This window comes from Nipponia nippon, unplaced genomic scaffold (assembly GCF_047370975.1).
Source record: "Nipponia nippon isolate SJK-2023a ecotype South Korea unplaced genomic scaffold, ASM4737097v1 scaffold_6, whole genome shotgun sequence".
Classification (NCBI taxonomy): Eukaryota; Metazoa; Chordata; class Aves; order Pelecaniformes; family Threskiornithidae; genus Nipponia; species Nipponia nippon.
Window position 1 is genome coordinate 73,129,891 of NW_028262380.1, and position 144,179 is coordinate 73,274,069.

At 37.8% G+C, this 144,179-nt stretch overlaps 1 long non-coding RNA gene and 1 other non-coding gene across 2 annotated transcripts; both read left to right on the forward strand.

Annotated features, from left to right (window-relative positions):
* The first annotated feature begins 5,151 nt into the window (after positions 1-5,151).
* On the forward strand, positions 5,152-104,153 carry LOC148051561 (uncharacterized). The gene is made up of 4 exons (XR_015699509.1): positions 5,152-5,215; positions 94,242-94,542; positions 100,106-100,210; positions 104,021-104,153. It is a non-coding gene; the product is annotated as an uncharacterized LOC148051561 (long non-coding RNA).
* Positions 104,154-135,604: 31,451 nt separating this feature from the next.
* On the forward strand, positions 135,605-135,708 carry LOC148051562 (U6 spliceosomal RNA). Its single transcript, XR_015700219.1, has one exon. It is a non-coding gene; the product is annotated as a U6 spliceosomal RNA (small nuclear RNA).
* Positions 135,709-144,179: the final 8,471 nt, after the last annotated feature.

Here is a 144,179-nt window from a genome sequence, read left to right on the forward strand (position 1 = left end):
ACAAAAACTGCCTGCTGCTGAGCCAGATCTTGCCCTTCCCAGACCTCATCCTGTGTCTTATGCATAAAATCACCACCCTCTTCTTATGCCAATTCCAGGCATTTTCCTAACACAGTTAAATTTAATCTCTGCTCTACACTGCAGTGTTTTGGAAAACTGCAGTTATGCATGGGCCTAAGGATATGTGAAAGGTGCATACCCTGGATAAATTTGGAAAGAGCAACTTTTATTTATATATCCCAGCAAGTGCTTGTAAACTTCCCCTGCAGCGTTATTTTGGTCTGCTAGCACAAATTTGTCAGCTGCTGCGAGATATTTCTGTGAGCTGAGAGGAGGATGCTTTTCTGGGCTGGAGCGACACAGGCGCAGACCAGTGGGCTTCCCACTTTGAGGGCTCCTAGGGACAGGCAACCTCCCAGCATTATCAGGGCTCCTCTCTCAGGTCTGGCTTTTGGGCTGCTGATCAGCAAACGTCGTCAGCGCAGTCCTGAGAGATCACAGCAGGTCAAAGGTCGGTATTTTATTTTCTGTTTGAGTTTTGTTTTCATAGCGGGATGAAGCAATTAAAAGATCAGTGAAGCTACCCTGAATTTTTGATGTTTTACACTACGCTCACTTCCCCAGATAGAGTGCCTGTGCCTTTTCAGGGGCCTATAGACACTTAACGAATGCTTTTAGGATTGTCTTCCACTTTCCTTCTATACCATGTGCTCTTATTGTGCTTTTTTAACTTTCAAACATTATTTAAAATACTATTGGCTTGGACATCTTGTTAGGTCTCCATTAGTAATATCTTTCTCATATTTCAGGTTTTTCTCTTAAAAGGTGATGATGTTTCACCCTGTGATGAACTTGTGTGTCTCCTGGCAAACAAGAAGAGAACTAAGTAAACCAGCCAGAAAAATCTTGGGTATTCTTTGTTGGATCTAATGGTGCTATTGGTTTGCTGATTTCTTTTTTTTTTTTGAGAAAGAAGGACCTGGCTCTGCTATCATAATTTGCAATATTGATTTGGAAATTAGCACCCCTGTTAATCTTTAAGTTCCTTACTGTCATTTTTCCTGTTAGTCTATATAGAAGGAACTTAATATTAATTTCCACAGCTTTCACTATGTTGTATAGAAATGAGAAAGATTTTAACTTAGAGTGTACAATAATACCCACTTAAACTTACTACCTCTTGTAGATCACCATTTGTGAAAACCTCTCTTCTGAGACTGCATTTTTCAACATTTTCTCTTGTGTGACAATTATTTCTTGGTTAAGTACATAGAAAAACACAACTGCTTTTGAGGAAGGGGTAGGAGAGAAATGTGCGTTGCTCTTCATTAATGAATGGCTGTGCTTTGCTATGGGCAAAAGAAAGACCTTTTCTGCATTCCAGGTTAAAAGTGTGGGGAGGAGTAGGTCACTCCACTCCTCTTTTAAGCTCAGGAGTTATTATAGCTTTCTGCACACAGGGATGAGTGAGCTCCAGGGAACTAATAAGAACCCATTTTGTGCAGACAAGTGGTAAGAGATGGATGAAGATGAAGAATGAACAGAAGCATAATTCACTAGCGTACTGGATGGCATAATGACATTGATGCTTCTTGGCTCATATATCACCACAGGTGCAGATATGTGTCACTTCATTTCTGTCCAGCACAATGGAGAGTCCGTGAGGGACATTATGACTTTTTAAGTCACTATCTCTCAGCCAGGTTGCTTTGGGGGCAATGCAATTACATGCTCTTCCGCCTATGGGGTTGATAGCAAACTGACACTCCCGCCCTCAGCTAGAAGAGCGATCAGTTAAGGATGACAGTGTTGCATAAACAGTTAAGTTAGCCCTGTGTCTTGTCTGTCCTGTGGTGCTGTATCAGCTTCACCTCTGCTGGAGTGGAGCCTGTGAGCCCCTGTGGCTAACGCTACCTTTCTCAAATTGCTGTGATGTCAAATACCTAGTACCTCCTACAAGGCGTAAATCTGGATTTTCCCGTCTGTATCACAAATATGCAGATCTAGTCTGTTCTTTCCAAATGCGGCAGACGAAAATCTTGTCTAGATACTGAACATGAAGCTGTTGACAAGTAGAGAAGGGCAGTCTGAATTTTAGATAGTCTCAGAAGATCTTAAATGTTCCCTAGAGGTCTGACCTTGTGTTCCTCACCCCTGTAAATCCTTTTTTTTTTTTTTTTTCCTCCTAATGGACCCATGTGGAACTATGCCTAGGGACAAGGCACATGACTAAGAGTTGCAGGACCAAGACTGTATTTTTTGTGACACAATTTAATGTTGCCAGTAGGCCACATCAACACATGTAAGAAATGGAAAATCCTGATGTATATTGAGCATTGAATTTTCACAGTAAATCAACAAATCTAAATAAAGTCAGATCTCAATTACCCACACAAGATGCACTCTTGCTGATGTTATTCAGAACGTGCATTTTATTGCCTTGCAAACATATGAAAGGAATTCAGTTTTCGACAACTTTAGGCTTTGGCATGGCATAATGGCTTAGTTTTGTAACAACAAGCTGAAATATTGACTGTCATGGAATTGACTGTCAAACTGAACTTTGTGGGTTTGGTTTTGTTTACAAATTAAACTGTCTTCTCATTTTCAGCTCCGCATACAATACCTGTGTTCTGAGCAATACATAGTTTGAAAACTGTCTGTGTACTGCAACAAGAAAAAGACTGCTCCTATATACTGTGATTAAATGTAGGACTAAAAAGCCACAAGTGCAAGCCACATGGGACAGGGTGGCTTATCTGCAATATAAGGTATTTCTTCTACCTTTGATGTCCGGACACAAAAAGAAAGTGACACTGAAGTATAATTTTAAATTATTTTAAATGTTTTACAACAACGTTGTTTGAATATGTGATTAATTTTGCTGCAAGTCTCTAATAGTAATAAATAGAGCCTTTTAAATGTCTCAAGAATGGAGTTACATGGGTGGCACTCGGAAACAAGGTACAAGTGCTATTCTTCCATTGCAACTCCTGGAACATCAGTTGTGATGTAATACATGAGTCTCAAAAAGTAAATACAAAGCTGCTGTTGCATCATGTAGTTGAGCTTTTATTTATAGAAAGAATTAGAAAGTTAATGATAAAAATACTCATATGTAGATGAAAGGCTACTGATACAAATGGAAGTTTTGCTTGTTTTGAGGAACAATCACTGAATAAAATTTCATTCTTTCTCCCTGAAATGAGACTTAACTTGGCTTGCATTACATATCATTTATATACAATTATGTTTCATTCAAATATATGTCCAGCTTGATTGATAGCCCCTTATCAATAAGGGCTACAGAACACTCTCTAAAATTTCAGTTCATAGCAGCGTATCCAATAAAGTATGACTTTTATGTCCATTGCTTCAGGAGGATATTTAAAAAACAGACGTGATTTTTGACTGGTGTTTTAACTGAATATTTTACATATTTTGTGCGTCTCTTATCTATAACATCATTAGAAATAAATGTATCTTTTTCACAGTCACTGCACTAGTGTATCAAACAGCAGCATCTAGGTAGGTGGCAGTGCCAATGGAGGAGGGTGACTTCTGTTGTTTACTTCAGGTTTAGCCTGGGACCAACATATTTTTTCTTCTACAACACTGTCTGGTTTGATCTGTGTCATTACCAGGGATTACTAGGAAGAATATAAATACTCGTGCTCCAGCAAGCTGACAGGTCCCTGGCTCATGGTATTAATCATGGGTGGTTCTCTAGCACTGTACCATAATTTTCCAAAGCAAGTTTCTTGAGCAGATATAATATACCGCAAAAAGATGCAGAAACATATGGTAATCTTATCAAATGCCTACGCTTACGGTTACAGGAGGAAAGGCATTTTTAGAGGAGAGGATACTGAAAGGCAATGGTTTATTGCACATCATCAGCTTGAGCCATCTCAATTTTTCCACAGTAGGAAATGTGATCTAGAGCATATGGTGAGTTCACATGCAAAAGCATGATAGACTTAAAATGGCAGTTCTTAATTAGCACCTTATTAGTGTTCAGGTGCTAGCCATGTTTAGCAACAGCATGAAATATATGGCCTAGATTTTTGCATTCAGAATGGAATTACACTTGTTTAAACACATTTTGCTACCTAAATTGGGATTGATTTTACTGATGGCAGGAGAGGATAGCATAGAGGTTTTACAATGCTGAGTTATGCTACACTTTTGAAATCCTTGAACTGTCTTTTGGACTACTGGAAACTAAACCAAAAATCTATGCCAATGTACTACAAATGTTCTGCAGGCTGCACTTGCTTTTTCCACACAAAATTTTTAGATAAAATATCTAAACTTGCCAGAAGTTTGACAAAGATAATTGCAGCACTGTTGCTAAGTGTTCTCTATAAGCAATCTGTATGCAGTTTATAGACAGTTACAATTAGAGAGTAAAACGGGAAAATGACTTCTTCTAGTTAGATGCTTGAAATAATTTTTTTCTAACATTGATTTTATCAAAACAAAGATTATGTTACTTATGATTTAGGCCTGTCATATATACATCACAGATGAAGAATTATAGGATGAGTAGGGATAGAGGAAAAGCTGTTACCTTACAAGAGGCCCTGAAACACCAGAGAGGTAGTATTGTTAATGACAAAAAAGCCTTGGTTTGCCTGAATGGTTTACCTGCTAGGCACCTCTATATTGCTCATCTAAACCATTTCACAAGGTACACTCTAGCTTTCTATTTGACATTTAAAAAAAAATAAATCACTGTTAATAAAATTGTTGTAAACAAAAGCAGCAGGAGATCAGTCTGTCCAGTTGCAGATAACAAGTACCTAAGATTTACTATGTAGTAACCACATTGAAAGACTAGTTCCACTAGAAAACAGAAAATTATATTCTTACTGAATGAAAGTGTTACACACAAAGTTCCAACACACTATTTTGGGAAGTTGATTGCTGTACTTGCCTGTCCATTTAAACCTAAAAACCTAAGGCCTTTAGCAGTCTCTTGCTTAGCCAGAATGTCTTCAATTAGGTAGGGTAGGGTGGGGTTATTAGCTGCGGATCTTGTAGATGACTTTAGGAAGTAGAGGATGATTTAAAACACCTGGGCTGCCTGAAAGCCAAGCCCACCTCATTATTATAGGCCCTCTCTGCTGAGTACTGGTTGATCTGCATGAGACACAGGAGCTGATGGGAAGAGAGAGAAAAAAAGGTGCACAACTAAAGGCCATCAGAAATTGTAAGTTCTTTTACTGACTGAATAATATAACATGGTTTCTACTTATTTGTATGTGGTAAAATATATTGATAGATGAAACAAAAAACCAAACAAAAAAAAGGCACTCTTTTTGTTAGTAGCAATTTGAGGTAGGATGTTTTCAGTTTGCCCAGAGCTAGTCCCTGACTGATTTTTCAGAAACACGTAATATGAGGTAAGGTATATGTTCAAATCAATACTAATAGTCTTCCTAACTTGTTTAATGCCTGAAATAAAGTAAAAGCAAAGCTGAAAAAAACCCTCCTGTGATAAATGATGTATCTGGCTATTGTTTTTTCTTTCTGTGGCTGAATTCACGTGAACAAGTGCTACCTGTTTTTTCTGAGGTGGAATATTCACTGATGCTGGCAATTTTTGTTTAATTTTGTGGGTGGCTATAAATAGTCATACTCAGGTTTGAAACTTCTGGGGGTTTTGGGGTTTTTTTTGTGACAATACCAGTCATGTAATATCACTTAAGTTCCTTAAATGAATAAATATAGGGAATATGAGCACTTCTAGCGCAAGCTGTTGCCCAAAATGGCAGCTTGAGCAAGCAAAGAGTGTTATGGAGATGAATTGATTAAAAAAAAAAAAAAAAGTGTTATTACATTTAGAGGTTTGACTATTCACCAAAAGTGAACACAGAGGTTGCATGTTTTTTCATTAGTTTCACTAGAAAGTAGTGTGCCTAAGCAAATTAGTTAAAGCTGTTTAAAGAACTAAATATGACTGTGGGAGGATAATTTTAGTGTCTAATCTTACACAGTCATGCCAAGCTAATTTTATTCGCTCTTTTCCCTTTTTAGCTCAATGCATTTATACAAAACCAAGATAACTTGGTTTCTCTCTTTATAAATATATATATGTATTTATATATAGGGACAGTGGTATATATCTTGTATGTTCATATATATAGAAATATTTATATAGATATAAAACATCAGCTGTAATACTAAAATACAGTAAAATATCTAAAATATATATATAGATTGGGGGAAGGGAACAAAAACAAATGTAAACTTGAACTGTGGATTTCTTTCTTTTGGATGTTGTGTATTTGGTAACACCTCTAACTTTCTACCAATCTGTTTTAGCATATTTAAGGAGTAAACCAAAAGAAATCAGTTATATGTTTTGACTCGGATTGTTATATGATATGCATAGATATGTTCTCCGTTTCAGTAACTTACATAACTTGTGTTATGGCAGAAGCTAAAGGGTGTTTTGTTTTGTTTTAAATTTCAAGGCCCTGTTATGGTAAACATTGCCTCTATGTGATATGGGGGAAGTGAGGATAATCTGTTCCCTATGAGTAGGAAAGAAAGGAATTGCAATGGTTTTTAATGGACATTGTCAATTTCCAGAACCTAGCAATTATCAGAGGTGTGATCTGAAAAGGAGAAGATATAAAGGATAGGATTTAAAAAAAAAAAAAATTCTTATCATTTTTCAGCTAACAATAACCAACTTTCTATTGGGCTCTTTTCTCTGAAAGACTTATCTGAGTTTTTGTCATATTTAGTGTTTTTTCCACCACTCCAAAATAAGACTCATCACTTCTGGTATCGTTGCTAGAACATAATAGTACAGGAAACATAAAGACAAAATCTGTCTAAGGAGGGGTATCATTAAATGATCTTTACTTTCTTGTTAGAACTGGGGATAGTGACTTTGAACATAAGCTGCAGGATATGAGTATGCCATACCAAAACAGCCTATACAAAGGAAGAAACTACCAGCAGAAAACTTCATTGCACAGCATAGATTGTGCATTTTGATATTTTTTCCAATGAACTTATAGACAAAGGCTTTATTATTTAGTCATCTCTGTCAGAAACCATTGCTTCTGTAAGAAGGCAAATGTTTCATTAGACTGATGGGTGCGCTCGTAAGAAAAAGATTGTATTGCAGTTTTACTTCTAATAGCGATATCTTGTTATTTACTTAATACCGTTTTATATAGAAAAAAACCTTTTCTTTCTCTGTGTGTTATCAAGAATTGTATTTCTCAGAAGGTGAGTATAGAGTATTATGGACGTTTAGCCACGAAGACTGGTTGCTATATAGCATTTAATCAGAGTAGCAGCAAAACTGTATGTGAGGCTGTAAGTGAACTTGCAATATCTACAGACACAGCAAAACAAGTTAAGGACAAAACAAGGTCTGATCAAGTACAACTTCACCCTCTGCTCTTGATTTCTCTTTCTATTGTTGAATGAAGTCAAATGCAAAGGTTTTTTTTTTTAATGTTTTGTACACATTGCGTACGTTTAAGTTGTAGCAGTTAACATAATTGTATCTTTGCACAATCAAGAGCTTTGTTGTTTACATATACACCTGCAGTAGGTGAATGTGCATATAAACAGGTGAGTGTGGGCTCACAAGCCTGTATTACCGCATAAAACAAGGACCGAGACCACAGCCATCACCCCTCTGCAATACAGTGCATAAACAGGGTACTGTCCGCAGGGCTCTCCCTGCAGTTTGCGACCACCTCTGCTGCTTTCCGCGTGCCGTATGTCACGGCCTGGCTCCCTGTGGGGCTGCGTGAGTGGCGAGGGGGTGGCTGCGGGGGTGGGAGGGTGCTCTTACAGGTGGAAGGACAAGCCTTGCTCTTCTAGTGGTGGTGCAATGTCTTTGCTTAAAATCATCTTGGGACTGCAGCTCTAAAATCGCAGGAGAGACCTTTCATTCTGTCTTTGGCGAGAGGTTTGCATTGCATAAACCCAGCCATAATGGCTTTTTGTAATATTGAGGGACAGTATTAAGAATTTGGTTTCTAATGTTTCAGTAGGTGTTTTTTGTGATGGAGAAAATTCAGTCGCAGCATACAGATGCTGTCCTTAAAACTGTTCTTGGTTTATGTCCTTGAAGAATTTGTAGAGGGGGTTAAACAATTAAATGTAAAGAATTAGATGACAAATATGTGAGGAATCTGCTGAATTACTTTTCTACCTGCAAAGCTATATTTTCATCTAAAACACCTCTTTGCGCTAGGTGTAGGTACATGCTAGCAGTAGACTCAGTAAGGTAAAAGGACGCTGGTTGCTCCTAGAACAAGCAGACAGTAGAGGGAAGAGAGTAACAGCCCTCAGCACAACATGAGGAAAACAGGAAAACAGTGAGGCTGTAGTGATGGGTGATTTCAATTGCTGGGAAAACTGAAAAGCATGGCACAATGAAAAATAAAATTATAGAAGAAATAAAGAGTTATTGACCTGCAGTGTCAGAATCCTAATAGGACTTGTCCTCTCCAATCTCAGCAAAAATGTGCAGTTAGTAGATTAGAAACAGCAGAGCTACTTGGTTCAAGTGACCCCATGATTAAATTCAATATAACTTAGAACACTAAGCCAAATATATCAAAACCACAATATGAATTCTCAAAGGTCTACTTTAAAGGTATATGGAAAAAACCTGTGAAAAATGGGTAAAAAAACCCAATAACGGACGATATTTCTGGTGAAGAATAAAGGTTTTTCTAACATTGCCAAGATGCAGTTTTTGGGGGAAAGGAGGATAATGATGTGATTGTAGGGAATTAATCTCTACAGTTTGACTGTTGTCCTTTCTTTAAACTCTTAATTTAATATATCTGTTCCATTACTGAATTTCTGCTAAAATTATTGTGAGAGCCATAGCTGCGGCCATACCTGGGAGAGTGGGGACAGCAATCATTGTCTATTCATATCCATTTGATAACCATTGGAGGGTTGCTTGGGAGGTGGGTATTCCTCAGTTCTTGACTACAGCAAGGGACAGCCTTTGTAAAGGTTTCTGTTTTATTGTTCTGGCATCGAAGAAAAAAGACAAGCGTCTAGGAATCAAGCTGGAGAGGAGCTGGCACTTCTAGAGATGCACTGAATGCGGAATGGTTATGTAGCTGTGGTATTAACACATTTGCACTGTGACTCTGTTAAATAGTTATCAGTGGAGACAGTTGAACCATCTCTGGTTAGGTTTTAAACTTAGCACTTTGTATGTTAGGTGAATCTGTCTTAAAAATAGACATGTGGTTGTACTTGTCCATATAATTTGAATTTTCTTGGTTTTCTTTGCCCCTGTAATTCAAACACATAATTGGACCAAATATTCCAACAATGATTTAAAATAAAATGAGGCTTTAGTGTGAATTTTATGACAAGAACAGACGCAGTGGCAAACTGTATATTTGTAGAAGATGATACAGGGTACTGTGATCTGAGAAGCTATGTACAGGATCATAGCATGGCAGTTTTACGGTGCCTGAACTGCAGTTGTGTGCCCTTTGCTGGACTGGCTGTATTTGCCTGTTGTTGTTCAAGCTTCAGTCTGCTCCTCCAGACACACTGATGATAATTCATTTGATCTTGAGACAGAGGGGTTTTTCTGAGTGATATAAAATGTAATACTCTTGCACCATCTCTCTTAATTTTTACATTTATATGCTCATTTGTGTAAATAGAAAATACCATGGAGATTAATGAATAATTAAAAAAAACACTAACCAAGTAGTTAGTGTATTTTTAGCACTTACAGTCTTTTTAAATTTACCTTTTATGCATGATTAAGAACTTTTTCTTCTCAAAAAGATGTCTCCGGGGGATCAGTGCTCTGAGTGTTAATGTAAGGAAAAATAGTTTAATTTAAAATGTTTATTCTGCTGTTTCAATACCACTTTGAATTGAAGAGTAACCAACTTGGCGGGGGGGGGGGGGGAAGACAAAATTCTGTAGTTTAGATGACCAATCAAGCAATTAAAAAAAAAAAAAAAAAGCAACTTACAACAGCACCTTTACCAAGGATTATCCACAAAGCCAGTTCATCAACTAGTATAAACAGTTGTAGTTCCCATTGATTTCTCTAGAATAGTTATTTGTACTAGGTAAACATCTGAACTATGTTGAATACCTAGAAGTAGAGTACCGGCTGAAATATTTATCATCTAATTTAGAGTAATGAAGAAAATGCATTTTAACCCCCCCGAAATAGCATGTACTTTATTAGTTTTCTGTATTTTGTGAATTTATCACTCGTTTCTTCATATGACTAAAGGAAAGGAAACAAACTGAGGGTAATGAATTTACAGGAAAATGTAAGAAACAGAGAATTTTAAATAGTAAAAATCAGCATCATTTTGATCTAACAAATGAAATAATATATTTAGAATGAAAATGTTAAATAACTGTAAAATAACTTTAATTACACAATATAAAAAGTATTCCGAAAGGAATCTAAATGCTGCAGTGGTCTTGTCATTATTAGCGTTCAAAAAACCCTTAAGATTAACTATACATCAAACTTCATGCAATATAAATTCCGTTGAAAAAATGTGTATCTTTGTTTCCCCCTTGCCCCCACCACCCTGATTCAAAGAGGAAAAACTAATCTGAGCTCTAGTGGAAAACTAGTTGGGGCAGGGGGAAGTGCTCAGAATGCTTAAAATTCAGATAAAACCTTCTCAACCTCTTCCCACTTTAACATACTGTTATGTCATGTAGAAAAGACAAAACTAGTCATAACTTATTGTAAGTGGGAAGAACTGCAGAATGACTATGTGCAAAAAAAAAAAGTTACTGATCCTAATGTTTGCAAAGCCAATATTTTTGTAATTGGCATCTAATGTTTGTAATTTAAACAACATCAGCATTTTTTAACTTTTTAACTGTAAAATAGCACACCAGCTATCACAAGACTGATAAATGCTTTGAAGCATTCAGATTCTGCTGTGAGACTCCAATTTATGACCAAGGTAAAGAAAGTTTCACAGATTATAAAACTCCCTGTTGTTGAGATACCCCCTTATAGCTTGTCCCACATTTCAATGAGTGTGGGCTGTGGGTTTCTTTGGGGTTTTTTAACATTTTTTTTTTTTCCAGATGACAGTCTCTCATCTTATTTCATATTCATTTTTTTTCTTTAATCCATATTACATAGTACCTAACAGCTTCTATTTTCCTGGGACAAGTTGTGCTAGCTGCCAAAAAAAAACAGAGCATGAGTTTTACAGTATTAAAGTCAAAGCCAATAAAATGGAAAGAGAAGGGAGGAGTTAAACAGCTGTGTAGGAATTAAGTGGGAGGAGGAGGTGTCTTTGTACACGAGAACATAATGAAAAATGCTGACAACGTACAATATTATGACATGATGTCAAAATAAAATGTTCATCTCATTTCTAAACTAGATGTTGTGTTCTACATAGTAGTAATGAGGCTATTCTTGTGCATCAGTCTGTTTGAAGATCTGAACTACCAGTTAGTAGCCAGGGATCTGGGTCATGCATCTTCTTTTCAGCTCTCTTTTTCTATGTGTGGTGAAGAAATTGTCTTGTGGCCAGTAGTAGCATGGTGGGGAGTGAAACTTAAGTACCGTTTCATCACTTGCCGCATGTTGATCTGAAACCCCCATTCCTATCTTTCAAATTTACAGGGCGAACCCTGACATGGCAAAGGACAAGGACAAATATGCCTAGTGTAAAACACTATATAACTAACTTTCATGGGTTTTCCCCCATCTATATTTGTTACCTGAATTATCAGTTCTTTTTCCTGGATCGTGTGTAAGCCTTTCGGAGAAGGAAGGGTTGCCTTCTGATAAGGGCTCTGTTCAGACCAGACCTTCTCTCTTCTTTTTAAGGTTTTGATATGTTCTTGTTTCTCATGAGACATTTCAAAATCATTCAAAAAATGATTTGAAAAATAACAGGAATAGAAAGAGCAGTTTACTAGCAAAACTTAGAGTATTTGCTGTAGACTAGTTGAGTATAAGGGTATGAACTGGGATGTCCTGATTCTTGATAAATGCCTTGCTGGGAAGGCTATTGCCCAGTCTGGATAGGTTCTTACTGTCACTGACCAGAAATGCTATCCTGCACCTGAGAAGAGTTGTGGATCAAAAGCGTTGGAGGACTGCTTTGTGTGTTAAATTTATTTTCATACCACAGTTTTCAAAGCAGTCTTTGGGAGCTAGTTCTGCTCGTTTCATTGAAATTATACGTTATGGCAGAATAGTTCTAATGCATATCTGAAACTTGCAGCTTTTTTTAATGTCAAAAATAAATATCTGGATTTAAAAAGAAGAATCTGCCTCAGATCCTGTTTTTGGGTTCCTGGCGAGTGTTCATAAGGACGTACATGACAGAGCATTTGTTCTATAGCTCACAGGCATAACGGGTTGAGAGGTTCTCCACTTGTTCAATTTGCGGATTAACATCTAGATCAGCTAAAGGACGACGTTTTCTGAGTGTTACATCTGCAGTTTGCACTAAACATATGTAATGCCATATGGTCACCGAAGGGTTATGGACTTTTTTTTATTAGGAAAACTACCAGAGCTAATATTAGGTATGAAGTAGTATATACTGTGCACTTATGCCACAAAAATAGAAAAGAAACAAAGCAAAATGTTAAAAATAAGTTGAAAAAAATCAACACCTCCCCCCACACCCACCCTTATTACTGTTTGTGTATAGAGGTGTGCAATGGCTATAATGAATCCTGTGGAGACAGTCAGATTAGACCTGTAAAACATATAGATGTATTCTGTACATACTGTCAACTACAAAATTAAATACTCGTGGTTTTATCTTGCATAGCAAATTAAAGCGCTGATTTCCAGGTATTTGTTCTTAATATTTCTTTGGGCAGAGTGGGGAAGAAGATGGGCAGTAATGGGCTGTCAGAGGACAAGCGTGCTCTCTGCAGAGTGTAATCTTAAGCATTGTCTGGCGCTCTCTTAATCGCATAGTATCTCACATTATCTCTTTCTGGGTTTGTACTGTGCATATTTAGTACCCATTCATTTCATATATAACTAATGTGAATAAGCTTTTAAGTGTACAATGACGAAATACCAGGGAATACTAATTTTGATAAAAAATTCCATCTTGGGGAGAAATGTCCACAGCATTATATGATATAGGCTTTGTACTGCTGGACAATGTTAGCCTTATAAGACCATATCATCACACGTATTAAGAACAGAACAATTTGAGTCATAAAATGCAGTCCTTGGGTACACCTACACAACGAATATTTAAGGCCTAAATTCATCCCAAAGGAATTAAGCAGCCAGGTATGTTTGGGTAGCCCTCAGATTTGCACATACACCCTTTATGAGCAATTCTGCGTGCCCAGGCAATGTACTAGTATCTTCTGCTAGCAAATGGGTAAAGCTGGCAGCAGTTGTCCCATCTTTAATGAGCTTCTTGTTTTACATCTCTTGTGTCCAGCTGCAGTCCTGTTTTTCAAGAAATTGATTTCTCTTCTCCACTTCCTCCTCCACAATCCTGCCCCCCTCCCCTTTATACTACAGGCTCTCTTGAGCAATGCTCATGCCCTCAGCTGTAACCATGGACATCCTAGGTATTCCTCAAGTCAGGGAAAGGGCTTAGTGATGCTGTTATTCCACCAGCCCCATCACTCTTAGCCAGAGCAGTCCCAAATACTATGTATGTGTGTGTATGTATATGTGTGTGTATATATATATATAAAAACCCTTTCTGCCAGCATGGTAGAAAGCACCATTAGGCAGTACCAGTAACTACGTGTTTTATGAACAATGAATATAAACAATGAGTGTATATTTTAGTTCCTTTTAAAGCCAGCATGTGTTCTAACATTGTTGGGCACCTTTTTTGGTAGACATTGTTCACAGTATCATCCCCAGGTGCTACAATATGGGATGGGATCCTGGTGGGTGCTGTGGTCTCAGGCACCGCTGCAGGGCTTGATCCAATATGTATCTCCAATACAAGTGTCTGCTCTGACCCTGAAGTTGATACCAGACCAAACCAGCCTCCCAAAGTTTCCCAGTAAAGGAGTTCGAATTCCCCTGTTTTCCTGCTTCAAATCTGTGTCTCTTTCAGAAAGTGCACAGAATATAAGTCACCCCTGCCCCCAGACCTGCAGAGCTCGACTCACCCCTTCTAATGCCAGACCCTCTGCACTGAAATATCTTCTTTTTCTGCTGTGTTTTTTTTGTGTGTGTGTGTTTGTTTTAAATCTAAACAGAAACCTGTGTGAGTTGCCTCTTAATAACACACTTGGTTACCCATGGGCAGGTAGGAGGACAATTAAGTTGCTAAGTTATAGGTGCCTACAGGTACTAAATGTAGGTAAAGGTACGATGTGTCTCTCATTCATAAACACCTGAAGTCAGCTCTGCTAACATTAGAATGGTAAATCTAACCATAAATTTAATATAATTCACTGTGCACATCTGCTCCAAAACACTGACCAGGATACTATAACAAGCTTGAGACTTTTAATTTGGAAGAAAAAAGCTATGAACTATGTGGCAAGAAACCAAAAACATTTTCAGAATCTTAGACTCATGAAAATATTTTCTGAGATGGGGCTGAAAACTGCTGGTTTATTGAGGCTTTTTGAATCTGAGTTATTTAGCAAAGGTTTTCCTGTGTCTATAATACTCTAGGGGAATTAACAGCATTCAAAGATCTTTACATCTACAGTGCTAGACACAGGTTGTAATTAAAAAATAATTGTAGTTGTTAGTTTATGCCTAACTACAGGTAGCTTCTCATTAAATCAGTGCTTCACCATTTATCTGGTTTACTGGTTTTCAATTTCTGTGATTTTGCACAGTAACTAAAAAGTAATGCATTCTTTGTTTCTGAAAATCTTGAGATATCACAGCAAGAGACATATGTTCAGCCAATGGAACTTACATGTATTCAAATTAGGATCAACTGAAGTCCTAAAACTGACTTATTAAAACCCAAAACAGATAAACATCAAAACATAGAAACTTTATTCAATATGATTGAATGTCTGTGTTGTATTGATTAATCATTCCCAAATGTTTTCTTCAAGCAAGAATTGGTTGTTTTGAAAAACTTGAGTTTGCTGGGTTTTGGGGTTTGTTGGTTTGGTTTTTGGTTTGGGTTGTGGTTTTTTTTCTTTTTTGGTGTGTGTGGTGTTTTTGTTGGTGGTTTTTTTTTTTTTGAACAAAGTGATCTTGATTAGAGCCGAAATAAAAAAAAAATGACAATTTACATATAGGGGGAAACTCCAGTATTCCGACACTTGTCTTTTCCCAAATTTGGTTGAACTTGAAATACTGAAATTTCACACAATTTTCTTAACAAGAGCTCAGGAAAAAGTAATCAATGAGGAAACAGTGAAACATACTTTCTGAGTGATTTCAGTATGAAATTGCACTTTCTGTGGTACTGATTTGCCCTGCTGAGTAGTAGTTCAAAAATCTCATGGACTCATTCTCCTTCCTTGGCTCCCTGAACTGACTGCATCTCCCTAGGTGCAACCTGTGTGGACTAGTGTAGAGAATTTTTCTAAAGGGAAACTCTGATCGACAAGGTCATGGGGGACAGAATGCAATAAAAGAGGAAAGGAGTTTTCTTCAGGACATGGGTGGGAGAACAACTTGGAGTGATTTGCTGTTTAATGAAATAACAGCGAAGGAAGCAAACATCATTCCAACATCAAGCTGTAGAATTTGCTGGAAAAAAAACCCCAAGTCGTTTCTGCAAGTGAATACAACTTAAAAATAAAGGCAGAGTATTGGAAGGCGCTAGATCAATCATCTAGTGGAAACTCTGCTGACTATATTAAGATTTTTAGCTGTGCGTGCAGAAAGGAGTTGAATCCCAGAGGCCATGCCTGCATTGCACCTAGGACTTCTGGCTTGCACCATCAAAAGAGGCGGCAGTGGAGACTGCGTGCCCTGACACAGGGCTGTGGGGTGGCCACAGCATCTGGACTAGGAGCAGGTGTAACAGCAGAGTAGAAGTAATGATGACATTGCAGTGGTTTGTCTCTTGTTCTTATTTGTAATTTTTCTGGTCACTATGACATGTTGACATACCAGTTTGGAATATGCTTATCCTAGATGACATGGATGTTTTGACTGAGCAGCTATGAGGGTGGATTTTTCTGACCTCAGCAAGTTTAATAAGATATTTATAAGATCACTGCAACCCTAATGATATTATTAATGTAGGTATGATACAGACAGAAGTGAATTATAGTCTAATAAATAGAATAAAATGCACTGTAAAACAAATGTTTTATAGCTTTAAATGAATATATGAAATACATGGATTGGTTTATGAAATGACAGGCTTTAAAATGTGTTCTTCAGTTCTTTCCCTGATACACTGGTTTCAACATCAGTTAATATCATGTCCTGCCAGGCCAAAGAGATTGTGAAGATGAAAAGTCTGGCTTTTGCTTTGGGTCAGGAAGAGAGGCAGTAGCTCTTACAGCGACTGTGGTGGGTTTTTTTACTGAAAAATAGATTTCAGTGGAAAATTCCTGCACGGCTCTCACTTTTGTTGATCACTATGCACAGTAGTTTCCTGGTAGGCACAGCCATCAAGTATGAAGTCTCGGCTGAGCCCGGCCGCGGAGGCAGGCAGCTTCCAGCACCCTCAGCTTTTCCTGGCCGGCAGGCAGCTGTGGCGGCTTCAGGACACGCTAATTAGCTCCAGCCAGTGCTTCCCAGCAAAGCAGTCCACTGAGATCTCTGGTCTCAGCTCAGGTTTCACTTTCACTTTAATTTGGAAAATGGTATTAAGTATCTAAGGAAAACTTGTCCTTTAAGCTATGCTCAGCGGGCAAAAGGGATATTCAGAAGCTTTGTTTTTTTCTCAAGACTGTAATAAGATTTCAACAGAAGAGTATTCATATGTCTCTTTATTAGCTTATTTGTCAAGCCTCATTTTTTTAAGCAATGGAAAACTTTTTTTAGCAAAATTAATTGTAAGTCCTGTAGGGCTTTGTGTGTGCTGACAAATATTTATTTAAACATGCAAAACATCAGGAGATTACTTACATGCCTAAAATTACACCCATCCTTAAATACCACACTTGTTGGACACGTGTGAGAAATTCCAGGAATCAAGTGCCCATGCTCTGACTACACTAAAATATTTGATTTCAGAACTGAGCCCTTACCCATCTCTCCTTTGTTATTAACGTACGTTACATAATAAATGCATCGCAATATAAAGGAAGCGCAGTGAACAGTTAATCCCCAGCTAGCTACGGGTGCTTTCTGGATGGTGGCAGGCCTGCGCCACAGCTGCAAAGCCCCTCGCCGTGGCCAGGGAGCTGGGCACAGCAGCACCAGATGGCCCTGCAGACAGTCGGCGCAGGGCCAGCAGAAGCTCAGCGACAGCCCCGTGAGCCAGAGCTGGTTTCGTCCTGTGGTTTCCACTCCGCACAGCTCAACACTCAGTTCCTGGGAAGGCTTATTAGCTCTGGCACCGTGCCATGGGGGTTCAGAGCATCGGCGTGGGGCTACCGCTGCGCTCGGGCTAATAAGATCCTACTGGAGCAAAGTGACGAGGAGCGCAGCGCAGAGACGATTTAGTGGCTGTATGAGGAACCAGCCCGGGTCTGTGGGGGACAGGTCTGAACTGCAGCTTACGAGCACTGCTTGATTCCAGCTGAGCCTACAGAGCCATTTAGATCCCTGCAATATGTCTATAATCTTGGCTTTTTCATTACCCAGAGTATTCCAGTCCCCTGTTATGTCAGGTAACAAGAAGCTGACTGTAGCTAGCAGGGCTGGACTACTTGTAAATACTTGAACTGTCTGACTCTCTTTTTTTTATGTCTTGCATCTTTGCACTTGACTAATTTCACATTCCTGCTAGTTGTTGCATTTAATATTGTATTTTTGTTTTCCATTCTGCTGCTACCAATATATGCACCTTCACCAACATTACTGCTAATGACTTTCTCTTCTCTTCATCAATAAAACACACATTCTCTGGAGTGACAGTAAGATCATCTGCTAGAAACCACATTACTGTTAATAAGATAATACAAAGAAGAAAGAAAATGTATTTCAGCCCAGCAGCTGTAGCATCACTTTAGTACTGGCACTTGCGTGCATGTTGGAGGGGGGGTAGGCTTTCTTTTTCCTTCTATTTTTGGAAGTGGGTTTGTGGTTCATTTGCTAGAACTGCATTACCATAAGCCTTAAGAGGTTAATTTTTCTGTAATATCTATGCACCAAATGTGCCAAAACCAGAGATAACAGATAGTACAAGTATTTTGACGGGCAGCATGAAATACAGCCTCTGGTAGCTGATTTCATGGGCATCTTTGTCTACTCAGAATATCCATCTCTACCTCTGCTGTGGAACAAAGGCGTTATTTATAATAGAAGTTTCTTCATGTGCAGAGAGCATTGTCAGAAGTTTGTGTGAGTGGAAAAATGGGTAAGCAGTAATGACAGAGTCTGGTTGTACATGCATATCTGACTGTTCATGCAGGTATCTCAATGGCCAGCCCTCATCAACGTAGCATGGAATTACATCCCAAGTACAGAAATGTAACAAGTTTTTGTGGGGCACAAATGAGAAGCTGGCCTTTGACAACTAATCTGGCTCTATCAGGGAAAAATGAAAATTTTTATAGTGCCTTTAGTTTTCTGTGTGCTTTGTGGTAAATGATACATTAGCCTGTAATCTTTTCTATGGTCAAAAGCGGTACTGTGCCTGTCTGTTTTGCTCAGGTTATGATGCCCATAACCTGCTGCCTGTGTTCTCTCTGGACAAAAGAATACGGAAGTGGTCATTAGTCATATAAACCCCCAATTTCTACAAAGCCAGTTTAATCATATTAATTCACTAATTTACATGCACGAGAAAGCAAGTGGTCTAGTGATTAGGCAATGGACACTGAGCCATGTAGGAGACGCTGTCCCTCCTGCAGTGCAGCACAGAACGGAGCCTCCAGAAAATGCTCGTGCTTGGGATAGCGTGTTTGTTTAGGTTGATTGTAAGCCTCCCGCTTCTGCGCCAGCTCTGCTTTTTCCTGCTCTCGGCAGCAGCAAATGGCTGTACACATGGCTGGGTGTGTGAACACAGAAATAAGAGGTTTTGTCAAGCTGATGAGTTGTAAGCAGCTTGAATTTTCAATCGTTTTCCTAGGAAAACTGGATATTTTTTTGGGTGTACAGATATTCTCGCAGCTACAGTCTGCACAAGCAGGAACCCTCAGGTGTGTATGTGGGTTATTGCAAGGTAGTAAAGTGTTGGACAGCCACTGATTGCTTTTTAAAACAAACAAAAATTGGCCAGCCGGGGTCCTGGTTGGAGTGTTTTGGTAGGATGTGGATCCTCAATGGGTGCCTGTTGGCAAGGCTTTTTGGTGTCCATGATTCCCAGCCCTGGCCATTTTTGTTCCTGTTGTTTCCTCCCTACAAGAGGACCACTGATATGTTAAGACACTTTAAAAAGTAATAATGATTAGTGTGCCTAAACTCGTTCCTACATAGTGGAGAATAAACATCTCTGGACATTTCTTTATGCCAATAGAAGTAAAGAAAATAGATCACCTCAACTCTGACAATGACCGGAGGCCATATTATAATGTTCATGACGACTTTTGCCTTTTGCCACAGTTATTCTCAGTAGCCACAAGCATATGCATAACACCTTGAAAAAAGAAAGAATTGCAACAGACCACGGAATCTGTAAACAGAGCAAGGCAGACCCCTAAAAATGCAAAGAAATATGATAAAAATGCATAAAATAGTAAAAAAAGACAAGGTTAAAAAGCTTATTTGCATACATTCATAAGATGAAGAAATAGAGTAAATCAACATTTTTATTTTTTAGTTTTATCTGAAGATTTTAATAATTGATTTAGGACTAGCTTGTCTAAAAAGAGCATACTTTTGTTTAAGTATGTACTTTCAAACATTAATATAAGCACTTGCCATATGTTTCTAAAATGGTAATTATAAAAAGGACCCTTTCAATGGCTGAGATTTTGCCTAGAAATTATGTCAACAAAGACTCCCATAATAGTTCAAGCATGTGCCTTCTGCTTCTGGGGCATTAAGTTTCAATCCTGCTGGGTTTTGTTGTATAAAATTCCTATGAATAGAGTAATTCTAATTAATTCCTGACCCTCCCAAAAGGAATTCCCCCTTGTCTAAAACCTTTCCAAGGTAAAGGAAGTGTCTTTTAAAAGTACGGTAATAACCTTCTGAAGCTGCCGTAGCTCTAAAGATATTTTTCAGATGTGTACTAAAATATATACAATCAATTGCCTTTCAGCATGTGGCTGACCTAGAGAACGATCCCCCAAGCTAAGTGCTTGTATGAACATTAAAGCTGGTTGTGTGTTCACTTATCCTACTCAAGGGATATTACTCATAAAATTTAGAATCAACATAAAATATTGGAAATGCTTATGCTACAAATTTTACAATCTCTCGAAGAGTCAACCTGTGTCTTCCCTTGAGTAAGATTTGCATGGGCACAGTCTTCCCTGAGCTATGGATCACAAGTATAAACAAACAAGTGTTCTTTCAGCAGCACAGTTTTCTTGCATCAGTGGTCAACTCATGCAAGGGAAACGGAAGCCATTTGAGGAAGAAGTACTCTCCATGCGATGTGCCTAGGAAGAATTGCAATAATCACTCATACTACTTATTCCTTTTAATTAGTGGCTATTGTCTCAATTTTGCTTTGTCCTTTAATCTTTAAGAGGTTTGCTTAAATATATATAGAGACTTATTTCTGTGACAAGTGTGAGAAACCATTCCTATCTAAGTAGAGAAGGGCTCTGTGGGGTGTAAGAACGTACACAAACAATGCTTGTAGAAATCCTACTATTAAAATGCATGACAGAGCTCTTTATCTCTGAGCAAGGCTTCTAGGTTTGCAACGTTGATTTTGTTTCACCTTGTTGATTTGGACACACAGACTCCTCAGCTACAGTCAGGATTTGCTCTTTCAGAGTACATCCAAGTAGTGTGTGGTTAATTCCTAGTGTTTTTTAGGCTATGCAGAGGCTTTCTGACTTCCCCTGAATGTGGAAGACACTGGATGAGTGTGCTCCAATCCAAAAAGGTGTACGCAATCTGGTGGGTTGACGCCATCGCCCACGTGGGTGCATGCAGTCTAATGGGTTGACCCCATCAGCTTGAACGTCAAGATTTCTTATGTCCTTTACTTGCCACATCGTGTGCTTTCATGTATGAGCTGATGCCTGTTTCACACAGCTGATTAATTACCCTTGCTTATGATTTCAAAATATTTCTTAAAGTGGAGTTTTTAGCAAATGGCAGGGAGAGGGAGAGAAGGTCTTTTGGTGAGTTCCTGTGCAGACACAAATAATTTGGCCTTAGATACATGGTGAATAAGTATATATAAATGGCTTATTTATAATTCAAGGTAACATTTGCTGTTAATAGAATGAGTAATTAACTTTAGGTTTTGAGTGTGTTAAATGTGCTTCCAAGTTATTTTAAACTTGCCCATGAAACTGGTTTAAAAATGTAAGTTGGGTGTTTATTATACTTTTAAGAATTATTTAAGTAGAAAGAGGCATGCTACCAATGATACAGGTTATGCAAAAAATTATGCTATTTGCAAATGCACATGCTAATTAGATAGTACAGAGCCATTAGTAATATGTCTGAGGTTTCAGTTAAAGATGATCATTGCCTATAGAAGAAATGTCTACCAGCTTACTGTTAGTTATCTTACTGCTGCTAACTCTACAGGACTGTGAGTATGGCCACAAGCTATAACAAGTGCCGCAAAATTTTATACGTGTACGTTGTTTTCCTGTTTTGCAAGCATAGAGTGTTTCCTGTAACAATTTATGTATAACTGCTTATGAGGATAAACCTAATTAAACAGGTATTTAACTGGCCCTTCTTTATCTTTACTTCGCAGTCTACGGTTTGCTTCTAAACTGTTAGGGTTTTCTTTATCACCAGAAAAGTCTGGTATGCGTTACTGTGTCTTCTGGCTTATAGTTTAGCTAGATATTAATAAGAACCTCCACTTGTTTTTAAACTTCTCTTCTTTTGCATAGCTCCAGTGAATCCATCAAATATTTCATTATACCAGGTTCTTACTATTTTGTTTCCTCTTGGCAGAGCTGTCATATTCATAGTTAAAGCTGGAAGAGGTCTTTAATATCTGGACATCATTTTCCTTACCAGTGCAGAAGTATGAATGTCCTCGTAACCTACTCTAAATGTTTCCCATGAGTGCTCAAGAGCAACAGCCAAACAGAATTTGATAGGTATAGTATGTACTTCCACATATGTTATATTTATAGGTCTTGTAAAGTCCTCTTTTTCTCACAACTCCTTTGATATCATTATTCCTGGGAGTGCAATTGATCAATAAAAAGCTACTACATGCTACTTCACTGCAAAGGGCGAGGGGTGGCCACCAGTCATTTCTTGGATCTTGTACTTGCTCCATGTTTGGTCCTTATTTCTGGGTATGTGCTTCATTATTATTTATTACCTTATTAATTATTTGGGATAGTGACCACACTTTAAACTGACAAGTGTGAATGCTAAAGCTTACAGAATGAATACGTATTTTTTTTATATATGAATATATACACATAGGTATGAACATCGACAGGCATCATTAGTGAAATGACATATTAGTGAAATTGTCTTTCTCAGTGACATTCTCTTTGGTCCGACTTTCAGCATAATCTATAAATGAAGAACTGAAGGAAGAATAACGCATTTTGGAGTATGAATGGACCTTTAGGGTTGGCAAGTTTCACTTTCACATTACTAATCATGGCTTGTTTTGCTTGGTCCTTGAGTGGGAGGAAGCTCTTTCATCCTACATGCCAAATAGAAATAGAGGACACCACAGAAATAATTATGCCTGCCCTTGCTAAAACAAATACTGGGCAAAAATAATTGGCAGGCAAATCTTAATGAAGAGTAGTGACAGCCAAAGGAAGTGGTTGAATAATCTGTAGTCTTCAGTGTTACTTTGTCCCATGTCCGCTTCTGAGAACGGTTATGACTTTGTCCCCCCAAACTGATCAACTCTGAGTGGTGGTGTCAGCAGCAGAACCGCTGATACCATCCAGTGCCCAGCTGCTGAAATAGCTCAATACTTTCCTTGATTGCAGGTTTATTCCTCTGGGGAGGGGTAAGGAATGACTGAAGAGGAGACCAAGAAAATTAAACAAAAAGAATCATAGAATGGTTTGGGTTGGAAGGGACCTTAAAGACCACCTAGTTCCACACCCCCAGCCATGGGCAGGGATACCTTCCACTAGATGAGGTTGCTCAAAGCCTCATCCAACCTGGGCCTTTGGTGATTGGTGTGTATTAATTGAAACCGGTTGTACACTCCTCATCGAAATCTTGGTGTTACCCAGAATAACTTTACTTTCGCTCACAAATGAGTAGTCAGAAGGTGTTATGAGCAGGTGATGTGCTGCTGTAAGAGTTGTGCAAGACCTGGATGAAGCAGGACTCATTTGAGATTGCTTGGCTCTGAGTGGCTCCCGAACAGCAAAATGCTTATAAATCATTGGAACAATCGGCAAAGAGATGTTGTGTCCTCCAAAAAGCCTATTTTAATGAATTAATTTTCATATTTTTAATACTCCCGTTACATTAAGATTTATATGCGACTGAGTTATGTCTGCTGTGGGAAACAGCTTTAGAATTTCTTGGCATTTATGTATGTAAATTCTTAACCATAATATTACATTAATGTAGTTGCACTGAATATTAAATTGATTTAAAGATATTAATACTATATACAATATACACTCCTTAGCGTGTAAATATCATAATGCAGTAACAAAATGCAAATTGAAAAATATTTTTCACATTCTTGGTACAAGTATTAGCTTTTTGCATTAATTCCTGATGGCTTACAATTATTATAGCAAGATGACTTGAATGAAATTCTTTGAATTATAAAAGTGCAAATGAGCTCTGAATCGATTCCTGGATCTTGTAGGGTTACAATACATCTCTGTCCTATGCCTTTTTTGAGTGGAGTGAGGGAACCTTTATAAAGCCATCCACAAAATAGCTACCTCTGGCAATGTATTTGATTTGAAATCATGAATGTTTCAGGTAAGACTGTTGTGGTCTTGTGAGCTAGAATAAGAAATCCCCAAACCCTAACCTTTGTTTATATGGTGGAAAAATAAGTGCAGTTCTAACACAATTAGATATTTACAAAAAATATTGCATTTGAGTGATCTGTGTGAGCATAAATGAATTTAAAGTCCATTTGAAGGCATTCCCTGTTGACTGTGTGTAAACCTGTAATCTTTGTGCTCAGATCCCTAAAAGGGCAGAAGATTATGATATGGCTATTGCCACTACCAGTGAAAAACAAACAAGCAGAGAGTAAGGCAGATGCCATCTCAAATGTCTCATGCAGCAAAAAGGAACTAGTCCCTCAGTCAAAAACTTTATATGCCAAATATCCTATGGGGCTCTACTAGACCTTAATTGGAACTGTGGAGATCTGGCTTCTCTTCCCTGTTGTGGTAAGGGTGTGGATATGATCTTAAATAAAGCATACCACCTCTGAGACTCCATTTCTGCACCCACACCATACCCCTGCCCCTTTTCCCTTTTTTACTTAAAAAGGGTTAAACCCTTCAGGGAAGAAACTTTCTTCTTTGTGTTGGTGTACTGCCTTGTACTGATCCGAGTTGACCCTCTGGGTGCTACTGTGATGCACACCATGCTCTAATCCAGCATCTGTACCATTAGAAATTCTTTTGAGAGAAAATAGTGCATTTACAGCAATTAGGAATAATATTTCACTTTAAACTAACAATTCACCCACCACCAGTGTAGTAGGTGCTTCTGCCATGAATGCAGTAAGTAAATGTTGTCAAAAATAGATTATAATTTTTGCTGAAATTTTCAATGCTAATGCACCTTTTATGCAAAACAATCACTAGGGTTTTTTTTTCTAAATATTCTTCCCTTATGCAGAGACTGTTAATGGAAACACATTCTATACTGAAAACTGTTTACTGTTTGATTTTAAAAACAGCTTCTATAACACAGATCTCTTTAATGGAAATGTATTGTAAACACATACTGTTTACGATATAGTATAAAATATTTTTATGCTGCAGCACTCTTTAATGGAAAAGTACTGTATATACTGCACTGATTATTTTCTATTAAAACACATTAAACAAATCCTGTTTTAAACCAATATCTAGTTCATAATTTACATGAACAATTTTAGCTAAGCATTCTAAACACCATCAACTTCATACAGAAAAACCTTTTAAGGTATTTCTTGTTGACTAACTGTACAGTGATTTCTCATTTTCAACAGAAAAAGCGGGGAGATAATAAGAGTAATACCATTTAGTTTTGAAGGTAGTCACATTAAAACATGCTCGCTTTCAAGTAGGTAAAAGCATTCTCGAACTACGTTATATTGAACTGTATCTGCAATCTTCCTTCTCTACTCTTGGATTAGGAGACTTCATTACTATTGCCCTTTCAAACAGACAGGGCTTATATTTATAGAAACTCACGTACTAAAGGTCAACAACAGTGAAAATAACTCCATTAGGTAATAGCCTGAGTTCTTCAGTGACCCCCCTCAAGAAAGATTTTGGCAGGAAAGAGGTGTGTTCTCTCAGCAGAAGGTGGGTTAATCCACAGACTTGCTTTCTCAGAGAAGCACTCCCTACAGCAGCTTTGTGGCTGGCACCTGCAGCTGCTCCACTGTGGACAACAGGAACCCTGTAGGCATGGCCCCATGCTGCTTCCTTATAATCCCCACTCCCTAAGGGTGTTCCCATCCTCCTCTTCATCGCAGTGCCCAAGTCTGCTGCCAGGTGGTCATGCTTGGGTATTCCTCACCAAGCCCCTGCTGGCAGAGGGACTGTCTGTTAGTTGAGTAGGGGTTTTTGTACTGAAGAGGGGGAAATATAAAAAGGAGCATCTCAAATGAGTCCTGGGAGGTCAGAAGTTTGAGATTCTTGGGTCCTTAGATGCAAAGAAAGGTCCTTTCCGCAAAGAAAGGAACTCGGTTACTGAGACAAGTAACCTTTATTTTCATGGTCAAGCCTTGTCCTGTCACAGAACTGGGAACTGCTAACACTGCAGTTACCAAGTCCTCCTATCCCCACTGTTTTTGCAAGAGGTACTGGCCTGTAAGAGCAAGCTGCCTGTCCTGCCCCCCCCCCCCCGCCCCCCCCTTAAAATTCAGTTGCCCAGGGTTTAAATCTAAATGAAATTAAGTGGATCCTTTATTTCTCCAGTTTCCGCTGTGCAACCAAATAAACCTGTGAGTCTTTCCCAGGGCTGTACAAGGTGACAGCTTGAAATACTTATTTATCTTTGAGTTCCATGAGATGGTACACTGAAAGTCACCATGCAGTTCAACTGGGAAAAGACATGTTCTATATTCTCTGCTTGGGAATGGACTGGTTACAGTCTGGAAAAGATCAGTTCTCTTAAAGATTAAATATTACCATTGACCTAATTTAAGAATCACTGTTCTTTAACACATCTAGGATTTTATAGTTCCAGCACAGCAAATACTTTGGTAACACTCATTGGTGATGAAAGTTTTGGATCTGTAAAGTGGTGCACTGGAAACACAGGGATAATGGGGGCCGAAGAACTGATGTCATGACTTGCTCTTTGATTTTTCAGTGCCCAAAGTTCCTGCTACCTTATAGAGAAGACAGTATCGAAAGTGCTGCATTCTATCTAAGCCTATTGCAGAAGTTTCCAGGCTTTTGCATCACATCAGATAGAGATACAATTTAAAATTCTTTATGTGACTTTAAATGGACTCTTACAATATGTGAAATCATCACTTCCTATTGTAGAACAGTGTGAAATTGAAGTGCTTAGAGACAGTTGTATTTAAAATGCTAGCATTTTCTTATAGCTAGCTTGTTTCAAGGGTTATAACTGGCTTGAAATTACCCCTTGTCCTGGTTCAGGCTGTACATGGTATGCTGTCCATCTCGTTCTGATCCGTGTTATGTTTTTTTTTTCTTTCTCTTAAAACTCCAGCAAAAAAAGAAAACAACCTCAACACTTGAGTAGCTTGCATAATGTTGCTAGCATGCATCTTTCACCCTTAGCAATAACAGTAGCATAAAGTCGGTATTTAGCAAGGACAAGTGTTGAGAAAAGGCTCCAGCTTCTGTGCTGAGTAGTTGCTCAAGATTCTTCTCCACAAAGAAAAGGAGGCATTTTTAAATATGGCTTTTGTTTCAGTGTAACTTTAGAATAGATAAACATTTAATAACAGTCAGCTATGACATTTACAAAGAGGAAAACATTTGAACACAGAGACTTAGCAAATTCTCGGGATTCTCAAGAGCAAATCTAAAATATTGCATCTTATTGTCCCCAGCTGAGCTCTATGGACAGTCACTAAGAAAAACTACTTTCTGTTTGCTGTAAAGCAGATTTTTCAATGTGTCCACTTTTCCTGGCGATTTTACCCACACTGCATTTGGTTCATGCTCTGAATTTTGGTCTTCTCTTTTGAGTTATTACACACATCCTTAGGGAAACAAGAAGGTGGCTAAGTTGTGGTGCTGAAAAAGCTATGATATTTTTAAGTTCTGTTTGAAACCTTTGAACTTTAGTGTAAAAATATCACCTAGATATGGGACTGAGGGATTGGGGTTTGCACAAAGGAGCAGTAACTATTGTTCTCTGTGGACTTCAAGGAAGGTAAAATGGTTTAGAGTGTCCCTTTATTCCCACTGCCTGGAACAGCTGGGCAAAGAGAGAGGAAATGGCTTTCTCCCAGTACTTGTCAAATAACAGGTCTGCAAATTATCCCTCCAAGGGACAAGGTAGACAATGACAGTATGTTCATAAATCAAGAGTAAAGTTTTGGCTAAAATTCAGAGAAAAGGATTAAAATAAAGATTTATTGGATTGAAATTTGACTAATAAAATTTAATTAATGATTTTATTAAAAAATAAGATCAGGATTAATTAAATGCAGTCTGTATTATGAAATATCAAAGCAGAACAAGTCTGAAATATATAGACATACAACGTACATATATAACAAGTAATGCTCTGTAAATGAGCATGTGCCTATATTTCCAAGTATCTTCTGTTCAACGCAGTCTGATTCCATAGCCTGTGTAAGATACAAAGAAAACAGAAGGAAGTTCTTGCAACAAATACAGCTTGCAAAAGCGAAATCTCTATTTTCTTCAGGATCATGCAGAAGCTACTCAACATATTACACTGACGTACTCTTTGACAGGAAATAACTAATTTCTTGAACTTGCAATTTCTTGGTTGAATGAATTTAAGAAAACGTTACAGTACAGAAAATCTAGTTATTCAATTACATTTTCTGTTGTGCAGTAAAGAAACAGCACAGCCTAACGAAATACTTAAGTGTTTATAAGCTGAAACATATTTCAGTAACATCTGATTAGAAGTTAATATCTTAGGCAATCTATCATTATCAGTATTAAATGTATTATCCCAATTGAAATAATAAATTTCATTTTACTTGTGTTTAATAGCAAACATGAATCAGAAAATGTTTCCTGAATTTTATTAAAATTCTGTTATAGCTCATTTATAACTGAGGACAATGAAGTACTTACAGAATACAGAACGGTATAATCACTGAAAAGATAAAGAGCTCCAAGCTACCTGTTCTATATTGTTAGCATAAATGGAAAATAAGATTGGATCAAGATAAGAGTTTTGCAAGACTGCCTTGGTTTTATTCTCAACAAAATTTTGCTCCTATCTGATTTGACATGCGGTTTATTCTCAATAAGGGCCTAATCTTGAAGTCTTCACTCAGACAATGAATGTGTGGGCTGCATGTGGCCTCAGGTCTACATGTTTGTGGCTGGTAGGACTCACAATTAAGGCACCTCAATAAAATGAAGTCTCAAGGACTTCAGCGTGAGCCTGCAGCCCTTTGGAAGCAGCTGAGAGAATCCCCCATTGTGTCTTCTCTGATCAGTATATAGTAGAAACTGTGTGGTCTACAGAAACTGAGTGATCAAACAGCATCACTGGGTTTCTGCAGTAAAAATTACAGAATGTGCTTTTCAATTCAGCTGTACTCAGGAAAATTGCAATGCTATTTTTTGGGGGGCAGCTGAGAGTAAGTTTAGTAAAATGTATATTTCACAGTAAAACCAAATACCTTGAGCAGGTTTGCCATGGTATTGCAATTTCTTTTTCTTGTAATAGACCAGTCTTTAGGGGTGACTTATACTTTGGAATTTACTTTGCCTGACTTTCTTGAAAAGTCTGTGTGCTTGCTTCTATATATGCATGTGTATATATAAATTCACATGTATGTGCACATATTCTAATTCTGAAGTGCCCAGGATAGAGAACAGTGGTAGTATGCAACGATTTATCAAATGCCTCTGTGTGGTTTTTTTTGTCCAATAAGATACCACAACATTTTGGTCTACCTATAAAGTAGTACAGAGCTTTGTTTTTCACAGCCACTGCACTGTTGACTTTGGCAGAGGTGAGGAGACCAGATGTTTGTCACCTGCAGCAGTATTTTTAGTTAGTTTTGAATGAAATTCTTTCCTCTCAGGTTTTAGGGAATATCTAGTTATTTTGTCTGCAGAAATCATTACTGGCCAAGATGGTGCTATTAGATCTGTAGGTGAAGAACTTAAAACTACATCTGGAATTTCTTATTACTGGAACTGTTTGTCTATAAGAAGCTCTTGTCCTTTTCTTGCAACTTTCTACTTTTGAGTATCACTTTTTCATTGAAAGTGAGTGCCATTACAAACATTAAATGTGGAAAAGTGAAGCAGTAAGAGCTGTGATATGTACTATTGAAACTTAAGGTAGGTTAAGCCATTTTGTAAGGCCTTAAAAGTTGGAAATGTAAGGAATTAAAAAGACACTTGTGAGGTCTAGAAAATACTGTTGGAGAGAGTATTGCTTGATGGTTCATGAATTCACTTTTTCCTCAATATAATGTTACCTCTCTTCCTTTTATTTCTGTATTTGTGTATTTAAGCATAAACATATGTGTGCATTTATGGTGTATCAGATCCCCAGTTAGACATCTGTGTAATGTAAACTGCGTACATACATTGTAACCAGAACCCTGCTGCTTACTGCTGCTGGATGACAAGTAGGTGATAAGTTGGACACCCTTCACCTCTGGATAGCTGATGCTCAAAGTAAGATCAATGCAAAATGAACCAATCCTATAAATGCAAAAAAAGTGGGGTGTGGTGTGCTTCCCCCCCCCCCCCCCCCCCAACCAAACTTATTTCTTTGTCCTGACAGTGAGTGAGAAATCTCTATTTTCCTCTGATGTCTTGTAGTTTACATAATTTCTCAGTATTCAATAAATAAATTGCTTGGTCTTGGAGCTAAATGATTCTTTCCTCTCAGGTTTCAGGGAATATCTAGAAAGTTATTTTGTCTGCAGAAATCATTACTCAGAATTTTCAGTAAGCATTGCAGATGTATAACTTTGCAAGAACTCAATAGTGGAAAAATAGAAAAAGAAAGAGGATATGTCACCATAATACTCCAAGAAAGAATTTTTACCAGTTGCCTTCCCTGAATGATTTTTCAAATGCCATACCAACAACTGGAGAGCAGCATTGCTGCTATCCCCATCTGAGGGAATGTTTTCTTTTTTCTTTCATACAATCCTAGAGACTTTCCACACAGAAGATCCTTCTCTTATTCCTTTTGTTTTGTTTCACAATTAGTTCAGGTGCTGGTCAATTGGGAGATCTGAGCAGTGCCTTGGGCCAGATGACCTGCAGGGCTTCCTCCCAGCCTCAATTATTCTCTGTGTGTGTGTATGTACATATATGCAACTTCTTTAGGTGCACAGAGAGCTATTTAGTCCAGATATTTTTCGTAGTGTCTTACATCTCTGGTAGTTCAGTAGATACCTCTTGTACTTATCTGATAGTGACTCTGCCAGTTTACTGAAAATGTCTAGTGTACGTTCACTCTACGTTAACTAAAATAAGCCTGCATGTGACTTTCTTCTCCAACAAAGTATACTTATTCTTTCTCAGCCCTCATCCCAGAGTGAATTGGAAAATATTTTGTTGTCGCAACCATATTGCAAGCCATGTAAATGCAAACTAATGGGTGATCTGAATAAAATGTCCTCTTTCTAGCAGTAGAGCAAGGGGACAAAAACATTCTCTCCATGAGGTCCTGTGTAAAAATGGAACAGCAGTTGCACATAGACTTTGATTGTAATTATGGTCCAAACGTATTTTTATTATTCTAGGGGAAAAAAAAAAAAAAAACAAACCCAAAACCAAACACACACATCCAGGACCAGAACAATCTCAAATCTGTTCTCATCTGAAGGAAGAAATGTGCACACGTATATATACACACACGTAAGTGTGTCTGTCTATCTATCTATCTATCTATATATATATGTATAAACTTTTCTTTTTGTCCTTATTGTAAACCTTAGATTATTTGTAGAGCTGACATAAGATTGGTTCCAAGTTTAGCATCCAAGTTAATGGCTTGGATTTTTCTAGGTGTCTGTTGTTACAGCCCAGTGCCATAACACAGCAAAAATATTGACTGTCAGTGGGAACTTGACATTTAAAATCCTTCTGCACCATTGATTCTCGCTGTAAATATCTTTACAATAATCTTTTTATTAAAAACTTCTAAGAAAGATGGACTAAGGATTGGTAAAGAGCTGTTAATGAGTAAATAAATGTAACTAACCCCAAATAAACTTCAGATATGTTCACCATTAATTTCTGTTCTTGGTAATTTACTTATGATTATTGGATGATTACTGTGGATGATTACTGACTTTCTGCACAGCAATGGTCTATTGTTAATGTCTCGGATCCTAATATAGTTCTTGAATTCACACCATTATAACTTTTATTCTTTAAACAGAATTGAGTGCAAGTTCACTCCTTTATTATGAATAAAGGATTATTCTTTTTCTAGGATTTAAAGAAAAATAATATCAGATCAATTTAATTGGCATAAATGCAGAATTTTTTTATCATCATGGAAGCAATCTTACCTGTTAGAAATATACTAAAAAGAATCAGAAAATTAATTAAACAGTTTGTCCAATAAGGATACACAGGAATCTTCTTCCAGGAATCCATAGACATCTCTGCATGGTTGCAGCATATAAAAAACATAACTGCAGCTGACACTCCTACTTTAATGTTATTTTGCAACTCTGGTCATCTCAGCAGAGAAGTCAATAATGGACTCCTCCAAGATGCTGATCCCTGGGCTCCTGGGCTCATGGACATTGAGGAAGAACTGGGAGAAGGACAGAACACTTTCCATGGCCAAGAGAATAATTTTTAAAGCACACGTTATATCTGTGTATAGACACGTGACTGTTATGAACAATAATTAATAGCTGTAAATTACCATTAGTAGGTTCAAAGCATCTAATTCAGTGACAAACCTGACAAACACAGAAACCTGATTCGCACGTACTGACCTTCACCATGCTTTTTAAAACGCAGCTTTTATCACAACATGCGTCTGTTCGAGACGGTTAATAGTAATTGCTGTCATAACCACCACACAGGGCAGTTTGTTTCCAAGCCTGTTTCATAAATATTGTTCCCAAGTACTTTCAGAGAACATTTTGTTTGGTCTATTTTGGCTTCAAATGAGAATAGAGTAGTTGTGTCTCAAATCCATTCTGCCTATGCATATTGTGTATCCCTTCTCTTTGACTTCCAAAAATTCAGTTGTGTTTTATGAAATAAAACCCCACATAACATAGGGACTACTTGACCAAGACAACTGTAAAAAGATTGTGATCTTCACTTGGCATGAGGATTTTGATCCAGAACCTTTCCATGTCAAAGATGAGGACAGGCATAATTCTGATGAGCGTTAGCTCTGTTATAAATCAGGAATAGCTGCTCTGAAGTTAGCAGAGTTATGTTAGTCTAAAAAGGATCTGGGAAGATCAGGCTACAGATACATGACTAATATAAATTATGTGTGTGTATATGTGTGTGTGTGTATGCATAGATATCAAGACATTTTAAATTTCAGAATTATCTTTGCTACTAGTAGAATTTCTCTCTCAAAAAAGAAAATAGATGTAGAACATAAAATGTTTGTTCCTGAATTTTTTGAAGGTGCTGTACAGGGTAAAAATGCCCCAAGTAGTCTTTTTCTCCACTGTCATTTGGACTTCAGTACTTTTTTTTTTTTAATTTATTTATACTTGCCTATCCTGAGACCACATGAGCGAAAAATTTGCCAGAGCTGTTACCAGAGTTCAGTCTAGAATTACATTTTCAAACACTGTTAATTGGTGTATATCTAAGATGAATTGCACTATGCAAATTTACTGAAATTGAAGATCTGGATCCTAGAGACTGTTTTCAAATAAGCATTAATCAAAAAAGGTGTGAATATTGTTACTAGATAATAATTCAGAAGATTATCTAGGAATACTTATAATGTAGCAAGTTAATAGTGTTGGGTTGGGTTAGCTCTGGAAGAAAAAGCCACTATCTATGTACTTCACCAAGATTTTGAATGGTTCTGCTAAGGCTGAAAAAAAATAGTTGCATATAGGACTTGATAATTTTACACAAAATCAAAGTGAACTTTATTGACTTAACACAATTATGTTTTGTGTAGGCATCTCTCCACACCCCTCTTTCTTTCTTTTGTCTCTTTCTTTTTTTTTTTTTTTGTAAAACACTCATATAGACATAATCTAGACATGAACTGATATAAATCCTAACAGTGGGATTTGGGTGTGTGGAGTTGGGATAAAAGTGGACATTATTTGGAGGCAACTGCGCCACTACCTGTTGTGATGGAAATGGAATTATGATTGCTACATGTTCATTTGGGTGCTGAGATGCTTAGTAAATGAATGTTGGTTTGGATTAATATAAGCCTGCATGGAAAAATCAGCAGGATGGAAACAGAGTAGATCAAGGTAAGCCAGTGCTTCACAGATATTCAGAGATTCTTAAAAGGCATTGGCAATGTAGAATACCTCTGCAATCTACATTCAAAAACACTTTAGTAATCAAAAGAAGGAAGAAGAAAAAAAAAAAAAGGCAAGGAGTTGTTTTGCAAGAACATAAAAGTTACAGGATCCCACTGATCTCTGCAGTATGTCTGTCTGCTCTCTCAGGAGGGCAGTTCAGAGAGGAGAGTTTTGTTAATTGCATAGTATCTAAAGTGGAGTTTTGCTATTACTGAGTTTTATTCCCATTGACAAAATCAATAATAATTTGTAAGAAAGCCATCAGGAGTACCTCAGTAATGCAGAGACATGGTAAAGTGAACTTGGGTGGGGTTTGCCCAGAGGAGAGGAGGAGGAAGGTGCTGCCGGCGGGTGGCCGAGGCCCTAGGGGCACCTGTGCCCCCCTGCGGCACCCCCCCAGCCTCTCCCACGCTGGAGGGGAGGCACTGGCACATCCCTCCGTTTTCTTCCCCCCTTTGGGGAAAGAAGCAGGAGGAAGAGTGTTGTTTACTATGTGTGAGCCTTGAAAGCTTGAGAAGCGCATTTCACACAGTGTTATGCCTGAAGAAAACTTCACTCCCTTCTGATGCATGAGGCCAAGCTATTTAAGTACCACTGTTATGTAAATATTTACATTTGTAAAAAAACAAAAACAAAAACAACCCAAACTTTCTCGTAATAATTATATCTATTCAATGCATACCATCTTCGCTTAATAGCAAACATTAAAACAAGATACTTACAAAGAGAAACCCTTGTCATTTGGCAAAGAAAATAATCCTCTGCTGCTTGCTCCCCCCTCCATTTTAATTGTTAATATCTTTTCAGCATGCGGGAGAAGTAATCTCCTACCACGCTAAAGCAGTCAGCCTAATTGAAAAGAAATACAAGTCATCTTGTGCACAGCTGAAAAATTCAGCTAAAATGCAATCTGTCATTATCTTTCCAATGCCAATTTTAAATAGGTATTAAAGTAAACGGGGGAAACATCTTCTCATTTCTCTTGCAGTATCGTTTCATTTTTACAGAAATCCCTAATCCTCAAATGAAGATTCTGCCCGATACCCAACAAAACACTCAAGACTCAGCCTCAAGTGTCTTGGAAACCAGATCCAAAAATAGAGGAATAATTTCCCTATCATGAATTAATCTCATTTGAAAATGATTTTAAAAATACAGTTTATGCAATGCAAATCCTCGCTCCCAGAATAACCTGTATTTGTGGTTGTTATGCCACAGTCAAGAGATAAATTACTGCTCAGTGAGCTGTTTCAGCATGGCAACGTGAACTGCAGCTAGGATTAAGGAAACTGATGAAGCATAACATACCATAAAAGAAATGAAAACATTTTATAGGACACATGGGTATTATTGACAGGTTTCTACTTTTTAGATACGATTTCAGCAGGAGATCGTATTTGAAAAGTATCCTGCATTAGAAAATTATATGCCACATTTAAAAGTATTCACACTTTTAGTCCCCAAATTATTATGCGCTATATAACACATTTCAATTTAATTGGAGAAATGTTGTATTGTGATGCTGAACACTTGTTTAATGGAGATAATATTTTAGCTTGGTAGGGAAAGCTGGATTCATCTGCAGCTGAGACATCCTCAGATTTGTAATTACCAATGCATGCTTCTGAGTAGGTAAAAGTATATTGAAAATATGTCAGATGGGGCCTTATAGAAAAATCCATCAAGTCCTTAGCAGGTCAAGCCCAAACAAAATCTTACTAAAGCTATTACCATCAAAGTTTATTTGGCTCTGGTCTCAGAAAGACAACTTTCTTCAGACTTCTCCACTGACTGAAATCCCCACAACCATGGGAACCTCAGGATCTGCACCATATTGCGTGTGCTTGGCAGGTGTAAGGAAATGGCTGGTTGAAAAGATACCTCTACATGAAGCCTGTCAAATTGAAAAAGAGAGTTTTTAGCATTCTACTATAAAACACGATGGCTAATTATTTTTCCTTCAGCAGCCTTGCTTTCTCATTCCTTCCCTGAAGTAGTAAAAGATTGTTAGATTGAACAAAGACTGTGCTCTCAGGAGTAATCATCTGTTGGTAGAAAATGATGTGATATTTCTGCTGTTACTCTTCCTGGTGTTCACAAATTGGAAAGTTTTGTAGTTAAAGTGTGGCCAAGATACTCTGTTGTGACTATGGGCATAGTGGTAGAGAAGAAGAAAACAAGAAACAGGCTTAGGAAGATCCCTTCCTAATGTGTACTTTCTACTCAGTCCTTTCATTTGAATCAATAGCAATTAGTGCGTTAGAGGGATCCAGTTCAGTAGTTTTACAGGCTCTGTCAGTGAGGTAGTATAAGTATCTCCTAAGTCTCTTCTCTCAGTGTCCATATAGTCCTAAATTCATGGAACACAGAGGCCTGAGCAAGATGTCTTTACACAGTGCTCCTATAAACTGTGTTTTTTGGTCAATTTGCATTCTGTAACGGCTTGCATATAAGCATGGTTAGTAACAAAGCTTATTGTCTCACTGGTGAGACCCAGTACTAGCTTAAATGGCCTGGCTAGGCTGGAGTCTAATGGGTGGAGAGTTTTCTGCAGTTATATTTCATCTAGCTGCCCTGCAATTTTACTGCTGGAAAAGTCTGAGCAGTGACGACGTAGGACCAAATCAGTCTGGCTGTAGTCAGTGATGCAGTAGCTGTTGTAATGCCACTTATGCAGGTTTTCAGAGAGCTACTGCAGGACAATGGCCTTCAATGCTTGCTGTTGCACAGGCAGCAGCACAGGGCAAGTACCACGTTGTTCATAGGCTTGTACCTCTCCTCTCTGCTATGCTTGATGGCAGCAGGGAGCGCTTCCGAAATCCCACGATTCATGCTGAAGATCACTGGGAGGCAGAGCCTATCAACAGGTGCTGTCATCCTTGTTCACCTTGCCGAGCAACTGGTACTCAGACGTGACAGGGAGCTCTTCTCTTTTCCCACTGCTAGTAACTGCATCGATATTGCTATCTGAAATCCTACCACCTAACTGCAAATTGAAAACCAGATTGTTCTTGGTCCACATTTGAAGAACACAAAGCTTTCTATATAGGCAACTGAATTTTGTAAATGTAAGAGGTAAAGCTTAATAGATATTTCAAGGGAAAAAGAAGCACTTCTTGTTTGATTATTATACATGTTTTGGCGTTATTGTTTAAGTCAAATCTGGAAAGCTGATAAATTTATGGCAGGTCACACAGGGAAATATGAAGATGGAGGAAGACAAAACAATACTGAGGAGAATCTGGCTGAAAACTGGTTTGAACATGAACTACATGTTAGATAAGCTGCATTATTCTTTACTGCAGACGAAAATCTAGAAAATATGATTTTTCTACTCTCTGTGTTTCATTTGGAATCTGGGGAGAAGGGACAAAACAATGACGACAATAATAAAAGTAATATTAATAATAATCTCTTGCGGGGCCAGACAAAAAATAGGGAATTTAGGTGATATATGTAGTGAGACTGCATGCGGAATGCAGATTAGTATGAATTAGGTGAAAGAAAATGTTTGTGCAAAACACTGCCGGTCTGGATACAGATTTCATAATCAGCACAAGAAGTCATTGAAAGCAGAGACTGATATTTTTATGTTCTACAAAATGTCATTGTTTTCAGAAGTTATACGGTACTGTATGCATCATATTATGCAGCACAGGATCTAGGTGAGAAAAACAAGCCAGTAAACTCAAAACACCTAGCATATCTGTTTTTCAAAAGCTGGTACACTGCGAAATCTAAAGAAAAAACAAAGGCAGAGGAATGATATTTTATCAGCATTTGGTAGTGATGAGGTCACCATGGTTATAACTGTGGCATATGGCAAATTTTCATTAACCTCCCCCCCCCCATCTGTCTGGGCTACTGGTTGAAACTACCTATTCCTATTCTGTTTGTTCTACACATGTAAAAAAAATTATTAGAAGACCTTCAGTTATACTTCTGTGTGTAATACAGGAGAAGGGCTAACATGCAATTTTGAAAACAGAATGTGGGGTCTAAATATTAATTCTGTTGTACTCTGCTAACTGGTTAAAGGTGGTCAGGCTCCAGTGAGGAGGAAGAACAGAAGCAGAACAGGATATGCTAGAACTCTGATTAAATATTTACAGGTTATACTTATCATAGAATTTTCTTATTAATATCAAAAAGTCAGTTACCATCCTGCAGGTGGTTAAGTGTTAAAAGACTACTTAAAATTCCAGTAGCATGCTTTTTTTTTCCCTAGTGATTACAGAAGTACCCTCAATATTATGTGTATACTGAAAGAGTGACCAATATTTTCTGTCTTCTCCATCTGTCTCTCCCAAACATGTTCTACAAATTCTTTCAGTTGAACTTTGTATCATAGTGTATTTTGCATTTAATGATTGAAACTCTCAATCAGATCCATGCTGAGGTTGAGCAGGGTAATAAATACAAGCTGCTCCTACTTAACAGACATTGTGGGGGGTGGGATACAATAAAAATTATGCAAAAGAGAAAGAAAATCTGCATCTAAAAAAATAATTGATAAAAAGTATTTTCTGTTTCTTGTAAATGCCAAATATCCTTAGCTAAAGTTATCTGCCACAGAACCTGCCCCCAATGTCCTCATCACCAACCACAGGACAAGTCCCAGCTGGAACCATTTATTGGCTTAGTCAAGTGCTCCACTACTTTGTTCTAAATATGTCAACTTTGATTCATCCTTGGGCTTAGTTGCTGTCAAACACTGTTAAATGGAACTGGAATCAGCATTGCACCTAGGTTTCCACTAAGCCAAAACCGTAATCACTTCTGTAGAAATGTTAGTATTCTGTGGCACTAAAGAGTCAGTTTGATAAGGAGTGCGGCATTTCTGTGAGGGCATCTTGCATGAAAAGGGAAGTCTGGTCTCATCTTTGGCACCAGCTAGAGGTAAGAAGTTCATAAGATCAGTACTGAAAGCTTTGGCAACAAGCTCTGTCCTTCAGAACTGCCAAACTTCTTATTTATTTGCATGATTTATATGGTCAGGGCACATGCAGGAGTACATTATGAGAGCAGAGTTAGGACTATCACCACTGACTAAAGCACCGGCAATGTTTATCTTAGCATTTGATTGGATTTTGGTGTTGTAAGCGAGACTAAATGGAAAAACTGAATCATTCTGAGAGATGAACTGTAAAGTACAAAATATTTTAAAGTGGATAAGGGAAGAATAGGTTTCATCTACAGGCTGCAAAGGCAGTTAAAGGAATATACTCAGAATAGCATGTCATCTACTTCTGCTCATATTGTGCAATAGTTTTAGGTAGCATTTACATAGATTTCAGAGGGTGTTGCAAAGGAAAAGAAAGAAAGTATACGCTTGGATGTGAGATACGAGGAAGGAATCGCGAAGGTTACCAATAATTGTTGATGTAGTAATTTATATTATGGTGAAAACTAAAGACTGAAGGCAAGTTGGATAAATGATTATTCACGTGATTGCTGAGCACACTGTGAGTGATTTTGAGCAGTATTGTCTCTGCTATTTAGCAGGGGTCGTCAAAATGTGAAAATGGACCACATGGCCTCCAGAGGATGCATATCTTTAGGAATTTATGCAGCTGAGTCTTTGACCCTACAGTTTTCTTTACTGTGAAACGGAGGCTGAAGATGATGATACCAGCAGATATTTTTAGTGGTACATAAAGGTGCATTCTTAGTAATTTGTCTTAAATAGCATCATATTTATTACAAAACATTCAGTAAACCTTCTACATAAACCTATTCTTTCCTCCTTGTAATCTGCTATGCTTTGGATGGTAAGGTCACCTTCACTTCACCAATGACCATAGTTTCTCTTGCAATTGGCTTCTAACTGTTGCCCATTTCTCCTATGAAACTCCAGTACTCTCTGCCTTTTTGAAAAAATCAGCGTTCTTGGAGGAGGGAAGAGAGATTACAGAGGAATATTACAAATACAGTAACTGAAGATGGGCACCCTCCCCATCCATGATTTCTTTGAATAAACTACTCCGGACATGGGAAGTCTTTTAAAGGTGTGTATGAGCTGGTGGCTAGGTGGGGTCTGAAGAAGAGGAATTAGCAGATTCCAGCATGTCAGCAATTCACGCTGTCTTCACAGCATTGTTGGTTTGCTTTTTTAGTGCCTAGAATTTTGTGTGTGTGTGTATATATATATATCCGTGCACAGGGATAAAACCACCAGTGAATAAGAATTCTTCACTCAGTTACTCTAGCAACAATGTTTTGAATCTTTTGTGCTCTGGTGTAAATTGTTTCCTCAGGGCAAGCACAGGAAGAGTTAAGCCTTGTTTATTTTTCAACCTGCCACAATATTTACTTTTGTGTTTACGCTACTCAGTGCATCTGGTTCAAGCAAAGCTAAGAAAGATTTCACCTTAAATCATTGACATAACAGAAGCGAAAAACTTGTAATACATTTTTTTCCACAATATTTTAAGGAGAAATAACATGAAGGCCATACCACATCAATGGCTAAATCTGCTAAAAATCATTGTGAATGCAATTCCTTTATGAATTTAACTTCACAATTTCTAGATAGTAATAATTTAACTCCTTTTATGTTACGTACATTCAATTTTATAGTAAACTGAATAGAATCCTGACAATTGCTCAGCCACGCATTAGACCAAAAACATCAATGCTATTATATTTCATTAACGAAGAAAGCACTGTGCATAACTAATGGATTTTATTAAGGCTAATATATATAACAGCAGGAGCAGTTGGCAGACCAAGGAAAGATTTTTAGCAAGCACTCTGTGGAACTAAAAGTCACTGAAAGATAAAATAATAAACTTGTTCGACACACTAAAGAGCTGGTGTAACTTTGGTAGTCACAGGGTGAAGACACCATGCTTGATAACTCTGGTGCTAGGAGAGCCCTGAAGTAACAGTATTTGACATGGCTGGGACATCTCATCAAAGGGAAAGAAAGAACCCTGACAAGAGAAATACTAAAGAGGACTCCTGGTGGGAAAGCTGCTGCCATGCAGAAAACTGTATTAGATAAAGATATCGGAGAAACTCGTCCCCCCTGGGATGCAGCAGCAGTTCTAATAATTGATGGAATATTATTAAGACATGTTGCTAAAGATGCTTTTGGAGCAGTGTGAATAGCACAAAGTGTATATTAACAAAGTAATATTTCATTAGCTTACCTTTGTTGTTTCTTAATAAATTAGTCTTGAGCCTTTCGTGGTCTACAGGCGAAGTCATTGGTGTACTGGTAATTAGTGTACATCACAGACAGGGTTGTACTGTGGAAGTTCCAGCCCCCTTTAACAGTACTTCAATAAATTTCTCTCACTGGATTTTTGCTTCAGCAGTGAACTGATGAGGCTCGGAGCCCCGGAAAGCAAAATGTTGTCCACATTAATTGAAAATTCTAGCTACTTTGTAGTAGCCATTTCAGCGGTTGATTCCTAAGGTGTTTGCTATTTACCTTTTGACAATCTTTAAGATATTTATCAGAAAAATACCCCTTTTTAAGAAGCTCAAACACAAAACCGGATGATTACATGTAAATTCAGCTCTTGTAAATATAAGAGCATTGTAATGCACTTATTTGCACAGACCCAATGTTTGAAACCAACTAAATATTGCACTGCCACTTCCCTGAAGTTCAGTGCTAAAGGGGAACAGCTTTGCTTATCTGATGCAAAAAGCTAACTTTAAACACAGCCTTGTTTTTCCTGTTAGTAAGGAAACCCAAACTTTCCTGGCTGGTGAAAAGGCCTAGTGTAGTGCACAGCATGCCTATGTTTAGAAGAGGTTGGCAGGTCATCCAGCAGCAAATACGAGATGAGCACACCAGAAAGGGGACTGTGTCCCTGGTGAGGAATTACTTCTGCAAGGCCACCTGGTCTAGAACTGCTTTATAAAATCCCAGAAGGTATCACCTATCAGCTAAAGGGCAGGCTGTAAAGTAGTAGCCAATATGTAGGGGAACAGGTGTAGAATAAGTAGAGAAATAAAATGTAGTAAAAAGAACCCATACACGCAAGAAAAATTGTCCTTCTGCTGAAAGTAAGTGACCCAAAAACTGCTTTTTCCATCTGGCTGGTCTTAGTTTGAACTTAAGGTGTGATCAGATGATCTGAATATCACATCACCTTTTGTTCCAGGTCTTTAAAGATCGCTGACCACAAGAACAAACAAAAAGTTACTTTTCTGATTACAAAGACAGCTATGTTATGATCTTTAAAACCTTTGGGTTTTTTCTTTATACAAAGCTAGAACTTTGCTTGCAAAGCTCATCTGAGAGCAAATTATACTGCTGTCAACTTGTGGTATCTCAAACAGTGTCTATAATCCAAAGGCAAAATATTGAAAAAGAAGCAATTAAGTCTATTTTGTTCTACCAGCTCTGTGTTTTACATGCATACATGAATCTTGAGGAAGAATTAGTCTTAGTCAGCTCTTCAAGACACAGGACATTCTGAACTTTCAGTTGGAGAATGTAAGTCCAGAAAGGGACCGTAACAGTCATCTACACTTACCACCTTTATAGCAATGGCTTTTACCTTCTGGAATTAATTCTCATTTAAACAAGTTTATATATAATTTGAGATCTAAAATTAAGTTTTGAAGAATTCACTTTATTGTTGGTCAGTTGATTTGCAGCTCTGCAGTGCAGTAAATTTGGTATTGCTGTTCTTAGCAAGAAGCTACAGATGTTGCATTAGCCCTGCAAAGCCCCAGAGCTGAGCCCTGCCAGGCTTGCTTTGGCTGCCCTTCCTTGGGCTTGCCTGGAGATGTGTTTTAGCTTGTTTGTCTAATGAGCAGTTGAATGTTACCTAACTTTTTTGGCTTTAGGTTACCTCTGTGCAATTGCATGGTGCAGTGTTATAATAATTTTGTTGCACCTCTGTAAGTAATAGATAGTAATAATAATCTGTTGTTCTGTGTAGAGTGAACTATCTCTAACCCCAAAATAATAATATGGAGTGGAGGAGAACAGGCAAAGGATGCTAGCAAAGGCCTTGAATGCACGGCCTGGGGATGACAGCAGAGGCTACAAACAGTGCTATAAACAAATTGCCAATGTTGCCAATGAACATAGCCTTGGAAAACAGATAAAACCAGTTTTAGGGCAAAACAAAAGGAAGAGCAAATACATCCTGTGTATACCACAGTATACACCACTACAACGTGGGGTTGTAGACTAATGAAGATCAAGGTATAGAATGTGTTAAAAACGATCGGAACCAATGTCATGCAGACCTTAGAGTAGGGAGGAGGAGGAGGAAACCCACCACCAGCATCATACTCCTCATGGTGAAGAAGGCAGGATGCTGACCTCTGATCCCAGCTCCCCCACCTTTTCCTCTCACGAGCAGTTGTCGCTGCTGACTTTAGGATCAGAGGAGCACAACACCAGTGAAACAGGGTAGATACTCAGGGTGTGCAGATAACAATTTTAAATGTGTTATTAATGAGGCTTTCTCTGTAATAATATAATTTGGACAGTAAGCATTAGTATTGTTGTAACTGGGGTAGTAAGTCTTTGATTAGACATGTAAGAGTTCAGAATAGCAATGAATTCTTGGCTACAAATACAAGAAATATTTCTTTAGCCCACATAAAATGCACAAGGTGCAGATTCTATTATTAATTAGTCTCACTTAGAAGTCTGACTAATATATATATATACACCTATATATATATATATATACACCTATACTATATACCAACTGACTATATTTGTCTAGATTAACTGCTGCCTAACAAATTGCCCCCACCTCTGAATTTGTTGTGACCGATTTCTGGTGTGTGAATCTTTATCTGAGAGACTGTGCATCCCTCTTATCAAATTAATATTCCACAGGCAACTTATTTAGAGATTGAGTCAGTTTTTAACTTCCTCTTTGAACAGATGGAATAAATAGACTTTGATTTGCCAGAGGTTTTTGATAACAAAATGTGACTTCTAATCTTATTCTCATGTTTCTTTACTTTTTCAATTTTACAGAATCTTTTGAAATCAAATGTAGCAGACCTAGACAGATTATGTCAGTACTGGTTATTCCATTGGCAAGCGAAACATTTTTGTTATTCCTACCTGGTGTCTCCTGTATATGCAGCACTTTATTTGCTTTGTGCCACAATCTGACACTAGAAATTCATGTCTGGCTCATGATTTCATTAGCTGTCCTAAAGGCAGCCCTATCTACAAGGGACTGAGTAAAACACGAAAACCTTTTCTAAACATAACGTACACTATAAAATCTGTTTTGAGTTTTCTTCTGCTCTGCTGACAATAAGATCTCTTCTTTTGTTTTCCTTAGTATTTTTCTAAATTCCTTGTTTCTAATATATTGTTGTTGTTGTCTGCTTTCCCCTTTCCTTGTCAATGTCTTTTTTTAAGAATGCTGGGATTTCGTTTTACTTGTATTAGCTTGGACTTTGTTCAGCAGAATTTTAAGACAGGGACCAAAAGTTCACATAAATATCACGGCTATGTCTTCTTGCTTACCTTATTTCTCTCCTGATTTATCTGATAATGATTACCTCCTTGTGAGAATGTCTTCAGCCATGAGATTTTCACTTTAACAGCTTAAACCTATAGTTTTTGCATATAAATGCAACTGAGCTACACTGATGGCATTTGAGCAAGCAGGCTTAAGGTTGTGATACCCATTTCTCTCTGTTGCCAGGATGAGATCTGACATAGAGTCCAGCATGCTGGATCACTCACTTTAGGAAGTTGTCACCTACGGTTGTTAACAATTGTTTTAGAAACTCTTGGATTATTTTTTATTATTGGAAGAATGATGCCTCTGTCATGAGTAGGTCATACTGAAATCAGTCCTGATAATAAAGCTCTTTTGTGTGAGATATAAAGCATAACAAATAACTTGCTATGACATTCTCTCATGCAGACTGTGGTTCGATATCGAGTATATTCTACTTACTTTAATATCCAGATTTCTAATATTTTTTCCTCTCTCCGTTTCCTTTGTTGCCTTAGTAATCTTATTCTCAGCATAAATGATGTATAGTACACAAGTCAGCACTCGTTCTTCCCTTCATTCTTCCTGTTCACATCAATTAATATCATTCAGTTGACTCATCCCTGCCAGATCCAAGGTTCATTGAAGATAACAGAAAGACTCCTGATGACTTCACTGTGATTTGAATGAAACAGTTATTTTGGTACCAGGAATGTTATCTGATGTCAACCAAGTTGCACGAAGAAATGGTGCAAATACATAGCATGACTGAGAGCACAAAGTGCCTTGTGTTCCATACAGAGTTCACGAAAACATATTTTAGATGCTACCGTGAATATGAAAAAAAATAATTGACAACCTGTCTGTTTTGGCAGGCATACCGTGGGATTCATACAGCAAAAACGCCTTAGTAGACTTTGGAAAAAACCCACTTTTATAATTAGAAAGCACTGAACTCTCAAAAAAAAATATATATATTTGTAGGCATACTATTTTTTTAAAAACTCAAAAATAGGTTGGTGTGCTGGTTTTAGCTGGGGTAGAGTTAATTTTCTTCATAGTAGCAACTATGGGGCTATGTTTTGGATTTGTGCTGGAAACAGTGTTGATAACAGAGGGATATTTTCGTTACTGCTGAGCAGTGCTTACAGAGAGTCAAGGCCTTTTCTGCCTCTCGCCCCACCCCACCAGCGAGCAGGCTGGGGGTGCACAAGAAGCTGGGAGGGGACATGGCTGGGACAGCTGACCCCAACTGACCAAAGGGCTATGCTGTACCATATGACATCACGCTCAGTATATAAACTGGGGGAAGAAGAAGGAAGGGGTTGGGGGTGTGTTCAGAGCGATGGTGTTTGTCTTCCTAAGTAACTGTTACACGTGATGGAGCCCTGCTTTCCTGGAGATGGCTGCACACCTGCCTGCCCATGGGAAGCAGCGAATGAATTCCTTGTTTTGCTTTGCTTGCATGCACAGCTTTTGCTTTACTTATTAAACTGTCTTTATCTCAACCTGTGAGTTTTCTCACTTTTACTCTTCTGATTCTCTCCCCCATGCCACTGGGGGCAGTGAGCAAGTGGCTGTGTGGTGCTTAGTTGCTGGCTGGGGTTAAACCACGATGGTTGGTTTCTAAATATGCTGATTTTAAGTATATTACAGGACTCTTCCTACTGGAAACTCTCATGATTCATAGATCAGATTGTTTTGTTTAAATATCTTTGAGCAAATATTGAGCAGTTATTCTGCCTGTGAAATGACAACAAAGCATCTCAAAGAGATACTCTGTCGTCATATATCCCAGCAAGCTGTCTGGATTTTCCACTTTATCCATATTATCACCTTTCTCTTGTGCGTGGTAATGGATTGACCTAATGGGTCGAACAGTTAACGTAACTGACCGTCACAGTTTTTTTACTCGCTGGCCTTGGCACGTTTTGTCAGTGTGGATCAAATAGTTACCCAGTGGCAAATATTGCTACTAGAAGCATGGTAATAGTTTTACAGCATTGAAATGCTGCTCGCTAAAAGGTATTGCTTCCTATTTGGCAGAGACCTCTCAACTTTCCCCTCTTTCAGTAGTTGAGACCACCTTAGCATGTTATTCAGTGGATGACTCTTGGCTTTGCCCAGGCAGAGGCATCAGTCACTGGGAGCGAGGAGCAGGAAAGGAGAGGGGCTGTCCTCCAGGCACTTGAGAGACAAAAGGCGACTCAGAGAGATTCATGCAGTAAAGGAGACTTAAGAGGACTCTGCATAATGCATGATGCACAAAGGGCATATGCTTGTCAGATGCCTTTATTACGAGTCTGAATGCTACGTGGGAGGAAGCAGGGAAGTTGAGCCTGCTAAATAACCTGTGCTTTTGTTAATCCAACATCAGAAGCAGATCACAACAGAGGGTTCATGAACACCTGCTCACTCGCAAGTTGTTATATTGTACTGAAAAATAATTTACCTCTCTGTATTCTGGTTTCCTAAAGCTACGTTTTAAAAATTTTCACTAATGGGAGATCTATTATGTTAAATAAAAGTCAACTCACTAAATAGTGCTTATATGCATTATAAACAGGAATTGTGCATTGTCAGCTCATACTGTGCCATTGCTGTCACTCACCTTTGTAGGAGCTATTCCTTAAGCTGATCTATTTGTCTGTTCTTATATGAGGTTTTTCTTTAGCACTTACCAGAGGCGCGGGGGGGGGGGGGGGGCGGGGGGAGATGAAAAGCTACTTTGATGTTTCAGCAGTAATACAAGCATGAGGCACTTCGCTGTTTTTCAATATCTGAAAAAAGTTCATATGAATGTTGGAGGCACATTTACTTAAGAGAAACTCGGGTAACAACCACATTTGTCTTTGTCACAAAAAGGTTTTACACAGAAAACAAAATGTAGACACTTTATTTATAGACAAAATAAAAGAATGCAGCTATAACTCCATGCATTAAGCTATAAAATTCAGAATTCCTTCAGGAAAATGAATCTCATAAAATGTAAGAATTTTATAAACAGCTAAATCTCTCATGCTCAGGCAGAAGAAAGTGTAAGAACCTTAAAATATTAGTGTTCCCATTTGCATATTATAAAAAAAAAAAGCATGGGAAAATCACATCTGTACACCTCTATGGTGATTGCGATGGGATCTCCCCCTCAGCCACCTGAGATACTTATTGTAAATCTGCAACACACAATATCCTTTAATACCTTGTATCTTTCACTTTACCATAGCTATGAAATTATATGTACATAGTATTTATAAATAAAATAACTAATTCCACTTCATCTTCAAGCATGTAACCCAGTGACCCACACCACAGAAGCAAACAGAAAAAGATTACACACTTCTTTTTTTCAGAGGTTGGGCTTATCAACATCATTACTCACAGGACATTGCTTAGGGAAGGAGCATGGGTAATATTCTTGTCCGCACACTCAAAGTCTGTTAATAAGGATTAATGTGAGACTTAGTCATAGAATTTTAAATATTTACAATACACCTATTTAGACAGTATCACTCTGAGGTTAAATACCCAGCTAAATACTTATGCTGACTCTTAGTGTCTTTTTACCAGACTATTTTAACAATTAGCAAATAAATGAGAAGAATAATGAAAGTAATTTTGCATAAATACATACTCATAATACAGAGCTTTTTCATATCCTTTAGTATCTGTGTTATAAGGAAGGTTTATAATAAGAATCAGTCCTGTTTGCAAAATATTGGCTGGTGTCATCCAATCCTTTGAAAAGTAATTTTTCAATAATGAATTATATATGTTGATACAGACAAACCTTAGTCAGTATGTGCCTATATATTGTTATAAAAACATCTAGCTGAGAGGGACTTCCAGAAGTCAATCAGTCTTTCTTCTTCAAAGTGGGATCAACTATATTAGTGCCATTTTTTGACAGAAGTTTGACCAATCTGATTGCTCACTATCCTAACCATTTAAAAAGCGACTGCAGATAAGCAAACGAGGTGACACATTAATTTTTTCTGTATCTGGCACAGGCACAGAGAAGAGATTATTCCCTTTCCTTTCAGTAAAGCACCTCACACACCTGACGTGTAAGATCGCATCATCTCCCCTGGTACACCTTTCTTCCCACCTTTCTCTAGCAAAAGAAACCCTGCTTTCAGAAGTGCCTTGCAGGTCTCCCTCTTGACACCCCTGATGCTCCTGTCTGCTCTCCCTTGGCGTTTGCCCTGGCAGTCTGTCCCGTTATCGAAGCAAAGTGCTGGAGGTCAGGCACAGCGTATTGCTGAGGTCTTGCCAGCACTTAGCGGAGCAGGAGGATTGCTTCATCTATTTTTCAGGATGGACTTCTATTTATACATCCCACGGTGACATCTGCCTGTCTTACTAAAGCATGACATTGCTGATTCCGCCTGAGCATGTAATACCCCATCACCTCCAGGCCCTTTCCTGAAGGAGTGCTCTCTGCTTGGTTGTTCCCTGCTCGGTACATCTGCAGCTGATTGTTCCTAAGTATAGCAACTTGTACCTCTCTCTCCTGAATCCCTCCCAGACCATTTCTCTACTTCGTTGAGATCTCTTTGATTGCTAGTCCCAACTTTCAACATAGTCCTTCCTGTCTTCATGTGTTCTCTAATTTTACACAGAAGCCTACCCTCTCTTCTTTCATTAATTAAAGATTGAACGAAGCTGCATGAAAGACAAGACCCTGTGGGGAGTCATTTGATATTTGCTTCCATTTTGACAGAGAACAGTTGGCAAGTCTTCTGGGAGGTACTATCCAACCACTATTGCACCCAGTTTATAGCAGTTTAATCTAGACCATGTTTCCCTAGCTTAAAATGTGTAATGTGAAATAATGTCATGTTTTAAAGACAAGATACCTGATGCCTATTACTTCTCCCTAACCACATAGCTGGATGCCCTGTTGCTGAAGGAAATGAGCCAATTTTAACATGATTTGTTCTTTACAAATCTCTGTTGGCTCATCTTGCTTTTGCCTCCCAACTTTCAAATAATTTATAACCTCTTCATTGCACTAAACAGGCATCCTTGTCCATTTTAAGACTCCAATTAATTATATATTTGTAAGGGACTTGGTAGTCCAGTTTATTTTTATTATATCTGGCAATGATTTTCCTTAATACAAATATAGCACATAGTTTAAGCCTCGTGGCTCCTACAGGATGTAGACACATCTTTTACATTTAAGTTCAGATGGTTGTTTAAGTTCAGTTTATTGTTTAAGTATCTTTCATGAATATCCAGGCCTAAAATTAATTTTTTATAGTGTACCTAGTCTGAAACATGTCAAGTCTGAACGCCTGGAGTTAGTCATTTGCCATAGGAGAAGAAAACAGTGCAGGAAAAATGTCACTGTTGTGTCTGTGCAATGCTATATTGTGAATAGGCATTGTATGAATAGGCATGCTAGGAATAATTCTGGATCAAGAATAATTACAAGTTGAGATAAGCTTTTGTTGCATTAGCTAACGGGCTCATAATTTTCTTGTCTCTTGAGGACTGAGGCTTCAGATGTGAGTCCGGTTTCTCATTTGCATATGATATTACATTTCTCTCTTTTGGCCTAATAGTGGAATACATTTAATTTATATATCATCTCCAAAACCACTAAATGTTTTAGGTAAACAGGGCAGAAAATGAAATCCTATGTCAGTAGAGAGCTGCTGAAGTAGGAGAGAAGACAGGTTTCATTTCTCCTATGCAATGATGTTTTCCATTGCTGCAGCAGAAACCTAAAAATACTGATTTAAGAACTCACATTTTTATAGAATAAATTCCTGGGTTCTTATACTTCCCCTTGGCATTTCTCTGCCATGTGAAACTGAAAACTGAGGTCAGTCTGTGCTATAAAGGTTAGAACTGGCTTAACGTGACACATCAGCTGTGCAGATTGGGAGAGCACAGGAAGCTGAATGATCTCATCTGTGATTTCATTGTGAAATGCCCAGCAGCAAGAAGCATGGCCCACGCAGCATATGGAAAGGAGCTCCATTCACAAATACTGTTTGCTGCAGTAGATGGAAAACAGGCGCTTGGTGGGAAGACTGAATAGGTGGCTAAGCACAGGTTACATGTCGGACCAGCAGCATCTTGCGAACATCACTTCTGGAAACACTATTATACTTAGTGATACGATGGGTTAGTAATTGAAATATTTGAGCCTTGAAATTCAAAGACAAAATTCTGAAAATTGTGGAGGAGATCTGCAATATCAACGTTCAGATATAGGTATGGAGGAAGGGCAGGTAGTTGTAGGAAGGGTTTCCATGGCAAAAATGCTGAAAGAGAAGCAACACTTCTCTGGGTTGTGACACAACATCACTCTGTAAAGTGAAGAAAGAAAAAAAAGAAAGCTCGAAGAAGATACTTTAAGCCCTACAAATCATCTTGTGGGTATAAACCCCTAAAGTGACAAGCTTAGTAGTTGTATAGACAGAAGTATCCATCAAGGACAAAAGAAAACACTGTAATATTCACTATATATCAGGAACTAAAAGTTGACTGCTCCAGTTTTGTTTTATGAGCTTTTTCATTCCAGCTTGAATCTATACATTTATATAATACTTAAATGATGTCATTTCAATCTGCAGTGATGATTCACATCTGTGATGATTTTAAGATATTCAAAAGAAATGAATCAAACTTCAATTGAACTAAGCTAATTCCAGCTAAATCCTTCCTCTAAGTATTTCTTATTGACTTTAAGCATTCAGATAACTAACCATTAAGAAACACTAGGCTCAGAGACTGGTATTAGTGGATATCTTAATTTCCTGAAGTGGTAAATGGAATTGAACTGGATGAATTGAGTAAGAGGAGAACTAGAACAAGCATGCTTCTTAGGTTAACGAAAAATGCCATCAGTTTACGTCCCATTTGCTGAATACCACATTTTGAGTGAGCAGTCTGTTTGCTGAGGAGGATAGGTAGTTTCTCAGACATAATTAGTTGACACTTCGGAGGAAGCAATGAAACACTGATATTTAAAGGTGGGCATCCTATCTAAAGATTGCCTTGCCCTTAAACTCTGCCCTTAAGATAAGCTAGCGTGTAAAATACGCGGCTGTGTCGTTTATCTGAATGACACAGATAGTCTTACAGATGAAGTCTTTTGTTGTGATCTTTATAACTGGTATTATATAAGCAGCTTAAGGTTTCTTTTGCTTATGTAAGTCACCATATTGTAGAGAGGATTATAACTCTTACTTCATGTCACTATTGCTGTATAGCAAGGCTTTTGTACAGAAGCAGTGGAAAATAAAACCTATTATAAACCTATACTAAGTAGTTAACTCGGTAAACAGATATGTGTTGGAAACTACATAACAAGCCGTTTGTTGTGACAAAAGTAGTTACAGCAACTACAGCAGAACCCAGCTCATTTAATTAGCAGTAAGTTTCAGGCTACGCAATTTGTCCTGAGATCTTATATTTAAAACACAAACAACTTAGGCTACAAGCCCTATTTTCAAACACTCTGGAGCAACTGCTTGCACTTTAAAATGTAGTTGCATCATGTCCTCCTACCACAATAATTGCAAAGCAGCAAGGGTAGGTTTTCCTGTGCAGGCACAGGTGAGTGCCCATCCCTGAGCTTTGATCTGTTCTCCCATTAGGTGTCCTGTGCAAGAAACAGATGTCTGGGGGGGTTGGGGTTTTTAGGGTTGCTTTGTATGGAAAGAGCTAAAAATCCCTAGATGGGAGATCTTCCTCATGATAGGCAGACTAGCACTAGAAGATTTCCTCAGAAGTGGGAGGTACTTAAAAGGGAGCCTGTTTTTGAGTGAGGGAGAGCACTTTGGCAGAATAGGTGCCAGGATCACGCCTTTCTTAGGGGAAGTTTGTCTTGCTTGAAAGCCGTCACTTGCACCGTGGGTTGCTGTCGCTCACAACTCTCTAATTTCTGTTGTGGAGAACTGAACCTGGTGCGCCTTCCCTCCTGCGAGAAGTGTCCCTATTTCCCTCAGAAACCTCACCCTCCAAGGAGAGGGGAGATGGGACATTCCCCGTGGAGGTCTCCCTGCGTGGATTTACCTTGTTGTGACAGCATCCCTCGTCTGCTCTGAGCCTTTCATTCAGTTCATTTGCCAGGCGTTTCACAACTTCAATCCACCTTTCTTTTCAAGTCTTCGTGTTCCCTTGAACTCTTTCAATAAAGCCCCAGTTAGCCATCCATCTGGAATCCCTGTGTCCAGGCCTACCTCTGTGCTCTCCTTCATACCTGCTACTCCTTCCCGAGCTCCATTCGTTCTTGTTATTTATAGCCTGACTTCCAAGAGATTATAAATCTCACTTCCAGAAACTTATAAATCATACAGTCCTATTGTAAGGAAAAATGAAATAGCACTTTTTGCAGCTTTCTAGACTTATGATTTCCTCATTCAGCCACAGGATCTCTACTGGCTAGTTATTCTTCATAGTTGTAATCTGCTTTGAAAAATAGGCTTTGCCCCAAATTGTTTATCAGTCAACTGAACTGCCCACATAAAAAGACTTGTTGTTCCACTGTAAGCTATTTTTAGAGCTCCAAACAGGGAAAAAAAGCTGTACTTCTCGTCATTTCCACTTCAAAAATGATTTTTTTTTCTTTCTTTGAAAGTGGCATGCTATTAATACACTTGATGTCAGCAATAATGCAAAGAAAAAAAGCCATTAATATGCTCTGCAACTCAAAGCCTTCATCTTTTGTTTCATAAATTAGTGTACAGGAAGTAAGGTGACAGTGTAGGGTAAAACAGTACCCTAGAAATGCTGCTTGTATGGCTTATGGAAAACATGGAAAAAAACCTCTCTTCTTTCTAACATGGAATCTGAAGAGATTAGATTGGTTCTCAAACATACAATAAGATGCACAGCATTGTTTTGGTGGTTTTTTGGCATTTTTAAAATGAAATAATGATCATAAATTTGGGGGGTTTGGCTGTTTTCTAATATACACACACTGAAACACTTCTAGTAGGTCTTTGGTTGCTTCTAGAAATAAACATGTTTTGTTTATATGTAAGTATATGTTCATATGTAAGTATCAAGTTTACAGTGAATTTAGCGTGAAGTTTTAGTAAACACTGAAAATATCTTTCTTGCTACAAAAGAATACATTGAGCTAATTAGTTTTGCATACAAAAGGAACTCGGAATAATTCCTTGTGAACCAGCAGGTGCAAATACTGCAGCTGAAGTAGAAACTAAGAGGGGGAGAAAACATCTGTCTGGATTTGGGTGAGTGATGTTGCTTATAACAACACTAAACCAAATTGTCTTGAAATCAGACTTAGGCATGTATGTAGGTGATGATAAAAGAAAGTGTGTGAGACAGAGAGAGGAACTGAGACTGAGAAATCCTACTTTCCTTGGTTTTACTTGTTAACAAGGTTTGTACTATGTTTCTCGTGTATCAGAGGGTCTGCTTTTTTGGGAAACATTTTATGTTTTCCTGTTCTTCCAGGAAGAAACTAATAATCAGTTTTCCTGGCATTTCCAGTATTTAGCAACTCCAGGAGTCATGAAAAAGTAGCTTTTCTGCCACAGCAGAACACGTTATCAGCAAGTAATACTTCAAGTCATGTTCGATGGCAAGCAACATTGGAGTGCTGTTTGAGTTACCTCCTCAATGCAAAAGGTGGAAAAAACCTCTATTCTCTGTGGCTGGCACCCCAAACTCAAGTTCAAATCTGTCTTAAGTTGAAGTCCAGCATGCCTGTGTTCTTAAAAATTAATATCTCTGAGAACCGCTGCATAATACAGGGAAGAACCTGAGCACATGTGAAAATTTGCAGTTAACCTAAATAATGCTGATTCACCTGGGCTCAAGCCCCAGAATGTTCACTGCGGTCAGAGAAGGGTTATTTGGCAGCAGGCTGGTGCTCGGTGGATATGGTGTTATGCCTTTCCTCTTGCCTGGTGGGGTCTTATGATATATATGACACCAAGAAATACTGACAGCTTTTTTTTTTTTTCTTGTTGTTAAGAGTACCGACAGCTAAATTTTCCTCTATGTTTTTGTTACTTTATTATTATTATTTTTCTGCCTTTAAAAAGTGAAGGGGAACCCTAATTCATGTGAAACATATTTCTAAAAGGGAGACAGTAATCTTATTCCCTACCAAACTGATAGTGAAACATAACAACAAATCATGCTGTTCTGGGAGGCAATACTGTCAAGAGAGTCATTTTACTTTCTCATGCTTTAAAAGCACTTTTAAAATTTGTTCCTACTGATGTACTTATAAAAGCAAAACAAATATGAGAAAAACACTTTCAAATAGCTGGCAGAGACAGACCTGCAAATAAACTAGGTCCAAAACCAGTCTTCAGTACTTAAGTTTACAGTTAAGTCGGTGGTCTTCTGATATACAGCTTTGTGGGTGTGTATGTTTTTATATAAGCATATACATATGCTTATATGTATATACATATACATATGTATATGCTTATGACTTTTAAATAATGTAGTGAGACAGCTGTAATACAGGACCTGTGGTCAAAATATTTAGAATATTTCCATTAATAATTAATTTCATTAATATCCAGAATGTCCAGACATTCTGCCTGATGTTGCCTTTCACTGTGTGTTATTGTTTGCACATCTGCAAAAGTGGGAGTAAAAAAGGTACTTGTATAGTAACAAAACTATTTGTCAGACAGAGTTATGCTTGTGTAAAATATGTAAAATGTGTGTTTCAATTCAAGAGTATTTACACTTCTTTGCTGGCTGACTAGTATTTTCTCTTTTTTTTGCTTGGTCATTATGTGGAGAGCTGAACTTCACAAAGAAAGGTACCTGGACACCTCTTCAGGGAGTGTTTTGTTTCACGTGTCTTAAATGATAGGAAACTGTCTTTGGTGAGATGAGTTGTCCTGTGGTGGTGCAGATAGAAGATGGCTAGCAGTACTAACTAATTATTAGGTGCCTTAAAGCAAAGAGGTGGGTTCCAGTTCATGGTCATTTTAGTAGAATGGAGAAAAGTGTGTGTCTGTGTCCTCCCTTTTTTTCTTCTCCTTTTCTCTCTCTCTCTCTCTCTCTCTTCCCCTCTGCCCCCTTCCCCCAAATTGACATTCTGTAGTGTTGTTTTCCTAGGATGGGTTGTTCGTTTACTTTCAAATTTGTGTGATTTATCAAGGACTAATTCAGAACTTTGTATTGAGCATCACTTGAAGTGCAGCATGTCAAACCAAAAAGAAATGTTCAACAGCACTGAAACTTAGAAGAAATCCTGTTTCCTAATAAGTACTAGTCATATTTTTTAAACTCACTTGGAAGATGAAAGTCTTATTTAGAGTGGAAATGGAAACAAAGGTGAAATAACACTTGTTCACATTATTCAGCTCAGTAGCAGGTAGCTATTTGCAGTGGAGTGCAATAGAACTTCTGCTTTTGAAATGTAGAAAACGTAAAGTAAAATTATGATGACTTAAAGGATGTATTAAAATTATGTATGTTGCATATTGCATAGCATTCTCGGATAAAATATCTGAAATATAACATTATTATGAATGAAATATAGCAGTCAGCTTTAGAAAATTTGTATTAGAAAGCATGGAAGAAGTACATTCTAGCAGAAATATGGTTATTAGGATTAATTCTTTTTAAAAATAAAACAAAATGACTTCTGATGATTCTGACAATGGTCTAGATACTGTGCTAACAGATTAGGATTTTGCTAAATCTGCTGGAACTATAAAGGCTTAATATCTACCTAAGAGTTCACTGAGATTTTGAGGTATGAAGCATGGTATAGTCATCACGTATCCACCACTTATCATTGCCAGAGTCTGATTATTTTAAAAATATATATTAAAGAATTAATAATTTTAATCTTGACTAACGTAATTACCATTTTCATGGTCTATCCAAATGTCTTCTCTCTGAGCTTTAGTGGTTTGTAATGCTTCCGCCAGACGTATCTGGTAGCCAGTCATCTACCTCATGTCTGGTCATTTTAATAATCTAAAACTTGTTACCCATTTTTTAAATCCAATTTAATGCTGCCCTCCTTGTTTTCAAAGATGTCTGTGGCATTACTTCATAACTATGTTTCTGATGATGGTTTGATCTTGTGCTTATTTCTCCTTGACTTTTTATGAATCCTTTCCCACTGGACTTTTTATACATCTGTGGAAAGTTGCATTAAAGCATTCTCTCACTTTCATGATCATGCATCTTCAAAACTTCTTTCCTTCTTTTGCTTGTTACGGTTTCTCTTTTTGAAGGGTATCCTGTGACTCCGTATTGAATGAATGGTATATAAAATATGCGCAGATTTGCATAATTGCTGCTAGATGTTCTTCAGAAAGTCTTCACTCTCTTTAAAGTAGTCTGAGAAATATTTTAGGCTGTTGTCACCTTTCCAGTATTAGAAAGAAATAAAATGCACAGAAAGACTAATATGATATAACTTTCCTGCTGGCATATGTAACTACTTGCAAATTCTTTAGGTTTAGAAGAAAAAGGAAATAGGTGAAAGAGAGAAATACGAGGAAACTCTATTTAACTGTTGTCCAAAGGTCATGTTTTGCAGTGGCTATAATATGAATGGGAAAATGAGAATACAATGCAAATATCTTTTTGAGATTTGTCCATAGGTAGCTCTGATGTGTAAGGACTGATAGTGTTACCAGCCATAAGAGACCTGCTATATTATGACTCAGTCTTCTAATTCTTACTGAGCTCTTAATTGGGCATTAAGGTCCTTTAGCCATATCAGAATTTGTCTAGCTCATTGGCTTGATAAGACATAAGAGGCCAAGTCTGTCCCTTATGTAGCTCCATTGACTTCCATGAGATTGCAGTGGGGAACAATTACTTTTATTAAAATTATATTAGTGCCACATACTGAGGGATGTATGTGTGTTGACATAGCATTAAAGTTTAAAAAGATCAGTTTTATATATAGAAAATGAGGATGTATTTTTATATTATTCCCTCATGGAAATGAATTTTTTTTTTTATTCAAAGTTTAAGTTTTGTTCAGATCAGAAGCTTTTTTAGCAGGGTGGGTTTGTACTGCAAACAGAAGCAGTTAAGCTGAACAGACTCTCTGTAAACAGCCCTGCCAATGGAAGAGCGCTTCTTAATCTAATCCAGCCAAAATCATTGGCAGCATAAACAGTTTAAATAGTTAATGACATTTATTTTATAAAATGCAAGCTAGTGGATTTTCATGTGGATTTCATATGGACAGAGGACTGTCTGCCACTACCTGGCTTTTAAACCAGCCAGTTAAGGTGCTGAACTTCGCCATGCATCATGAAGAAACCTGTCTAGTCTCCTGGTATCTAAATATTGGGATAGACTGCAACACCCTGACTTTCCTGGTATTGGTATCCATGTTAAAGCAAGACTTTACCTACACTCCCACAAGTGCGCTCTGGCTTCCAGTGTAGGCTTACCTTAAACCTATCCATCTAAACAGCAACAAGGACCAGTCAAATAGACTTGGCTGAAATAAGGAGATGCAGAACAAAGGAAAAGGAGGTAATTACATTACTTTGCAGCAGAGACATTAATAGCGTCTGAATAGCTTGATCAGGCATGTAGGTAATCATTCTTAGGGTACTTTAGTTATTTTTATTCCTTGACAACAAGAATAATTTAAGTAAGATTTTCTTTGCATCTTCTATTACAGAGGCAAATAGAAAAAAAAAAAAACCAAACAAAACAATTCAAATAATGGAGAAAATAAATTAAAAGGTCAAAATGTGTTTAAATTTGTCTTCCACAAAGCTCTTTGTACTCTATATGAAGTTTTCTTTTTTTGACTGAATAGTTGATCTTTCATATGGCCACTTCCTGTGGCCTGAAAGTCTCATCAATCTTGGTTCAAGATGAAGGTCCCATGGATTTTGGAATAGTTCCAATAATAGTATCAAATGTTCTTAGTGATACCTAACAGCCTTTAAGCTCCCCTTCCATCAGTGAAGTCCTGTTGTATTTGTACTTTAGAAAATAAACCCACAATCCCCCTGCAACCAAAAAGATTAAAATCAACTGAATTTGGGTTGGTTGGATTCAGCTACTCTTCAACTGCTGAAAGTCCACATTACGTAATACAGGATCAAGAGCTTAATAACTTCATTTGCAAGAATGATGAGACTTAGTGCAAAGCAAAGGTTAGAATGTAAATGCTTATGTCCAAAACAGTGACGATGAAGATCTCGATTCAGCCCCTAGTAACTAGTATGTAGGTGTCGTAACTCTAAACATCTTGAAGGATTCCCCCACAAGTTCCCTTCATTTCTGTTTGTGTGTATGACAAAGTGCCTCCTTCTTAAGGATAAGTATCTTGGCACTCAGCTGATGGTTAAGCCTGATAAGATTTGTTAAAGTAGACCAGCCTTGCCAAAAGGCTTGATTCAGTCATTAGCCATTTCCAGAGTTGGTTAGCACAAAAAATTTGAAAATACAGCTTCTGTATTGGGAAAGGGATGAGAAGGCCCCCTTTTATCTGCTTGTTCAGTGGTTAAAATAAAGCCTCAGGATTATCTGGCTCACAGAAAGACAGAATCTCTGTATACGATCATGATACTTAACTATGAAAGGGCCATCTAGATTCTAGACCACTTCCGGTGAAGAATGACAAAGGAAAAATTTTGGAAACATGGGCACAAGGCTTGCTCTCCATTACTCATGCTCTTTGGGAAGGCTGAAGAAGCCACCCCTTGCCCAGGGGTTGCCTGTGAGGTATTTAAAAGACAGGTAGACGTGGTGCTTGAGGACATGGTTTAGTGGTGGACTTGGCAGTGATAGGTTAATGGTTGGACTCGATGATCTTAAGGGTCTTTTCCAACCTTAACAATTCTGTGATTCTATGTTTTTTTGGGAAGCACTGGGCTGCTGGCTTAGAGTGCATCCTGCTAAGGATGACATGTCTCTGCCTATGTCCAATGGCTACAGAGGAAAGCAGGTGTCAGCAGAGGGTTTCTGCCTGCAACTTGGAAAACTTAGACAGCCACCTCCCTGGGGCTAGCCCTGGTTTTGGGGAGAAGTTTCAGCAAAATACCATGTTCTGTTTCAGGTCCAAAGGTCACTCTAAAAGCTGCTCTACTCTTAGATCTGACAGAAAAATGCATTATTAAAAGTGATAGGAATAAGTCTCTCTAAAACCAGAAAATAGGGAAAAGTAGATTTAAATTCCTGTTTTAACATCGTTGACATTTTCCCTACTTCAGCAAACCCTCTTCTTGTCCCAATGTATGTTCCTTTTAACAAGAAGGAAGGAGAGAGAACTTTTTCAGAAAGAGAGGTGAAAGTGAAAACAACTTTCACAGCAGAAGTTTTGATAAGCATTTACTTACATAGAAAAACACACAAAATATAATCTTTGCCAAATTTGCCAAAATGACTGGAACAAAGTTGACTGGAATTTTTAGGATGATTCACATTTTTAAAATTTGTTTTTTAACCGAAAAAGTAGATTAGTAGTTTGTATAAAGCTAAATAAAATTATTTCTAGTTAAAGAATTTAATCAATAAAGGGCTTAGATACACTTGTTTGTATACAAAGTCTTGATAAATTGGTTATGTGCATAATTTGTTTTCCCCACAGCTGCCTGCTAGTGCAGTTTTAGTGACAACCTATTTACATTCTTTCTAATTGTATGAGTAAGATCTCAGGTAAACATCACTTATATAGCAACTGAATAATTATTTGACCATATTTTGCACCTTTGATGAAACATGAAGAAAAAATCAGCTAATGATGCCACTGCTGCCAGGACCAGTTATCGCTCTGCAAAACCAAAACTTCAGTGCTCTGAAGCTTTGTCTATAAGAACTATCACTTTTCATATAGGTACCTATTCTTCGTATTACACTTGATAATTCAGTTCATGGATTATACAGAAAGCAGTACATAATTTTAACAAGCAGTCTTAAATGGGCAGATTAATAGGTAGAAAAAAAGGTATTAGGCTTTTATCTAACATCAACATTGCACGGGAGAGTATCCACTCTTCTGGGAATAATTAAGTTTGTTTAAACCTGTTTAGATTTAAAAGTGTCATTTGTATTGAGTGAGTGTTTAGAATTCTGTTCTTACCTTTTTGGTCCTTCTTTTCATTGCTTTACAAAGCAATAGATATTAAAGATTGATTAAAGGCATGTTCCTCTCTCTTTTTTTTTTTTTTTATTAAAAATTTCCTTACTTCTGATGTAGTAAGGAAAGCATTTGTCTTAAGAAGTTAAGTCAGTCAGTTCTATAATAAATATATTTATACATTCCAGAACTACATACTCACAGTTCAAATGGCTATCTGTGTTTCATCCAGTAGGCATTTTCAATCTAAAATGGTATTTGTCCCTTTTAACCACCTTTAGGCCCTAACTGATGAGAATATGTGCACATGATCCCATGACTACCATGGGGAATTTCCATTCCACTGTTAGTTAAATAGCTACATTTGTCTAGTGCATAGTCATCACCAGCATAAAGTCAATGAGGAAGCTACACTGGCCAAATCAGTCTTTGATGTACTGGCAACTAGTAGGAAATCAAAGTGAATCCAAAATGCTTAGCAATATCAACAGCTAACTCAAATTTCTTTATAAACTGTGTTCTACATAATCCAATCAATAGTAACGTGTGCAGTAGTTATGACAATAATCATACTGTCACATGACTGTCTATTCTTTTTTCTGTTAGTTTTCAGTAGCCTATACATATATGTGTATACACACACACATGTATTTATATATATAAATATATGCATATTACAAATTGCTTCCTCCCATATGTGTTTCAATTATTCCTTCCCTACTGAGTTTTGCTAATGCCTATTTGATGGTTTTTGGCTTCAAAAAGTGGTTTTTTTGCTAAATTGCCCTCTCCACAGATTTGATTGCTAGCCACATGTTCTTTGACTTATCAAAGCAGGTTAAAATCTACCCCTTCAGAGGGGTATTAAAATCACTGCTAACTACTCAGTGCTGGATTTAACATCACGTAATCATAGCAATTTCTTCTCTTTTCTACCTTTTTTTTTAAATTTTTTTCTGTATCCTCTAGGTTAAGACTAGCCTGTAAGTGAGTAGCTTCAAAGAGTAGCCACATAATAAAAAAAAAAAGCGAACCTTACATTATTCAGTTCCTTCCCATGTTTTCAGTTTGACTATTGAAACCAGAGTAGCTGTTCATCTGTGTTCCCCTTCAGTTTGAGCACTGCTTTTGGAATGAATGCACAGAAGAAAAAAAAAAAAAAACACCTCTTTCCACCTGCATTTTCAGAGAAGAGTTAAATCATCAAATATATGCACATTACTTTGAGAAAGCTTATTGGTTTAGGAATATCCTTAGAAGGGTGTTTAGTGAATGAAGCCTTCGGTGTTCCATTAGTCATCTGCCTAAGGATCTGAAGTTTATTTGTGAATTATTAAAGGTTTGATCTATCTTAAAAAAGAAAAACAAAAACTTTCAAGCCTGAAATCGAAATCAGATTTGCATTGTTTAAAAATGTGGAGCTAATGGTTTCCTATAGAGGAAACACCTGTTACTAGTAGAGAATGAAAGCAATGTTCCAGGTCCCATGAAAGTGAATAAAGAGCTCAAGGCACCACTCAGACAAAAAGCCTTCAACAAAATTCAGCTAAAAAAGACTATCAATCACACCAGAAAGCCTTGATGAAATGTTTTCATTACTTCTAAACAACAAAAGGTGTCTTTCTGGAAAAAAAAAATCCTTGGGGATATTTCAGCTGATTAATTATACAAATATATTGTCTCTTTAGTAACAAAGTGGTTACAAACAGCATTGCAAATATAAACTTTAATGTGCCTCTCAAACTTCAGGATGCAGGCATTTTGAAACTGGTAGAAAAATTTAAATTTCAAAGCATGTTCTTTTTCATTTTTAGTAAATGCCTGCATGTTTAGGAGGAATAAAGTCACTGAAGGGAAATCTCAGAATAGCTATTGCAGAAGGTTTAATTCTTCCACTCCAGCTCCTGTTGATTGGTATCTTACCTTGAAATTCATCCCATTGATCAAGTGTGATGATTTACTTAGTTAGACAGCACTCAGGATGAACAGTGCAGCAGATTTCAGCCCATAATTCCCTGAAATCAACAGAAAACTGTATGTGCACTCAATGACTATTGTAAAGGATGATTCCTCCTAAAGCAAACATGAGGAAACTTTTACAGTGAAAGCTGGCATAATACAAATGGCCAGGGACTAATGAAAATTAATTCCTTATTTTTTTTAAAAGTTTCAGCAGTATTGTATCCATGATTTTTCCTTAAACTTTTAAACGAAAAGAAACCTATACGATAATTTTCATGGCTTGTGGCATAACTGATAACATATAATTGTATTAGCTGATTTCAAATCAAGTCCACAGCTTCTGGTTGAGCTAGAAGATGTTGTTTAATAAGATATCTAATCTTTTTTAAAAGACTTCATGTAACAGAGAATTGACTGCTTCAATAGATAAGTTGCTCCAATATCATTATTATTAAATATTTGCACCTAATTTCTTGTTTGAAGATATCTACTGTCAGTAGCTAGACACTGCAGTGTCATGTTGCACCAGTGTCTGCATCAAAGTTCCTTTATTAAAAACCTATTTATTTGTATATATTTAGAACAATTTTTTTTTAATAAATGAAGTAGATTAGTTTTTCTTAAGTTCCTCACTGTAAAACAAATTTCCTAGACAAACCATGACTGTCAGTTTTTCAGTCCTTTAAAATGTACACCTCACTTAAAAATGTGAATACTGGATATTATAATGATGACATCATTAACATGTAAAAGAGCTTTGTCAATCTATGTTCTCATCCAATATTCTCCAACTGTTAATCAAAGCATTGTGTTTTTAAGGTGTATAGTTAATATATTTTGATGCTCTAGAGGAATTATTTGAGATAAAAGATTACTTCATATGACTGATCTTTAATATGATGTCTTGCAAATAATATAGGAAAACGGAGAAGGAAATTTATATAGCCCAGTAAAATAAATTTCCATTATGTATTTACTCTGATGTTTTTTGATATTATTTATCAAAAGCTGAAGTTCAGAAGCATTAGTTGTGTATTTCTCACTGTAATTTTTAATGTACCACAATCTCTGAATTTTGTGGGCTTGGGGACACTTGATTTGGGGATGTTGACAAGATTTCTGTACACTTATTACCGTTAAGCTCCAGATGGATGCTTTCAGCCCTGATTCCTCTTAAAATAGCTTCTGTGTGTGCTCATGTCTAGTAACAGAGTAATTTCTCTATAGCCATGAAGAACAGTCTTACCTATTTTGCCAGCAGCTATTTCACTGTTAAAGCAGAGGAGTCCTTGTTCAATCAACTCCTCCAACTGCACAGTTTTTATTTCACCCCCACTGTGGAGTGAGATGTGATCTCCCCAATGGACCTGCCCCAGCTCACACACATTTTAGGAATCAGCAACATCCGTGTACCACACATATTGTTATAGTGGTCACAGGAATGCAGTAGTCGCAAGGAATTCTTACATATTCTGGCTTGTGCTTATGAAATGAAGAAACAAAAATATGAGATGCTCTGAACTATATTTTACTACAAATCGCATATATACGATATATTAGTAAGTGTGAGGATAGGATAGCCTTTTCTGTTAATCTTTCAGTGATCATAAATACCCCAAAAAAGGTATTAAATATCAAAATCTGTGAGGTTCCAAGGATGTGGCAGACTGGTGCTTAGCTGGCCTTTAAAAATTGTGATATTACAAACTGGAGAACAGCATACATGTTTGGGTTTTTTTCCAAATAATAACCTCTTGTACCTGCCCATGTCATTTGATTCCAGTTTTGTTCTTTTTTGAATGATAGAGTCATTCAGATGGAATGGATAGGTAGCCATTCAGCTAGACAGATCATGATAAAGATAACCAAAAAGGATTAAGTCTACATTTCACAGGAGATATCCTCTTGGAAAATTATGGAAAGTTATGCTGACATCGATAATACTAGACTGAATGGTACAGTTTAAGGATATTGAAAATTAATGTAGGTAGTTAATAGATCTCTACTCAATATCTGTGAGTGGTCCAAATAATATACATTAATAATAGCAAGGATAAATGTATATCTAAATCTCCCCTGGGAAACAGGCTTTTTACATGTCACTGAGTTACACAGATGCTGTCAGGGCCAGAGTATACTGTGTAAGTAATTTTGCAAGTGAGCATTGCATGGCTTAACCTTGAACGGCAAATTGACTAAAATGATTTCAGAAATGTGTAGGAAGGCCTACATATGATGCAAAAGTCTCCAGGGTTCTAAATAAATTAATTACTATTTTAAAAATACACCCTTCTGCTGCATTCATGAAGGTTATTTCTCTATTATTTGCTTGATCAAAACTGCTTTTCTCCAAACAAGGGGATAACTGTTTTCCTAGGCAGCAAATATAGTACAGACTCATGAAAATATATTGTTCAAAATATTTGAGCCTTTAGCAGTATGGGAATGTTTATAAATCAAATTATAAAAAAAGTGTGTTTAAAGTTCAATCAGGTAAACATATATATATATATATTTACATATATAAAATAAGAAAGAAAATCCTGCCTATTTTATTCTGCCAGGCCACTTCTGTATACTGCTTTTATTATTTTCTTGAAAAATCTAAGCAGAAATTTTGATAGATATGATACTAATAGCTATGAGAGATGGTGTGAACCACTTCTGGTGGTACAAGTTCCACCATGTCTGGTAAAGTGGACGTTGGATGTCCTATACTGTGAAATGCATTGCAGTGCAGGGAGCTGATAAACTCTTGGCCCACCTGCAACTTGCAAGAGATTACGCTTGGTGTCTAAACAGATGTGGTTCCAGGAGGGGTGCAGGTCTCTGCCCTGGACCCTGTGCGCTGCCATGACGTGATGGGTTTGGTCAGCACGTGGCACTCAGCTCTGGTGTCGCTCTGACTGGTGTGTAACACGCGTCTACGATACACAACTGTATGTCATAAATTTGGGTGGTCTTTAGTAACAAAGGTTTGATTTTAGGTTGGGCATTAGCTAAAATAGCCTCCTGAAATAACAGCATAGCACTATATAAACTCTCCCATTGCTGAGGAGGGGGAGCTTGATCACAGGCTCAAAAATCACACAGAAGTGTTTTGCTGGGTGAGACCTAATAGCTATACGAATTCATAATGTTCATAATCTGTGAAAACTTCTCACATTTCGGTATAAAAATTATTTTCCTCATCCCAGATTTTCTAGTCACAGACCCCAAATTCTAGAAAAAGATGAAAGTAGGATAAATTTGCTTTCCTTAAACAAAGATACAATGATGAAACAACTGAAAATGTTAAAATATCATTTAACTTTTGATTGCTGGTGCTCTGTAGTTTGGAAACCAAAAGAAAATCCTCGCTGGATCATTATTCCCTTGACAAAGGAATTTAAAGCAGCTGTTTTTCAGAGGGCAGCCCAAGAGACATAGGTACGTTATACAGCACCATTCTACCTTCTGTTCCCTATTCTTCTGATTTTATGGGGTTTTTTTTAAACTGAAAAAAAAGCCCCATCCCGATGGTTAAATCAAATAAACCCTTTGTTCACTTCCTCACCCCTTTTTGCTTAAAAAAATGTTTAAAGGCATAAAGAAACTCAGGACCACAAATATTTCATAGGACAGATAGAAATGGTATGAGTTCTAAATATTGAGTACTTAAAAATCACCTGCTGATCACATTGGCTTTCAATAAGAAGAGCTAGGCTTTCACATCTCTTTATACCTATACCAATACATACATGCATACTTTATTTTTTTGTTTCATTGTTTCAAAAGTTTACAAATGGTCTTTTTTATTTTATAATCATTTTATACCATGGTATTATAATTACATCCTGTGAATTATAGATGTAATTATGTTGCAATTACTGTAATGAAGACAGCAATGGCAGTGCAGAACCAGTTTAGGACAACTCAGTAAATGCAACTGAAAACAAACAAAACAGGAAAGGGGGATCATTTTATGCCACCAGTGAAACCGTAGCAATATACTGTCTTTTCAAGCTAACAAAGGAATTTTTCAGTATCGAACAGTCTACAGAAATCTCCAAAAAAGTGACAAGGGATGGTCCTGAAAGCTAATAGATACTAAACCAGATGCTCTTTAAAATAACAGACTACTGTGTGAGGGGCAAGACTGGGATTCAGGCAATCAATGAACATTCATTTCTTCCACCAATTCTTACGTAGGTTTCTACTATCTTTTTTTTTTTGTTACGTGTTATCTCTAAGAGTGTTATCAACATATCAGAACATGTAATAAAATGTTTGCTGTTGCCATGTCCAAATTAACTGTGAACCCTTCCGTCTTATTATACAACCGATGACGAAAGACCAATTCTTAATCTTGGAGAGCTGTATTCTTGATGGCTATGTCCTGGTTGCCAAGGCAGGGTTTATTGAGACCTATTCATCAAAATCCCATGCACGAAGGCTGTGGAGTCATGCATCGGGAAAAAACAATGTATAGGAAACTGCAAAGCTTACCCGTGAACATCCTACTTAGACCTGAGGGAGTGCTGTGGATAGAGTAACTTGCTCAGCTTTCAGACAGACTGTGTCCTCCAAGTAATTTGTTTAATTTGTGCATTTGTACCCTTCTGCATGAATTCTCATTTTGTGTGTGCCAACTATCGGTCACATTGGTGGCTAGCATGCTAGAGATACCTTCGCTTTTGAAGTGGCTTACGTACAGCTGTTTAGAAGTCACTGTGCTCATTTGCAGTACAGTAACTCTTTCACAGTAAACAAACACATAACTGCCGGTCCTGAATTCTTGAGTATACTTGTTTCAGCTGAGGAAACTGATTTAATCCCTCCAGCTTTAAGGAGGATTTCTCATACCATATGCCTTTATTTGTCCATGAGGGATTTAAATCCTTCAGCTAATCTGAGGCTGTCGTATGGTTAAAACAAGGCTGGGAGGTGCTCTCTCCTGGAATAAAATATGATTATACTAGGTATTTCAACTTTCATGGTTCCTTGATCCACTTTGTAGCTGTGTCGTGTCTAGCTGTGAAGTTCAGTTCAGCTAGGGGATGATGTGCCTGGGAATCATGTTTCCCGTACCTTGTCGTATTGCAACATCTGGACTTTTCTGGGAGCAGAGATCCTGTCCCCAGGTTTCTTCCCCCAAAATTCAGTTCAAGATCACTAATTGCACTTAATAAGAAATACTAGAGAAACTACAATTAGCAAGGGCTTCTCTGTTTACTTATTTAAGAGTCTCAAGCTTTGTCATGACATTGTCCACATGATGAGATGTTTTCTACTTTCATTTGTCAGAAAAAACCCACAGATTTTGACGTATTAATCTTCATGTGTTTGGCAGTAACCAGTCTGTTGATTTATAATATCAAGGCAGACTATTGGCCTGCTTTATATTTTTTTCTTTCCCCTCCTATGTTAGACAGCCTGGAATGCCATCTGCTACTGGGATTCTTATCCCTTAAACTAAATGTGTAATTCAAGTATACAATACAGTATTGTACTTCTGTCTTTTTAAACTGAACAGCTGTTGGGTACAAAAGATATACTCCAACAGTGTTGTTTTAAGTATGTTATCTATTAAATATCAATGAAGCCACGCATTGTTTAGCACCATTATCAAAGATGAGATTTTTTTCTCCAAGTAATCACACTCCGGGAAATAAACAATCTGCAGCACATTTGATAGCATCCAAACCAAGGTGTGGAATTTCATTAGGCTCTTGGGTGTATCTAATGTTCTCATTTATCAAAGCTTACAGAACAAAGAGATTCATTCACTTGAAATGGGACGTTTCGCTACTTAAAATAGAAATACTAAGGAAAAATGTGAAATGATTCAGGCTAAAGAGGGAAGTGGGAACTACTGCAATATAAACTCTTGAATGAATTAAATAAGTAATGAGTAAAGAACATCTTCCATCTTTATTTGTTGTAATTAATTCTTGAGAGAAATTCTTAGTTGGCTGGAGGATTTAAGCAAATTGCATACCCATTTTTTATACTTAAAGGAAATGTTTTAAATAAGAATAACTTTTGATACCACAGCTGTTTCATATAGGTTGAAAAAAATCAAAAGTTCAAATCAAACAAAAAAAAAAAAGGTCTTTAGTTTTGCTTAACATGTGCTAGTCATTTTTAACCTGGGCAGGGTTTTAGGAGTATCAGTAAAACACGAACCTAATGGAAACATATCACTATACACTGTGTCATATGTAACCTGTGGGCATATGTCATGTTAGCATATCAGGAGTCAGGGGTTAGGTTCCAGAAAGAATATCTGGAGAGTTTTGTAAGAAAGTGTTAATCATAGAGAGCTGCATATTAATCTTGTGGACAAACAAATCTGACTCATTAGAAGCCATACCCCCAGTAGGGAGAAGAATGGGAGGTATCTGGGAGAGGAAGCTCCATTCATCAGCATCTACAGTTAGTTTACAAATTTGTTTGTCAGAATACGAAGCTGGGAGCTGCTCCTTTGCAAGAAACAAAAACTTGAAGGACTACTTAAACATTTAATTAAATAAATATTGGATGTAAAATATATAAATCGTCTTTGGAGCCATGATTAGAAGCAAAAGCATCTCTTCTGCCACATGCTCTAATCAATGCAATCCAGAATCTTACTCTGTCTCTGTGGCAAAATATGTGATTTTTTTAAAAATTAGAATTTAGAAACTAGAAGGAATACCCTTCACCCTGTCTTTCACATACAGCAGGGGAGCTGTAGTATTCTCCTGAGATGTAGATTTGAACTCTTTCAGGCTGAAGAAGCCATTGAATGTAGCTTCATCATGCTGGCTTAGGGATTCAGCACCTGAGCTACCATTTAAAAACTAGGGCATTTCTACAGCCTCCACCTTCAGATATATTTCTGAAGGTAACTAGCCCATGACTGCTGTTTCTGATGTAATTCACTCCTGTCTGTCAAGCAACTTTGAGGTGGCAGGAGTATTTCTCATTTTAGAAAATACAAACAAGTGTTTTCCTTCATTAACTACATGGAGACAATTCGCAACACAGATGGAAGAAAACATTTGCTGCTCAAGAAAAAATTCTTAAGTGAAAGAGTACAGGCATCCATAGATGCCACCTTAAATGGTTTTTGCAGGTTTGAATATTGGGCTCCTGGAGTTAGTTTCCCCAATTCTATCTAAGCTCCTTGTTAGGGACCTTAATTCATATGGGAATCTGAGAGATTATAGTCCAATTCTTCAAAGGTATTTAAGCATCTGAATCCTACTGTTTCAATGAGAGTTAGGTACTGAAGTACCTTTAAAGATCTGAGCCTAAAGGACTCTCTTCAACACAATACAGAATGTCATCTGTACAGCAGGAAATTAAACTGAGTTCTCCCGGGGCTCCTGCTGTAACCCCAGGATCTTCCCTCTCATTGTCCCTGCACAGCTCTGAGATGAACTCCCTCTGATACCTGTGAGATTAGTCAGCTCTAGATGTGTAAGAAGTTATTACTGTTTGCATTACAAAGACACCCAAAAACATGGCACTTTTGGATGCCAAACGTTGTTGCTCAAATTGAAAAAGCACAGGGTAAAAACTAGTCTGTGCCTGTGAGAGTTTAGGTCATGATTTTCAAGTGCTCTAATGGAGTTAGGCACTTATCTTTGAATTTCAGTGAGATCTGAACAGCTCGCAGAAACCCCTAAGTTTCTTCAAAATCCCCATTTAAAATTAAAAAAAAAAAAAAATACAGCAGCTGGGAGTAAAATCTGACAGAGGTTTGGGAGGTGGTACTGGGCAAGACCAACGTGAAGATATTTTTCATAGTGTAGCTGAGAAATTTATTAGAAATAATTAGAAATTCACAATTTTGGATTTCACTTTGCAGTGCAATTTAATTTTGAACACTTGAATGCGCAGCTGTGATTAATCTCTCATTTGCAGTGCTATAGCGTCTCAGTCCCATGCCACAAGAGGCAGTGGGAACCTTGTTGCTGATTTAAACAACAGAAGACTCTGAACCTTAGTCCAGGAATAACTCCCTTGGGAACAGGGAAACATCTGTCTTAGGAGAGAATCAAGAACAGCGACATTAACTGTTTGATGCTGCCTTGATTTCAGTTTTAATGTATCCAAATAAAAACAGTATTGCTCCGGAGGTAGGAGCAGAGAAGAGAAATGGTTTTGCATATATTCGGGGTTTCAGAGTAAAGGTTACTCTGGAAAAGCTTCTTGGTTTTTTTGTTTGTTAAAACAGCCTCTCCCTGCTCCTTATAGGCAGCTGTGCAGTAGAGCCAGCCACCAGAGCCATTTATAAAGTACACTCAGCAGCGGCAGGGCTTCATTCCTGACCCTGAGCCCCGCTTGCTGTTAGCTTTCAGGAGTGAATTTTGTGTTGACGGCGAGTGAGCACTGTTAATGGAAGTTACATTTGTCCTCAATTTTCACCTCAGGCTCTTTGGCTGCATTCGCAGTTTCTTAGATGCTACACTGTGCTTCAAGGTCCTTGTTTCTCCGGTTCTGGTGCTGGGACCTTTAGCAGGCTGCAGCTCCTGCCCCTGGCTCTACCTGGCTTGCACTGATGTGGAAGCCGGGGATGAGAAGCTGGCACTGCTGACCTGCACCCAGGTCTCGCGTTGGTACAGCAACTGGGCATGCAACCGGGTCTGGGAACCTAGATGAACTGTTTGGTTTCGTGTTTTCGTGTGTGCTCCTGTGATGCAGCGATGCTGACGAAAGGCCGTATGCGAGCATGTTTTGGGGCCTGGAGCGTGGTTTTGGGGGTGAAATGAACCAGGCTGCACTGCTGAACGGAGGCTGCTCCAGGCAGGGAGGTGGATGGAGATAATCCAGGGGTTTCTGACTTTAACAGCAGGTCAGGAATTAGGTGACTTGCTGGAGCATATCATTAGAGAAAACCCAGGCAGTCGGGGTATAATAAATAACAAAGCCTTAAATCCAGAGGACCCCATTAACACTCAATGTGTCTTTAAAAGTCTTAAGGCCTAACAACACCACAGACTACTTTGTATTTTAGCTGTAAGATGCTCAGGAGTATTAGGCGTAAAGCCAGCATGAGAATCTGCCATGTGTTAAAGATTATCCGACTGTTTGTAACATTTAACCACTCCTTCCTAGCCTGTTTTCCCTTAGATTTCTCCCATATTACGGTGGCTAATTTTAAAGCAAATACAATAATCGTGAGTGTGAAGGCATGACAGACTCTTGGAGTTTGGTTTCTTTCTGAAAGGAAGCAGAAAACTAACAATATATAGTCTGCGTAAGACAAAATAATAGGTTATTATTGACTGAAATATCTTAATCCTTAAAGTTTAACATCTTTTACTCGAAAACACACATAATACTTTAAAACTTGAAAATATAAATTTGAAAATAAAAGTAAAATGGAAAACATTTGGTTCCCAGAATGATGAAATGAGATATTTTGACATTTATAGAAATTGCTTACACTTATAAAATGATATTCCTGTAAAACTTACTTGATTTGTGCACTGCTTAATTTTCCAGAGACTTGAGTAGTCTGTCAGCATGTTCCACTGAAATGTCAGGGATTCATATTAAAAATAGTAAATAACATATTTACAAACATAAGTATCTGAAACAAAGCACAAATAATAGAATAATAAATGACACCTAATGGTAGCTTTTTTGACATTATGTAAAGCAACAGTCAAGTATTGTTTACTGCTCAGTGATTCTACCATAAGGTGAAAAACCAGTTTTACAATCGTCACAATAAACTTTTGGAAGGAAGCTAAACTTTGTAATAACTGGTTGCAAATGACACAAGGAGCTCATTCGCCATGAGCTAAAATATAGTATTCATCTTCACAATCATTAAAGTTTGGCAAGTTGCAGGGTAGTCATTTAAATAAAATGAGTCCTATCTAGGAAAGAAGCCGAAAAGAAAATTATTTTGTATTATGGGCTGGAAGAATATAATAAGAACAGTAATAATCACCTTTTCTTGATAAATGAGGTTTCCAGATTTGTAATATGACTACTCTGAATTTTACAACTTGACAAAACAGAACCTAGGGCTAGTCTTGCATGTCAGGCACAAACAGGACTGCTGAACTTCCCTTCTCCCAGGTCACTCCATAACTGCTCACCTCAGAGTTTCCCAGCTCCGCTTCTGACGCACGCGGTGCTGGCAGGTGTTGTCAACGTGTGCCCGGGGTGGGCACAGTGGTGGTGCGAGCCAGGGGAGCTGTGAGCAGCCATTGCGCTGCTCAGCTCCAGGCAAAAGAGGTCGGCGAGCACTGAGCGCTCCTCTGAACCCCCAGGGCCAGGCTGCGGGTATCCTCCAGCCTCTCCAGCTGGTGCTTTCTCACATGTACCCGACAAAACAGAACGCTCTCTTCCATGCTGTGGAAAATATAAATCAAAATTAAGAACTTGACTGCATTTGCAAAACTTGCGATTTCTCACTGGAGGTAACTCGTGCCTTCTGTGCAGTGCTGGTTACAGCAACGTCTGTGCAGTTCCTTCACTTGATAATAATTTGAAGTAATAGTCAAAATAATTCGACATGATGGTGCAAGGCAGCTTTCCAGAGCAGGGAGAGTTAGAATCTATCTAAAATGCATTTAGCGAGAAGATACTACGTCACTGAGCCTGACATATTTCATTCAAAACACCTCGATGTACTTTCCCTCATCCAGGCACAGTTCCTGTGGAGCATTCCCCGAGGTCCTGAAGGAGTGCTCTGGGTACTGCTGCGCCCATGACTTAGAGGGTTTCTGAACAAAACTAAAAGAATAAATTCTTTGTGAGATAGAAAAGCAACTATTTTGTTCACGTTGCTTTTGGATGGCTATGGTCAATAAACAACGTTGGTAGACCAGCAATAGGGAAGAGAAGGTAGGAGTACTCGTACATGGCTCTCATCTTAAATTCCAAATATATACCCGTAAGAGATGAAGGGCTGTAGTGTGTTGGCCTTTTTGCATCCACCAGTATGCAGTCATATCACAGCTGGGGTGAGAACGTGTGAGGGAGAGAGGGAGGTGGTTTGGTGGAGTGTATTTTATCTCAGCTGTTGTGTGCTGTGCGCCTTCCACGCTCAGAATAGCACCAGAGCCAATCTGTGGATGACTGCATTTCTGGGGAGTACTGGAAACACCAAGGTAACTAACGTCACCTTTGTCCGCCCCCTCCTTCCTCTTCTTTGTGCCAGGAAGAGGCACGAGGCACTTAGAAATAGGACTGCGTAGTACGCATCGTTTCATAGCTGCTTTTCTGACGAAAGCCCTGCCAGTGACAAAAATTGTAAGAATTTCTATTTTTATTTTTTTTCTGATAGTAGCTGCTAATGTATTGGCAACCATCTGGAAGGGATTAAGGAAGCTGCATTGTAGGTACTAACCCCTAAAATGTACCAGTTCAGATTTAAAAAAAAAAAAAAAAAAAAAAAAAAAAGCTTTTCCAATCTATTACTGGTTACAACAACACCAATGCAAAGACTGCTGGGATTATGCATCTTTCAATTTAACTAACTGTGTCAGCATTCAAGGACTACATTTGGTATAACCATGATGTTATATTTAATTAAAGGCATTGCTATCGTGATCCTTAGCACTATGGATTAGTACCAGTCTCTTGGATAAAATGAAGCACACTAATTGTAAGCTGATTTACTGGTTGCCTTCATGCAACTAGATGGCACCGCTATTTACACCAAATGCAGTCAAGTATCCTTTTAATACAGACATGGATTACACACATTAAACACAAGACAACATAATCTGAAAGCACACTAAAATGTAACAGAAATCCTGACAAAATCTAAGCCAGCTGTTATGCAGCTACAAATTACTTCTGCAACCTCTCCTAAGAGTTTTAGTGCAATAAATGGAACGATAAAGAACAAGGCAAAAAAAACTCCTCAAACCCCACAAAACCTCAGAATGACAGAGAGTGAGTGACAAATTAACATATTTAAAGCAATGACAGACAGGTATTTCTGCATGAGTATTTCTTGCTAAAAAAAAAAATAGTTTTAAGAAACTTGATATTAGTGTAAATGCACACATGGTTTACTGTAACCCAAAACCTAAAAAGTTTTGTCTGCTTGGCTCCAAAAGTGATGAAGCCAAATCATGGAAATACGTATGCAGGCTGCAAGTGCTGACATTCAAAGAGAAAAATCTTTTTTTTTTTTTTTTTGTTCTCTTTTTTCTCCTCTCTATCGCCTTTGGAACACTGATGGGTATTTCTGTAATCACTCATACCCGTTCTGATCTTCCATTTCTGCTGCTGCTGCTTGTAAGAAAACCTGACATCAATGGCTAGCCAAGTTTAAGACTGCCAGGTAAAGGAATTGAGGATTCAGGAAAGCTGGCATCAATTATAGCATGTTTCCACTTGGGTTTTATTCATATTCTGGGGAAAAAAAAAAAAAAAAAAGGCAGATATCTTATACTGGAGAGTTTGGGGATTTAAAAAGTATTGAAAATTAAAAAAGAAAAATTTACAAAAGATGGTACAATAGCTGTGCTCAAAATGATCAATGTTTATGATCTGATTTTGGTCTCATTCTAGTTGAAACATTGCTAATGGAAGAAAGGTTAATTTCTTTGCGTAAAACATGCTGGGTTTGTTGTATTTACAGAAGTAACTCAAAAGTTAATGTGAATCCTGTCTTACAGTTCTTTATTATTGTTGGTTTTTTTCCATCCACTATTTGGATATATCTCAAGTCATTCAAACCTCTTAAGAGCAGTAGCTAGCCATCTCTGTTCACTATGCAGGTTAGTGGGATTTTGTGTGACATTTGAGGATCTTTTTCCTAAACTGTACGTTCAGGTTTTCTAGTAGCTTTTGTTTATTCTTTTTGCAGTTTTTTTGCTTTTTGTTTCTTTTTCCTTTTCTTCTTCTCTCTGCTGTATATCTGATGGTATCAACTGCTAAAAAATGTCTCTAAGTGATAATCTGTGGGAGGGTTATTCAATTAAAAAAAAATATCTTTGGTGACCAGTTCCTCAGCCAAGAAGCGTAGGGATATGAAAGGTTGTGTTCTACACTTGGCAGTGTTTTAATAAACTTAGTAATAACTCTATCTACATAAAAAGATTTACACTTTCAAAGGTCAAGCTATTGGGTTCAATATGCATAATGAAATTGTTATCAGCAAAGAGGAGTCAGGAAGCTGGATCACCAGGGTCAGCGTTTCTCAACCCGTGTAAGACATCAGGCTTAAAATTTAAAAAACTTAAAATTAAACATCCTATAAGGTAAAAACATACACTTACATTTCCACTAACAAAGAGGCAAAAAAGGAAAGGAAAAATTAACAGATAGTTTAGCTTCTTTTCTTTGAATTGAAAGCTTTGTAATCACATTACAGATGATGAACATTAGTTTTTGGTTGAATTTTGGTGAGGTGACCACTGGATTTGCAGGCATGTAAAGCATGACTCTGAATTACTATTTATTTTTCTTGAGCAATGATGGCACTGAGACACCACCGAGGTACACTATGTGTACCTCAAATGTCTCGGTTTTTTGAACAAATATATTAGTATATCTCATAGAAAGTCATGAGTTTCGATTAACAAACTCATTAATATCGCCAAAACGTTTTGACATCTTCAGATTGAATTATCATAAGTAATATCATTATTTATTGTGAATATAACACATTTGCCTTGTCAGAAGGGTGTACAACCTTATCTTCAAAACTCATTTTTACAATACTGTTTTTATTGGAATAAAACAAAAAAGATGGGAAGTGGAAGTAACCTTCTAGTACTAATTTCCAATATTGCTACCAGTGTTACTGATTAATTTTATGAATATCTTCCTTGTTCTCTTTGTTTTTATTTTTTTTTTCTTATGAAAATAGTATATAAGTATTTTCCCCTTGCAGAAAGTGGAAAATGGGTGTTCAGATAACAGGACCTTATTACTGAGAATAAATCTATTTGGAGTGATAGATGTACTTTTTCAGATAAAGGAGAAAACATGAAAATAGGTTTTCTTGTTACATATGAGACTGAAAATTAGAATGTCTCAAAGAGATTGTGGCTAGGTTACTGCCCCGTATCCCTCAGTCAGCATTTCAAGTCAGTCTTGAGTTGACAGAGATCAAGAGCAACTCCGACTTTTTTACTGATTTGACCTGAAAAGACCACCTTAAATCATATGGATGTTTGACAACTTGCTTTGTCTCCCATAGAAGTTATTGTAGTTAGAAGACCTTATTGTATCCCCATTTTTAATTCTTTTTTTTTTTTTTAATTCTGTACTGAAAAGTGCTGAGTAGAGGAAATATGCATTATGCTTGTTTTAGTGAGAGCTATCATATTCCTGCAACCCATTTAGTTCTAGTAAAAGAATGGATTCTGGCCAGCAGAAAAAAAGAAATGTGGTATGTTTTTTCTGGAAATGCTGTTTGTTCTTTCACTCTACCAAGATGTGAAATCCTCCATAATTTCTCCAGAAGAGTTGTCCAGGTGTTAACTACTACATTTGTTGAAAAGTAACTTATTAGGGCCTTGGGATACAGTTTTTATGCAACATACTTTAAAAAAAAAAAATCCATCACTTATACAAAGAGGATTTGTAAATGGGCTGAGTTTTAAAATGTCACCTGGATTTCAGAGTTCTTTGGCATTGTACCCTCAGCAGCATCTATGTTTTTGTCCTTTGTTCTTTTTTCTTAAAACAAAGCTTTCTCCTCTTCTCCCTCTGGCTTCAGATGAGCAGCTGCAAACCTGTTTCATTTTTATGCCATTGATCTATTTGTCCCTGCTTTAGATGCTTTAAGCAGTTCAAAAAATTAACAAATCAATCCAAAGAAACCAAAGGTCATAGCACGCATTGTAGGAATTAAAGAATACCACAGTTCTAACCTTCTCATGGAAAATATTTTTTTTCCTGCTTTTGTCTAGGAATTCTGGTAAATGTTTTACTTAGCTACTATTAAAAATAAAGAAAGTCTCTTCATTCAGTATAGAGTGACTATGGATAGTGATTCTCCACAGCTCACAATGGTCTGTGAAGCATGTGCAATTTTCTTTTCAATGAGTCAGCTACTAGGTCTCCTACTGATTAAACACTTTAACCTCTCTACACAAAACTGAACTTTATTAAGGAAGGCTGTGCATTACGTTATGATTCCAGCACAGTATTTATGCAAAATTTATATGACATCTGATGTTCTAGATAAAAAAAAAGTCCATTTCCTTTCTATTATATTGTTTTCAAAGGTATTTGCAGATAAAATGTCAGGATATTGTGAAATCTGTCAAATAAAATGAAGTTGATAGAACGCTTACCATTTTTGATGTGTTAATATGCCCTTACCTATACATAGCTATGATATAGCTTCAAGACGGGTAGATAATCACATGTCAGCAGCATAAAGAGGAATTAGTGGTGCCACTAAACATGGTAATGGGTTCTCAATAATGGGTGTACAATGCAGTAGCTAGTCAAGGATAAATTAGTATGGTTTTAATTTTTAGTGAAAGAGAAAAAAATCCTGCCTCAAGTGTTCTACACAATAAATGATAACTGTATAGAAAGGTACAACATAGTTGAGCTTCAGTAGAGGTTTGTGAGTATATAATTGTCTTTTTTGTATGGGCCTCCTGTAGTATTAGATACCTGAAAAGGACATGCAGCATACAGAATTATTGGTGTTCCTCATCAAATGCTTTGGAGGTGTAGGTATTTTTCCATCCCCTAGTTTCTGCGATGCAGAAGCTGAAGTCATATTATCCTGCACTAAAAGCCTCAGGGAGAGATTCCATTTTGAAAGAACCACCTCCTTCTAGTAACTCAATCTCCAACAAGATCCGTACAGAAGATAAATTGTCAGATAATCAGAGATGCTTCTTTTGTGAAATTCCACAAGAACAGTGGGCCAATAATCCACTGGAAGATAAAACACCTATTACCAGCACAAAGTGTAAGTCCCTCTAAGCAAGGTTTTGCCTGTGTGAATGACCGATACCATCTGGAAGCAGAAGATTGACAAGCTAGAAGGCAGTTAAAGATAACAACAGGGCACCTGAGAATCACTGAGGGAATTTATCACTGTCACAGTGTGTGATAAGTAGCACACTGCAAGTGTTTGGGGTTTTTTATTCTCATACATTTTGAGTCTCCGAACTGGTTTCATGTGCAGCGGAAGCAATGGAGAGGAATGGATGTTTTTTCTCACAGTGCAGTCCTACTGATTTCAAATATATCTAATTAGCACGGTTTCATTTTACATAGCTAAACAAATACCGTTCACACAAATTGCTATCATTACTATAGTCTAAGCCATAGAAAAGAGATGTTATCATGCAGGCTCTTTGCAGTCAAACTTAATTTTGACACATTCTTGCTAACTTCCAATACAGGCAGCATATTTTATTTCTAGTTGATCTTCATTTTCACTAAAATAGCTATATTATTTGTATTTCTTTTATGTTAAGATTTACGTTAAGCTTTTAACGTAGAGAAAAGAGGCAAAAGAATTAAGAAGCATGGTCACCATCTACTTATGTGAAAATATACAACAAAATATGAGGCACTGCAGGTGAAATCCACCCATATGCAAAAAACTGATTCATGATCTGTATGTTCATTTAATCCCACCTCAGTGCTCAAAATAGAGCATGGTGGGAGTTGTGATACATGAAGTGGCAGATTGAAGATATGGCTGTGAACAAATTGTGAACTCCGTGCTGCCTGGTGAATCCTGTTTTGTTTTGGGTTGTCTGTTCTGTATCCCCATCTCGAGTCTAAGTGTTGCCTGGATATCATATTATAATATCTTTTGTAGATTAAATTGTATTCTATTTAGTAACAGGGACTTGATGCTTAGTGGAAAATACATCTAAGAATGCAAAATAAAGTACTGAAGAGTCATAAATGTTAAGACACTCTCCCCTGCAGGGCTACTTCTTTTGTATTAGCAAGTTCATTGATGTGAATGGTTTCTTGGGTTGGTGCTGAAGGAACACAGCTAGAAAAAAAAAAAAAATGCCTAAATGTGCACTTCAGCTAAAACATGAGAGCAACTAGCTGTCTTAAAGGAAACCTAATTTTTAAGGAAGAGAATGCTTCAAATCTTCCCCTCCCCCCCAAAAAAAAACAGTGACTCTGGAATCTGATCACTATAAGCCTTAGAGCTGGGGCAAGAAAAGACTGTTGAGAAAGGATTGTTCTATACAAAACCTTCCCTCTCCTGAAGACGTGTAGCCTCTAGTGCATTTTAACTGGGAAGCTTTTTTTGGGTTAGTGACTCATTGCTTGGAAAGTTTGGGTCACTAGTTTCAGGGCTGTAATGAACAATCCTGGTATCCATGAGGCTTGCACGGGTGCCTGAGCCCTGCAAGGGAGCATGCACCTCCTGCCCTTCTCTACCATCTTCAATATATTTCCTTTCTTCCCTCTGCCCTAATCTACCATCCCACATCTCTTCCCGCTCCTCGTTCATAGCTCTTTTTCCTAGAGTCCTTTTCCTTCCCCTCCTCAGTCCTGGGGAGAATTCAGAGAACTGAAAGTCTCTTTGCCAGTGGGTAACGGGTGCGTGGTGTCCCTCAGAGGAGAACCTGGGAGGAAAATCTGCCCCTTGTGAATTGGGACTGAAGTGCTCTCAACAGTGGCAGAAGCCCTTCCCTGTTTGCATGGGGGGGCTTGTGTACGTGCTCGTTGCAGACAGACACTTCAGAGAATTTAGCTGTCATTTCAGCTCGTAGCGGAACAGAGATTTTAAAAAGCAAATTTTATGATTTGCCCATATTTGAAACAGCAAAAGGTATTCTTCACTCTCCTCGCTCTGAATGTATCATACAAATTTTCTTTAAAACCTTGAATTGGTGACATATCTAAATTAAATCAAACTGCTTAGTATTATCCATACCATGCTGATTTCAGTATGATCACCCGTCTCATTTTCAGAATCAGCTACCTGCAATGCCTTAATTTAACCTGTTTCTCCCCACCCTTCACCTTGAAGTACCCTCAATTACTAGAAAGTTTCAGCCTGAAAGTTTGTCCAACTAGTTAAAATAAATGCAACAAGATGTATAAGACAGGCAAGAGAAGTAGTGCCTATGTGCTAGATTTTCACAGTATGGAAGCTTATAGAAGAAAGCATTGGATATATTTTGTGATTCTTTTCCTTGCCCTAAATAAATTAATGCCAACCATAGTCTCTTGAAGTCATATACCATACAAGATCCCATACTGTTAAAGTCTTTTGGTCAGTTTTATATTATATATACAGAGCCTGATAGTACTTGGTATTTGAAGAATTATGGGATAATTATATCAGTTTTCTTCTTGACCTTGCCTGCCTTGTGGAGCTGCTTTTCAAGTTCGGAAGCAAAGGCCTTAACTAGACAAGAGAAAACTGGATATTATTACTTTCCTGTGAGCTCTGTATGATTGTCATTACGGGGAATATATGTGTAATGGCTGCCAGTTGTATCAATTTGTGCAAAATTCCTGAGAAATGAGAGTAGAACACAGGGCATCCCCTACAATGAAAGGTAAGAGACAGAACGGGGGAGATGAAAATGAAGGGAGAGAGAAAGTCCGGAAAAAACCTAAAGAACCACTCTGGCCACAAAGGAATAGAGCTCAAAAATCCAATCCGCTCTCAGCAGAGAGCACAGGCACTGGGACAGAATTGTATTAGAAACAATGGTATTCCTAAAATCTTCCTTTGACTAAAAGTCAAGTTATTTTCATACAAGGCTTTGATTATTTTAATTTTAATTGAATACAGTTTGCTCCAAGGAAGAAAAAGAACCCTTCCTAACCTGTATTTTATATCATTTTTCACCTCTGCATCCTGGTCTCTCAGCCATCCAATCTATTTTCTTCCAGGAATTTATTTTTAAAATCTTTATTTTTCATGTTTAATAATCTGAAATGAAGAAAGATCTAACTTGATATTCTATGGCCTAGTGAGCAGAATCATTACAGCCGATCAGAGGAATTTAACAGTCTTCTATTAAAACGTTGGGATGATATTCATTTTCTTCATCGCGCGCATCAATACGATGCAGAGAAAAGTGGCACAATATTTATAATAAGTAAGTGTTTGCAATTCATAAGCAGTTTCCAAAGCATCCCTGACACATTGGGCAGCAGATTCGTCTCCATAGGAGGTCTGGATCTCCAGCTGTCTCATTTTAGAGTTAACCCGGGTCCCTGCAATTCTGTGAAGATTGTTTGTCATTTGTGGAAAAGGCTGGTGTCACCATCGGGGTGAGCTGTCAGTGTTCGTGATGGCAGAACAAAGCCGACGGCCTGTCTCTCTTAGACGTTCAGCTATTGATGTTGTCTGGGGAATTAGAGATCTTTGGAGAACACAGGGCTTAAATTGCAGGATCCCTTGCTGCTGGGTGTTGTGGAAAGGTAAGTGGTTTCCTTGAGATAAGTTTATGGAGGAGAAGCTCATGAATGGCTGTTTGAAACAGTAGCTTGGACATAATCATCATCTCAGGAACTCCTACGGAGGGACCTGGACACGGAAAGGTCACACAAGCTAACCGTGCCTTAGGCTAGCAGCCGAGGCAGGGTCAGGGTGCAGAGGAGCAGCGGTGCGCTCTGCTCGTCTGCCGTACAGGGTATGGCCCGTACCACCTGCGTCAGCGCCGTCGGCATTACGTGGCGCTGTAGCCAGGTGTCCCTCCCTGCATGGAGGCTTCTAGCCATGTGGATCTGCACAGAAAGTGGGAATGAGTTGTCTGTTTCTTATTCTCTGTCTGTATGAATCATCAGATTGCTGTGTCTCAGGTGGAAAGTTCTTCAGTCTAACGTGGTTTAAAAAATTCTTATTACTTAATTGCTTAAATTACAATTTTGCCCGTTTCTGTGCTTTGGTTCCATGCCCGGCTGGCTTGAAGAATGCAAATGAGCAAAACGTGGCTCCCCTGCCTATCAAGGTTATTGGTGTCTTCCTCAGACAGAGCAAGCTTCCTAGTGTTTTAAAATGCTGTCTTCGCTCCAAACATTATTTGTTCTAAGGAGAAATGTGCTAGATTTATCTGTTACAAGTTACCTTCTGTTTTATTTCTCGCTCAGTCACGGTGTTGGTTTTCACATGGGATTTTTTTTTTTTAAATATATATAAAACATATATTAGTCATCCTTTTGTTCTTTGTGTGCACAGTGAATGCTTTGTTAAGAGTAGTTTGTGTTTACTTGGAAACAGTTTTGGAAGTAGGTACTTCTACTGTTTACTGGGAGAACAGGTATGTGAATAATACTATGCAGAATGAAGAGAATTACATAGCCTTGAAGCTGATAAAATAATGAAAAAATGTGAGTAAAAGTTACTGCAACCATTATTGGAAAAAAATTATCCAGACAGTTCTTTAAGCTGCCAAGTGAAGCAACGACATGATAAAGGTAGGATGATTGCAGTAATTTATCTTTCTAGCTATCATTTAAATATGAAACCTGTGTAGCTCCTAAAATTTGCAGGTCAAAGGCTTCCTCCTCCGTATTTCAGGAAGGGCCACCTCCAGTGTTTTTGGTGAAAGATTTCCATTGCTTTCAATAATCAATAATCACTCAATAATATGAGGGTAGAGGATGTAATCTATTGGTACCTAGATGCTTTCACATTTTGGAGTATTTCATCCACTACAACATGTGCCTCTAATAAGTCGTATGCTACTTGGGTTCAAGAAATATAAATAATCCACTATATCAGTGCATGGTTTGAAGTGCATACCAAGGGTATACCCTACAAAGAGTTTCCCTATTTCCCCTAAAAATGCAATGTGATGACTTTTTACGTTAGGTTTACTTATTTTGAACGACTTGGTAATGATTTAAAAAAATGTGAGGCTACCTGAAACTCACACAAGAATAATCTGTATGAGACATCATGTCATGATAAATTTTCTCTCTACTGATAAATCATTTGTCCCCTGCTATAATTCTTTTGGATTTATAATCTGCTTTTGTTTATTAGTCGGAAGTCAAATAAACTTGTAGTACCAAAAATATATAGCTCTCTAGAAGTGATATAAATCTTAGTTCTTCTTAGTTACAAAGGAGAAGTTAAGAGTAATTCCAGTAATGACAGTTGTGACACATTTAAAACTGACGTAATTGCAAGAGGAATTAAGCCTGTAATGTATTTCAGAGACACCAAGTGCTCAGGAGCTATGGATGCAGGCATAATAATTACACATACATGAAATATTGTGGTTAGTGATTAAAACAAATGATGAGGAGTCAAGACTGCTTGACTCTGTTCTTGGCTCTTGCACCAAGTCATTTCTATGAACTCGAGGAAGACGTTTATCTCTTTTCTATTCTGTTTATCCAGCCATAAAATCTTCTACCCCCTGCAGGGTAGCTCCTGGGAGGTTTGGATGTGCTGGTGAGAGGAGTCCAGGAGGTGAGGCCATCCTCCTCTGTCCCACAATATGGTGGCAGCCACCTAACTGCAGCCCTCTGCCACAGGACATCGGGGTTATGTCTGCCCCTCAGAAATCTCGAAATCCTTAACAGATTTCCAACATATTGTTTTCATGTTGCATGGAGATAGCTATGGCAAAATACCATCAAACACATATATAACATGACAGAACAACACAATACTTTGACTCAATCCAGGATGATATATAGCATGTGACATGTCTTCAGGGGCCCCTAGAAAAGGATGCAGCGTTGTCAGTCTGTTTGGCTGGTTTTCATTTTATCTAACAAAAGTAGCACGTTTGTAGCTCTGACTAGGAAAGAGGTGTCAGCTTCACCAAGATTCATTAGCTGTAGTAGGGCTGTTTTGCTAGGCAAGTATTTACAAGCCTGCAGCTGCAGTTGTGGCTGGCTCTGTTTGCATTATTGAAACAGTGTAATGAAGCCAAGGAAGTCTACGTAAATTACTTTGGCCAACGCATTCTTGTAGATTAAAAAATAAATTGAATTGTTCCTTCCACTGAATAAGCACAATCTTTCGTATACAAAATACTATGAAGAAATGTGTGCTGCTAAAAAAACTTAAACCTTAGACATAAGAAGGTGGTAAATGCGACCTTAATGACTGTGCTTAGTCCAGTTCAGATTAGACTAGAGAGACTTCACAGAGGAGACCAACAAGATATTGCTGCTACTGGCATTATTTCTAGTGACGTCATCACAGGCAAAGACCAGAGATATGCGTGTTGATGGCAGACACAACCACTTTGCATTGAAATGAGGCCACAAAAGCGTGAGTGATGGGTAGTCGAGGGTTTGGCATGATTTTATGTAACCAACACATCTTGTTGGTGATGGGTTGCAGATACAAGGACTGTTAGCACATTTCAAAAGCACCAGGTTCCTTTGAAACAAAATGAAAATGAATACACTCCTGAGCACAGGGAAACTTTGCTCTTCGGGAAAAAAAACAGCAGTTGTAAAAAAAAAATTGAGCACTGTAGGAGAAAACAGTGAAACGACCAGGAACGCAGATCTGAAGGACAATATTCAGACTCAGCATGCAGAGAGAGTTTTTTGCTGGGGGAATCTGACCCACCATGACTAACATCATTTTCTTTCTCAGAAGAAGTGATGGAGCAATGAACAGGAGCAGCAGGGAAAGAGAAAGAGAAGGCTTAAGAAAATAGCAGTGTCAATGGTAATGCAGGGATGAAACCAATTTTCATGATAAATACTATTGATGTTTACAAAGCAAAATAATATCACTTTGCAAAAAGAAATATAATAGAGATTCCATAAGAGTCAATCCTACAGCAATAATAAAAAAGAAATATTCAGAAATAAGTTGTCCTATAAAGTTAAAATTAAGTTAAGATTGTTCTGAGCAACCCAACCCATGTAACCAAAACAAAACAGGGACAAGGTGGAAGAATTTATGGATTAACTTTATCAGTTTGTTTAAATGCCATCTGGATAAAAATTGAAGTTGCGCACCCAACTCCTAGACTCTCATGTTCAGCTAAACTAAAGCGTTTTTATTTCCCATTCCATCTCTTGCCTGCAGCAATTAAGGAGAATCATGGTAACCACAAGCCAAGGGCAGTTCATAGGTCACATTTTATATACATAGCTGTTGATATGCACAAACATTTGAAAATCTTGTCTTTTCACCCCAATGCTAGAATACTTCCCCTCCACACTAATTTTTGCCCCCATTTATAGTCAAATTAAATCAAAGGGACTTGTCAAGATTCTGTCAGGGGAATTTGAGACCTAAAATTCCTGGATCAGGGCATTAGTCAATATGCAAAATCCACAGTTTGGAAAAGTTTCAGACCTTTCGGATATATTCAAACCAAATCTGACCCTGGCATTAAGAATTTCTAGGTTACTTTTGGGTTGCTTTCCCAGCTTAAAACCAGGTCTTTTTCCATTCTACTTTAGATGTACCCTAAAAGAAATAAAAAGGCCATATTAACAAATATGTTCATTCGGAATAACTAAAACTGAAAATAATAGCTTGCAACCTTAACATCCAGTAGCAGCATGAATGCTAGTATGAAATTTGATGGATCAGTTTATACATTTTGCCAATAGGTGGTGCTATTATTTTTACATTCAATACTAATTTACTGCAACACATACCGTCTGCTCTGATAATCAAGAACATGGAACAGTTTGCTTTTTTCAATCATGTTTCCCAGAGTAAAATGACACGTGGGTATGTAATAACTTTAATGGTAGCAAATAAAAGCCGCTATAACAGATTGAGAAAACACGATCTTTTTCATAGTTAGATATAAAGTTTCAAGAAGTAGTTATGGAGAAAGATAAAGAAAAGAAGAAAAATATACCTGTGCATAATTTTGTTTGTATATATCCCACCTGTGCTTTTGCTGATGATTTTTCAGTCATATAAACAACATCTTTGTTTCAGGGAAAACCTGATGCAACACCGATAAAAGAAAATTAGAGAAAAGACAGTAAAATAAATATGCATCCAAAGTGAGAATCCATTGGTTTCATTTTAACTTTGTTATCCAGCTGTGTACAATACAAAACTGCTAATTTTACATTATGGAATTTGACATTTCTCTCTGCAATATTTAAAAAGGAGATACGTGGCTGAGTGCTTTGTAACACAAGAACAGACAGAGGTTCATTTCAGTGGTTTCATAAACACAGCTTTCCTACTGAGCTTCCTGTTACTCAGCAGATTCACAGGGTATTTCTGCAATATGCAAAATACAACGTGTACCAGAGGTGGCAGATGCTATTTGGGGCTGTATTACAATGGACCTACCAGACTGGAAGGCCACTTAAGGTCAAAATGAGGTTTCAGATTGCAATGTTTACCCTTGAACCTGTTTCTCCTCTGTGGTGGTTTTCTGTCACACGTTCTTCTAAACTTTTGGAGAAGCCTTGCAAGAGCTGAGCACAGCACTGAGCATCTCTCCTGGTGAGGGCTGCCCTTGCGGGTCTGGGCTCTGTAATCATATGTTAAGTGTCTTCAGCAAACTCAGCTGTGCTCTGTGCGGATTGACACTATCATATGCAGCAAAAGTGTATAATTAAGTAGGCAGCGTGCGATTCATGTCTGGTGAAACATGACCTCTAATGAAGTTTGGTGAAAACGGATGTGTCTTAGACATACACGTCCTGGTTTCAGCTGGGATAGAGTTAATTTTCTTCCTAGTAGCTGGTATAGTGCTGTGTTTTGGATTTAGTATGAGAATAATGTTGATAACACACTGATGGTTTAGTTGTTGCTAAGCAGTGCTTACACTAAGTCAAGGACTTTTCAGCTTCTCATGCTCTATCGACTGAGCAGGCTGGAGATGCACAAGAAGCTGGGAGGGGGCACAGCCAGGACAGCTGACCCAAAGTGGCCAAAGGGATATCCCACACCACAGGACATCCTGCTCAGTATATAAACTAGGGGAAAGCTGGCCGGGGGGGCCACTGCCCTAGGGACTGGCTGGGCATCGGTCAGCAGATGGTGAGCAATTGCATTGTGCATCATCTGCTTTTTATATTCTTTTATTCTTGTTATTATTATTACTAATATTATTATAATTATAATTATTATTTTATTTCCACTGCTAAACTGTTCTTATCTCAACCCATGAGTTTTCTCACTTTTACTCTTTTGATTCTCTCCCCCATCCCACCGTGGGGTGGGGAGTGAGCAAGCGGCTGTGTGGTGCTTAGGTGCTGCCTGGGGTTAAACCACACAACATGTATTCTGTGAAGCCTGCTTTTCAAGCATCCGGATCAGCGTAGCGTGGCTCTGAGATTGCAGTTGTAACGTTACAGGAGATGGATTGACAGCTCTTGACACCAAAGACCTTTATTTATCTTCAGAATAGGTACAGTGCAAGGAACAGGCAGAATTGTTTATTATCACTTTTCAGAGATCTATAGTGTATTTCTTTACTGCCCATTAGCAGACCATACCTCAACATTCATCTGGAAAACTGTAGCTGAGGTAGGGAGGGAATTGATTTTGACTGTTCAATGAAGCCATCAGGAAAACTTTAGCTGCGGTGCAGACACCTCTCGGTCTGAACTGTGCTTTTGGATTGAGATCTCAAACTCATTTACTGTGACTGTGAAGGGAATCAAACAGCTCTCAAATGATAACAGTTGTCTATCCGGACTATGTTTTAAACAATCACATACCAGTGAAAGGTGCCCTATTAATGCTCAGATTTAAAAAAAAAAAAAAAAAAAAAGGAAATGAAACATTGGTTGGTTTTTATTCATTCTCTTGCGTGTTTTGTTTATGATAGGAAAGCTATTAAATCACTAGCTTATCTGTTTAACATCTAACATGTCAGAGGTATCAGACATGTATCAGACTGAGGAAAAATGCAGAAACACCAAAAAGAAAGCAAATAGAGGGTAAAGGTGGTACCAAAGGGCACATGCTCGCTTTCTCTCTCTGTCGCTGTATGTGCATACATACGTGTGTGTAAATACACATAGTAAAAATGAACAATGTCAAATAAACAGTTCCAGCAAATATTACAATTGTCTTCACAAAATGTAATGGATTTTTTTTGCCTAAGTAGTTCCTTACATTTGTTTCATTATCATATTGATTTAAGAGAAAAGTATGCAGTGGATCAAGTCAGGTAACTAATAAAAAGACTTCTTTTGCTCCTCTGCATTTAGGACAATGATTGTATCCAGCCACTGAGGAGGAGAGGCAGAAAGGGAAAGGAAGACTGTTTCCATTCCCTCTTTCTTAGAACAGGATATGAATGAGATTCAATAAAGGCAGGTATTTGGTGAGGTAAAGAAGCGATAGCAAAGTGTGTCCAGCTGACAACAGGAAGCCGGGAATGTAAAATTAATATTCAGTCTTAGCCTATTTTTCCTCTCTGGCACTACATTTAAATTATTTTAAATGGCTTTTATCTTTAAATAATAGCTACATGTAGAATTGCAAAAGCCTTGTCCTACCCACTGATACTCATGATATAAGCATTATTAAACAAATTAATTTGAAATTTTATGTCTGTCATTGTCAGTCTTGAACGAAAAGTGGATCAATGAGAAAATATTTCTCTAAGTCCAAATGATATTTCCTGAAGACTAAATACTATGCACTGAGCTGATTTCAAATGCTGTAAGCATGAAGCATGAACATCCTTACTACAAAAACTTGAACACTGTTCAAAAATCATGCAAGATTTTCCATCCAACTGATTAATTAAAGAATGCAGGGAATACAGGCTTCCAAGAAAGTCAATTTGTAAATATCATTTCAGGAAAGACAAAGCCGATAGTCTTACAAACTCTGTGTCTGTAGCTGGTCAAGTGAAGTCCATGGAAGTACACGAGCAATGGGGGCCTGGCTACAAAGACTGGTAAAAGTTGTACGCGGAAAATAGAGGGCAGAGTTGCTAGCTAGAATTAAACAAATGAAGCTTTTTTATTATTTCATGTGTTACTTTTACATAGGAATTTTATTATGGTATATGCTTTTAGAAAATACTCTTGATTTGGAACATAATGGTATGATTTGCTGCTTTGTATGGGTTGCAAAATTTTGTTTTCCATGGTACAAGAAGCTGAGTGCAGAAATGACACTTGTTTTGTGGGATAATTGGTAATTTAATGTGCCAGTTAGTTATAGGTGAAACTGGTATGAAAATATCACAGCAATTTGGAGATAATGTTTTGTTAATCCATTTGACGTGATCTGGCTTCAATGGACATATTTTTGCCTTCAGTTAACACCTGGATCAGACATCAGCTGGCAAAGCTTGGAGTCCAGTTGATTCCCAAATTCCTAAGTGCACAGAACTGGTAAATAAACTTTATTTCCCCCTGGAAAAACATTTCCCATCTGACACGCTGGTAGGGAATGAGTCTGGAGTGGCGTGTTTGCTGGTGTGTGCTCCTAGAGAAAGTGTGAGTGGGACCAAGGGACCTCGTCCCCCAGCCCAGGCACTGCTCCAAAGTTGTAGGAGAGGCTCCTACTTTCTCTTCCTTGGGCTCCTGTACTAACACGGTTCCCAAATTTGACATTATGAAATGCAGGGAACATAACTGAGCTGAAGAGGGGGAAGTTCAGAGAGCAGGCTTGATGTAACTTTGCTTACGCCTATGATAATGGCTGGACGAAAAGAAGAATTTGTGGTGTCTTTCCTGTCATCTGGAGCACTGAGCAAAAGGCTGGAAGTTATTACTGACTGTCATTCCCCACCGCACCCCTTGAAGGACATAATGTAAATGTCACTGACTCCTTTTAAATCAACACAGCTTCTTGACTTCAGTGAAGTCAAGTTGATTTATGCAGGCTGATAATTTGGCTGTGTCTTAAAAGCAGGAGTTGTGCAATCTAATGCTTGGTGGACTCAGCCGAGCACTATCGGAAATCAGCACGACTCTTGCCATTGACTTTATTGGGCAATGGCCCTGGTGAGTTATTACCGAGTGTTTTGTCTTGCAATGTACTGGACAGCAATCAATAATGCTCCATGACATAGACAGAAAGCCTGCTGTTACGAGAAAGATTTACCATTTTCTACCATCTCACAAAACTTGCAAATCCAGCTGTGTGGTGACTTTTTACATCTTTTAAATCACCTGCCCACTTAAAAGCAAGACAAGATCACTCATCTTTATGTTGGTGATCGCTTTGGAAATGCTGTAGTCCCACACTTCAAATATTAAATTTATTTTAATATAAAGGATATTACTATATATGCAGAAATATAAATATGCTAGGTAAACATTCCTTTTATCTACTTGAGAGAATTTCATAATTACCGGATGAGAATGGTATTGTACATTTTTTCATTATTATAATTCAAATAGTATAGCACTGCCTAAATGTCCTAAGATGTCTTTATTTTTGTTCTTTGCATTTTACTAGGCTGACCGTATAAAGTAAAATCACTTCTTAAAATCTTAGAGCCTTCTTAATCTTAACTTTAGCTGTCTTCTATAGTTATGAGAGGGAATGGGGATTTTAGTTTACAGAGGGGTTGTTGCTTCTTAAAACAGAAGATAGAGCCTTGCTACAGCTTTACCCAGAGATACTTAGCTTTGGCTTGTGACTTAAAAACCAGGAAGATGTATAGTAAAATATAAATAAGATAAAGCTCATATTTTGTTTTGTTTTATTTATCTTACCTTTTATTTCATGTTTTTATTATTTTGTTCATTATATGTTTTGAGACATGAATTCCTGATCTCTAGGCATGCAAGGATAATGCTGGGAGAGATTCCTTAGAAATATCTGATAGGTAGGATAGTCTTTTGGTTTGTTTTGTTTCTGAATTTTTTGAGAGAACACAAAAGACATCGACTGTATGAAGTTATTAGTTCCTCTAAAGACTACTGTTCTGAAAAAGCTAGAGCGCCAGAATCATTATTTTATTCATGAGGAATAATCAATGTGTCATAGAGATAAGTTGGATTTTTATAAAAATCTCCGTGACCATAATGAAACATCTTAAACTGAAGGAAAAAAAAGTATAATTCTAGTAGTTTCTTCAGCTGTGGTTGCAGTTCACATGCTTAATAACTCAAATAAATAGTTATTAAGGAAGGTAAAATATATGCATAAGCAATTTCCAAAGACTCTACAGCATTTGGTTTTCTCCTTGGTCCCTCCCCTCAACTTGCCTGTCTGCTCTCTGCAAGAGTCTTCCTTTTCTCTCACCTGCCTTGGTGATACACTTCACTACAGGCTCAAGGTTTGGATACCCTTTATGTCTGGTACCTGGAAAACAGATACTTCCCTCCCACCCCCCCAAAAAGAGTTTCTTCAAATGTCATTTACTTTCCTTTAGCAGTGTAACACTTGTCCTCTCGAAAGGGTTAGTTTTTTGCAGCTAAACTATAAGCAAAATATTTCTGGAGAGGAAACTCTGTACACAAACATGAATACTAATTAACTAGTTCATTTTTACCTGTTTAGCTTAAAAACATAGCCATAGGGAAAAGACAATAGAGAACCACACCATTTAATTCCTTATTCTTTCTTTGGTAATGCTAGAGAGAGGTAAACATATCATTTATCTAGTAATTTTCACTGTATCACTTACAGTACTCATACAAGCACCCTTATTCTTAGATGTACAGGTATCGTCAACAAAGTGCCACACCAGGGGGGAAAAATGCTAATTTAACTAACTTTAAACCCACCTAATTAATTAAATCATGATTCTATAACGGATCTAATGTGGACCTCCCTGTGGCCTCAGCTCAGTGGAGACCCAGTCACACACATTTCCAAAAGGTGGTCTCTGGGCTTTCAGCATGGTTCCACTTGGGTGGTTTGCCTTCGCGGAGCCTGGTGCAGGACCAACAGCTCCGCTGTTGTTAGAAATTGGGAGCTGGAGGAAAAATATAGGGCTGTGGAAAAGTACACATAGTATTACTTGTCACATTAATTCACTGCTTCTGACTCCCCTTGAAGGTATGTAAAATGAGCAATGCTAATTACATGCCAACATGTTGGGTTTTCATAGGACCCAGGTCTGCTCAGTGCATGGAATATGGCATGCAGAATTACTGCTCGTGGTACCTGCCTATTGAACTTCATGTAAATTGCAGAATAGGTTTTTTTTTTTCTAAGTGTGCATGCATATGAACCCATGTATATGTATACACATATAATTTATAAATAAAAATATTGATAGGATCTAAGAAAGCTCAGAGCAGATGTACTTGGTCTTACTACTGCTGACTGTTAAAGTTCCCTGAGGCCACTAGTTATAGAAGAAAAGCCTGATATTTTAATTATTCGATACATTCTTCTGATCCCCGGTGTGCTGATGTTTCAGGTGTTTCTTCTGAATTTCACGTCTATAGGAAGTGCTAAAATGAGAATGCTTAATGGAAGTCTTCACGCAGGACAGGCACTGAAAGCATGAGAAAATATCAGCTCTCTCTCTTCTCTGGGTACTGCAGGAAGGTTTCAGTAGCCCCCAGGGGAACTCTGAGGCCTGATTGACAGTGTTTTGGGTTTTGATCCTTAATAATTTAGTTATCGCTGTCTTTGTTGATATGGCCAAATTATTCCAGTGTTGCTCACATCTGTCAAATTACTGCACTGAGACCACAAACTTCTGCGAGGATTTCTGGTCAGCCAGCACAGACTGATAGCGTGTGATCGGATTGACCCAGGTCAGACCCAAACTGCTGATCCCAAAGTGAGATTATCTGAATCCTGTTGCTGAAACACTGAATCCTCTAGCTCCTCTCTCTTGTATTTAACGCATTTAGAAATAAATAAATACAATCCCTGGTAAGAGTTTTCGAGCTTGAGAAACGTCTGAGCTATTTACTGACTGCCTTTCTTGACTGGCTTTGAAATCCTGATCTTCAGTCTGGACAGAGATTAGTTTTGTGTGTGCTGGGAGGGGGGCGTTGGGCTTTTTGGTGGTGTGTTTGGTTTGGTTTGGTTTGGTTTTTTTTATTCCACTTAGGGACTGTTGCCTCAATCTGTAGTACCCCCTGGTGGCAGATGCAGTGGGTGTTGTACCCTAGGGGTGCAGGGCATCCCCGGGCGCTTGCCAGAGCTCCCTGCGCCTGCGGTGGGCAAGAGGAGAGTGTCTGGGGCCTGGGGGGAATGGCCGGGCAGGCGGGCAGCGAGGACCCGCTCGGCTCACTCCAGCCAAAGAGGGGTTGAATAAAACCACCTGGAAATAGAATGGGATTTCTCTCTGAGTCCCAAGTATGAAAAAGGGTGATTAAGGTGATGGCATCTGTACCAAAAATCCCCAGAAGAAACAGTAGGGATTTTTGTTGGGATAGTCGTCTTATTCTATCCCAGGATACTTTTAATTATTGATGTGATTATTTAACGACCTCCATAAATGACATTCCAAAGTGACGACTTTTCAGTCACAGCAGATGCATAGCAATGCATCTTAGTTACTCGGCCTCTGGAACTTTTCAGAGAAAAAAGTAAAGCGTTATATTCCCCAATGCATGGTATACAAGTACTGAGTTGCTAAGAATAATCTTAGAGATTATTCCTCTTAAAGAGGAATTCTGTGTTCTTGGTAATTAGGTGATAGTGTCTGCAAGCCACAACTGCTTGTCAGTCAACCCACCCTCCCACTCTCAACTCCACCTGACTTCTTGTTTCTACTCTGTTTTGTATTTTCAAAGATTAGGAATTGGTTTTATTTTCCCAGGTCTGTATCACATTAATCCGTACTGTAGGAGGAAATTCCCTCAAGGACATTTTTTCAGAAAGTTGTCTAATGCACAGCACAATGATATTTCAAATACTCTAATGTATATGTGTCTCTTTCCGCCCCCCCCCCCCCCGCCCCGGGTTCTTGTGCAGGAATATTTATTGTTGCTTGAAACAGTGAACATTTCTTCCCTCTCCCCAAATATTTAATCAAAAAGTTGAATTTTTACGGAGAAACACAAATACTACAACAATGAATGCTGATCATTTTCCTCATTTCTTTTCAGCTACAGGATAGCTTCAGAACAGTTCAGAATTTTTCTGACTTATAAAACAGCTGGAAATACTGATCTGACAATACGAAACATTTTATAGTAACAGTAAGTAATATCAAGAAGGATTTCACTGGGAAAGACCTCTTTCCTGCCAAACAAGACGTTGAGAAAGGCCTCTGGATGGTTATATACAGCCTGTTCGGAGAGTCTGTTGTTTAGACACCACGCTTCAGTTGTGCACACCGAACGAAAGGGAGCGGGAGCTGGAAGCCAGAGACGACAGCCCATCACCAATGACTTTGGAGGGAGAAAGGTATGTCTTCCCCTAGGTCTTTTTTCATGAAAAAATTCAAAGGAAAAAGCTTTGTCAACACACAGGAGAGGATTTTTATTATTATTGTTATATTGTTTGGGAACCTCAGTGTGTTTTTTCCAGCTCTAATTGGCACTACATTTATGCTGTGGAGTGGAGGATTTTATATCTTTGGGCAGTCAGTAGCCTATCAAAAGCATGAAATTGCTGTTTTAAAATGGCGTTAAAAAAAACCCTTTTCATCTTGATAGTTCCTTTAAAACTTTAGGCTTTTAAAGTTGCTTTTTTAGGCATGGATAATCTGTCTGCGTTTTAGCACAAAGACTTCCCCGTTCTGGTCTTTTGGAGGCAAAATGAAACATGTTGGAATAAAAGAAGCAGCAGTCCTCTGGCACTTGAAGTTTTAACCCTGGCAGCTGCTGGCAGGTATTAGGGTGTTAGGTGTCCTAGAATAAATCTGAGGAAGATGTTAGCAGGCAGAGGAAGAAGCCACAGGTAGATGATAAAGCCGTGGTGGCACACTGAGCAACTGAAAGCATGCCTCACCAGCTGCTTGGCCACGGCCGCCTCCTACGTGCCATATCCGAGTACACGTGGTGTGTGTATGTGTCTAGAAAATTAACTACTTTATAAAAAGAATGATTGATCTAATGATACAGTAGTAAATGCAAAGCTACTCTAATTATTATTGGATAAAATTTGTGTGTTTCAGTGATATTAGCAGATGAATCTATCATCTAGTATATCTTTAGAAATAATGAAACATATTTCTTCCATTTCCTTCCTTGTCATTTATACTAAAGGTTATTTTCACAAAATTTGTCAGGTCACTTAACTCTGTGAGCAATTCTCCTGTGTTTAATCCCTGTACAGATCTCTGTTTCTGCAGTTATCATCCCTACAGCAATTGCATTTACTCTTAATAGGAATTTCTTTGTTATTCATTTAAATTTGGAAGACTTCAGGTCAGCTCACACAAATGTGCCTGGATCAGTAAAAATCTCATTGTCCATAATCACATTGACTCTCTTTTTCTTTCTTCTGTGAAGAGATACTATCAGACACTAATGTTATAGCGTAGGTACCATGCGTCCACTTCTCTTCCCATAGTTCTAGCAGCTGTCGCTTCATTATATCACATTTCAGGATTTGACTTGTTAACCTATGTGGCTGGGAAAAAAAGAAAAAAAAGCATCCTTGTGGAATAACTTCTAATACAAGACCTTTGTATGGATTTTTAAAGTAGTTAAGAATTTTTAATGTAATGTCTGGTTTTCCTGTCTATTCAGTATCTACCTGTAACGTTTTTAGTAGATACAATACAGAAGGTTAACAATTCATAATATTTCATTTTATAAACAGATTTTGAATGTTTCTTTTTTTGAAAATCATTATTTTTCCAACGTATCTGGATCTCATTAAAATCAATTATCCCGTGGGCAAGCTGCAGACTTAAACAAATATTATTTTCATGTGACTCACAGGAAGAGTTAGCCCACCTTTAATTTGTGTTTTTAAAATCATAGAATCATAGAATGTCCTGAGTTGGAAGGGACCCACAAGGATCATGGAGTCCAACTCCTGTCCCTGCATAGGACAACCCCATAAATCCCACCATACGTCTGGCGGTGTTCAAGTGCTTCTTGAATGTTGTCAGGCTTGGTGCCATGCCTGCCTCCCTGAGGAGCCTGTTCCAGTTCTCCACCACTCTCTGGGTGAAGAACCTTTTCCTAATGTCCAACCTACACCTCCCCTGGCATATCTTCCCAGTGTTCCCTTGGGTGCTATCACTGGTCGTCAGGGCGAAGGAATCAGTGCCTGCCCCTCCTTTTCCCCTTGTGAGGAAGCTGTAGGCCGCCATGAGGTCTCCCCTCAGCCTCCTCTTCTCCAGGCTGAACAGACCAAGTGACTTCAGCCACCTCGTATGGCTTCCCCTCTAAACCCTTCACCATCTTTGTGGCTCTCCTCTGGACACTCTCTGGTAGCTTTGTACCCTTTTTGTACTGTGGGGCCCAGAACTGCACACAGCCCCCAAGATGAGGCCGCACCAGCGCAGAGCAGAGCGGGACAACCACCTCCCTCGCCCGGCTGGCAATGCAGCGCTTGATGCACCGCAGGAGGGGAGAGCGGGCTGCGGGAGGGCCCTGCCGCCCCCTGCTCCCGGAGGTGGGGTGGGGATGGCGGCGGCCTCTTCCGCCACGGGCCCGCAGCCTCGCCGCGAAGGCCCCTGAGCGGCCTCCCTCCCTCCGCCGCCTCGCCTCAGGGCGGGAGGGGCTTCCCGCCGCGGCAGGCCGGCGGGGGAAGGAGGAGGGGCCGGGCGAGCAGGGCCCGCCCTGCCGGGCGGGAGCGCCTCAGGCCGCGGCGGCCCCGGGTGCGCCGCCTGCGAGTGAGCCAGCAATGATGGAAATACATAAGTCATCCAGTCAAAGAAGCAATACAACGTGACCTACATAAATAATGCAATATGAACTGCAGGTTTAATGGTAAAAATCCTTTCAAAGTAGTATTGTGAATAACAAGTACTGGGGACTTTTGCTAACAAAATGTGCTCCTCAGCGTTTGTAGTAACTGATCAACACGGCTTCTTTATTTTCTAACTGTGAATACATACTTTCTTTACTCAGTGAAATCAATAGTCTTTCATTTTGAAATAGATAGTCTCAGTTAATCACATAAAAGTAGTAAATTTGGGCATTTTTTAATAGGTCTGTCTCCAACACGTTTGGCAAAGTACCTTTTACCACAAAGACTACCAGCTTTCAAGCAAAAAATGATTTAGCTCTTTCCCGTCATGGCATTTATTTCTTTTTCAAATCAAGTTCCGCCTTTTTCAAAAATCTACACCCACTTTCTATTACTGATGAGCCGGCATCGCTGCAGACAAAAGCACAGAGGTGTATTTTGTGGCCACAGAGTCCCGGCCCCACAGGTGTGACCGTCGCAGAGTCCCGGCCCCACAGGTGTGACCGCCGCCATCGGCGGTTCCTGTGCTGCTGCTGTACAGCGCAAGAAGCCTGAGCACTCGCTCTGTAAAGTTTGTGAGCGCTCTCTGCGCCACAAAAAAAGGAGAAATCAGCTCATCTCCATTTCCAAGAGCTGCTAATTACATACAGCATATTAAATCAAGTCCACTTGGGGAAAGACTTCCTTAATTAATTAATTTAATTAGCAATAAGGCAGAAGAGGGAGATATGGTTATCAGGAGATAATCATACCTTTGGGACACCGGGTTGTGAAGACAAGCTCTGCTTCATCTTTTTTATGACTGTGGTTTACCACTTTCATGTGGTTTTAATAAATAACCTATAGATTCTATTGAACAGTATTACATTCAGTAGTGGGCTTACTCCTAAAATCTCCTTTAGAACAAAGCAGTTATAATCAGAAATGAAACGAGTGACTTGTAGTCTGTTTGAACATAATAATTGGGGGAAATCATGTAGTCTAATGTGACCTCCTATAAGCTGTACTGCTGGAGAATAGTCCCAGATGGATACCAGAAAAAAAAAAAATAATTGAGAAAATACCCCTCTGTTTTGGCATTTTTCCTGTAACACGTTACTTTTACTGGCAATGTGTGAAGCAAATTACTTCAAATTAATTATTTAAGTAAATAGTTTTCAACAACTATTCAATTAGATGACCACATTTCTTCTGAGTTTGAAAAACAAAGGAAATCTGGGTAATGCTGGGTTCATGTGGTGTTTGGGTTTTTTTGGCTAGATGCAGGCTGTAACCAGATTCGCACACCTTGGTAGGTTGTAACTTTTCCAGAGTCTGAGGCAAAGCCAGGATGGCGATACGCCTCTGCATTACCTGCACAAATCCCAGGCCTGCATCAGTTTACTTTGCAGCGTGGTACATCCGTCTACTGAACTAGACACGTCCATACAGTGCCTCTAAAACTGTCTGGTATAATTTCGCCACAAGAAGGTTAATCGTTTAGATTAGGTGCTCCAGAATTACCAAAGCTAAGGAAATCTTGATGTAGAAAAGCATGGCGCTCTCTTAAGAAAACCTTAAGGTTACTGAGCATTTAACATGCCCAAAGGAAGTAATATATCTGGTTGTGCTCAAAATCAGTCAGTGTTGACTTTGTTTTTTGCTTAACTGGAAGTTATTTCCTTATAGGTTGAATAATCTATATGAGCTAAAGTCAAGTCTTCTGTTCAGCATTTAAATATTTTTTATTCACTCAAATTAAGTCCAGTTTCACAACAAAAAGTATTATACAGGAATTTTCTTGCCCACCTCATTAAACACTAACCCTAAAATGAAATTGTTTCTATACTCTCTATACTTTATAATGTGACTGAATATCCAAAGGTTTTGCCCTACAGGGAAGCGACAGAGCTGTATCTCACATCCACTGCAGCACAGCCAACAAAACTCTCCTCTCGCTACTGCTACAACCAAACACCTATAATGTTATTTGCTTCCTCCCTGTCTGGTTCACTTACTTTCCTCTCGCTCTGCTTTTTGCACTGACAAAGTGCCTTCTCTCTTCCATTACAGTAGCCTTATTGTTGTAACAATAACGGAGATTATGTCTACTAGCAAAGAGGTACATGACCTCCTCTGCCTATGCTCCTGGCGATTTGTATGTGAGTTGGCTCCCATGTGGCAGCAGCACTGTTGTGCGAGCAGGGTGGTATGCCTCAGCTAATATATTCTGCCTCTTATCCTTTCTGTTCCTCTCTCCTAGTCCAGCTTTCTTTGTGTTTGTAAGTCTTTCAGGCTCTGTGATTTTTAAGATTCAGTGCTACCACCTGATCTCTTTGTTATGCTTCTGGAGAAATTCAACTTCTTCAATCCCCAGCTGCTTTCTGAAAGGTTTGAGAAAACAGATTTCATCTCAGACTCACCTCCATCCTTTTGTTCTCAGTGAGTGAAGGTGTAGAGAAGTGCTGAGAGCCTTTAACAACCCATTTATTCAGGGATAGTCATGTTGATGTCAGTTCTTTGCCTCTTTAGCACAAAGACTATGAGGCAAATGAAGTGAAAGACAGTCATAAAACAGTATAGGGAAAAAAGCAAACAAACGAACTCATAAAATGTATGAACAGAGATCACCTAAATCAACAAGATGCCAGCAGAGTAATCCTCCTTGTATGCTGTAATTAAATCAAATGATCCTCAAAAGTGACATCGCCTTAACCAAAAGTGAGACTTACTGCTGGTCATTTAATACTTCAGCTCTCATACTGTCAGTTAAAGGATTTAGGAGTCCTTCACATCATGACTTTGGATTTGATGAGTTAGATTGACTCTGCTCTGTCCTATTTGCTCTGTTGGGCTAACCAGAAAGGAAGCAATGTGAGGCAAATGAACTCATAACATTGAGATCTACTTTTTTCCTAAAGCATAATGTTCTCTCATTATTGAGTCTCAAATGAGACTCAATACTGCACATCCCACAGGAAGAGATCAGGCATCTCCTGAAGATTTCTGACTTCAGCAGAAACAATACTAAAAGATTATTGTAATTTTGAAAACTGGCATGGCTTCTTGCTCCAAGTAAAACATTTATGTATCTCTCCTTTTCTCTTACTTTTATTTCAAGTGCCCTAGATGACAGCTGAATGCGTGCCTACAAGACTGCAAAGAGGCAGAAGGTTCTGAAAATGACATCCAGGCACCATGAAATTACAGTCTTCAGAGCGTATCAGTAAGGAGCTAATTCCATATAATTTCTCACTCTAGTTACAATTTTGGTCATGACAAAGAGGTGTCAGAATTTTAATGCCCATTATATTTTGCGATTTATGCTATTTTGCTTATAGTACTTCGACCTTTTTAATATGCTGTATTTTGGTTGGATGGTCATTCCACCCTTCTTGCTAAGAGCAAATTTTCAAGGAATGCAAGTGGCAAGGAAGAAGTTGCACTGAAATGTTTCCAAATGGGTAACTTTATGTGGGAATATGGGGTAGGCAGGGGGAGGAAGGCGAAGATTCAACAGAACAGGAATGAAAGTTGAAAGAAAAACAGTTGCTTTAAAGCTGAAGGTTTCAGCTGAAAGAGACATTCAGATTCATTTATCCTATTGGACATTACTTTTCAACTTTTAAATAACTTGAGCAGTAGGTTCAAGCTGAAAAAAATTCAGAAGTGGATGTTCAGTTATGTCATGTTAAGACCTGATTTTGTAATCACCCTATTAGTCTTACTATACTTCCTTCAGTTATATTGGTCTCATCACACTCTTAAGTATTTCCTCTTAAGTGATATGCTTAGCTACAGACTTCTGAGGTCCTGCTGCTATGTCCTTTTATGGGAACTGTTTTCTGCTCTTGGCAAGATACCCCGTTGAGCTCTTGGGTGGGATAACGCAATGTTTGGCACAAAAGTGGTGCAGGCAAGGAAGGGAGCATGATAAAACTCTTGATTTATCTATCTTGGACTCTGAATAGAGACAGTTCTTGACACAGGCCTGTTCTCTAATGACCCTGGCAGAACATTTCTTTGGAAAAAAAGTGTTTCTTTACATACTGTTTACACAAAACTGTGGCAGCTACCTTGTCTGTGTTCAATAGCCGTCAAGCCTGTAGCCTAACTTTAGCTGAGGCTAGATACAGAAACACTATGATATTTTACCAGATGCATAAGAAGGGTAGCAGTAGCTCCAAAAGTAGCATGTTTCAAGACAGTACTTGTTAGGGACAAATGCATTTCATCCAGCCTACTTACCAGGTTTTCGCTGCCTATCAAACACATTGGTTCAGATCCTCAGCTGGTGTTTTAAAGCCTAGCTCAACTGACTTTAGTTGGACATGTGCCCACTGAGAATATGGTTCTTCAATTGCATATCACAGGCCCACTAGGAATCCAACTCAAGTGTTGCAAATACACATCTTGCTGCATAGATGTCTACAGGGCTCCGCAGAAATGGTGTTTTGCAGTGCTGGGACTCTTTGCAGCGGCTGTCTGGAGGCATGCCGTGTAGCTGTCATATCTGCTGATAAGACAAGAAGGAAGGATGTGGATAATAGTGCACACTAATTGTACCACAGTTATTAGTTGGCAAATGTTGGCAAGCACCTTCAAACTGCTGTTTCAACATGCTGTAGCTCTGTGCCTCCCTGCAAGAGCATTTTCCTACACCCAAATCAGGTACGGTCCATGCTGGTCCGGTAGGCTGTGGGAGCTCTTGAAAGGACACAGACTGGGGTTGGGAGTGATGGGAGGGCTGTGTCAGCACAATTTTAATCCATGTTATACTTGTGAAAGTTTAAGTACCTGTTTAATTGCCCTTGTCTCAGATGCAAGATATCTCTGCCTAACTGCTGTTTAGTTAGGACTTGCTTTGCTGTGCACGTGCCTCATGCCTGTAAACTGGAAATACCAATATTAGACTGAGACCTGTATAATACAGTACAACGTGTTCAACAGAGTAGGTAAAGCATGTTTACTGGGTTTTATAATATTGTGAATACACAGGGTAAGTCAATATTAATTTCTTTAAAGGGAAAAGAAATTTGTCATAGATGCTTCACAATTTTTAAACTAGTTATTGAATTTTTCTCAGACTGCTTTTTCCAGTTCTGATTCTAGTTCTCGTTCCAGTTGCCTTACTAATAATTTCCATGGACTTTTTCTTGATGAGAGGGGGGGAAAAAAAGGGGTAGTTCAGATCTTCACTGTTGCATATTTGGTGCTGTTCATCTTTCTTAACAAGACTATCTATTTGAATATGAATTCATGTTATAAAATTAACGCATTAAAGGTCTGCATCAATCATATTGAAAAGCTAGCAAAAATGAAATATAACATTCATTTTATCCTAGTTTATAAAGAAAAATGTCTTCCAAGAAGAAGCAGATTACATTTTTATATAAACAAAAGTCCAGACTTAAGTGAATTACCAAGGTATTTGAGAGATTGACTATCAGAAAATTTCAGATATTAATGAATTCCTTGTAGCATAATCCTCCAAATGCCTTCCATTACAGTTATCTGAAAATATTTCATAACTTTTCAACTTACTTGTAGGAAATTTATTATCCACCTGTGATTTAATTCTAGTTTGAAAAAGAGGCAATGCAGCAAGAAAAAAATTTTAGACAGTAATTTCCGTTATCAAAATTAATTTTCTCTGAAAATTATTTTAAGTACTTTTATCTGAAGTGAAATCTTAAGCCAAGCTTTTTGAACCTGCTCCAAAATGTAATTTAGGTCAGTTCCCTGATTTGGTTTATTAAATGATATTCCAATCATTTTGTCAACCAGCCTGTTCAATTTTATGTTTTCTGGGCAAAGAATAAGTTACTGGAGGAAGACCACAAAGCTGTGTAGAATGAGGATTTTGAATTATTATAGCAGTATGTAATGTTTGCATATGGACATAGAACGTAGGACATGAGAAGCTGCGGATTTTTTGGTTTTGTGTGTTTTGAATAGATATTTGAGTTTATTTTTGCCTATGTGCTTAGTGCATGTTCTGGTATCTGACATGCCTGGCAGGCTGATACCAATTGGGAGTTATGCAGGTGCTTGGAGTTCCTGGGAGTCACATAGATGCACTTGACTCTATTATACAGTGCATCTTAAGGATGGTGTGATTATTTGAAGTTTACCTAAAGGTGGAATTGGAAATACCAAGATTAATGTTTCAGGTCTCTATGAATGCTATAGATTTACTGTTTATAAAACCTTGTATAAAGAAGAACGTTGCTTTTTTCTAGGTTAGTTTCATCCTTGGTATGCTCCACAGGTACAAACCTGGAGCCCCAGAGGATGATGTTGCCAGTTCCTTTCAGCCTCTGAACCAGCCACCTGATGGTTTGGGTTTTTGCTTAAGAAGAAAAGGGGAGGAAATTAAAATCCAGAGTTTCCATCTTGAATCCAGGGCTGGTTTGTAGGGAATATAGTGTTGTAGGACTCACTTTTGACATAATTTTTACTTTCTAGTGATTACTCCACTCAACACGTTGCTTTTTCTGAACACTACTCTGAGGTTTCTAAATCTTGCCCAGGGCTGTGGATAGAGACCAAGTATTTCATTCAAGACTCTGGATTCTGCTTTGGGAGGACAGATTCCTCTTTTATTGGTTTCACAAAACTCAGCCTCCCATTGTCCAGGAATCTTTGTCAAACTAACTCTTTGGTTACTTATGCCCAAAAGTAAGGTGGCGTTCAGAGGATATTTATTTATTCATTTGAATTATGACACAAAAACTTGCACAATTTAAAAGGCACTGAACCCCTTTATTTTTTCAAGAACTTAATGAGATAAATGCATTGCAAAGCTCAAATATTTAACTCTCCGTTTTTCCATGCCTTTCAATTATCTCTAGCTGTGACAGTAGATGGACAGTAGAAACTGGGTTTAGTATTTTAGTCTTTGTTGACTATTTATTTGACTATTGTTTATGCTTTTGCGGGAAGCATGATCTTGAACAGAAAAATCCAAGCATTACTGAAGAGCATGAAGAGAAACTCTATGTTTTGGACTGAATGTAAATTCTTTGCTCTGCAGAAAAATTCTTCTGAAGGATGCAAATCACACGGTTGGTCTTTGATTTCTCCAAAGAAAATTCTGCAACAGCAGTTGCCAGCCAGTCTGACTTGTGCTGGTTTCTTTGCCAATACTTTTCTGTGGCTTTCTAAAAGTCATGTGTGCGACAGCCCTTGTGCTGGAAGAGACTGGAAAAGAATCTCAAGTTACACACAAGATATTTAATATTTTTTAGCTTTAGGAATTGCATTCCACAATTCAGCAGCTTTCATTCACCCGACAACTGTGGAGAAACTGCAGTAATTGAACAAGGCTGCCGTGTTTACTCCACACTAAAAAGGAAACTTCCTTTATTGTAAGAAAATCTGTGATGAAGTTTGAATGGATATTTTGATTGCAACTATCTTTTCTTGAGTCTCTCAGCTTTCTGAAACTTTTATTGCCATCCTGGAAGCCATTACATTTAAAACCTTAGGAAAATTTGTTCCGACAGTTTTTTGAGAGTACGCTGACAAATACAGTTTTTGAACATCTGAATTAAAACGCATAAGAGTTTTCTCATGGTTTCTTCAGGAGTGTTTAATAACAGTTACTTTGGCTTACCAAGCTCTTGCATAAGTCTCCGTCCTTTTAGGAAAGGCTTTGTTGGTCACATTACTGAATATTTTAAGTAAAGACAGGACACCTGCCATAGTTGTCTAGGTGTGTGATTTGCATGTGTCTGTTTTCAGAAAGCTGTAAGCAACGCAAAACTCTGAGTTGAAATGAAAACATGTCATTTTTATTGTAAATTAAGTTCCTCATTCAGTGCACAATAGGGCATTGATTCTGCCTCCAGATGCCTGTGTCAGCAGAATTTGGACAAAAACCTCACAAATATGTCTGTGAAGAAGGCAAAACGACGTGCTTTCTACTTGAAATTAATTTAGATTTTAAGCTTCAATGCTGTCTTAACATTTTTCTTTTTCCCCTCTGGAAATAGCTATATGCCTTTATGTAAAGGATAAGCAAAGATTTGCTGCTGTTCTAGGTATTTTGCACCACCTGTCGTTAACAAACAGACTAGCAGTCTGTAAGCGTTTTCTTCCTTCAAACTGTAGAAGGCAAGAGATACTGCCTAATTTATTTTTTTTTAAATATAGGTTTATCTGTAATTGTAATTTGCTTTATTTTATGCTAATAAAAGTGGCTGTCATTAATTACCATTTTAATCACTATAGGTATTTCTGGTAATTGCATGTTTTCAATGCTGTCATATTCTCTTAGAGGAAAGATAGTAATTCATAAATATTCAGTCTTCTGAATTCATTTCCATCATAAAAGCATCAGTGCTTAAGTTATTTACAGTGAGAGTAATATAATTAAAGATGCTACTCATAAAACAAATGCCAGCAATATTATTATTAGCAGTGTGCTTATGCCTTCATAGTCAAACTTTGGGTCTGGGCAGAAACACTGAATATGGGAAAGCTGCAAACTAAAAAAAAAAAAAAATGGAGAAGGTTAAAATAGTAGGCTTCAGGTTCCACTAGAAATATACACAAATTGGTTAAAACATCCTGAATCTCTAGAAATGCCATCCCTTTGAGGATTTCATCTGACAAACTGTGGCCTCGTGATCTGAAGATGATTGTAAAAGTTGTACTCACTCTACATACTAAAGTCTGCCTCAGGGGGCTCTCAGCAGAATCTAACCTCTCCTCTTTCATTTTAGAAGAAAGATCAAGTGTGTCATAGATATACTAGATATTTCCTACCAATTCAACAAACTACCCAAGGCTGCTTGAGAACCTTAAAAAGGTCTTTCTGTCCAACAATTTACACCAGTGTCGTTTGATATACAACAGTTGTGATTTAATATTCAAGCAGTTACACAATTTTTATCCTAAGAAAAATCACATGCCTTCAAGCCTTGGATCAGGTTAAATCTTAGCAGCGTGAGAGGAAGGTACTGGAAGTCAGGAATGGCTGAACTGAAACAGGGATCCAAATGAGGTCCCTATGGCAAATTTCTGGTCTAGTACCACGAATGGGACTCTATTGCCTGGTTCAGCTCTGCAGTAATAATCAGAGACAGGAGTAACAGATAAAATACGTGAACTCTTACCCATAAGAATGGTCTTCAGTGTAGAAAAGTGTCTTCCCAAGAAGCACGGGGACATTGCCTCAGGCACTCTTGCCTGGAGAAGAGATCTTCGTCCTTCCCTGCAACCCCTGTTACTTGCAGAGGTTCTCTCATGCTGTGGAGCCGTCCAAGCTGGCGCAAAGAAAAATGTGCAGTCTTGCAACGACCATACCCAGCAGAGGGGTGAGGCTTGTCGTCTTCCTGTTTTTCTGAGCATGAATCCAAACACATATGAAGGCTCTGATTTTCAGTGTCATCCCTTTGTACTTCTCATTAGTGCGTACAATTGTGTGTGCATGCACACACACACCTGCATCTGCAGAGTCAAGCCAAGGTAAAGGGACCTTAGTGCTAAAGGAAATCAGTGCATGCTCAGAAGTTGTGGGAACATTTTCTCTGAGGTTTTAATTATAATACCAAGCGCATTTGTAACAGTGATAAAAAAGGGACTTCATCTTAAAGAACAGAGTTCACAGCTCAGGCTTTTAAAGTCACAAGGGAATGACTCTGCTCTGAGCCAAAGGAGCTAATTATTAAACATTCATACTGCCTTCTTCTCACAAACAGAATATCTGATGGCTCAGATTGCTGGTTAACACACAGTGGCAAGGGGAACGGTTTCCACACTTCTGTTTGTTTTTTCAAAACCCAAGTCTTGAAGCAAAGCTCCTGTGAATTCTCCAGCAAGTCAGGAGGCAGTGTGAGATTTGGGAGATGAAACAGACAGTTTTGGTATGAGGTCCAGCTTGGATGGGATCTAGCAGGAAAGGGTGGAGACTCAGGCAGAAGAGACGTGGAAGGGAAGGAGTTAGATACAGCCAGTGTTTTTCAAGCCAGTTCATTCCTTTCCAATGCTTGTGTTGCCACCAATCTAAATCTGATGTTTCACTTGCTTCTGACCAAGTGAATTGAGTGCTGTCTTACAAATAGGAAGTTATTAATAGTGCTAAGACTTTAATGATGCTAGAATAATTGAGATGAACATGAATACTTAGAATCTTCACAGTTTTGCTTTTTTTTTTTTTTTTTTTTACTATAAAACTACTTTTTATGTGTATCTGAAACAAATATTGTTTTCATAATTAACCTTCTACAGCCATGAGGGTTATTTTCCTCTTTAAATGATTGGTTTGGATTAACACAGACTGTCATTGAATACATATATTTATATCTGTTTTAAACCTTATTTTTTTTTGTGATGTTACTGTCCACTAAGCAAGCGTGGAAGTTTGGATGTGGCTGCTCAGAGTTTGCAAAATGATGTGTAGGATTGATGTAGTACCTGTGCTTGACTGTTTACATTGATACTATCAGTGAAGGAAATCGAAAGACATCTCTGGATGAACAGATAGGTGGTGGGTTTAAATTCAGAGAGGGAGTTATGCAGAGAAGAAATGGAGATAGGGGCTGAAAATGAAAAAAGAAGTAAGATTTGCAAAGCCAGTCATAAGACTTCTCTTTCCTGTCTGCGTTATAAATTTCTGAAATGTATTACAAATTTATTAGACAAGTGCACGTTTTGACCTAGTTGGTCATCCTCCCACGGAGCCAGAATATGTTGCTTATCATGCCTTATGTCAGACTCCTGGCTACAGCTGTATGAATATTACTTATTCCTTTAGAAGAAATGCAAATATCTATTTTGTCAGAATTAATAAATATATAAATAAATAGTTTGCTGCAGTTCAATATAAAGTATAGTTTAATCTTTAAAAAGTAAAATGCTCTCTATTATTGTAGGTAACAGCTTGTCTGAACTGTCCAGAATGACTAATGAATGAGATAAGAGAAATGTCTATCGCTCCTTCATTGTGCTCAGCATAAAAGGTTTTATTTTCCCCCTGAAGCCCCACAATAGCACCATATTTGATTTGAATATTAATGTTTCACTCTGAAATTATTAATTTAAATATAAATTTTCTCCATTTGATGTTATAAGAGACTTCGCAGAGAAAAATGATGGAGTATGAAACATAATGAGCAGCAGCAGCCTAATAAATTACGTAGTAAAACATCAGAAAAAGTAAATACGTTTACCGTTCATTTCATTTTTATGCCTCATTTACCCATGTGAGACTGAAAATATCTATATTACATGTTTGTCTTATTTATCTGTAGGTTATGAAATTATAGATAAGCTACCTCATGCTTAAGCCTCTTGTCTGGACGCAACAGAACAATTCTGCCTGCATATCTGTTATAATTTACTTACATTTGTACACCAAACATCCACAACAAGTAATATGGAGATCTAGTAGTTTAATGAAGGTTGTAGGACACCATGAAACACTAATGGAAGATAGACTGGTAAAAAGGATGCTGAGAAGCTGATATCCATGAGTTTTAAGAGTGTTTTTGACAATGTGGAGGCGAGTTCCTTAAGAGGTAGTGTATAGTAGTTACTTCCACATAGTTGTTTGTACTTTGTTTTGGTGGTCTCATAGGGGATGTATTAAACATGTTTCAAATGTGTTCATTTTTTACGGTATTTTCCGCTTCTAAATCTGTATCACAAAATCACAAAACCTTTTTTTTTTTTTCCTTTTTTTATATGTAGCACTTCGGATTTTCTTAAGAAAGCCACAAAAAAATCCAGTTAGATAAGTTCTGTGATTTGGTTTACAAAGAAATAATCTGTTGTAGTTTCAGAATATTGTTATAAAGGAATGCTTTAGATCAACTCAAAAGCTAATGTTCTTAAGAGTGCCTCGAGTAATTATCCAGAAGTCATCAGGAGTTTGGAAATGTAATTTCCAAACCTCTGTTTGGCTTTTTTCCTGCTGCCTCCCTCAGATAATTGATATGTGATGATTTATTCAAAATTTAAAACTTTCGTAAGGATGCATGTTGGCAAGATACGTTGAGATCTGTCAGATGTTACATTTGTGATTGCAAAACATACTGTTTATAGGATGGCTGATGACTAGGAGATTAGCGTAAGAAAACCTAAGAGTAAAGTGTTTCTTTTGAAGTGGTGATTCGCATGGTAATTCTTTTTCATTTAAAAATTGATTCTGCACCTAAGATAGATGACAGCAGTCATTTCTCAATCCTACTAGCCCTCTTAACCTTATTGTTGAATTTGAAGGATAACAGTAAGCGCCTATCAGACCAGAATTGATTAATCAGTACAAGTCTAGATATAACGTGGGCTGCACATGAAAAAGCAGTCTTTGGACATTCTTATTCATGGAAGTTCATATTGTATTTCTGTAAAGACATTATACCCATGTTTTCATTCCATTATATAGGTTTAAGTGCTTAATCCTAAATCTGGATATACGCAGGACTAACATTCTGCTCCCAAGGATTCCTCTTGAGGATGGAGACCTTGTGATCATTTTGCATGAGATGCTGCTTCAGTAATATTTCTAGGTTCAAAAAATTCCAAATATTTTGGGTGTCATTGACTATGTTAATTGATTACACGTAAAAAGAAGGTCCAAAAATAAGGTGCATTAATTATGTGTAGAAATATGAGGTCTAGTCATGTTTTGTTATGTGTAGAAATACAAGGTCTACTCATGTTTTTATTAAAGTTGGCAGTAAATTATATTTCATATTAGCTAGAGCAGACCAAACCAAAGAGAATTCAAACTTGCTCTTTTCCCTCATGGGTACTGGCAAAGGGGCTGGAGCACTCTTGCTCGCTGTCATCTCAATTTCTGTCCCCTGCCCCTTAGGGAAAAAGCAGCAAGGGGTAGCCAGCAGAGTCTTTTTTTTTTAACTAGGAAATACCATAACTGAATAGTTTAGGCAGTTTTAGGTACCTTTCCAGTCCAGCATCTTAAAAAAGTGTGTGTGTTGAGACACAAATCCTGGTAGATACTCACGTTTAAATGCCATGCCTGAAAATCCCCAGAGGGGAGAGGTGCGTAAATGAAGCCTCTTTCTCTCTAGCATAATTGAATTCTTCCTTATCTTATGACAGTGAATATAATTTTTTATTGTTGGCAATTCCTGGCTTTATGAGTTAGTATACAATTATAATTCATGCATGTGTATTTACAAAATGAATGACTGATTTCCTGGGATTTTTACCAACTTTGGGGTCTGAGCATCAATGAATATAAAAAGCAAACAAAAATGCAGTTAATAATAATTTCCACAAGATTGCTCAAAAATAGTAAGCCATGTATTAACGTGCTGAAAAATGATTTAGGACAGACCATAAATGCCTCTATTTTAACTCTTTTGGAAAAAGAACTTTGCAAAATGAACAAATTTATCTAAGTTGATGGATAATATTTCATAAAATCAGTAATTCTCCTTGCCAGAGGATACAAGCCAAATCTTTTTAACTGAAATACTGTGCAATAATAAAACTGTAGAAAGAAATTAGTCCTATGTTAGTGTACGTGGGCTAAAGTTAAAACAGAAGAAATGTTTAGGGGCATGCTAAGAATAAAAATCCAGAATGAAGAAACAGCCAGAGACCTTTTGCATGATTTGCATGATAGTTACAACACCACCAGACAAACTGAAATGTTCTAAGGATTAAGGGCCCTAATCCTTCTGAAGTCAATAACAACACTTTCTCTGACTCCAAGTGAGGTAACTCTGTTTATGCCAGGCTCCGTCTGGCCCAACTTGGGTGCACCGGTGAAGAAAGGCAGAAAAGGCACGCAGGCAGGGCAGCGTGCAAGGGGAGGCACAACCACAGCTTTTGAAGTCACTGCTACTAGAAAAGGGCATGCAAGACCCTTGGTGGAAAAAAAAAATCACATTAACAATCCAGACCATCGGTGTTTGGTCAAGGGGTGAAAAACTGCTTAGTTATTATGAGCAGAGAGGTCAGTGTTTTTCAGCTTAAAACAAACGAAGTTGCAATTATTTTTGAAGGCTTGTAGAATGGTTAACATTTTGTTCGCTGATACAGAAAAGCAGACTTTCAGATATTTTAATATATATAGAATTAATTTTATGTGATTTAAAAAATATTTTTCAACTCTAGGTCACAGCTGAAATGGGTAATTCAGCTGAATTATATACTGTACATTCATATTGTAGTAACTACCAAGCTCAGGTTCTTATTTTGTAATATTAACCTATTTAAAAATTTAATCCAACTCAAGTTAACACAACTAAGAGGATATAGGGGCAGAATCTGGCTCCTACTCCTGATACTAGCCAAACTATTCTGCCGTATTGTTGGTATTTTAGGTAACTCAGGTTTGGTATAAAGTCATATTTTGGCCTTAATTTATAGTTTTCTTCCATTTTGTTGACATTCTGAATTTTTTGAGGCCTATCATATTCTGTGTAACAAGGTGTTTCATTCTAAGAGCTAATTGATCAGCATAACAAAGGTATGAATTATTTTCTTTTAATATTTTGGGGGTTTTGCTACCATGTAAAAGGCAAATGTTGCCATGATGTGTTAAGTTGTAGAATTGAAACTTGTTCAAACCTAAGGGGCAGGATAATCTACTGAGGCATCTGTGAGGTTGGCTGTTTTGATTAGAAGGGTTTTAATAGGATATTTATGTAGTCATTGTGACTCTACAGGACTTCAACAAAATTTTTGTCAGGCATCCTTGTTTTGGAAATGAGAAAATAGATGTGAAATAATTGGTATTGGTACATAGTAATGTATCTCAAGTTTCACCACGTATATGTCCATGAAAATGTAAATGAGATTTCATTTATGAATTGCATGTTTTATGACTCATCCTTTGCTGCTTTCCATCTGTTGGCTATCTTACTCTGAAGAAACTAAGAATGGAAGAGATAGCAAATCCTTAACGAGTTTCTATTTTCTAAAATTACATTGATTTGAATGATAAAGAATATTGACTTTCCTTCTGAGTGAAAGCTTTGACTTTTCATAAAAATTTGTATCTGATTGGCCAAGGCAAAAGTGAGAAGTCTTAACTAAGACTTGTCTAATTTCAATCTAAAACAAAAGGCAAGCATTTAAAATAACACTACTTACCTTCCAAAAATCACCATCAGTCACACGTCTTTTTAGAATTCAGAATTTTCTTTAAAGTATTTCTTCTTTGTCTGTAAGGTTTCCCGAGAATGAAACTTGAAAAATAAAATGTCCTAATTTTTTTTTCCTTTTTATTTCCTCCTTTTCCTTTTAGGGATACTGTCATTTCTGTTGTGTTCCAGTTTTCATCCATTTCATAATGAAAGTACTTCAATTACTGCAGCATTTTCTTGCTCCAATACCTTTTGAATCCTAAACTATATCTTAAAGATTAAAAGCATATCTTTAATTTTTATTATGGTGTTTTGTATTGCACATTGATAGCAACTTGACTAGATTGTTTTACTTGTTCTTACATTTATTTCTCTTAGTAGACTTGCCAGCCAGTCAGTTTATCACTGCAGTAAGCAAATTTTTCCCCTCTTCCCTTGTTTCTTTCTGAAAATTCCTATTTTCTTTCTCTTTCTTGGTCATAATTACAATGCTGTGATTTTATCAGGCAATTTCGTTCCAAGGCAGAACTTGATCCCATCGGTGTTTGCATTCTTCTGGAAAAAGTGTCTTTTGACGTATCTCGTGTTGCATGCTTGAGAAAGTTAATGCTGGAGATATGGGAATATGTACAGTGACTGTCGTGTTGTTTATGGAGAATCTCCCTGAAACATTATTTTGGAAAACCTATCTAAATGAAGTCTTGGTCCAGATTTAATAATTTCTATCTGACTTCCTGCATTACAGCATTTTAGAAGCAATCTGCAGTGGTTCTATGCCTTGTTTACAGTTGAGCAGAGTTATTTTTCCCCCTCAACATTTAACATGAAACTAAGAGTTTAAAAAGACTCTTGTTAGTAGGATGGAGGGCTACGCAGTGAAAATAATGGCTCTATGAAATCAATTTACACTTACATAAAGAAAATGTAAATAGATGAACAAAAAGTAAACTCCCAGCTGGAACGATCTAGAAGAACTTACTTTAGTATAAGTTTTGTAATATTATTCCTTTCACCTTCTAAGCCATTTGAATTTTTGAAAGTACTTATTGTTGGTATAACACTAACTTTTAAAAATCAAAATTATTTGTGTGCCAGAGCCACAAGCTTGCCAATGATTTCTGAATCAGGTCCAAGAGTTAATCCTAACTTTAATATTTCTAATTAATTAATCTTGGCTATAACAATTGTAACCTGCAAAGGATGAGATTGCTGTGGAGTTCATCTGCATGTAAATAAATCCATTTTTACATCAGAAATATCCTTAAAACTGGTGTCTAAAAGTTACTAATGCTTTAAATTGTGCCTAAATAGAAATCATTCTAGAAGAACCATTTAATTCTCTAGGTAAACCCCAAACCATGCTTAAGGGGAAGAAATACCTCATAAGACTTACCATTTTACAAAAGCCCATTTTAAGCCATTTTTGGACAGTAAGTTTAAGAGAACTTTGAGTCAAAACAGTGTGTACTGGATACAAAATGCAATGGAGCTCTACTAACTCTGAAAACTTCTGTTTATCTTTCTGTGCTACAGCAGTAAAGCCAAGCTGGTGATGAACTGGCAAGGTTAATCCACAGAAAGTCAGGTGCCTCCTCCTCTCATAGCTTCAAAAGCTTGCATACTCCCTAGCTCTTCTTTGGTTTCCATAGGCATGTCGCAGGGGCACCCAGGAGAACGTCAGACAGTCCTGCAGATAGTGGAAAAAACTTCTTACTAAACTCATGCAAGCTGTAGTCTTTGGACATGTACAGTCTGGGGTACAGCACTAAGCTGAATGGATAGAAGGACATAATTTTACTGAATGACTCTTCCCATGCAATGCGGTTTGACTAAGCTCACCTAAGTTCAACTGAACAGATCAAAATATATTTCAACTTTTTATAGTGTGAATGCCACTACTGCAATAAATACTATTAATTTTATATTAAAATTTTGCTATAAATTTCTAAGTATGTTTTCAGTCAAAGTTTTAAAATGCATAAATTCCCTTTACAGAGTAAATTTATGTATTTTTATTTTGATTGGAAGTCAAACCAAATTTTAAAATGTCAAAGGCTGTCGATGGAATTTGCAGGGTTTCACCATACATACATAGGACTAGAAAAGAGATGCGAGTATGCTTCACAGCACTGAGAAAATCAAAATAAGAAGGTTTGTCAAAGGCATGGGTGGTTACTCCAAAACTAAGTGTTAAAATGACTTGTTTATTTAAAAAACAAATAAAATGGAAGCAATCCTTGTGAATTACATCTGAACACTAGAGGAATCATTGTATTATAAAGATATTCTAAACACAATTTACAGTGGAATGCAATCAATTGAATCTGTTTATTGACTTTAGTGCATATTGGATAGAGGTTTTTCTCAATGAAGCAGCAGAAATTTGTCATGACTGGTAAGAGCCAAAATAGCAAATCATTATAATAAAACTGTTTAAAAGGGAAAAAAAAAAGTCATTGCTGATTTATTCAGATTCTTTATGAGTAACTGAAATTTTCTTCAGTGACTATCTGATAAATGTATAAAACCATTAAGCTAATAAAAATCCTACATAATAAATGCAGAATAATAATTACAGCCAGATGCATTAAATTAATTAAATCTCTTCTGAATCAATTTATGTTATAATGACTGTAGTCATGTGATTAGGGTCTCTTAAAACAATATTTTATCAAACTATCTGCAGCAGAGCCAGGCAAGTGTTTCATCTTTAATTTTATTCTGAAAAGTTATGACACAGAGGAATTCTTCACATGGTTGGTTTGTTTTCCATGCTTTGAGTCAGATCTTCTTCCGTACATTTTTTACCGCCACACTTTCCCAAGTACCTTCTGTCCTGGAGTGCCTGAATACGAGGCAGTGGAGATGTGAGATATACTGGATAATGCTGTGTCATGTCACTGTGGGCTTTCTACGTGACAGAAGATCTTTAAAATCTTTTAAAGGGCATGCTGGCCCAAAAGAAGTTAATGGCAAATCCCCCCTGGATTCCAATAGGGCAAAAAAACAACTTAGCAGTTTTTTCTGCCAGGTAGGAGTCTTTCACATCACCCATGACTGATGGCAAAGGACCTCAGTTTTGGCTGAGAGTCTGGCCCCAAGTTTGTATTAATGCAGTAACACTTTAGTCTGTTTTTAGGAAATGAATTGTTTCATTAGTTAATATCTTTTTTTAACCTTTTGCAATGAAGCAATTGTAGGAGAGGTAACTAGACAGGTGTATATAGGAGAGGAATTCTTTAGAAGTATCATATTGGTAAGCGTTATTTGTCCGGGATTTTTTGGTTCAATACTGTTTATTCGAAACTTAATTTTTAGGTCATGCAAAGCCTTGATTTTGCTCTTGTGTTTGTTGAGGAATGTTTGTTTCTCTCATGAATATATACCTGTGTACATTGTATAGCGTACCCATGCACAGGTATAATTTAATATGTCAAGATATGGAATAAAAGGATCTTCTTTTAGCCAGGTTAAAGAAGGCCAAGTATGTAATTCAGGAGATCAGCTTCACATAGAAGCATATAATCTAAGCTAATGTTTCACGATCAGCTTACAACCTCAGGCAATATGTATGGTAGTACACCATGAATCATTTGAAGCATGGCAATACTGGTAATTTGCTGCAACAAAACCCACCTTTTTTTAGTTTAGAGGAGCACAGGAATGCAGGATGCTCTGAAATCATCTAGTCCCATCCACCGCGAGTCCTTCCTGTATTCTTTCCTTCTTATCTTGTGTGTCACCACATACTTTTGTAAAAAGTCTTATTTTGCTTATAGATCAATTGCTAAAGTTGATTATGGACTAGTCTACACTCCTGGCATGTACAGACCAACAGAAATGCCTCCTTGCCTCCCCTCTGAATGTCTCCTCACTGTTAGAGATGGCCTCCCTGCATATTGCTTTTGTGCTGCCAGCTCCACATAGTCTCTTTTGTGGTGGTAATCAGTTACAGTATATTTCACGAAGATGTCACTTCATCGTGATATTTGATCAATATTTGTTCTGGAATCCACTTTATTCCTGCATCTGCTGGGAGATGTTCAGCAACATCAAAGTTGAATTTTCAGTCTTGTATTAAATGTATTGAGCCCTTTCCGATCAAGGAATGTTCGGTGATTCTTAAAGCTGTAAAATCAAGGCAAATTTCTTAGCAAGGGTTTTCCAAAAATCGTACATAGGTATATCAATATGCATTTAGAATATATTGGCTGGAAGAATTACACTCAATGGTCTTTTTGCAGACTCCCTGAAGAAAGGGAGGGGTTTTTTTAGCAAAAGCTCTGGAAATGCTTAGCTGAGCCCTGCTTGCCAAGCCGTTTTATTCACTCAAGTAGAGCAATTGAGCACAAATAGAAATTCCAAGGCTCTTACAACAGAAAGGACAGCAGAGGCAGTAAGAGATCATATGTGGAAAGCTAACATGGTATTCTTAATATACACAAGAGCGATGCATGACTATTGTGAGAGATCTTTCTCTAAATCTCTGTTTGTTTGTCATGAGGAAAAAAGAAATGCCAAATAATGTCCACAGCAGGTAGGAGAAAATCTGAGAACGAGAAATGCCAATATAAAAATTACATGGCTTTTGTTGGATTTCTACTGCACGATATTAAAAGTAATTTACTCACATTTTTCATTACATAATGATAATGATTTTATCTGTAGACCATAATTAATACATGATGGGAAGATTCCTGTGGTTAAAATGCATTATAAGCTATCAGAGATGGAAACAAACACAGCATGAGTTTCACTTTGGGTTTTTTTTTTTCATTGTTTTTTCTAAATCCAAGCAGAGATTCTGCTTTTTAGCTACATGTTCTCAGTGTTTCAAAATTGCCATAGCGGGTAATACTGCAGTGAGAAAAAGCATTTTTCATAAACACAAAGCATACGACTTTGATGAGAGAGTAAATTTTGCATTTATAGAGTCAGAGTCCTTTTAAACAAGCTACTGTAAACAGAGGAATATGCATGCAGAAGCAAAAGGATACTTTATTTTTATCACTTTATAAAAGCATAATTAGAATAAAATGCCATTCTTCTTGTACTAACCAGATACTCTGTATTAAGTAAATGTTATCTTTCACTGTCACTTCATGAAGCAGTTGCATCATACTTTAAAAGTACTGGTTTCTAAGGTAGTTTTTATTTGCTACTAGTGTTTGCTTTATTTGACATATTTGATCATGTGGTTATTTGATAGTAACATTTTAATTTAGTATCCTTTGCTTAGCATTTGGTAAAAGTACCTTGACTGGCTATTTCTTTATAACTGAGTCAGGCAGGTTACCTTTTGCTCCTCTTCATTTCTTAGTACTGCACATGGATTTCTGTCAGTATGTTTGCTTCTCACTTTACCAACTGTCAGAAATAATCAGCTCACTGTCTCACATTTATTCAGGTGCAAATAGAAGATGCACTTTGCGATATGAATACCAAGGGATGAATCTACAGTCTTAGACCTTTTAAGTAAAGTAGTATCAACAGAGCAAGATGCATATAGATGCATAAGCAAATGTTGTGTTCAATCAAAACCTAAATAAATTCTGGTTCACTAATTCACAATTTTGGTAGACATTCCTGTAAGCATTCAGAAGAAAATCCCATAAACACAATTGGTTTTGTTATCAAGTGAGTGAGAAGTATACAACTACATAAAACAATTATTAAACTTTTAGTAACACATATATGGTATTGTAAAATTTTTTCTAAACGGATATCAAAAACTAATCCTCACTTTCACATGTTGTTTTAAATAATGGATGTACACTGCATGAATACTGAACTGTTTGTACATTTCTTTATCGTTGCTTAACACAAAAGGCAAACTGCTATTTGCTAATATAAATACTAAATTCAGGACACTTATTAGTCCTGAGGTGTTTTCATTCTGAGAAGGTTGCAGAGCCTGAGAAAATTAGAATCCCTGTTTTACTGACGAGGGAATGAGAAAGAGAAGTGAAGGCTTTAGTCCTGCACCTCTGTGAGGTACTGTTGTCAGGCCAGAAAGTTTCTTTGTTGAGCATCAAAGACCTAATTTTAGAGGAACTATGTAGGATCTCGAGTAAATCATCTCACTTACCTACCTTTTCAAGGTCATTCTTATATTGTTAACTTAAATATATGGTTGAGCCCTATTACTTTTATGAGTTTTATTAGTGTTAGTAACAAACAAAAATACAACAACGGTATTGGTAAGGCTGAACGGCCATAAATTATACTAATCTACTAGGAATTAACCATTGCAATTGTAAAATCAAATTTACAATTTAAATTGAGTCAGTATTTTAATGAATGAATGATTCTATTGAATTCTCTCCTTCTAGGTCAACTTCCTATCTATTAGGACTCCATGGGCATATGCCTTCTTGTGTTGGACGCTTCTGTTCAAGAAATTGGGTAATCTTTCTTTTGGTTCACGGGAAAAGAATCACTCTGCTACCCTGGTTTTGAAGTTCTTGCGTAAGTGATAGAAAATGTATCTACATGTGGATAGGTTTGGGTATGGCTTGGGTGTGAGTATGCAGTCTAAGTCTAAACAAATTTAATAAAATGTTGTGATGGTTTTGTTAGCAAACAAAAATATTTCAGCTGGTTTGATAGTAAACAATTTTTTAGAAATCTCTTATATCTCTGTGGTACTTGGAAAAAAACCCAGAAACATAACTAGCCAATGACTCTGTTTAACTATATAGAGCTTAAAATGTGTCACAAAATTCTGCATCCATCTTCTTCTCCCCAATCTCCCTCTTTTCCTGTAGCCTGTCACTCTTTTGCCTAATACTGCTGAGCCCTGCTGCCAAGAATGCCTTTCCTACCACCTAACAGTTTCCTTTGACCTCTCCTGCTTTTGCTGACAGAAGATTTAAGGTGTTTTAGATACAGCCTCCAGGGCAGGAAAGGTGAAAAGAAAGTAACTGGTGCTAGAATTGTGCACATTTTTGATTCAAATTTTGTGGTTTATAATAAATACTTAAGGAGAACTTCCTTAACTTTTCATTTTTTGTAAGAGCACGCTCCTGAAGACTGTACAGATATAAAGAAATTACTCTTGCTTAACATTCTTTTACAAGTTTGATTCCATCATTTAGAAAATTAAAATTGATTTCCCCCCGCCCCGCTCTCTCTATGTGAAGACTAAAAGTGCAGTTGTTTTGACATGGTTTGAGACTATTCATTATCCTCATCATCAGAGTACAGCAAGATGTGGATTTTAAGAGGTATAAAAGTGCTTTGAGTATTGGATGCCTTTCTTAAAGGCATCACCTCTATAGCTTTCTATCAAAATTATAATAATTGAAGCATTAGCCAAAATTTACCACCCTGTAGACATATCTTCCTCCTTTCTGGCTAAGGAAAATTCTTGCTATGTTCTAGACTTATCACAATATACCTGTACAAAATACCCATACATGGGATCAGTATTGCCAGCATTTTCTCTGGATGCTGTAGCATATGTCAGAGCTGTTGGACAAACCCAGGTTCATTCCCTCAACAGTCAGCTTTTTGTTGCTTAGCTGGTATTTAAATATCTACATGCTGGATTTAAATGCCATACAATGATTTCTTGGTTCCTTAGACTTTTTAGTAATAATGGCATATTACTTTGATATCAGACAAATTTAAATAATTTATTTTTTAATGAATCAGACTCTCATATATTTCAGAACAGCTGTGGTCAAAATTAAAATCTGCCATATGAAATAAACTCACTGCAGCACCAGAACAGTGTTTTCCTTTTTTTTAAAGCTCCATGTACTGACACGTACCATGAAGAAGTGGTTTCTCTATTGACTTGCCAATGATACAAAAAAAATCCATATCTGAGTCTGGAACCTATCAACAAATTATCTACCCAGGCCAGTTCGCCCCAAATCCCTCTGATGCCTTTCAAAACATTGGTTATGGCAGCTGGAGAGACAGCACTGGAAGGCTGCACAGCAGATAAGGAAAGATTAGGAGCTCAGATAAATTGGCCCTGGGATTTTGAGATCTCTGTTGTCCCTAGTGCCATTACCCACCTGGTGCATAAGACTAATAAAATAGATTATTATCTTACATTGTTTGTAATGTTATTCATTTTGCAATTACTAACTTCTGACTAATATGTTATATTTACCGTATTAACTCTTTTACGGTGATTTCGTTTTTCCTCATAAAAGATTGAAGAGAATAAAAAATGTTACCGTGACTATTGGTTTTTGTACCAGGCTACTTAAAATCTCAAGGTAGGTGTTTGACAAGACTTTGCTCACCAATATTTAATATTTTGAGCATTCCTGTGTCACATGAGATACTTTTGGAGCAGAATGACTTACAAGAAACAGATTGTTACATTCATTATTAGCATTGGAATAATAGTGGGAAATGTGCAGGAGAAAACATTTCAATGACTGTGTTTTGAAGTTGCAGAAGTACAGCTTCAAAACAAAATCCAAGTAATTTATTAATATTTTTTTTTAAATTGTCCTAAGAGTCTCTGTTGTGCTTTTACCAAAGTAATTTTCAACAGAATAAATTAGCATTTTTCAGTTTGACCGTGATCTTATTCAAAGTTATCCCAGCCTGAGAGTTGCTTAAGTTTACAAGACTAAAATAAGATTGGGGGGTGGGGGAAGACCACAGAGTGAACAACGTAAGTTCTGAAATTCTGAGCATCTTTAGTTTTGGTAAAAATGAGGAAAAAATCTTAGTAAAAATAATGATCTGGTTTTGTAGTAAACCAGGTAAATAGAGTTGCTGTTTGGTCTTCTGTCTTTTCAGACTTCCATCTTGAAATCCCTGAAAATGTGATCGTTTATTGGAAGTAATCTTCTCTAACCAAATATAACATTGCAGGGTCCGCTAGAAAAGGGGTATTGTAAATGTGAGAAAGTTCAGCGCTTGAGAAACCATGCAAAACTGTAAAGAAACAGATTCACAACAATGAACTTGCTCCGTGGATCATTACTAATTATCACTTGTTTCACAGCTAAGTGCATTATAGGAATAGATTTGGGGAAGATACAGGTTTTTGTATCTAGTTTAAGATAAAAATGAAAGGATTGACCCATTCAAGAAACAGAACACACTGAGAACGTGGCCATCATTAAACTGGCTATGATTTAGGTAAGTTTGCAGGATTATCTACATGAAAACAAATCTCAAAATATATATGGTACCTACTTATTTACCTAGGCATTCAACTCTGTCTTTTATTTTTAGTTTTTGTTATCCTCTGAATTGTGTGCACAGCTGACAGGATGGAAACTTTTACCTTTTACCCGAACCTTCCTGTCTGCCCCTCACAGGGTAAAAAGAAGATTTTGTCAAGGTCAAACAGTCTGTTAAATTCTGGAGACCTCCTGAAGCTGGAGCCTGTGTGTGACTCCATTACTCACACTTGCCCCACAGCAGGATAATTGGGACCTCATTAATGCTCCTTAGGAGAACGACTTCCAAACTGGAACCACTCCAAAAACCAGGATACCTAATTAATAACAGTCAGCGATAGCTGTCTTGTATGAATGCTGTGAGTCAGGTTCTGAGATTGAAGTAAAGCGTCCAACTATTCCGTTTTCCAGCCTAAACCAGCAGACACATTGTGGAACAGATCACATAAGCATAATAAATTTTGGCCCTAAATGAAAATGTGAAACACTTAAAGTCCCTTCTAATGACTTGCATCTAAAGATGGTTGATTATATAACTTTAGATTTATGCTATTATTCAATTCACATTAAAAATCTGTAGTAACAGCACAATTTAGTAATGCTTTAACTTTGAAGCTTTTATTTAAACAGAACAAGAACAAATAGCAGGTAGTCATTTCCCCATGACATCCCTGTTTCACTGAAATAAATTAGCTCAGCAAGAAAGTTTAGAAGATCATCAATTTTAGGATGTGGCGATGCCTACATCTTGTGCTCTGTGAAGGGAGGGCTTATGAGCAGTTTTGCTTTCTACCAAAAGGCAGAGCTAACCATATACACAGAGAATTTGCTGGTTGAATATGAGCTGTTGGACACAGTATTGGAGGGGTGCGCAGCCTGGCCATGCACAGGCTATTCACCTGACAGCGGGCTCTGCAGCAGCGAGACGTGGAAAAACAGATGCACAGGGCTGTTCTCCTATCCCATGTCCCTCGCACAGGAAGCACAGGGGGGTTTTGGCTGTTTATTTGTTTCTCCTGTGCCACCCAGGAAACAAAAACATATTGCTCTCATTTGAATTTTTCTTTATGTAGTCATTTTCCACTTAGCAAACAAAATTGCAGTGACATTTTCATGCAGTGTTATACTGTAAAAGATTTGCCTTTTTCAGCCTGTTCATGAGCCTGTCTTTTCCCAGTCTCTGTGACATGTAGTGTAAAAAAATGTAGTTAAAATTCAAACAAAAAACATTTTACATTTGCACTACAAATCTGTACTAACTTTCAGGTACTATACACCAGAGCCAGCATTTGAAATGTAAATTTCAAGTGATTTGGATGATTTTTTAAAAATATCCAGTTATTTATTCTGTGTTGTCCTTTACATCATATTTTAAAACAATGTTCTAATTGTTTGGCTTCTAATCTGAGTCACCATACATGTTGATAGTTAATATAGTAATTGCTAATAAAAATACATTTTATCATCGCTAAAGCATATGGGTTTCCATCTGATTTGCATATGCACACCCAGAACTATTTGTTAGTCACCCTCTATATTTAAGTCACAGGCAGAACAATGAAATGCAGAGAAGAATGTGGTTAATGTATATTAGGCCTCCAGAAAGCTGAACCTGAATATATTAATCACAGTCTCTAATCAAAATATGAAAGTTTTGCATCATAGTCTTGCAACTGTATTTTCTTGTTCCTAGCATAGAATCAGTATTGCAAAAACCAGGGGTCCAGAGCACAAGTCTTATGAGGAATGGCTGAGGGAACTGGGGTTGTTTCATCTGGAGAAGAGGAGGCTGAGGGCAGACCTTATCCCTCTCTACAACTACCCAAAAAGAGGCTGTAACGAGGTGGGGGTCGGTCTCTTCTCCCAAGTAACCAAGCGATAGGACGAGAGGAAATGGCCTCAAGCTGCACCAGGGGAGGTTTAGGTTGGATATTAGGAAAAATTTCTTCACTGAAAGAGCAGTCAGGCACCGGACCAGGCTGCCCAGGGAAGTGGTTGAATGGTTGAATCCCCATCCCTGGAGGTATTTAAAAGATGGGTAGACGTGGCTTAGTGGTGGACTTGGCAGTGCTAGGTTAACAGTTGGACTTGATGATCTTAAAGGTCTTTTCCAACCTAAACAATTCTATGATAAAAAAAAAGACCATAGACAAAAAAGATATAATGTGTATGTGTCTATATGTGTGTCTATGTATATGAGAAAGTGTTTTTCTCATAATTTCTTCAGCGTTTTTACCGGGGTTTTTTTGTGTGCTCTGATGACACAAAACATAGGTCTTCATTACCAGTTTTGAAAAGGGAGGCCCACTTGCATTTATAAAGAAACTTGATGGTACTATTTATATCTGATATTTCAAATGCAGAGAGCATGCAAAAATTTAAATGGTGGTAGAGTGAAATGAAAGGTGAATGCAATGCTTGTGAAGTCAAGACTGGCTATGTTAACATGTTAGCATTTGTAAAAACCTGTTGAATTTGCATGAGAAAACAGTGTACAAAGAAAAATGTGATGAATATTGTGCACTTTTCTCCTTCCAGTTCCCAAGGAGATATTGTCTTTCTTTGGTTAACTACTCCACCTGGGCCATAGTCGCTCCAGAGACCAACATTGGTTTGAGATGACAGTAAGTCTGAAGTGGATGAACAATTTCTTAGGATTAAGTTTATGGTTAACGGTATGAATGGTGCTGAAGTCGTGAACAAGACTAAAATCTCAGTCCTTGGTTAATTCACTTTACACTCTTGTAACTGCAGCCCAATCTGCTAAAGAGGATTATTAATGATAACTTTTCCCTGCATTTAACTGTTCATAATGTAGGCTGTTTGGGAGAAAGCTTTCTTCATATGTTCATGCGCGGTCTTGGATATTGATTACAGTAACATCCTGGAGGGACAATTATTATGTTAATAATATTCAGAGCAAACATTGCCACAACTGCTTTATATGGAAAACACTCATTTCATGATGATTGGCAGCATGGTGGTTGCATAAAATAATTTATGATGATGAGTGGTTTAACAAGAAAAATCAAAGTTAATAACATACATAATAACATAGAACATAATTTAGGAGAGTTGATGTGTTTCAGAGGGTCACACACAGCTGCATTTTATTTATTTATGCAAGAGTTACTGCTACATACAATGCTAATTAATAATCACTTGAAGTAATAGGATTAAAACCTGACAAAAATCAGACCAAGTGAGTTTTAAGTCATATTACTGGTGGCATTTCCCCCTCAGATTTCTGACTAATGAGGCAGAAGGGGGTAGCATGGATTTGTAATTGTTTGCGTGCATATGTAATTATATCTGCACTCTTGGAGAGAATGAGGAGACACTGTACATCAGGTCATTCCAAAAAAGGGGAAAAGATTAAAAAAGAAAGTGGGGGAGTGGATATTAGCAGTGCCTGTTGACCTTGTCATTAAGTGTTATTACTGACTTCATCGAGAGTGAGAGAAACTATCATTAAACCATGATCCATGAAATCTCATGGCATATGTATAAGTTTAACGAGCGATACCTTAAACACGAGGCATATGTGTCCAATTTAAATATCTGTTTAGCTCAGTCCAATTGTCTGCAGTCTGTTTCACCAAAATTTGAAATTATAGTGGAAAAAAGTAATATACAACAAAACATGCAATTTTTTTTTTAATTAAATAAAGGACCAAGACAATGTATATGTTTGAAAGAATTGTGTTTGAGGAGATTAAAAAAAAGTTAAAGTTAATTGTTTATCAGTGTTAACTTATTTCCAAGTTGCTGAAAGTGAAAATAAAAAACGGAGGAAAAAAATAAGAGGGGAATTTTATTAAAATGGTGCTTGAAATAGATTAGCAAGTATAGAAAGAAGAAAAAGAGGAAGAGAAAATAATTTTCCACCTACATCCATCTATGTATTATGGTATAGGAAACCTTTGCTTTCAAATATTCTGGTTTTAACTATTTTATGAAAGATTTCAAGCTTTTTTTTCCCATTACATCAAAATGTAACATTTTTACACAAAGCCTCTTCTCAGGCACAGCTTCTTCTAGTGCACCAAGAAGGCCTTACCAAGAATTGTTTTCCTGAGCTCTTCTCTGTGTGGTCTAATGTCCCCCTTTCAACATCAAGATTCCCATTTTCAATTTGCTTTGAACTTTCAACTCCATGATTTATTGTTTCTTTACAGTCCCTTAGAGCTTTTGGAAAAGATATGTTCAACATAGAAATGAAAAACAGATCTTTTGTTTAGGAGATAAGGAAATTATTTAGAGAAAGATTAAATGAAGGAAAATTAATTCAGGCATGTGGTGTTTAGTATCCTACTAAACCATGCAGATGAGACTAAAGTTAAGAAGGACAAATTTGAACATTGTCTCCCAAATTTGAAATGTTTACATTTAGGTCAAAATTGCACTGCATGTATTTTCAAATAGTTACACTAGAATTGGAAGGGGGGAAAAAAAAGGGAAAAAAAAAAAAGAACATATATGATTGGATACTTTTGGAGAAAAAAAATTAAAATCTTTTCCTCACTCCTCAGACAAAATTTTGGCCAAACTCCTGCAATTACCTTTGTGATGTGTCTGATTTTGATTGCTGCCTTTTACAGAAGGAACTGAGCTAGACAGATGCAGTTATGTTTAGGACAGAGTTACTGTAAAAAAAAGTGCTCAGAGCCAATGCACGAGAGAAATCCTGGAATGGGAAACTTACATCTGATTGTTCTAAATGGAGAAATGACTGAAGATTTTCAGCAGAAGCACTGAGCAAATTTATATGATGTGGTAGGTGAGGAATATGTGCAAAACAAGATGGTAGTTACATATGCTTAGCCAATGAATACCAAAATCACTACTCAAACAGTGATTTCTATGAAAGCCATGATCATATTTGGAGAATAAATCATTAGGACACCTTGAATGTGCCATTCTATAACTACCCATAGTAGTCTGCTTTTCACTGGCATTTATTTTGACATTTTATCCTGAATATTTCATTAGAAAAGCATTTATATTCTTTACAGCAAAACAAAAATGCATCAGGTTCCTGTAGGGATTTTGTCACCATTTTCCTCCTAATTTTTGTGACATGTTATCCTTCCAATATAACATTATTTTTAAAGGCGTGATTTAGCATATAGCTTTTATGAAACCAAAAGTTCATGAATCTCTCTGTGGACTCAGAGGCACATAGGACAAAGTAGTGGGGCCCTGTGTAATGTTATGAAATGGAATTTGTGTAAAGATGTTGTTGTAGTTATAAACCAATGGTGATGAATTTTATTTATATTCTGTGGGTATACGCATAATATTTAGAACTTCTGGTAACAGTGTTTGAGAACTTGAAAATCTAGAGACATGCCAGTCTTCCTTTAATTTAATGTTTACAAGTTGTTCCTCTGGCAGATAAGGCAGACACTTCTCTATTTCTTCTAGTTGAGAAAGCAGCAGTAATCCACCTTCACTAAAATATTAGAGGGAAATGTGGCTTGTTAAGTCTTAATTTATGTGAACATTTTGCATAGCTTTAGGAGATATGATTAGGATTCATCAAAAGAAACTAGCAGAGAACATGTTCAATATAAGGATCTAATTCTTCATGTAATGAGCAATTAGGCTGTAGAAGTTTTTGCTAAGAAAGCTGTGAGCATTAAGAGCCAACATTGGTTTGAAACCAACCTGACAATTTCATGAAAGGAAAAACCCAGCTGAGGGTCATTAAACAAGAGAGAAGTACTTTCAAGTGTCTCAGGGAAGTCCCCTGAATTGTAGCTTTTCAGAGGATAGGAGAATATTTGGTGGCTGTATTGCCCTTGTCCTCATATTCTTCTCTAGCTAGCCATGAGTAACAACTGTCAGTGACAAGACACCAACTAGATTAACTTTTGATCAGACAAAGTGCTTTTCCTCTTACTTTCTTAGGAATAGTAAATTGTCAGTTCATAATAGAGTTAAAATAGTATCTCTGCTAAAGTTAACAAAGAATGTTCTGTGGTTGTAAATAAGCTAAAAGTTGCATTCATGCTTTAGGGGAAAGCAATCATTTGGTGATGAATAATTAAATATCCAAAAGTTGAACAGTATTCTCTAGAACCACTTCTAGAATAACTTTAGCCTAATAGGTTATTTTATTTTCTAGATTAAAAAGTATGTAGCACTTAATTTAGTATGCATTCTATGTTGCTCAGTTAGATTGATAATGTAAGTCAATGGTATCTTTTTTTCAGTTTCTCTCCTGGAGCAATACCCCCAAGAACATCAGCAGCAAATAGACATGGGAATTTAAAATTTCATTTCTCAGAAATGGAACTTTTGAAATTCACTTGCTATGAAAATTAATGTTAATGAATATTTTTGATAATGCAAAAGAGCCTATTTAAGAATGAGTCTTTTCCATTCAGCAATTAATGCAGCGATTAATGAAAGTAGAAAGTTCCTACAAGGATACTGGAAGCCATGAAACACTTATTCTACTAAATTAATCTGACCTGTTAAATTGAAGAATCTGTTAGAAATCCGTTTTAATCCAGTGCTAACACTGTGGGAACAATTCTGATGACTATTTGATAACATGCCATGGGGTTATCATTACTTTGCAAGTCTTACAAAGTATAAGATATGTTTTCTTTCATTTTTGTAAGGAGAAAACTCACAGGAGAAGTCCTTAATTAAAGATGACATGATTTTTGTTATTCAAGGTAAAGGCATGCTTATGTCCTCTGTTCTGGAGACGATGTCACTTATGAGCCCCTCCAAAAATATTGAAATCTTTTTTTTTTCTCTTTCTGCTCCTGTGAATATGAAGTCTATAGATGATTATCCCTAAATTTAAATCCAGCAGTAGCTGTTCAGCTTTATTAAGAGAATCAGAATGAAACAGCCAGAGGAGTAAATACAAAGTCAGAGTCTGAAAGCTTGCTTGTAAATTTAATATAGACATGAGGATAAACACGTCTCATTGGGGTAGCTCTATCACAGGGTCCCAAAGACCTCTAGGTTTCTTGGCGATGTATGGCTTATTTATTTATTTCATTTGATAGAAATATCTTTAATTTTCTCTGCTCCAGTGCTCAGCTTGTCTTCCACTTCACACAAGGGGAATTTTTTTTTTTTTTTTTAACTTTGTAATCCACATATGCCCAGCAATACTTCTGGGCAGATAAGCCCAAGCAAACCCAAGAATGAGGAGGCAGGGACCTGCCACAACACCGTACCCATCTGGAGATGCCCTCAGGGTGGTGGCAGTTCGCTGTAACCCCCGCCTGCACCACCCCAGAGGAAGGCTGATGCTGTCAACCTTCAGGCCAAGAGGGCATCTGGAGAGGAGTGTGACACCAGGAAAAAATGGTATGCTATAAGCAGATTTTCTCATATAATGATTTCAATTATATTATTAATGAGGCTTTTCTTTCCAATTAGGACTATTAGCAGCTTTAAACACAAATTGGACAAGCAATGAATCCTTGGCTCCATATATTTGGTGTGTCCTCATTTGCACATTACAGGATATTGAACGTTAGAAGTCCAACAGTAGGTACCCAATATTGATCCTCTTTCACAGATGGGAAAACAGTAAAATTATGTCCAAAGTCATATAGAGAGTTTGTACTAAATCTAGGATTAGAGATTGCTACTTGTCACTTTACCTCATTTCTTTATATTTCTTTATATGTTATATTTAAATATAAAGTCATAAAATGTAGGATGAAGTAAAAATAATACTTTTAAATAATAAAGGGAAACATGTTATCCTTGATCCTTTTGGGTTTTTTTTAAGAAAAAGGTTAAAGCAATCAACATTTTTACTGGAAGGGTAGAACGATAGAAATTGTAAAGCAGAAATCAAATTTTAAAATGCTTCTTTTTCATCACAGCATTCAATACTGTTACACATAAAGATATATGAGGGGCCTGAATGGGAAAACAAGACTAATAATTACAAAGGTTCAAAATACCCCGGCACAATTAGAAAAATCGTATGATAGGCTGCTTATATTAGAAACTTTTCATTCCACACAGGGTTATGACCAATACAAAGCAAAGCACTAAATATGAGTTGAACAGTATAGAGAATTTCTATTCTCAGTGCATACTCAGATACTGGTTTTCTTGTTTAGTGCAAACAGACCAGAACATACCAAGATGTCTCCACACACAGACGAGAAGAGGAAGCGAACAGAAATTACATCCAGTTTCACAGCATAAAAACCACTCACGCTCTGGAGAGGCACGGAAGATGTGTCTAGTTCTGTCACTCAAATCACAGGGCTGAAAACCAGGGCTGTTCCCCACACCGACCTTCACTGGGATATCAATGTACGTAGCAGATGGCCACTATCAGCATGTGCTGTAGAGTTCTGACACTTCACAATAAGTGCAGGTGCCAAATGCCAACCCTCTGTGCTAGTTCTAGACAGATTTGGCCTCTGGGAATGATCCTGATTTTCTCCAGTCAGGAGAGTCAGCACCAGTAGTTTCAGCTGAGTTATCACCAGAGACTTGGTGTGAAACCAACCTCCTTCTTTGTTCATTAGGGGAATTTCAGCTGAGCATTAAAATGTCATCATTCTCAAAAAGTGAACTGAGCTCTTTACTCTTTGCAACATCAGAGCTCTTAAACACAATTGTCCAAAAGGTTTAGTTGCATATTAATTGAAATCAGATATTACTATTTTCCACAAATGTTGTAGCAGAACTGGTGATAATTTGATGGATTAAATCAATATTTTAACTTTGCAGCATATTTAGTATGATCACAAGCTGCTGCTTCCAACCCACGTTGACCAATTTTTTCACAACATGCAAGATAATCATGTCAGAATTAAGAATGAATTTATCATCAGTGATGCTCTCAGCACTATAAAGAAGGGTTTCCTTTACAAGAAGGAAATACAGCTTTTCAGTTCTGTACCTTTCTATTTTATCATAGTGGTTGTCTTTTCCACTGATTTCAATTTTTGATTTGTATCTTGAAAAACTGATAAATGATAAGCATTTTGTTTATATGAATTACTCCCTCTAGAACTTCTGAAGCACAAAAACTTAGTGATAGTTCTGAATTCCTGTTGAAATATGGTAAGATCCAAAATTAACTTTAATTTCAGTATCCTTAATCACACATGTAATTACTATCAGGAAAGGTAAAAGTCAATAACTACTTTGATAGAGGTCTTGATAACAGTTTTGGTTAAAATATTATGAAAAATCCTGTTTTTCTCTTTAAAATAGAAGCTTTCAAACAGTTATGTTTCCCAGTGCTCTCTTCATCTCAAATTGTATTTAAAATGCGTTCAAATATTTTAGCCAACTCTAGTCCCAGTCCAATGGTGTGCACTACTTACATGCATAAATGTTTACAGAATTAGGACCTTATTATGAATTATGCATGCAAAATAGATTTGCTTTCTATTTTTTTTTTTCCCCAGAAATATATGTATCTATAGTTTGAATGTATAAAGAAAAGGAATAGTAACAGTGTGACACAGCCCCTGAAATAAATGAGTTGTTCACACTATTTAAACTACAGACGAACAGGTTCATTCCACGGGTTCCTGCCATTTCTCTTGCTTCCCAGGAATATCTATTCACAAACCTGTTCTCTCACTAATTAAAAGGCAATAAAGTCTGAATCTCCTGATCGTGTGCTCATTACTGAGCCCTTACTCCATGGCTCCAGTTCCTGGATGGCCTTCAAATACCTGTTCTGCCCAGTGTTATGAATTGAAGATTTGGTGTCTTTTGGCATATGCAAATGGATAGATTTAGCTATTCTAAAGCAACTTAAAAGAAAATTTCTCCAAATAGATTTTCAAAAGTGTTACTTAGTCCTTAAGTCATGTTTGAAGAATCATCTGGGAGATGATTCCATGGAAGATATATAAAGACTACCATATGGCAACTGACCTGTGAGTAATTAATAATTAATATTTCTTGTTCATGTGAATTAATTAAAATCAGGGCTTACCAAGAAAAAGTGTGTCCTGCCCTTCCTGTAATTATCTCCTTTTTCTCCACTATGCATGCTGTACTGTCACTTAATCTTGCCTCTTACGACCTTCCTGTACATGTGCCACCAGGAGCAGTATTTACCACTCTGCTGATGTACATGAAGTAATTTGCATGACTCTAGTCCTTTCTTTTATGGTCTGTAACACTGTGGGCAAAATCAGGCCACAGTTACTAAAGCCTTTGACCAGTGTTATCATGGTAATAACAATAATGGTAGTTCTCCAAGATCTGAGAATGAAAATCAAGTTTCAGTTTTTCATGGTGGCTGGATTAGCAGTATTTACCTTTAGAAAAGTAGAATATAAAGGATGTGTAGCTAGCTAACAATTCAGCCGTATCTCACACTGGATTCTCTCTAAAACCCAGTACATTTAACCTGTACCCTGCATTGCAGAAAAAGTCAGAATCTTGCCTGCTAATGAAAGCATAGTGCTGCTCGCTTCAGAGGTACAATTCTCAAATAAATCTCTCATCCAGGGATTGCCAAGGTCTCATTTGGATTCAGTATTGCACAGCTGTGTCCTGTGGATGGATGTCAGGGATGCAGTGCTGCAAGCAGACCCAAACCCAGCCACCGCTGGGGGATGCTCCACACGCCACTGTCACCTTGGGTACGTGCTCCAGACAAAGCCTCAACTGTCCTGTTTCCTCTCCTGCCCAGCTGGTTTCTGGTGAGTAAGTTGATGTGCATAGAGCTGGTCTCTTCTATAAAACAGTCTGAGATGTCATATCTTATGCAATATTAATCTTTGGCCCAAAAGGACAAAACATTTCGGGTTCCAGCCTCCTGAAAGACAGTAGATACTCTTTCTAGTGATTTGAAAGGAAAACTTTGTCTCACTTTGTGGACAGGTTAACAACTGAAGTATTTATAATTCATTTCCAATTTCACTCTTGCTAAATATAAGGGTCACTTTGGGTTTCTGGCCAATGCATTCACATGTAATGGCCATCACAGTGAAAAGGAAACCTGCTGTCAGATTTCACGATTTGCCAAACCTGGACAAAAGCAAACCTACTGTATAATGTGCACCCTTGACAGAGGTAAGCCAGAATTTTCTTCTCCTCTGGTTTTGGCTGAACTTTTTGGTGTGCCAATGACGTTTATAGTATTTCTGAAATAGAAAATAATCAACCACTCCATAGATGATTAATAGTGATAGTCTAAAAGAATTAAAAAAAAAAAAAAAAAAAAGTCCAGCTTGCCTCTCCTTTCACTTGTAGTACTTTCCTATTAGTGTTTCAGAAAACTTCAATTTATGTCTATGAAGGATTGGAGAATTCTTGCAGATGTCGGCATAATTCATTTTTATAGTTTGCTGTGCTCTTGTGGCCGCTATGTTGACTCTCTCCATCATAAGTAGATACTCAATTCTTGCCTTCATTCCAGTCACACGTCCCTACTCTTTCTTTTTCCTTCTGCACTAATACACAGCCCCAGTTCCCTTGGTCATTCCTCATTCTAGGTAGTAGCTTGCAAGGACTTCTTCAGGGCTGGAGTTATAGTGTATGATATCTTAAAGAGTCTAGAGCTGAATATCTGGATTTTACCCTGGCTATTCTAGCAGTTAAAATACCTCTTTTGAGCATCTGCAGATCTTCCTTCTGTGACTTAATTAGAAATTAATTTTGCATACAATTTCACATCTTTTAAATCTTTTACCTGCCTCTAAATAACAGGTTTGGTTTTTGGGTTTTTTTTTTTTCCCCAAATGTCATTTTGAGCTGAAAATACTCTTGTCAGAAATCTGGTCCAAGATGAAAAGGGCCGATTGCACCAACAGGTAAATCTTTGCAATGTTGTCTTTTCAAGGAATGTTCTGTGGAATCTGAAATGGGTGCGCTATTGAATTCTTTCCACCTTCTCTAGTATCTGTACTGCCCATTGGCATGGATCACAGAGATCACAAATTAGGATTTTGAGGAGCATAATAGGAAGGAGCAGATGAAAGGAATTTGATTTCTGATCTTATGTGAAGGAGGAAAATCTCTTCTTGGAGGAAGTTGTCTGTAAATGGGTACAGACAATATAATCTGGGTTGGCATGGCTTCACCTCTTATTAAATTATATAATATTTAACTGTATATTGGAACAGGCCTTAGTTCTTCTCTACTAAAACAATAAGTGCATCTATAATCTATGAAATGCCTTAGAAGAAGAAATAATAATACAAAAAATTTTTTTCTCAACAACAAAATGGTGATGTCCAGTGGGATATGTTCTTCTCAAGGATGTTAAAAGTCTCTGCCAGATGCTTTATTCCTTTAATATTTGCAAAGTTTTTGTTTCTGTTCTCATGAGTCCTGCTGTTTTGTTTAAGGCTGTTTAAGGGTAAATGTTGGTGCAAATTCATTTGCATCAAAAATACCGAGCTGATCGCAAAGTAATCTAAGAACAAATACCCAAGACTCCAGAACACATATTTAGGCATATTCTGTTTTAGTGTACATCAAATGACAATCAAAACCATATTCTTCTATCTAAGACCATATTCTAGTAGTTAAAGGGTTACACAGTTTTGTTAAGAAGTTTGGGAATTTTATTTTTTGCAATTCATTGACTGAATTGGAAGTTAATTTACTTCTAACTCTCTAGCTATGGTTTTGCTTAATTGGAAGTAAAGTGAACATGAAACAAGACCTTTGTTCCAAATAACCTTAAGCATGATGTGGTAAGAGAGTCTGAATCAAGCAGCTTTCCTAGATGATATGAAATGTTACGGATGGTTCAGTAAAACTAGGAAGCTTACAAAAGAAATGATACTTGATTATAAAAGAGTATAACTAGTTTAGAGACAAGGAGAGCAAAGAGGTATAATATGCAGAGCAATCTGATAGAGATATCTAGAGATAGATGGCAGACGGACGAGAAAGAGGCAGCAGACAGCTCTGTGGCCAATCCCATCTCCACAATGTGCCTGTTCTGACAAAGCATAAAGTAACTTGCTCGAGAAGATGAAAATAGATTGTTTCTGTCTCTAGAATAATTGTCTTCTCCTGAGGTCATGTATTCCACTGGAAGGACATAAATGCATACCTTGAGAGTTTCTTTTGTTTATTTTTCTTCCCAAACACCTCAACTAGAGAACCGTTCTTCCTTCCTCTTTCTTCATTGTTACGTTCACAGGCTAGGGTTGTATGGAGAGATTCAGTGTGGATTTAAGCTGTGTGGGGCTCAGAAGAACTTTTCTGTTCTCTGTGTCTGGGGAATCCTGAAGGGCTGAGCTCCTCAAGGAAAAGAGAAAGAAAGTTTGCTCCGTGCAAAGGGTCCTGAGCAAGAGTAGCTTTAAAGGAAGTAGGATGGCATATAGTTGAAACAACAGAATATTATAGTTATTCATTTAGGACCAGATTTTTGAAGGCAGTTTGGCACCTGGAGTTGAAACAAAATGCCAAGGCAGAGTAAAATTCAGGTGCTTATTACCACTGATTTCAATGGGGGTTAAGTGCTTTTCAAAACTAAATTTTGATGCACTGATGTAAGTGCTTGTTTGCACCGTCTCAAAATAAAAATTTTTTTTAAAAAAAAGGAAAACCAGAATAAGACTTCATGTCAAATCGTAATTGTCTTCTTGCAGTCATTCCTGTTGACATCCTCTTATCAAGGCTGGGCTGGAAGTGATTCAGTCCAGCTTGCTGGAGCTAGTTACCAAGAATAAGCACCAGCTGTCCCCACTCTTTTATTGCCTCCTCGCTCATAGCTAGGCTCCTTTTGCTCTTCTGACTTGGACCCCAGGGAGTGTCCCCTCAGCTGTGCCAGGGACCTGCTTACTACCCTGCCAGTGGCACTGGTGACTCTCCCTCTCCCTGTCTTTACATTACTGCAACATTGCTGAGCCCCAACACGCCCCCATGACTCGAAAACTCTGCATAGCAAGGGTTTCTTGACATACATGAGGCTTGCTCCTGGTGAAGGCAGAGGTAATCCTCGTTACAGAGCTGTCTGAGAGAGGAAGGAGGTTACTTCAGTCTATAAGGGTAAGCTGCTCTTCATCACAATTGTAGGGTATTATTTAATATGTAGCATAAAAATGTGACAAGATTTTCTGAGGTGATGGGCACCCTAAGTGCTCAATGAGCTTAACTAAACATGGGTAAAACTAAAGGCTGCTAGTTAAGGATACTCTACATAGGGATTTAGGTAACGCATTTCCCATTTTAGACATCTGTCAGCATCTTGGCCAAAAGTTATATTTCAACAAATGAGTTAAAATAATTTTCTTCAAATATTTTAATTCATTTATTAAAACAAATGTGTTGGGTCTCTGGTATTAGTGTATGCTTAAAAATGCTGTATCATTTTAAGTCCTGATGTTATTGAAGCTTATAGGTTAAGACAACTGAGAAGATGTGCTGAAAATGCTGGTTTGATAGCCAGTTCTCTAAACATTTTGTGTGCTTGCTTCGGCAGCACGTATACTAAAATTGGAATGATATAAAGATTAGCATGGCCCCTGCGCAAGGATGACACACAAATTCGTGAAGCGTTCCATATTCTGTGCAGAAGTTAAGATGGGAAGTAGAGAAAGCAAAGCGATATGTATAACATGGCTTACTAAATGGCATGGCTAGCACTGGTGATGAAATGAAATTGCAGTGAAACAAGGTTGATAGTCTTCTTTTGAAAGGTGTGGCACTGGATCAGAGTTCATCTATTAAATCCTTTACTCTGAATGATCAACTGATGCACAGGATTTCAGTATCACGCTTTGTCCTCAGAAAATAATGTACAGCCTTGACCTAGGAATATTTCACTGAACCTTTAATTTTCACAGCTCACTACTGAAGCTTATAAAGGAGATATCTTTCTTTGTTACTAAGGCTTTGCTGGCAGAAACATGTCTTATGATGCTTCTATTTTTAAAGACTGAGAATTCAGCCTTTCTAATATGCTTCTAAATTCAAATTTAATTTGCTACTTTGTTCTATAGATGTTCATTAAAACCTTTGGGCAACAATATGTTCATGTTCTGCTGCTTGAATCTTTGATGTTGAAATCTCTTCTACTAAGCATACATTATTATGTCGGACTTCTACAAGAATCTGTTGATTTACTCAGTTTGCTGGATTGAATCCTTGGAAGTATATCTTTCTGTGTCCTGAACAAGTCCAGTTAACTGTAGAGGCTTGCAGTCTTATATTTAGACTTATCTCAGTAGTCATGATTGCATATGTTATTCTTTAGTCCCTTTTACTAAAAGAATTGTGTGTGTGGAGCAGCTGTTCATCTCGTGCTAGAAGGTACTGAATTTTGCTAGTGAATAGAGTTTACATATGCCTAGAAAGCTGTGAAAATAATAATAATAATAATAATATTTCAGTGTTAGAAGAACATTTCTCCCTTCTGTAATTGCAAGGCTTTTAGATGTAGATTTATTGTACTATTTAAGTATGACTCTCATATTGGCAAAGTGATACAGAAATGTGGAAAGTTATGTCGATTCACAAGTACACTAGAGCCCAATTGTGATTCATACCAGCAAAATGACCCTTTCAGTACCTAATTCAGAAAGGACTTAACGAAAAGCAGATCTGTGCCAGCTGCTCACCTGGCACAGATTTAGCTCACAGGTCCATACATGCTAAGCAAAGGCCAGTATGTTAGCATGAGTTGGCATATGGGTATGCGTGGTGGTGCTAACTCTCAGATGGAAAGAGTAGCCCTTTGAAAGTTGGCCTTATTTAGACCCAGAGCAGAAGCAACTTTTTCTCTTACTATCTGTGTGTTCCTAAGCAGTGCAGTTGCTTTAAAATAATTAACAATGAATCACAGAACAATTGAGGTTGGAAGGGACATCTGGAGGTCATTTGATCCAACCCCCCTGCTCAAGTAGGGCCACCTATAGCAGGTTGCCCAAGACCCTGAATATCTTTGAGAATGGAGACTCCACAACCTTCTTGGGCAACCTATGCCAGTGCTCAGTCACCCTCGCAGCAAAAAAACTGTTTCCTGATGTTGAGAGGGAGCCTCCTGTGTGTGTTTGTGCCCACTGTCTCTGGTCCTGTCACTGGGCACTGCTGAAAAGAGCCTGGCTGTGTCTTTGGTATATCCTTCCTTCAGGTACTTGTACACATTGATGGGATCCCTCCCTGAATGGGCAGCAAGTTTAAAGAACCTTTGGGTAATGGTGTGATGATGTGCAAATAATCGTTACTGCATAAAAAGAATTAAAAAAAAAAAAAGAAAAAATGAATACTACTTCATAATAAAGAAAAACCCTTCAATTAGAGCTTAAGAATGCGTTTCATTTATTAGCTTCTCAGGAACCATTTTCACCCTGTGAAAACAGCTATGGCACTATTACCTTTCCCAAGTAGGATGACTCTTAAATCCACATAGGACTTTAAAGATTCATTACTTTTATAGCTAGTATTTTTTTATATGAGTATTCACATGATGTGATTTCTTTCTGTCAAGTTTATCACAAAGCATGTTTTGCTAACCTGATTACTCATTGGAAATTAATAAATCAGTTTAGAAATTCCACTGAAGTGGATTCATTGTTTTTATTTAAATGAATATTCATATATATATTTTTATAATGTTTACCATCTTGCAATTCTTGGGACTCAAAAATGAACTTTTTGATCTGCAGTAGCTATTATATGAATGTGAATGATTCAAATGCTATGATGATTTGCAACCATGATATTAGTAAACATAACTAATCATTAGTCAAAGTAAAACTTGATTTTCTGAAATGTTAGTTATTTGTCTGAACTCTAGCTGGAATTTACAGACTATAATTTTCCACCCAAATAATTTGTTTGTGCTCATTATGAACAGCTCATTAGGAGCCTCTGTCAGCATCCATGATGAGTTAAAACACAAACCTGAAATCAGGCAATGGTATGCCAGACTGATAACCTGCACGTTTGTAGTCACATTGCTAGATGTCTTTGAGTGCAGTGACATCTCCTTGTGGGCAAAGCTGTGATAGATCTTCCCTGCACAGAATTTATAGAGAAGATAAATCTATGCCTTGCGTTTTCTTCTCTAGAGTTTGCACTGATTGCATGCTTGTACGTAAGCGGTGTAAATGGTTCTTCAATCCGAAGTTGGGTAGATGTCAGATACTTTACTCAAAGGGTAGAAATAACACTGCGACCATGTCAATTTGCCATCTTCATTTTGAGTATCTGGAGTCTTTTTAATTAAGCTAAAGCCTGTAACATGCACCTTGCTTAAAACTAAGAAAAAACAGTTCTTAAAACTTCATTCTTCTTCTGGATTTCATCACTTTTTCTCAAAAACATGACTACTGTCTTGGTGTTGGTATTTTGTCTGGCAAGGGTTGACCGCTTGTAGAGGAGCATAGATCACCTAATTCAACTGTTCAAGGGGCTTCTGGCACCTCTCCCAATGTGCAAGGTGAGGGAAAAGAGGCCCAAGAAAATACATTCATGAAAGCAAGGAAAATGGATTTTGTACTGCCTGAGCTGCTGACTCAGCCCCCTAAGGATGCTTGAAATGTGGGTGTAGCACTTGCTGGAATTCAAGATACAGTGCTTAAAAAGGCTATGGCAGGTCCTTTACCCTTTAAAGAGCAGTCACTATGTTAGATGGACATGAAAAAGAGAGTACCAGCTGAAAGTGCTCCTGATCAACATTTTTTAAAACTGAAGTTGCTTACTCGGCCAGCTAATAAAATACCAGTAACATCCTGAAATAATGAAATATTTTATTAGCCAAGGCTCAGCAGAATTGCCTCAGTGCTATTAAAAATATTTATAAAATGAATTTGAAGGGCATCGTGGCCCATTAATGTCATCGCTCCTGACATATTATCAGGACACCATACTATAATGTTACTTAGCAAAAACTATCAGCTAATGCCAGGACTAGAGAACTTGCTCTTAGCAGGATTTGTGCAGTTATTTAGGTGAGCAGGCTTTGGGGAATAAGAAAAGGACATCTTACTCTAGAAATGTATAATTCTTTTTATTTTCTGTATGTACTAACATGTTTTAAATAGGAAGAGAAAAAAATGTATTAAATGTAGCAAGGAGGAGCATACAAAAACATCAATTCTATTGGTCTAATGACCAAGGACATTTTAAAAGTGTTGAATGGAAACTTATGCATATTTATTGAGCTTTACTTCCCAAAAATTTCATGGTGTTATGCTTACCATAGAATAACATGTTATTCACCTTGCAGATTTTCTACATAATTTCCTTGTGTAGTATGTGATTATGCTTCAGGAAAATAATACAGAGGGAAAAACAGAGTGTTCTATGGGCAAGCAGATGCTGGACCAGAAAACTTTTTTTTCCTCCATTTTATTTGTTTTGTTCTGTTTTCCCCTCTTTGTCTTGCAGTTTTCTGGCACATCCTCAGAATCTGCACCTCCGGCTGCACAGGGGTGTCCCATTTCAGAATACTAAAGCAGCACAAAATTAGTTGCTTCTTGTTATTACTGCATTGGGGCAGCTTTCTGCCGAGCACGGGCACTAAAACAACCTGGCACAAGGCAGGGGACATGCCAGATGCAGGGGAAGGATCTCACGTCAGCCGGGGCAGGTTTCGGCACCATGGCTGGGTTGGCTCTGGCCTCGGTCCGTGACCTAGAGGAATCTCTGAAGACCTCTCTGGAGACTTTTTAATCAGGGCTAATACGACACAGAGATTATACTGGAGATAATGTACCTTCTGGAAGGATTTTGAGCTTCGTTTTGCTGCTGCTATTAACGTAGAATATTTTTTCCCAGGAGAGGAATATTTCACTTCAGTAGGATTATTAGTTTGAAGGAGTGTTGCTTCACACAAGTGGTCCTGTTTAAATAAGCTGTGTTTGACAGCGAAGGCTACGGCGTGCTCCTGTGTTTCCTGAGACTGCACAAGGATAGATCTGTCTGGGCTATTTCCAGTTCTTCCTGTCAGATTAATTTCAAGGAGTCAGGAGCATTAACAACTCCTTCGCTTGAAGAGCACTGGCAAGGATTTCTGTCTCTCCCCCTCTTCCATGCCTTTCATCATACCCTAGGCCCTGGGAGAAGCCTGTAGACCACTAATGCTGATTCCATGATTCTGTGAAACTGGTAGCATCCCTGAATTACCTGTGCAACAGAGAGGAGGGGACAAGGCATACTGGATAACAGAGCCTTCAGCTGTGCTGACATCTCCTGTACGATGTGGAGGAAAGGGACATTTTCATCAAAGGTAGGGACTTCATGGAGGTATGCAGGGAAGGGCAAAGAAAGCAGGGAGAAAAGCTCAGAGTCACAGATTGCAAGAGCTTGCCGAGTGGGGCATGAAGCTCTTAAACACAGGAATTAATAAGTTTCTAAGATTTAATGCCAACAAAAAAAACGTTGACTGCATATCAGTGTGGTTGCCTCTTCTCCTGGAGATCAGAACTCTGCTGGAAGCTCATCCAAAGAATATATAGCTTTTCCCATTGTTTTGAAGTCTCTCATATTATGTGTACACGTATACATAGACTGACCAGGAAAGTTGGCTGTAAGCTGTGTATTCCACAGGAACGTTTGTCATGGTGTTAAATGGTAAACTGTACAGTGAAAGATGCTTTATTTGAATTAGGTCCATACATGTTAACTAAAACTGGACCATTCTTTCTGTATATATTTAGCAGTCAGAAAATCTCCTTTATGTCAGATGTTATATAAATTACCAAGTATTTGGAAAGAACTCTCTTGTTTTGTGCAAAGCTGTTTTGCTGACTCCCTCCTATCCAAGGTGTTCCTATGCTGATAGCATCTTGTTCTCTTAAGTGAATTTCTTGTAAAAAGATTATGTCAGCTTTTTCTGTTTCAACAATTTTTTGTGGTTATAACTTTAAGCCATTTATGTTCCCCATTACAAATTCAATTATTTGATTTGCCATCATTCACCTCCGTAATATTTGACCATTTAATATACTCTACAATGTCATTGCCAAGATTTAACATACCTATAAAAAGACTAGCATATTCTAGAGCTATTTGTTTGGAGATGTTGGTTTTCAAAGAAATTAATATATCAATATAATCCTGAGAAACCTACTAGAACACTTTGCATATTTTGACACTTTTAGTCTAGTTTCTCATTAACAGGCTCTGTTGGTTTCTTATATTGCCAATGAATTACTTATCAATAAAAATAATAGAGTTAAAATATTTCCAACAAAAAGGAAAGACAGAAGGTTAAGGCAATAGTGATAATCAACACAGTTGTGGATAAACTGGTATTGTAAGCAAGAAAGACTGGCAGGGTGCAATTTTTTTCTTTGCTTTCATGGCATGCAGATGTGGCTAAACTGGTACAAAAAATAAAAAGTGGGTGTTGGGGGTTTTTTTGGCCTTGAAAAATTCCATTACTGACCAGTCATCATATCCAGATTTCCCTGGCTAATGGAATCTGACAAGATCGCAGCCTATGGGAATATGGCTGCAGGCCAGTAATTTTTTTTGTTCTTGTCAGGCATACTCAAAAGGGTAAGGCCATCTGCTTTCCAGCAATTAGATACTCCCCTTTCAATTGTAATATACTGTGAGTCAGATAATTTATTCATCCCAGAGTAAACATATACACTTGCAGTACGGTGGAAATGAAGAGAACTAAGCCTGGCAGAGGAATAAATAGCTCTGCTGTCCCTTGTCCAGTCCACGCAGCTCCCCAGCAGCTCACCCACGCTGTCCCTCTGAATAAGCACTCCTTCCTGCCCCCCTTCTTCTGCTTTGCCACATAAAAGAAAGCTGTCATGTACAGTTACTGGAGGATCTCTGAAGGTCCGTGGTTATTTGGTTTAAATGTTTTCAGTAGTCCATGAAGACCTAGGTAGGCGGTTGGATTCAGGGTGGTAATGTGACTGGTAATGCTGAAAGGAATACAGAGCAGGTATGGTATAACTGGTTTGCAAGTAGAGTCTCAAGGAAACCAAATTAAACAAACAGAAATGTGGACCAAGGAAGTGAATAAAGGGAGATTTTTGTAATGAACAGTGTCACCCAGCAAATACGATTTGTTGACGTTGCTAGCAAAAAGACACAGGCTTTGCATTAAACAAAGGCGGGGCTTGACATGGTACATGACTGTGTCTTCTCCTGCAGACGCTGGCCCCAGCAGGGCTGTGTATGTGGGGGAGAGCCTGGTCCCTGCAGGCTGCCCCTCAGGCAGCAGCAGCATGGTGGGTGCCCATGGGCTAGAAAGACGCTGGTGCAGGTTGAAGACCTCCCCTGGGCACTGGGAGGAGGAAACACACACGGACAAGCCCACGCAAACCTGCGAGTGAGGAGGCAGGGACCCACCAAAACACTGTGCCCATCTGGAGAAGCCCTCAGGATGATGGCAGTTTGCTGCAACCCTCCTACCCACATCCTCCTGGAGGAAGGCTGATGCCATCAACCTTGGGGCCAGGAGGGCATCTGGAGGGTGAGCGTGACACCAGGCAAATAGTGGTAGCTATTAGTAGGTTTTCTCATATAACGATTTACATTGTCATTAATGAGCCTTTTCTTTATCAATTAGGATGTGAGGTATTGATAGTATTGTAACTGAACTAATAATTACTGCTTGTTGTATTTTGATTAGGCTGCTAAAACATGAACTGGGCAAACAGCAAATTCTTGGCTCCGTGTTTTTGGTATGTTTCCTTTTTCCCATAACGAGGTTTTGAGTGCAACCAGTGGAAGAACTTCCTGCCTTGCTGGGAATTAATTCCATGTGAGTATGAAAATTTTGACTGACTTTGGCTATTTCTACACTAAGTTGTTCAAATTTAAAGATCCCAGGCTAAGGAAAAAAGCCTTACTAAGGAAAAAAGCCTCCAGAAAGAAGCTGAGTCTGTCCTCTTAACTGTATTTCTGTATAAATGATAATTATAAAGTTGTTAAAGAGTGAGAGGTCAATTAAAAATTTATCTGGAGGAAAACTCTGGTTCCAAGCTCTTACTTCAAGATTTGGATAAAGTCTGATATAAATCTGATCAGAAGTCTCTGGTTGACAATATACTTTGTAATAGTAAAATAAAAGAAAATGTCATAGCTAATCTGCTTCGAATGTTGGAGAGACTCAGAAAAGTTTATCCCACTTAAATTAAAAATGTGAGAATTTTGTCTTGTATTTGAGAGTTTGTCCCAATTATAGTGTGTGGCTTTCATGAACACACATTGATCGAATTTCTCTTGCTGGAACTGGTTTTAGAAAATATTTATATATATATATATATAACTATACCTAGAAATCAGTCTTAAGTTATCATTTGCATGCATATGGTAGGAGATATTGAAGAAGTGAGTTGGGAACTAAAAATATCACAGGACATTGATCAGAATTAAGAAGATCAGTTCCAACAAAGCAGGTCCTAGAAATTAGAGTGCTCCTGGGAGAAATTAGAAATACTTGGTCATCACAGAAGTCAATATGCTAGACCCTGTGCTTGTGTAGATTACCATTGAAATCAATAAACTCTTACAGTTTGTCACAGCTTTTGGTGGTGTTAAATTAGGGTAATATTTATGACAGTACTTTCTACTGTTCCGTCTCTCAGAAATGTGTAAATGGTCAGAAGGGGCTTGTGTGCTGTAGAAATGCATCAAGAAACATTGGGCATGAAATGGAGGAGACTAACGGTGAAGATGACACAGTTATAGCTGTACATACTTGATCTGGAAGTACTTCAGTAGCATATTGTCCCATTAACAGACTGAACCTTTAAGAGAGGAGACAGTGTATGGAGCCTTATTGCAGCATTTTCCATCTGCTAAGAAGTTAGATGTTGACATTAATTCCATAGGCTCATGATTTAGCACTCTCTCACACCTGATGTTTTGTACGTGCCCCCTGGCAACCATCAATTGCAGTGGAGACTGGAATTTGTCTTGCTTTAGGTGAAACAAAGTGATATTTACTGAAATATTAAACAGGAGAACAGATTGCAAAACCCCAGGCTAGACATCATGAGGAGCTTCAGAGACATCTTCAGGGCAATTTTTTTCTACTTCACTTCATAAGTAGGATAAGGTAAAC